This window comes from Pararge aegeria, chromosome 6 (assembly GCF_905163445.1).
Source record: "Pararge aegeria chromosome 6, ilParAegt1.1, whole genome shotgun sequence".
In the NCBI taxonomy this organism is placed as follows: Eukaryota; Metazoa; Arthropoda; class Insecta; order Lepidoptera; family Nymphalidae; genus Pararge; species Pararge aegeria.
The window spans coordinates 6,880,701-7,024,879 of NC_053185.1; the positions used below are offsets into that span (position 1 = coordinate 6,880,701).

The 144,179-nt window shown below is 35.8% G+C and overlaps 2 protein-coding genes and 1 non-coding gene across 3 annotated transcripts; 1 reads left to right on the forward strand and 2 right to left on the reverse strand.

Moving 5' to 3' along the window:
- Positions 1–363: 363 nt before the first annotated feature.
- LOC120624622 (S1 RNA-binding domain-containing protein 1-like) lies at positions 364–67,137 on the reverse strand. The gene is made up of 23 exons (XM_039891272.1): positions 66,599–67,137; positions 44,848–44,915; positions 43,152–43,219; positions 40,830–41,050; positions 40,228–40,310; positions 37,910–38,062; positions 34,953–35,151; positions 34,331–34,541; positions 19,219–19,536; positions 18,454–18,712; positions 18,162–18,377; positions 16,221–16,617; positions 14,630–14,783; positions 13,961–14,187; positions 13,319–13,567; positions 9,626–9,860; positions 7,304–7,419; positions 5,651–5,798; positions 4,539–4,622; positions 4,089–4,231; positions 2,873–3,085; positions 1,544–1,800; positions 364–961 (listed from the first exon to the last, which is right to left on the reverse strand). The coding sequence occupies exons 1-23, from the start codon at positions 66,709–66,711 to the stop codon at positions 777–779; spliced, it is 4,317 nt and encodes a 1,438-aa protein (XP_039747206.1). The 5' UTR covers positions 66,712–67,137; the 3' UTR covers positions 364–776.
- On the forward strand, positions 20,756–25,156 carry LOC120624621 (mitochondrial inner membrane protease ATP23 homolog). Its single transcript, XM_039891271.1, has 5 exons — positions 20,756–21,103; positions 21,850–21,895; positions 21,968–22,049; positions 23,215–23,439; positions 24,154–25,156. Exons 1-5 carry the CDS (start codon positions 20,884–20,886, stop codon positions 24,346–24,348), a joined length of 768 nt encoding a protein of 255 aa, XP_039747205.1. The 5' UTR covers positions 20,756–20,883; the 3' UTR covers positions 24,349–25,156.
- LOC120624821 lies at positions 29,468–29,629 on the reverse strand. The gene has a single exon (XR_005658780.1). It is a non-coding gene; the product is annotated as a U1 spliceosomal RNA (small nuclear RNA).
- Positions 67,138–144,179: the final 77,042 nt, after the last annotated feature.

Consider the following 144,179-nt stretch of genomic DNA (forward strand, 5'->3'; position numbering starts at 1 on the left):
AGAGTACACAAACTTTTAACCATATTTAAAAACAAGAGATTTTGCAGATTCTAAGTTAATTAAAACAGTATACTTATCACTATGTCAATAACTTATAACATATGGTATCGACACATGGGGAGGAGCGGCAAAGACATATACAGCTCAAAAGAGCACAAAGACTGCTACTAAAACCTAGCCGCTTTATACCATATTATTATTCAACAACAGCGTGGTAACGTGAAAGTAAGGTACTGACGGTACGAATTTGTTTATTTATAAACTTTTTATCACATATATTCTTCATAAAATTAATAACATAGCAAAAAAGCGACATTATCAAAAATTTACGACTAATGAATTTAAAAAAAATATTTACACATAATTTTCCATGCTTTCTGGGGAGCTATCTTTATTATCAGGAAAACAGAAAACTCAACATCGATAAGTTTAACATACATAATTGTAAAACTCGACTAGATGACTGGTTAAGTAGGCTAAACTGCGAAGAAACTGAAATCCTTATTCAGATACTGAAATTATTCGCGTATGCCTAACACACATACACACACACACACACATAGATAAAACACACGCACGAAATACTTAATATACGAAATATTTAAAGTAAATTATTACTATTAATACTAATAAAATCCAAAATCTTTACCTGCCTTTATCTTTACCTACCGGTACTTTTGTTAATTATTATTTAAATTATTGTAGAACTGAACTTATATAAGAAATGTCGAGAAATATATAAACCATTCATTCATTCATTCACAGTACTAAAAGTATTAGTCTAGCAGTTTGTCCAGTTTTAATTGTAATTTCTTCGGTCTGGGAGTAGAGATTACCGTCACAGCGACTCGGTCACCTAATTTAAGATTCGTGTTGCCTAAATTACTCGTATGTATGAGACCGTTATCGCCTACGCCGCAATCCACGAAACAGCCAAACGGGACGACGTTCCTTACCACACCTGGAATAATTACAGTTTTATTTAAAAATTCGATTGCTATTAAATTTATATAATTTATGCTAATATTGTAAAGAGGAAGTTTAGCTTATTTGTAATCAATAGGCTCCGGAAGTTCTGCACCGATTTTAATCATTTCTTCGTCAAAAGAATCACAAAGTAACTTAGACTAATATTTATTTTCAAAAAAATAGGAGATACTAAACAAAATTGCAATAATGTAAATGCGAAATTCCACCTTTGAAATGAAATTCTTAGCGAAAAAGCTATTGATACATTAACATTATGTAGTATATGATTAATGTATTCATTATTACCTACAAAAAAGTCCGCGACGGAATAATTCTATCTACCATATTTAAGTTGCAATAGTAGTTTTTGTAAACAAAAGTGGGTTACATTAGTATCGCACTATCAATTTTCAGTAATAAAAAGTTTAAATTAAAGTTTTGCTCATTGTTGATAGACCAATCTGTGAGGGAATCAGGCTTGTTAGGCAACTTTTATAGTTATATTTATATACTTCTATAGTCTAATTTTTGAGGATGTATTGCGTTAAAATGTATAAATAGATTTTTTGCTTACCTGTCAATGACATGCCTTTCTCCAATTGCTCGCTAGCTTGCACCGTCATGGAGTAAACGGGCCGGCAGAATGTGATCATGTTATCTTCATACGCTTTCTGTTTGAACGCATTTATTATAAGCTCCAGTGTACTGACATCGGCGTCTAGGTCCTTGCTCATATTTAATATGTTGATGTTAGACGTTTTCATATCAACTTGTTGGGGAAAATCTGGTTTGGTCAGGTCCTTTATGTTGATGCCAATCTTCTTGGCAAATCTACAAAGGATAGAAATATCAACAGTTAGTACAAGATTTATTCACTCACAATCAAGGATCATTTTCGCATATCAAACTCTGTGTCGTCAAAGTAAAATGTACCAAATAACAGTTGTCTTAGAATCGCAAATCCTCTACTTCTGATATTTGTTTCACAATCGGGCTGTAAAAAGGCCGGTCTAAAGAATAGTCAGCAAATTTAAGCTTTAATGCATCGTCCATAAGATCCATTTTACTTGAACATTTCAAGTAGTTCCATACTCGAAATCGAGACCTCGATTGCGAGCTAGCAAATCCTGTACAAATTGCTACAGATTCATACTGAATTACAAACTAGGTCGTTTTAAATTCCAACAGGTGATTTATAACCTAACCTACACATTTTCATTTGCAGTAAATTTAGCCCTTGACTGCAATCCCACCTAAATCGTGAGAGATGATGCATGAAGATGAGATTATGTCTTTGATGTTAACGCCATTGAGGGTAAAGCTGTTATATTAAACCGATACTCTTAATCGGTTTCTATGTGACATCGTACCGGAACGCTCAATCGCTTGGTGGCATGTTTTATAACCAGCAACTGCCGAGGCCCCCAGACCAGAACAGTTCAGTACCTAAGGCAGAGTAATATAGCCAGACGTAGGTAACCAAAACTTTTTTTAATCTTTATCTAAAGAGATGATGATGAGATGATTATGGTGATGATGATCATGATTTCAAGATATGAGTGAGGTATTAGTGAGACGTAACAAAAAGTTCAAGGGTTGGTTGATGCCATTGCAGTAGCTCTGTGCAAGGGTGTGCTATTTTAGTTACAGAACAAATAAACCCAGTCCACAGAACAGCTCAACAAAACAACTGGTAATAAAAGGCCTGATGTAAATGAATTGGTATTTTTGCTCGAACTAATCAACAGACAGTCGATTCAACATCAAAGAATTATCGATTAACAGTGGGTGAACCACTGTCCGCTGCGGATTGCTACAAATATTGTGTTCTTGTTAAGTTTCTGGAAAAATTGTATTAGATTTAATGTATCGAACGATGATATATTTCACTCACGATACTCACGATTTAGCAACAGCATAACTTTCCGGATGTATTATAGTTGTGTCCAAGGATTCCGAGCCATTCAACACTTTGAGAAAACCAGCGCATTGCTGATACGTGACCTTTCCGATTCCGGCAACCTTCAATATCTCAGCTCTAGTTTTAAATCCGCTATTTTCTTGACGATACTCGATTATTTTCTTGGCGCGGCTCTCGTTTAATCCAGAAATGCGTCTAAGACATATGATCGTATTTTAACTAATTGTATTTAATCGAACTCTTATAGCATAACATATTGGCTATTTAATCCAATATAATCATAATTATATCAACCGAAGGACCTCCACTGTTGGACTGGACTTGTGCTGCTAGGACTTGTGTCGCTTCTGAAGTGTTTTTTTATTCTACTTCAAGTTATCTCTTGACTGCAATAAGGAGGAGGCTTTTTTCTCCCCGGGGAAAGAACTAAATGTTATCTTCTTCCAAAGTTTTATCAACTCCCTGAGCAATGGAGCACGTGCGGAAATAATATCCAAATAATAAAAATGTAAAGGTGGTAAATATTTTTCTATTCCTTTTGCCTTGTTTTAGGAGGTGGATCAAATTTTATCCTTTTTCAGGGGATATAGTTTGTATCCCCTGTCTGCTAGCTGTGCTGGTGGTATGTGATGATGAAATTTAAGATGATGAAGGGCTAACCAGTTACTTACTGACAAAGTCATATATACAGTATATAATAGTATACAAATTATATAGGTGGCACCATATGGGGCTGGCGTACATTACATGAGAAATGTGTACACGGTAGTGAGATGATGATAACCATATTTCTAAACTTAAAGCTAAAGCTACGAGGATTCCAATTGGAATGCATAATCACAACTTTTGCTGTCGTATGTCTGGAGCAATCCAAAAACGCTACATTTTCAGGTGTGGGGTCACCACCTTGGGAAAACAACGTAGGTTGTTAGATAGATATGTACCACTTTAACTTTGCAACTCACTGTAGGTCGGAAACGACTATGTCTGTTAGTTACTACGGATCTCCTCATTTCTCAGAAAAGATACGTCAAGCACAGCTCTTTCCCAATCAACCACTGAGTTATTCAGAGTTTTATTATGTTTCAGAGTCTTAAGTCTTCACGAGCTTAACTCATTGTTCGAAGACTAAGGTCTTGATGCACCTAGGATATAAGTCTAACACTTCGATAACCGACTGTTCAGTTATTGTACGTACCTCAACATAGTCTGAGATGCTGTATTAAGATCTACTCCGACGAGACTCACAACTTTCTCTACAGTACCATCTAAAGCAGATTCCAACATTTTTGGCGGAATGTCGTGTTGATAAAGGCCTACGCCCAAATTTTTCGGCTCAACCTAAAACAACGCAAATATCCTACTTATATTATGAATGCTAGTGTTTGTATCTCAAGAAGCATGTTACTCTTTCACATACAAATTGCCGAACCGATTTTGATATAACTTAACAGTGATAATAAAGCCTATTTAAAGGAATAATACATAACCTATAATTTATAAGTGCTTTCGTTACGACCCGTGTGAAACCATGGGGAACATATCTTTATGAAATATATTTTTTTATTAAATGGTTTTTTATCCCATTTTACAATTATCTTTTAATTTTTTTTACATCTTATATTTAACTTATTTTTATTATACAGACCTTAATTAATTCACCCAAAGGATCCAATACTCTGCGAGCAATAGATAAAGCTGATATCAAATTGGGATCCATATTTGGATGTTCCTGAAAACAAGTTAAGGTCACTTAATTCATTCTTATATTAAAAAATATCTTATAAAACATTTAAAAATAGATTAGACAGTAAGTCATCCATAGCCTATAGCCGTCCACTGGACTAAACACCTCTCCTAACGGGAGGGTTTGAAACAGTAAGTGAAAAATATGAATACATATAACTATTAATAGTCGTCCTATAAAACCTATATTTCGTAACTAACATTGTTAAAAAGGCTTACTACCATCACTAAAAGCAGTATTACTTTAATATTGATGATGTTTCGTGTGTTTCGTTTCAGAAATGTAATCCTTATTTTCGGGATGTCAAGGTATGCCAAATAAACTGTAACTCGGTAACTTAAATCAGTATCTTAATAATACTAAATAATTAAGTAATGATGGGTCCCTCAACATTATTTGTGATGATATACAAAATAATAAATATGTTACACGATTTGTTACCAAAAAACAATGAGTATATTTAATGGCTTTATGCGATATTAGTGAGCTCCTTTAATAATGATCCTGAACCCTTATTAAAATACCGAGTAATTGAATAATGAACGTGAAAAAAATCCAAAAGAATAAACTGTAAAGCAAAAATGTGGGTGAAAGTGTGAGTCTAACTCGCTAAAGAGTTTCATACCTTGATAGTTGAAACGCATAACTTGAACAATTTTGAAAAACTGCCCTATTTTGTTCAGAAGTATCGACTATAATCAAAAAATAAACTAACTAACCAAAATATAATTATAAAATAATTGCAGAAATGAAAGGTGTTGTGATATAAATTGGGTCGGGTGAATTATTCGGGAGTGACCTTATTAGCTATGTTTTAATGCAAATCTGTCCAACATGACCGCCGCCACAAAATGTCTGATTTTTTTCGACTCCCTCAATATGTGTATCAAATAAAGGGCTTGACTATGACAATAATATACACTATATTGTAAGTCGGGGGGTTTTTAATTTATATAGTATCGTTTACAGAAAACAGGGCAACTCTACCTAAAAAAAACTGTATGAAAACATACCTTTTGAGCTTCTTTGCTTATCGAGTAAATGGATGCACCTTGTTCGGGCACTATGATGACTGGAATGTTATCAGATATGTGATGATTCTTCAACCACGATTCGGTTTGCCGACACGCTGTACCGTTGCCTAAACCAATGAGCTCCACCCTAAAACAATATAAATACGACACCATTTTTATCACAAAATTGTTCCGAATATGTTGTGTTCACAATTAAAGCTTAAACTTTTGGTCTATTAGTGAGCATCTTTGACTGCAGATCACGAGTTCTTTGGTTCAATACCCAGGTCCGGCCAGTAAAAAAGCCCGAAATTTGAAAATTTGCGGTGATTCAACCTCGCGCCTTGGAGAGCACGTTGTTGCTGTCGGTCTCGCGTCTGATCTCTTTCTGTTCGGTCGGTTCTGCCGTCTCATATAAAAATGAGTGTGGGAATAGAGAGTGCACCTGCGTTTGCGCACACACTTGTGCACTACAATATCTCCCGCGTAGTTGGAAACCTCTGTGGAGATTGACCAACGTAGCCGAAATCGGCCCGAGAAACTATTATTATTAAACTTTTTTAAATAAATTAATGAGATTTGAAGGAATCTATTTTTGAACGAAGCAGATGGCCCACCTGATGGTCATAAGAAAACCATCGTCTATAAACAGCGAAACATCGCATGGCATGTAAGGAACGTGACCTGCAAAGTGCCGCCCCGTGTCCACAACCTGAAGCGTAGGTGTTACGATACATGTGGCTATAATTACGCCGGCAATCACGCCTATCAGTTCGGAACACAGCTCTGTAGCATGGTGGAAGAAATAAGCACGGTGCGACGCTATTCACAAAAAGCTTTACTACTACTAAAACTATCCAACTACTATACGCGAGTATACCCTACAGCAGGGCTTCCCAACGTGGGCACCGCGGCGCCGTAGAATGTACGGACCGCGCCGCTAAAAACACTAACAATGATATTCTATATTATGATATTCTAGATAAAAATAAATTATATTCAATTCCACTGCCGTGAATTTTTTGCTTCGCTTAAAATAATGTCTGGAGATCACCAAGCTCAACCATGACATTGATAGGATCGGGTCGGATTTGTAAACATTTTTTTTAAATGTAAAAAGTGAATATTTTATTTTTGTGCTTATTCCGCCTAACTAACCGATAGTATCTATTTCGACAGCTAGGTTAATGCACGGACACCGTAACAAATTTCTAACGTTCTTAGTATGCCGCGGGCTTAAAAAGGTTGGGAACCCCTGCTCTAAAGAATATGTAACAAATATTTAACAAAGTAAACAAGGGATCTATTTGTAACACCGATTTGTCTATTTGTCACCGTGTTTAATCATTGAACATTTAACGTACTTAGGAAAGAAAGCTAAAAACAGAAATAAATACTGCAATTAGTAATTACGTTGTATAATTGCTATTACATTTTCTAAAAATGAAACCTAACCAGATCGATTTATCGCTTCCAATATACTTAATTTCATGTAAATCGTTGGAGATTTTCCAAGATTAAGAATATTTAACATTGTATATGTTAAATACGCATATTTATATTTATACTTTACATATACCAAGAATTGCTAGTTTGAATGTATATAGAATAGAATACTCCACAGTAGGTACACATGCAAACAAAAATAATTACCTGTGCTTACTGAGTAGATTGTTCAGTTGGCTAGCCGCATGGTCGTTTTTGTTGTGGAAGTTTGGATAAATATTGCAAGCTTCTAATTTCGCGCCTGTTGTATCTATAATACCCACCTATAATTAACCATATTTTAATATAAATGTATTCACACAAATTATGGTTTACCATTTTGTTTTATAATTTATAAAAATATTCTACCATTTATGTATTTATATATATTTTTTTTAATTATGGACAGTGTAAATTATAAAAGTAAAACAAATAACACTATTAAAAATTAACAAAAAAAAACCACTCATCAGTTTGCGAGGCTTTTGAGTACCCAAGCAACTGGCGGTCAGGGCTCTAGAGTGAGAAACCTACTCACAATACGTCCCGTTTCAAGAATTACCTGCCTTCTGTATACGATACTTTATCCAACAACAAAGCGAAAGCTTCTTATGTTGGTCGAAGCTTTTCGCGAGAAGACCATTAACTGAAACAACTATCAGAACAATGACTGTTGACTCAACACTCTACATGGCGGTAATCTCGTGAGCAAGGTCCAAGTATTTTGAGACTTTTTCCTCTTCAGCTTTCACCAAATTATAATCATGTGAAATAATGTCAACAATGATTGCACGGCGCACTGCTCGATCGACTATCACTATATCAGGTCTATTAGATGATATATACATGTCAATGATAATCGTTTGATCCCAGTGTCGATAGCAGTGCTCTGCTATTTTAAGAACTATATATATATATATATATATTTATTTGTACTGGGATGTACAACCTCATTGCAAACGAACGTGGGTGATGCATACGGTAATACGTCAACAGTTTACGAACTTAACAGTCCTGGGTTTCCAGTTTAGTAAGTACAAAAGTGTATATTAGTAAGGGCATGACCCAGCTATTGCCTTCAATAGCTGGGTCATGCCCTTACTAATAACGCACCCTGTTACCTCCTGATAAAAGACTTTTAGTACTTTTTTCAGGCGGCTATTCTTTAGCGCGTTCCTGCTGTTTCATATGTCCTGCCTCAGTACCAAGTACTTCTGTCATTCCAAGGTATTTATAGGTCTAATATTAAATTATTATTATTTATTTTGGAGCTGAAGACCGGGTGCTCGCGCTCTTTTTAAGAAATGTCAAAAAGAGTTACAGAGTCTACCAGTAATCCTAAAGAATTAGTTGGGCCATTCAAAAGGCCAATTCTGTCAGCATCAAAGGCACTATGCGTCGCTGCAGTGGTTTCGATGTCGTTTTAAATTTTATTTTAGTACATAGGTTATTTTTGTTTGTATATATTTTATTTATATTTAGATGTTCTATGACAAGTCAACAAGGCCCTATAAAATATGTTATATTTTTGTTTGAATACATAAATAAATATATAATCTTCATGTAGGAAATGTAACATGTATAACAAAATGTAGATAATTGTGTTTTTTGTAGTGTAGCTGGCAGGATCTGAACCCACATCTCTCCAGCAATCCCGGTCTGAGTGCTCGTTGCGTTTTTTTCTAATATTCCGAGGCAGTGGCGTGGATACAGGGTAAACAGGGTATGCACTAAGCGGGCATATAATATAAAATGTAAATAATATACAGTAGCAGTTAAGGAAAGGCATTGTAATTGTTATAAAAAGCCTACTTGTTAGTAAGCCTATGTTATTATAACTCGCACTTGAGATTTTCTTCATTTTATATCATCTGCATACCCTGTGCATACCTATAGAGGTATGCACAGGGTATGCAGATTGACCAACCAACGTTGCCCTCGGAACAGTTCCGAGGGCACCGTTGGTTACCCAGAATAAAAATTACTTTAAATACTACAACTTAGCCCTTGACTGCAATCTCTGATGGTAAGTGATAATGCAGTCTAAGATGGTATTTGGCTTTTGCCACATCGTACCGAAACGCTTAATCGCTTGGCAGCATGTCTTTGATGTTCTTATGTAATGACGACCGATTGGCGCAGTGGGCAGCGACCCTTCTTTCTGACTCCAACGCAGTGGGATTTCCACAACCGGAAAATATTTGTGTGATTCAATTGTGATGAACATGAATGTTTTCAGCGTCTAGTCGTTTATCAGTAGGTACACAATTATAAGTATTTATGTATATTACACATAAAAATATTCATCAGTCATCTTAGTACCCAAGGCACAAGCTACACTTACTTTGTGGCTATATGGCGATGTGTCGTAGTATATTTATTTATATTTTTAACCTGTCTACAGTGTGCAAAAAACTAAAATACAGTGCTAAGCTTCATCAAAATCGGTGTAATGGAGCAGAAAAGGTTTATAACATATTTGTTGATTACCTTACATCCAGCTTTGAAACCAGGATCTAAGCCAGCTATTCTTCTGTTCTTGATCGGTTCTGTCAGCAAATATTTCTCCAGGTTTGTAGTGAATGTTTTAACAGCTTCCTTTTGAGCGGCATTAGTTAAATCGGCTCTGACTTTTCTAGATAACCAGGGTTTAATGAGTCGATTGTAAGCATCGCTGAGACCTTTGCACAGCCAGTGCTTACTTTTCCAAAGTGTTATGCAATGTCTATAAAGAAAATTGAATACTTTAAATTTCTGTATAAACTTAGTGATACCAAAGAAATGGAGTTTAAATGCCACTGGTTTCTTTAGTTTTGGTTACATAACCTCGCATTTATAACTTTACAATGTATATTTGTAACTATACTTTCAACAAAAGGGTAGAATGGTTTTTGTATAAGGACTTAGGGGGCGTCCATAAATTACGTGAGGTGTTTTTTTAAATTTTCTGCCCCTCCCACCACCCTGGTGAGATGTCGTGAGATTTCATTCAACCCCATCCCCCATCCCCAAATCTCACGTGAGATTTTTCAAAATGTGAGTTTCTTACGTAAACGCGTTGGATTGTTAAACATTTACAAGAATAAACAAAGCAGGTTGGAACCTGTCCGTCCCCGGTGAAATAATAAACCTACTGGTTGTTATTTTCAACACATTCCTGGCACACTGCTACTTTCCCGACTCGTGGAAAGAAGCAAACGTAATAGGTATCCCGAAGCCGGGCAAACCCCGCAATCTTCCCACTAGCTATCGCCCCATAAGCCTACTCAACTCACTGGCAAAGGTGTTTGAGCGGGTAATTCTGAATAGATTAAAGGCAGTCGTAGAGGAGCGAAAGCTCCTCAACGACCAGCAATTCGGCTTCAGAGCCAAACACTCTTGCGTCCATCAGGCGCACCGATTCACGGAACACGTCCTACACGGGTTCCACAGCCTAACGAGCTACATTCCGACCGGCGCTATATTCTTCGACGTGGCTAAAGCGTTCGACAGAGTATGGCACGAAGGCTTGCTTTACAAGCTCCACCATTTAGGAGTTCCCAACAGGTTAGTGCACCTGTTGAGGAACTATCTCACGAACCGCACTTTCCGTTACCGTATAGACGGTACGCTATCCACTGCCAGGCCGATAAGAGCGGGAGTCCCTCAGGGCTCCTCGCTCTCCCCTTTGCTCTATGCGCTCTTCACTAGCGACATCACACAGGACTTTCATAAAGTCCACATCGCTCAATTCGCGGATGACACCGCCGTCTACGCCACCGACATTAATCCCAACACCATTAGGTCTCGCCTCCAGAACGCGGCCGACCAGTTCGCAAACAGTTAACCCTCTACGGGCGCCCCGTCCCTTGGCAAGATAAAGTCAAGTACCTAGGAGTCACCTTCGATAAGCGTATGAGCTTCGCAGCGCACATTCGCAGGGTCCGTAAAAAGGCCGCGTTTGTGCTAAGTCGTCTCTACCCAATGATTAGCGGCAAAAGTAAAATGTCCCTCAGACACAAGGTCACCTTGTATAAAATCTGTATTCGCCCTATAATGACCTACGCGAGTCCCGTGTTTGCACATCTCCCGCACAGATCGTTTAGCAGCTTGCAAAAGCTGCAAAACAAATCCATGCGCATGGCCACCAACTGCCCGTGGTTCGTGCGCAACTCTGACCTTCATAGGGACCTAGACCTCCCTACGATAGCTAGTTATTTTAAACGGCTCTCTACAAGTTACTTTAAGAGAACCGAGTCTCATCCCAACCCGTTAGTGGTGAAGGCGTGTTCATACACACCCAATCCAAACGTCGATCCTAATAGGAGACGACCGAGACACGTCCTTGACGACCCCGACGACGACATAACGACGGACAACGCTCCCTATGCTAGGGCTTTAGGGCTACACACCGACGACATAGTTACCACGACACAGCGTCTTCGCCGGCGAAGACGAGGTCCCCGATTTCTTACGTCACCCGGACGTGGACACAACCCACGGCCACGGGGACGTACGGACTAATCACCGTCCGATCAGTCCACCAAATTCCGACGTCCGCCTAAGCCGAGGTCCGAGTCTCGCAGGAGACGCCCCTAGGTAGACGTCACCCCGATTTTCCTCGAGCCCTAGGGCTCAAAACCCTTCATCAGGCGACGCTACGCGCTCGCCCCGACCCACCGGTGACGCTGTTGAAACCCGTAAGGTTCACAGCTACTAACATTTCGAATCCACACACACACACAACCTGTCCGTGTGTCGCTGCCACTCAGCTCGTACGCTCTCGTTCATCGAGTCGCGCGTTCAGCTGATAGTGGCGCGAAAACAAAGGACGGGTTACACTGTACCGTAAATTCAGATTCAATTGAGCTATTTGGTATAAAACAAATATGGTGGTTTGACAGTGACTAAATGTATAACGTCGAAGTATGAATGAAATTATTTTCTTTCGAACGAATTCATAAATGATCTTAATCGTATTACGATTACGTTTAAGATAAAATCTTAAGCATGTACAATCTGGATTAAATGGACCAAAATAGTATAATTTTTTTTTGTTTCAATCAGAAAAAAAATTGCGTGATATTTGCCGAGACCCCCCCTCTCTCCAACGTAACATTAGATGAGATTTGACTCGACCCCCTCCCCCCCTTAAACACCTCACGTAATTTATGGACGCCCCCTTATCTGCTAATATCAGGCTTCCTCTCAATTAATTAGTCTCAGGTTAAACTACTTAGAGCTTTATTTGATGTTACGTCAACAAATTCCAATTTGATAAATCCTTACTAATATTATAAATGCGAAAGTTTGTTTGTCTGTCCAACCTTTACGCCCTAACTAAGCAACGAATTAACTTGATAATCGGCTTTGAGTTAGTTGCAAGAATCGAAAGTGACACAGTAAAAAAAACTATTCCAACGGGATTCGTAAAAAACCGTAATCAACGCGGACCAAGAAAGAGGGCAACAGCTAGTTAACTTAGATATATATAATTTTTTAATATTTTTAATATAATATAAAAAAAAACCCATTCAGGGTTTTTGAGTGTGATCTTCATACTAAAGGGCCTTGACCTTGTCATAAAAAGGTTAAAAACCACTGTTGTAGAGTACCTGATACTGCAGCATTAGCTCAAGTTTACAATGTGCTGGAAATATCACCAGAGCAACAGTACACCGAATTTCAAATCAATACGACCTACGAAAGTTGTTAAGGGCCTTTTGTCAAGTAGGAAATGCACTATCGATCTTCAAACGCCTAAAATGATCTTCACCAACTATAGCTAAAAAACCGGGTTTGTTCAATTGGGAGCGACACCCAGGTGTATAACACCCTATACTTGAGTCAGGGGTTAAAAACCTTTGAACATGTCTGATGACCTGTTCAAAGGTCATCCCATTGGGCCCACTACTGGGCACGGGTCTGCTATAAAAATGAGAAAAGTTTTAGGCCGTAGTCCACCGTGCTGGCGGTCCAAGTGCGGATTGGTAGAGTTCACATGTCCTTGGAGAAATGTCAAGCATGCAGTTTTCCTCGCGATATTTCCTTCACCTTTAAAGCGTTTGATATTAAATTGCTTAAATAAAAAAGAAACGCACATAACTCGAACTCGGTCCGCCCGAAAGCGAAGCCCAAGCCTTACCCACAAGGCAATCACAGCTTCATCATGTGTTTGATAAACAATATAAACTTTAAATTTACCTTTCTAGCCGGTTATAAAACCAATCAGGTACAATAACTTTCACAGAAAGTATCTTTTCATCTTCACCTCTATTAACTGCTAATGTTTGGTAACATTTTACAAAGTTCACTGGACACTTCCATTCAAAATACAACTTGTATGTTTCCGGATCTGATTTCGTATCGAGTTTCTTACTCTCACTCTCTGGTTTTTCTTTAGTGGAACTTTTTGTTCTGCTACTTTGAAGAATGAACCTTGTTTCTTCTTTTCTGTAATCAATATATCTATTATAAATGCGAAAGTGTGTCTAGTTTGTTTGCACTAAAAATCACTAATCAACCAATCAACTTGACTATTGGCGTAGAGTTATTTGAAAGAATGGAGAGTAACAAATAAGTATAAAATAGGAATAGGTTACTACTGCAATTATTTTATCCCAGGACTAGAAACGTTTCCAATGGGACATGTAAAATACCGTAATAAACTAGTATTTTATAATTGGAATTTATTGTTTTTTTTTTAATATATTTTTAAATTCAAGTAAATGTTGTGTATATTCTCATGCAATCTAGCTCAAAATGGACCAATATTGTAATGCTCAACTATATGTTATGTTCCGTCGAGCTAAGTGTGAGATTGGTAATAATGAAAAAGAAACTTACAGAGTCCTCATTTGTTTAAGAACTCTTGTGTCTTTTGAAACAATATCTGCCACAATATGTGTCATATGAGCTTCCACTTTTTCAATATTTGACAACTCATCATTATCTGTAACCAGTTGGTTCAGGTCAACAATTCCTCCATTCAACGCATTAACAGCATGTGGCTCTAAGCCTAAATTACGAGCTCTCTCGGCCAATGATAAGGAGTGGGACTTTAGTGGACTGTACTGAAAAATATTTAATTATTATTAGTTGGGCAGTGCCGATTTTCTGTCTCTGGGCTGGTACTGAAAATTACAAGACTGTATACTGGGGCGAGAATTGAAGAATTTAAGCCAGGACTTTGCGAATTATTTTACTAGCACAGCAAATTTGACGATCTCCCTGGCGCGCAAGGGTGAGCGCTTTAAATTTAAGCAACTCGGAAATTTATAATTGCCGAGATTTCTCTGACCTTGGCTAGTCCTATGGTCCGTGGTCCGCCCTACTGACAAAGACGTGCCGCCGATGTCGCGTAGAAACCGATTAGGGGGACTACCATACTTCGTAACAAATTACACTGCTACCATCTTAGACTGCATCATCACTTACCACAAGGGATAGCTTGTAGGGGAATAAAAGCAAATTTAATTAAAAGGGAACAAGCAAAATTATAAAAAAGATGTTCACCACTAAATCCACTTCAGACAAATTTTTGGCACTCAAAATACTCTGTTCAATGTCTGGTGTCAACTTTTTAGATTTCCTCAATGTTTCCAGAACAGATTTTACTTTCTTTTTCAGTTGAATAACATTTTGGTAGCTGTCATATAATTCTTGAAGACTAAAATCAATATTATGGAAATTAATGTCTTGGTCAAAGGACATTTGTGTAAAAGCACACCAATTTGGAGGCCGATTGGCGCAGTGGGCAGCGACTTTGCTTTCTGAGTCCAACACTGTGAGTTCAATTCCCACAACTGGAATAATGTTTGTGTGAATAAAATGTTTGTTTTTCAATGTCTATTTTAAGTATTTATGTATATTATTTAAATAAATACTCATCAGTTATCTTAGTAACCATAACAATCAACTCTTACATAGGCTAGATGTTGATGTGTGTATTGTGGGAGTATATTTATTTATATTCCTCTGTCAATGATAACAAACTAAATGTAATAATATGGCCACAATAAATCTTTTTTTTTTTTTTTTTTTTTTCAGTTTGGTTGATTTTAATTTACAGAGAAATATAAAAGATGAATATAACAACGAATTAGAAGGTTGTACTCTAGAGGTCCCATTATAACTAAGTATGATGAGGAAATCCTCTTATAAATCTTACCCACTTTGTTGAACTCTCTCCAATTTAATAAAATTTATAAATGATTTAAGTGTTTGAGTCTGAGAGATGGACTTCAGTATTTTTGTTAAAGTTAGTTATTTTGTTATTTCACTTTGCATTTTCACTACCAAAATGGGCCTTCTCCAAAAATTTAATACTGGAAATTTATCTATTTCGGACTGTTGGAAATTATTTTCAAAAAAAGGCAGCAGCCTTTTTCTAATAGAATCAGAATGATCTTCTTATATTTATAATAGCATATTTGTTATACCTTTCATAAATGTTCTTATTAAAATATAAAATATGGCTATGATGACTCCAAAATATGTGCCCAAGAAGTATCCTGCAATTTTTTTTAATAAACATCTTACTCACAATTAAATAATTGATTAATTAAAGCTATAAAAACTTTTGCTATTCTATTGCCATCATCAAAAAATTGCTAGCCCTGTAGTGGGCCAGTAATGGTATGACTAATGATGATGGCAGAGGTCTTCTCTTGAAATGGGAAGCATTAAGCCTATAGTCCACCATACTGTCGAAGTATGCGTTGAAAGACTTCACTCAACTCTAATTTCTTAATTGTGATAATAGGTATATTAATGTTAAGGTATATTAATAGTAATAGTGTAGTAATATGCAATGTGGTTAATCAACATTTCTTAAATATGAGTAAATACCACGATAATATTTTTGGATTTGTCGATATTTTGACCCAGTTGCATGGATTGTGGTCACAACGGGACTGCGTAGGTATAAGATGAAATATTGACAAATCCAAAAATATTATCGTGGTATGTACCCGTTTAACTATATATAAGACACTGGTCCATTTTTAAAATGTTCTCCATGCTAGACAGCTTATTTATTGTAGTTAATTTTAATTTTTTTGTTTAATAACACCTGTGAGACCATAACACAGTTATGAATAATTACCGATCAGGCATCAAATGATCTACAGCTTCCTTTCTGTATCTTGCTATGAATGGTAGCGTGCAACCATCAGACAGTAGCTTAATAAACTTTTGAGCTAGTATTGGTGGGATTTTTTCAAAATACGATAGCATGTCTGCTTCATTCAAATAACTATTATAGTCATCACTTGGCTTGTCTTGAGCATAGTCTTGATTTTCCGAATCATTTTCATTTAATGTTTTAGACTCTTTTTTAACAGATATTTTTTTCGGTATTCTCTTAGTTTTGGGCTTAGTAGATGTTTCGCCTGTTTCTTTATCTTTTTTTGTTGTAACCCTTTTTTTAGGGGCCGGTTTGTCGATATCACCTGATTCTTCAATTTTTCTTTTCCTGGTTTTTCTCTCTGGCTTTTCCATTTCTATCTGATTTATATATTATCTAGACCACAATGTTCATAAAACTAAGAATAAAGACAGAACTATTATATATACTAGGGTCAAATTTAGTCAAAATAAATAAATAAACAGCAAGCTGTTTAGTGTCTGCTGTCTACTTTGAAATAATTCTGAGTTGTTGTCGAACTCAGCTGTTTTTTTTAAATTTAAAGCCTAATATATAGTAACATAGATAGTCCGTACTTCGTCTGTGGTCAATAGCAGGTTCACACGTGACACGGTACGATTTTAGTTGAAAAAATTGCTCTACAAAATACATAAGCACGTTGTCACATTAACGGTTCAACTAAAATTGATTCAACATGTTACATGGGTACAAAATGGGATTTTTAATTTTAAGTCGAAATCAAATTAAAAAATCAGTCAACAAAGTTCACTCAGAAGTCGAATCTATAAAAGTTGAAAGGTGCCTAGTAAACTCAATTGAAATGATGTTTGTTGTCTCAATAACGTAATTCGATTGAACGTCTGTTCAGACGGTTCGAAATACAAGCAATTTTCAGGTTTTTAAATAAAATCTAACCGTGTACAATAGAGCCTTACTGCATTCATTTTTTTTTCTGCATTAATTAAACCCATAGGTACGCCTTATCGGTTTCTACGCGAACGCGACATCGTACCGTAACGCTTAATCGCCTGTCGGCAACTCTTTTTCGATAGGATGGCCAAATCCGAAACTTTTCACCTAGCCAGGCCAAAAAAGATTCAGTAATTATAATGATTTCCCAAGTTGGCCCTACCGGGGATCGAAGCGGGACCTCCGTGTTTATCTTTACAAGCTCTGTGGTTGTATACCGATGCGCCATAAAGGTCTTAATTTTTTTGTTTTGAGATTAAAACAGATGAGTTAATCATAAAGCCTATAAGATTTTTTTTTGTATTACACGTTTTGCATCCTCATAGGACGATCGATGGTTATCGTGTGTACTTACGGCAGGGTTATTACGTATCTCGCGACAGGCGTAAATTTTGCAATCACTGCTGTCAAACGTCACTTTTCCATACAATAAATAAACAAAAGTGACGTTTGACAGCAGTGATTGCAAGATTTACGCCTGTCGCGAGATATGTAATACCCCTGCCGATTTTATAACTACTTGTGGGGAGCCTTCATCTCCAGAATTGCTCTTACTAACTTACACAACTTTGAATTTACACTACTTAGGCCATGAAAGAATTAAGGCAGGTAGTCATAACACACCATAAAACTTAGAATTGAATTGTAGGACAGCCATTGTGGCTCAAAATCTCGGAATTTATCGTTTAAATTGGAAAGTAAATAACACAAAATATAATAAAATTAATCTTTATTAATCTTTAGAAAACACCTTACTAAATTTTCATCCCATTGTATATGTTCACTTTGTTTCAAGGGTAGTTCTATGTGGTTAATATTTGAGATCTCTAAAAGTAAATAAAATTTATTGTTTTTAAAGTTAAATATTGCTTACCAGAGAAAAAAACGACTACGTAAGTATAATTTACAATAGATTTATAGCAAATTTACCTAGATTTCTAAGAAATCCATCAAAAGTAGCTGCATTTCGTATCACACTGGCAATGTATATTTCTACATCCTTATTTTTTTTGTGGAAATGCTGGAAAACTGTTGTCAATGGTTGGAATATTGATGGATCATACACAATATCTGCACCAATAATTATATCTGGACTTAAGTTTTGGGGTAGATTTTTAGTGTCATTCCAATCTAGTTTCATCACACCTGAAAATTAGATTTTAAAATGCTTTATAATCTCATGTATTATTAATTTAACCAACATTAATATTTTTTTTAATACCTATACACTTTTCATCATTCTTGTAAAAAGTTGAATCAATATTCTGTTCTACTTCTGATGACAAAAAGTTTATTTTAACATTACTATTTAATGTTTCCAACACTTCTTCATGAAAATCTGTCATTACCACAGATTTAACATTACAGTGTTTTGCTATAGTTAGACCAGTAAAGCCTACACCGGCTCCCAGTTCAAGTATTGATTTATTTGCAAATACTTCTTTATTAGATAGGGCCCAATCTGACAACATAAACGCTGCCTGAAATTATAAAATAAATATGCAATTAGGTATATCTTAACTGGTGGCTTTTGAAATTTTACTAGAATACAAAGATTATTATATAAAGGACTAGTTGTAAAGGGGTACAAAGCTTATAGGCTGCTCCAGTATTCAAATTAATAAAAATCTAATCCACATTTTCTGGGATAAAACCTTAACAGAGTAATTTAATAAAGATACATTTCATAAATATGTATCAAGCATTTGCCCTTTATTAAGTATTTAACTATATAAAGTTGATGCCCAAAGATAAAATTAATAAAACACATTTAAATATGATTTAAAGTTATTGAATTTGGAGAGGCATGTTAATTTTGTATGAAAACCAAAACATATGTTAAAATTATAATCATTCCTCTAAATAGAATATTAGTAATTCTTTTCATCCCCTTTCCAACACTCCTTGTAAAATATAATTAAAAACATATTTTATTAAATAAAAATAAAAATTAACTAATTTATTAAAAAAAACAAGATACCTATACCTCCCAAGTCCGCAAACCTGTAGTACCATTTAGAACCATATTTTTTGTTTCTTTAATAGTTAAAATAGAATTTAAACTATTGTCTATTAAGTAATGACGATAACTGAACTTATCTGCATCATTTTCCATTATAGAACACAAATATTTGTATATATCATCATGCACTTCTTGGTATGGTTCTAAAAATTCTATAAGCTTTTTAAAGAATAACCTGCTTAACTTCAGACTTCCAGGATATTTTTTAAAAAGAGGACTATGAATAGTTTGCTTTAAAAACCTTTCTTGCTTGTCCCAACTCATGGCCTTAATAAAGTCTTCCTGTAAGAAAAATAAATAAAAAAATAAAATAAAATATTTTATTTTTTTAGTAGGGTTTTTAATATAAAAGCAATAAGGTCACAATATAATCTACTGTTTAAATATTGCTGATCATTTCTTAACTCATTGAACCCACAAGATCTCTTGGCACTATGCCAGCTGCATTAGAACCCTCTGTGACTTTTTGCTAATACTATATTTGTATATACCTTATGACCGGATTGGACACATGTGCCATGGAGGTTAGGGAAGCCTGTAGGATTGGGATGCCACATGCACAAATATGACAAGCTCCGGCAACTTCTTCAATAATGGGTGTGGTGGCTAGGCCGCTGTTGAACGGCCCAAGAGCCCAGCCGGCAAACGTGGGCCAGACCCCACTTTAACCATTGCGTTTTACCCATTAGACTCTATGGCCTCCTTATATTAAGTAGGTTATAGAGTCTAATGGGTATCTAAGGTTGAGCAGTTAACTTAGCCAAAGCATTCGTAAAAATACATATACAACTAACCGGAAAACCAGGCAGGGATCCTTTAAAAAATGATTTTACAAGGGTCTCCACTATTGTATCATCTGTATAGTTATCTTCTATCATTTTTGAAATAAAATAAAAAAATTAACACTTGTAGACCCAATTTAAATCGTGGAGCAATTCATACACTGATGTTGCTGCTATAGTGCAATTGAACTATGGAGGGTAGAGGTAAGGAGAGTCATCTGTGTATATGAAAAAGTGTCGTCAAAATGTATTAAATTAGGATGGCGCCACATTTGCATCAGGGTAACTCTTAAAAGAAGCGCCAAATATAAATATTGTTAGAGTAGGCTTGAAAAATAAACAAGGAAGTATGGAGATACAAGGAAGTAAGATTATATTTACCACAATATTTTGTACAACGTAAGTTGTTGAAATTCTCAATAATTAACTACTTTAGTCGATAATGACATTAAATTTTTTAACTCGGCAAACTTCAATTCATCTACGATTGCTACATTCATACCATACCCTGTGCATCCACCAGCGCCATTGTGGAGGATTTTTGAACTGTTATTTAGCGCATACACACTTCAACTTTTCTCCCATATAAGATGACTCTCCTTACCTCTACCCTCCATAAATTGAACGAAGCCTCGAACGGTTGTGACAGTGACATTTTTATTCGACGTCAAGAGTCAAAACGACAAGTGATAATTTGACAGTTTTGACACTGACAATTAACATTCGGCACTTGTCGAGGTTATTATTATATTGTATAGTATTGACTACCTATTGAGTTTTAACACAATTTCAAATTTGAATATTTATAACGAAATATAAGGAAAATACAAAATCTAAAGTAGATCTAATGTCTACTGATAAAAATCCCACAGAAAGTGGAGGAACTAGTAAACCTCATAATGAGGAAAATACCAATAAAACTTCTGAAGCCTGGGGTTATGATTTGTATCCAGAGAGAAGAGGAACGTTTTCACCCAAAATTTCTAACATTTTATTAGGTAGGGAAGGCAAAGAAGGCTTAGAAAAAGTGAAATGTGAGAAAAATGTGTATGACTGTATTAAAAATAGTGAGTATTTAATAAAATAATAATAACCTGAATGTTCTAATAAAATAATTTATATAGTAATTCTGCAATGTCTTAATATACCTGTAAAACCCTGAACAAAGTAGTAAATTAGATCATCTAATGGACCTTAGAGGGACGAAATTGCGAAGAAAAAATATAAATAAAGTCTTCACCTGACTTTTATATTTAATAGTATGTTTTAAATATCATATAAAGAAAATAAAATATCATTTAACTTGTTTATAATTATTTTAAAACATTTGTTTGTATTGTGGTTAGCATGTTTAACTACACAATCAAGAGGTCTTATCTTAAAATCCCTTTGGGGCCATAACTTATTAGGTGTTCGGTTTTACTTAAAAAATTCATGTGAAGTTAAGTTTTGAAAAAAAAAATTGGCTTTGTCAAAGATCACCTTATCAGTTGGTCCTGGCTATTACATTAGTGATAGTAGTTGTTTAATCTTGATAATCCATATTTGAGCATAGTAGTAGGCTGCAGCCTGCAATGTGCTGATTTCGTCACCCCTATAAATTCAGAAGCTTTTACCCATATTGGCAATATTGGTATTGATATAATTGCCTGATGAAGCCTGTGCCTAACAGTGGGTCTCTAAAAGGCTGAGGCGATTTTTTTATTTTTCAGATTAAGCAGCTTTAATCTAAAATGTTACAAAAAGATCACTTTAGGAAAATTCAACTTCAACAATTCAACACAGATTTAACTAAAAAAAATCATATTTTCAGGTTCAATAGTGAAACTCATGATGGCAGCACTTAGAAGCTCTGGTTGGTTAGTTTATGTTAATCGTAACTTTTACTAGGTTACATATTTAAAATAAAATAACGAGAATTTGTTTTACAGCCCTGTTGATATACGAAGACATATATCATGCGAGGTCTGTGATTATTCTGTCAGCGGAGGTTACGATCCTGAGTTGAACCAGGTGCAGTGAAAAAATATATATATTAATAGTCATTAATAAAAATTCTTAAATAGATCAATTTGTTGTCACAAATTCTTTGTTTTGATCATTCATATTCTTTTTATAGATGTAAAGAGCGGCTAATTTAACCACAGGCCGAATGTAAGCAAACCAATGATAGGTTTTGAACATGTAATTACATTTAGGTTCTTCATAATCATCATCATCATATCAACTAATTGACATCCACAGCTCGACTAAGTCTTTTGTATTGAGTTCCAAATATAACAGTGTCGTGCACTTGCTTTTCTTGCTTTCCAGCTACTTGCTGCAACTTGTTTGATGTTCTCTGTCCTCATTGGGGGCTACCAGCAACTTGGGACCCCAAAGTCCATCGGTTCTCTAAGTTAGGTTAGGTTATTTTACTATTTGAGGTGTAAATTTATTAAACTCTTTATTTGTATACCACAACATTAACATATATAAAATATAACAAAAACAGAAACATTGGTGAAGCCAGTACCCTATTTAGGTTCGAGGGAGCCTTGGCTGTCCAATAGTAGCACTGTAGTAATAGTTTCGTTTATTGTAGAAATTATAAGTAACACAGTTCACAAATGTTATCCGACAAATATAATAAAGTGATTGCTATGCGTATGAAGGTAAGACGCGCAATGTCCGTAGCATTCGTAAGTAACCGCTCGGCGCGTTGTTTCCCTCGCACCCCGCATATTGGTAGCGGCCGAAGTTATACCGCTATCCGCGTATATAGGTCCACTAGATTTAAATCCAGGTGCGCAATACTGTCTTGAACAAACATATCGAAAGAAGTAGTAGTACAAAAGGAGGCCTTATCGCTTATAGCGATCTCTGCCAGGCAACCTTTGAATTAGGAAAAAAATTTTTTGTAGAAAACTAATATTTATTTGAATGTTTGCAGACTAAACTGTTGTTTTATTCACTAAGCAGACCACAGTGATTTTACAGCTGTTGATGTAACATTTAATAAATTAAATTAATTGGTTAGATTTAACAACCTTGTATATTTGTGTTTCATATCAATAGAAATAGCCAGGATTGCATTTAACAGACGGATGCTGTGTAATTTAATAGGGCTTTAGGTCAATCTAGTAATTCAGATAACTTGAAAAAACTATTTTTATTAAGTTATTGCTTAAAATTTCAGATTGTCGTTTGCCAGAATGTCTCAACTAGGAAGGGAATGGTGCAAGGAGTGTTAGCCCATGAAATGATTCATATGTTTGACTACTGCCGCAACAACCTTGACTTTAAGAATATGGAGCATTTGGCCTGTACTGAGATACGCGCAGCAAACCTTACACATTGCTCGTTTACTAGTGCCTGGTCACAGGGGGATGCTTCATGGAATAAAATTAAAGAAGCGCATCAGGTTTGTTCAATACTATTTACATTTATGCTAATTCTTCTTAGTCGTGCATTCTTGGCAGCGTGGTTTTGGCCACCCAGATGAAATACATGGCGTTAGGATTCATTGAATCGCAGGGCTTCTTGCGCGAGTTTTCTTCATTTTAGGCGGGAAGATTCCATTACAGTTGTCTGGGTCCACAATTTCGCAAAATCTGTCAATCGAGTAGGAGTCCCCCTTGTCATTTTTTCTTCAACCTGTCCTTGCACCCGCAATCGTTCTATATACCTAATCATTCGAGATGTGGCCAAAAAACTTTTGTATTCGTAACTGCACTGTCGACGAAAGTCTTCTTAACATTGAGTTCTTCTAATCTGACCTATTGATCGACACCGAAATTATTGGATTATTCCTATTCGGAAGTTTGATCTGTCCATTCGTCAACTTACTATTAATTTCTAAAATAATTAATAGTACGAAGTTTCCAATTCTCAGACCGATTTTGGCTACGGTGGCCAATCACCAGAGAGATTTTGCCATTACGCAGGAGATATTATTATGCTCAAGTGTGTGCACAAACAGGTGCATTCCCTTTTCCGTCGCTCTCATAGTCCGATAGGACGGCAACTCCGACAAGACTGGAAAGAGATTAGACGCAGGACCGAAAGCTGAACAAACTCTAGGGTTAATCTATATATAATACAATTTTTATTGTTGTACAAGTCAGTTGTTTTTCAGGATTGTGTGAAAACTAAAGCCCTGTATTCAGTACTGGCTGTGCGTCAGATTGGGAAGGCGGAAGCAGTGGATATCATAGAGAAAGTATTCCCAAAGTGTTATAAAGATTTAGAGCCAATTGGTAGACGGATCAGGAGAAATTCTGAGGACATGGACAGAGCATACCGGGAAGCTTCATATTACGGGTATGAATAATGTGACTCACTAGGAATTCAAAACAATACAGTTCAAAACATGTCAGATTAGTGACCAGAAGAAAACCAGATTGCCTCCTCCTATTGAATCTTTAAATTCAACAAAATTTTAAAAAGTTCGGTGTGCACTTAACATTATGTTTAACTTCATTAATATCGCCAACTACCTTACTGCCTACTAAAAATGACACCTCACCTATTCTGTTCTAATATTAGATAGCTGGTGGGTGGCATTTTGCTTTTTATGATAGAACGCCGTTTCCAGTCCGAATTTTCGAGTTTTTTGTTTAACATAAACTTGAGAAAGTTGAAGAAATATTGAAGAAAGTTTTTTAAAATATCACGTTACGCCACAAAAAGTTAACTTGGGCAAACTCGGCTTAGCTGCGGCCAACGAGAAGAGATAATTTATGTAAACAAACTTTGACACTATTGACTTCAGAGAGAAATAAAATAAAATAGAATAGTATGTACGAATAGTGTCCGATTCTCTCCCACGCAAATATCGTAATAAAAATAAAATTACCTCTCTCCTCTCCCTCTCAGATAAAGTTAAATATCAGATGGTAAGTAAGTCTTATTGTGAACTTTTTGACCTAAATAAATAAGATAAGAGAAGTAGTCATGGAAGAAACCATGGAATTTTAAAGTATTTTAATTTTTGAATATTATATTAATCACTTTCTGGCAGTTGTAGAGATTTATGTAGAAGAGACTGTAGATATAGTAAGTATGTATTGTACACGTTTGTAAACTTACATTGGAGTAAACATAGGTCTATTATTATACTTACTACAGCTTGTATAGTGGGATTAATAAAAGATGTATTTAGTTATTTAAAATAATGTCTTTTATTTCAACTATTTACATTAATTATAAGTAAGTATTGTCTAGTTTAAAAAATTCAATACTGGACCATAACAGTTTTGCAAGAGTTTTTTTTTAAAATATATTATTAAGTACCTACAAGACGAAAGGCATAGTTTCATTAGGAAGGCACAAATTGATAAGTCATTCGTTTGAAAAAGTTATCATTAGAGCTTATTTTTTAAATGAAAATTTTAATTTTTACAAGTTACCATCACATTGACTTAACACAGTCTCTACTGAAATTGATGCATTGGATTTTTTGTATTCCATTATTAGTTAGCTTGACTGAATCACCTTGTAAGTGATGCTGCAGTCTAAGATAGTAGTAGATTATATCAAACCCTGCCAGGGTTGGAACCTGGGACCTCCCATTATAGGTCCACAATGCTCACCATTGCGCCAGGGAGGTTGTGGAGGAATGTGAGCTTTTGTGACATAAAGCAAACTGCAATATTTATGAGCTACTGGCACATACTCTTTATACGGCGAGTGCCCACTTCAAACAACACTTTCTGTTATAAATTTATAATACAAATCTCTTGAATTTCAATGCTTGAATTTTAGTTGAGTCAATGTGATGCGAAGGCCATAAAGCAGTGATCGGCACAGGGTATTCGATCTGGATAGGCGTTAACTACCGTTAACGTTATACCTCTCTCCTCTCCCTCTCAGATAAAGTTAAATATCAGATGGTAAGTAAGTCTTATTGTAAACTTTTTGACCTAAATAAATAAGATAAGAGAAGTAGTCATGGAAGAAACCATGGAATTTTAAAGTATTTTAATTTTTGAATATTATATTAATCACTTTCTGGCAGTTGTAGAGATTTATGTAGAAGAGACTTTAGATATAGTAAGTATGTATTGTACACGTTTGTAAACTTACATTGGAGTAAACATAGGTCTATTATTATACTTACTACAGCTTGTATAGTGGGATTAATAAAAGATGTATTTAGTTATTTAAAATAATGTCTTTTATTTCAACTATTTACATTCATTATAAGTAAGTATTGTCTAGTTTAAAAAATTCAATACTGGACCATAACAGTTTTGCAAGAGTTTTTTTAAATATATTATTAAGTACCTACAAGACGAAAGGCATAGTTTCATTAGGAAGGCACAAATTGATAAGTCATTCGTTTGAAAAAGTTATCATTAGAGCTTATTTTTTAAATGAAAATTTTAATTTTTTAACGTTTAAGTTACCATCACATTGACTTAACACTGACTGAATCACCTTGTAAGTGATGCTGCAGTCTAAGATAGTAGTAGATTATATCAAACCCTGCCAGGGTTGGAACCTGGGACCTCCCATTATAGGTCCACAATGCTCACCATTGCGCCAGGGAGGTTGTGGAGGAATGTGAGCTTTTGTGACATAAAGCAAACTGCAATATTTATGAGCTACTGGCACATACTCTTTATACGGCGAGTGCCCACTTCAAACAACACTTTCTGTTATAAATTTATAATACAAAGCTGTTGAATTTCAATGCTTGAATTTTAGTTGAGTCAATATGATGAGAAGGCCATAAAGCAGTGATCGGCACAGGGTATTCGATCTGGATAGGCGTTAACTACCTGTGTAGATGATATCAAATGGAATAAAATCTTCTCTAATACCATTTATAAAAATAACTTTAGGGAGGCAGTGCTTGTATGCATTAATTTACATACCTTCTAACTGTGTATAGTACAGTGTAGGCGTAGTCTGATATGAAGACTCCTCAGGAATTTTTTTTTTAAATTTTATTGTGATGGAAATTGCACGCCACTGTAGGTATAGGTATCATGAATTTTGCTACAATAACAATAATCATATAATTTTTTTTTATGCTCGTATTTGAGAAGCCATTATCATTACCGTCTCTGTCACTACGGGGCTCTGGTTTCCTCTCAGAATGAGAAGGGTTTAGGTCGTAGTTTACAACACTGGCCAAGTGCGGTGTTTGAGAAAATTATGGAGAAATCTCAGGCATGCAGGTTTCTTCACGATGTTTTCCTTCCTCGTTAAAGCAAGTAAAAATTTATTGCTCAAAATGCACATAACATAGGAAAGTTCGAGGTGCCCGGGCACGAAGTCGGTCCGTCGAAGCCGAAGTCCCACCTACTGGGTGGTCGCATACAACTTTAATCTTCCATAATATTATTTTTATCGTCTACGTAATGGTGCCAATTCTGTTGAACACAAATCTTTAAATTAACTTAAATTGACAGGGATAAAGTTACCTTTTATTCAGTTTAGTTTAGTATAGAGGTTCATTTAGGTACAACTGAATTGTGAAAATCTGTTTGTCCCACATATATCTAAAGTAAACTAAGTTGGCAGGTCTAACAATAGTTGTGTAGGTACGTACTATTGTGACCTATAAAGGTTTATTGTGAAAATAATAGCATAACTTTTAGACCAGTCTATTTAATTTTGTTGAGAGAATTATGTACAACAGAATTATTAGATACCATTGCCTTACTAGTTTGAACATCCTGTGAACGATACTGAAATAATGGTACTACGAAATATGCTACATAGCTTTTTACCCCGCGTAAGTACATTTTTTCTATAGTAGCATGGTGGGGGTGACTTACACACGCATCTCATTCTCTCTTACACTAGAAAGCAGTATACTGGAAAGCTACTTTGATCTTTCACTGCATTGAGAGGCGTGCATACGTCACCAACACTATAAGACAAACAAAAAGTAATGGTTTGTATGCTTAGTGAGACGATTACCAGTTAACATGCAGTTTTGGTACGGTATTAAGGCTAGTGAAGGGACAAAGATTTGATTCGACTTAACACTCTACGGAATAACAATATAGCTCGAAAAAATGTGTATTTATTTTTAGGTATTTTTCTTATAATGTACGCAATCTTTACTTTTTAGTGGAAATAAAATTTTAAAATAATAAAAACATACAAACGTATCTAAACGAAACGACTATTTATTTAATATACTATGGCTAACTCGTTTTTTATTAGGTACCTATTAAAACAATATTTACACGAAGAAGCTATGAAAATATTGTTTACATTAGAAGACGGGTAAGAATAATGGGGCGGGGTGACGTTTTTTAAATTATGTACTTAGGACATAATTTGAAAAACGTCGTTACTAGCCACCCTTCTGCTGCTCACCGAAAGCTAGAAAACTATTTTCTTATACCGATCTAATCGTTTTTGCGAGATACAATATTAAACACCAGTTCACCTAATTCGGGCATGCATAAAGCAAAATTAAAGTGGCATGGTATAAGAGTGCTTCTGCCCTTATCTGAATGTTTTGTTCACTGGTAATCACAATTAAGTATATCAAAAAATACCTTTTAACTTTATTATTAACCAACTCATTCTGTGTATGAGTAAATAACTCTTTTCCAACTTTCAGCCATCATATTTCAATTTTGGAGTTTAAATTTTGAGGTTTTTTCCGGACTGTGACTTATTTACCTCTTCCATATTCAGTATATAAAACATTCTGGGCCAACACAATAGTTTTATTTTAAGAAAATTTTGAATAATTTTGAGATTTGTGCATGAAAATTATTGTTTGTGCTTAAATATGCCTCTGCTCTGGTACAGCAAATAAAGCAATTAATTATTATAAGTATTCGATACTTAATCTAAGTTATTGCTTAATACAATAGCGACTAGAAAATGTACAAGTCATGTCTAAATATTTAAATTTAATACATAAACGTTAGTTTATATGACTGAAGATAGAAATGTTTCATGGTTTTGGTTAAATGATTACAGATATTAGGTACCTAGATAATGGTGCCAATTCTGGCGTACACAAATCTCTAAACTAAACTAAATTGACAGGTCTCAAAGTAGTGCTGTTCTGTTGACAATGTTCACATTGAAGAATCGGCACAAACCAAAACTAAGTGAAATTAAATTTATAATAAAGGATCATTACAATATGAATAAAGGTGTTAAGTATCAATACATACTGATAAATCTATACTTAACATCTATCTTGGTGACCTGTTTTTAGCTCAATGTCGGTTTATAAATACGCCGGTATACAGTTTGGCGTTATAGTGGTCCCCACCACTATAACGCCAAATGGAAACAGACCTAATGCTAATCGATTTAGAGTTACTAACATCCAACCGAAATAAAGCTGTGACTTATAGATACGTGCTTTATAAATGATGTTTGGAGTCCAATTTATTATGTCATTGTTGTATTTCATTCCTCAATAAAGACATGGAGTGTGCGAGATGTTAACCTGTTACTAATTGGGGGGACAGCGCGTACGCAGTCCCCACTACCAAAAATTACGCGTCCGAGTTATCCACATTAGGGATAATCACAGAGGTCAACCCAACCGCAGTGCAATGGTTAAGTCTCGCTCTGGGGGAACCGCCTTATTGATCACGGTGTCCCCTACGCCAGGTAAGTATGCTTTTGTTACATTAGCCGACGGTAGTGATAGTACTCCAATGAATCTCCACATCGCGATATTGTTTATGAAAAAAACGATACAGCGTCATCTATCGGGATTTTTTGACAATAAAGCATGTCACAAAGCGCCATCTATCGGGATTTTCTCCAAATCGTGTGACATAAATTGCACTTGAGATATATATATATAGAACTAGCACCAATGGCTCCCTTTACCTAAACTTAGGCCATGATAATTTATTGTAAACTTTTAACTGTTGCTGTGCTGTAATTCTCAACATATTCATAGTCAACTGTTTAAAAGAACAACCTTATTTCTATACCTGTCAATTAGATTGGTTTAGAATTCAGAGATTTGTGCAATGTTCTGATTTCATTGTAGGTATTTCGTAGAAGTAAAGGTACAGGAGAAGTTTGATATGAAATATTTAGTATTATATTTTATATTCGTTGATATACGTCCTATAAAATATGTAGTATTATATTTTATGTCAGAATTGTTAACTCTGTCACTGACAAAGTAGCAGGCGTACGTAACAGTTAGCCTAATCACAAAAACCTTTTAATTATCTAACGATACGTGGCAAAAGGCACAGTAATAAGGCGTCATATCGGTGCCAATTCTTTTGTGAACAAATCTCATAAATAAACTATACAGGTGTGTAAGTTTAGTGCTGTTATTTTCATTTTCAAGTGTGCTATGGAAAAGTTTTTAGACCTGTCAATTTGGTTTAGTTAAGAGAGTATGTAGCTACAACAGAATTGACAACCTTTTTACATTTTGAGGTCTGGTCCCACTGTTTGTCGTCCCAAGCAGAAAATTATTTCCATGTTCTGCATACTGGACCGTGTACCTATCTACCTATTTCCAAAGCCGCAAATTCAAGCAACTGTTCAAACTCGTACAATTTAAATGTTATAAGGGCGGCTGGAAAATCGTACTGGCTAGTGAATAATAACTGTAATAATAATAACTGTGACTATTCAGTATTCAAAGCATGCTCGGGTTTTGTATGAAATTATGATACCTGCACCTAGGTATCCTATGGATAAAGATAAGTAGAATTTTTTGGGTAATCAAATAAAATCACTGAATAGTCTCTAAATCTAAATTGGTAAGAAATTTAATAAAGTTGCTTGAGTTTACGGGTAATGTTAACCTACCTATTTTAGGTATTTACATAAAATTTCCACTACACAATTGGTGCGTTGTCTAATCTATGCAATTGATAAATAGAGGACGGAAAAGTTGAATCTATACTTAATACATAATAATATTGTAAAGCTGAAGAACTCGTTTTTGTGTTTGAAAACGCAAATATCTGAAAGCACGAGAAAATATTATTGCGTAAAATAATATTTTCTCATTAATTTTAAACAGGTTATATGGCTATAATTCATAAAGTTACGTCCCAAAGTTCCAAAGTTCCAAAGGAGCTCGACAGGTTTACCTATTTTTACAACAAATCATCTTTCCAACACATTCAGATTATATTATTATTCGATTACATAAATGACGAGAAGCTATTTATTTTATTTACAAACTACCATAATTGTCTATTAAATGTTTGATTTTTCTTTTACAAAGTACCTAAGTTATTTTAACAAAATTAATCATAATGTAATTAAAATATAATTTCCTCGTTACACAAAAATACTTTCTAATTATTATATTTTGTTAAACTTTTATATTTTGACTCAACACAATATTATAATTTAAGTATAACAAAACTTATCAGAATATCAACATTCGTTATAAATAAAACCTACGTATTTTCAAAGAAGTGTCTGACCAGCCAGCAGTGTACGTTTGATAATAGGTATTATCCTGCAAGTGGTGCCGATTCTATTTTACATGAATCTCTAATTTGACAGGTCTAGAAGTAATGCCATCTTTTAGCTATGTACTTTGAGGAACATGGCAGTATTATTTTTAGACGTTCCAATTTAATAGTGCCTTTTGTAGCACAGAAGCATCTTAACGAAATTAACAGGTATTAAAGTGGAGCTATCCTTTTCTACAGGGGCTATTGTTAAAAGAATAGCGCTAAATGTAAACCTGCCAATTTTAGATTTTTTTTACGGCAGAATTGGAATTAATTTTTAGAGTTATATATAAAAAAAAACGCGTAGGCTCTCTCTTGTTTCATATTTCGAGGATTTTTCTATGTTGTACTAATCGCGGCAACATACCTACATGGCATTAGTTCTTGGCTTACCCTAGCGGCAGTATACTTTTTTATCCAAAGCTACAAGCGAACAGAAAAAACAGAGGCCACGGATTACTGGCTGAAGCACATTCGATTTTATTATAATATAACGCTAGTAAACATTAAAAACTCCTTCTCCACACAACTTGATATACTTAATCAACATTTTTAATTAAAATAAAACTTACCTAATTGATCTCAACAATAATAAACCTCTTATAATATAATTAGCAACTTATCTAAAAGTAGGTATTTACAATTATACAGTTGCAACAGTCTCTGTATATAAAACGAGAATAAAAATATCCGCAAAACCACACAAAGTCAATCGTGCATTGCTCGATGGGCTTCACTAAGGTATGTAGTCCAGTAAATTATTGTGAAAAGAAGGAAACAAAGTGGGAACACCATTAGGGCGTATCTGTCCAAAGCCCCGTGCTGAGCGCCACAAAACATGACCCCATGGTCAACCTTTGCGGCGAACTTGGTCAAGAAACTGTCTGACGCGTCTCCAGGCATCTCAAAAATTGGCGAGTCCTAAAAAACAAACTTGGCTACACAAAAACTTAACGACAATTTAGGTACCATTAATGACATCTGATCTATTTCTTCTAAAAGTACATCTTAGAGATATCGGCATATAATTTTCAATAAATCTTCCACTCTAATCTACGAACTTTTCTTCTCCGCATCAGTAAAGTTCGAACTACAGATTAGATAGATTTAGGCTTATATGCATATATATCTTTCGGCATCTAATAGCTTTAACAAGATACTTCGTGCAATGCGATGAAAGCATTGGTGTCGGATATATCTATTCAAAAAGCAGTTTCAGTTAAAAATATCTTTAGCGATAACTCTAGGGGACGCCGTATTTGACTTTATTACCTCAAATAGGACTTAAGGGTCAGCTATACCTACCATAAACAACGTATTTGTGGCGATATTATCTTCCAAATCATCGCTTACTTCTTGCGAATAGATTGCAAGATTTCTGATAGCATTGCGACCACCCCAATTGTTTTTATTGGCTTGATTTCTGGCACTTTAGTTCGAAATGCGTATTTTGGCCAATAGTCGAATAGTGTCAGCCAATCATAAAGCATTGCGATCGTCACATTGTCGCTATCGTTCTACTTTATCGACCACCTTATAAAACTCTACTTGTGTGTTATTTAATTAAACTGTTGCACATTACTTTTTTTGAGGACTTTGTCTAAGCTTGTGTTACTAACAATAGGAATTCAATTATTGTCAAATGTTGTACATTCTAATTACTTTGGATTTCTACGAAGGTTAAACATATTTCACGTATAGGTACTACGAGTAGGTATATATCTAAATTGATTTACAATAGCGTGACGCACACAGTGCTGTGTTCTTTCAGCAATTTTACCTTACTAATTGTCCTCGTCTCACATCCAACTTTATTGTCCCTTCGAAGCCTTCTCTCCGAAGATGTTAACTAGAAATGGTTTGCCTAATTTAAACTCAACTTCAACTAAAAACTTTATATCTACTTACGTGACACAGCAACTGTTATTTGTAGTGATGGTGAAAATGCAGCGCAATCATAGTACAATGCACTTATTAAAACTGATAACATCTAAATTCCTAAAAAAACGCAACCTAATCGTTCTATAGTATTGAGCTAGTTTTGTAAACCTAATCTTCTAATTCTAAAAAGTAGTATCACTTTAAAAAGGTCCGAATATCACTGACCAATAAACTAATGTAGAACCTCTACAAGTTTTACGTGTGCCCAGTTTTAAGGGAGGCAATCTGTGAAGATACTAATATATTTACCCTCTGTATCGTTTGATGGGAGAATTGTTGTTTTAGCCCTTCGTCTTCGACACTTAGCTGTGGCGAGAAGACGCCACCCTGTGGCGTTCCAGTCACCGGTGTGCTTAATCTCTGCGAATTTTGTACGGCCGACTTTATTATGAGAATTATTATCAGAAACTTCGATATTATTAACATTTAGAAATTACTCCTAAATTAAGTTCTTATTTATTTCAATACCTGAAACCTGTTAGAACGAAAAGATAACACCTTAATTTCAAGTAAAATATATTATCCATAAAAAAGCCACTTAGAAGTCATGCGCTATATCAAGAAACTATAACTGGTGAGCGCTGTGGATTTAAGTGGAAAGTCCCGGGTTCGATCCCCGGGAGGGGATATTTGGGGATTTATAATTTCAGAATTTTCGCTGCTCTGCTCTGGTGGGAGGCTTCTATAATGGCTAGTTACCACTCTACCGACAGAGACATGTTCCGGTAAGATGCGTCGTAGAAACCGATTAAAATTATAGGTTTAATATAATTGACATTGGCCTAAGAAGTGAGTCCGTTACCATCTTCGACTGCATCACCACTTACCCGGTGAGATTGTAGACATGGGTTAAGTAGTAGTGAAATAAAATGATTAGCATATTTTGTAGCTTCAATAATGGAACTCAATATAAAAATTTGTTGTAACAACTACCTGTGAATGGTTGATATGTAATGGCGGCGGAGCCAACTGTGCTGCAGAGGCCGCACGGCGCAGATCCTGCCGCCGTCGACTCCAACTTTTGTCGTATCGGATGCCGAATAACACCACGAAGTACTCCAAAAGGGCCAGGAACACGAATATAGTGCAAGAGATGAGCCATACCTCGATGCACTTGAGTTCCAGCGCATCTGGGGAGTTCGAGCTGGAGGAGAAGTATTTATTTTTATTAATTTTATCATTAGTAACCATTACTACAGTAAGATAAATAACAAACATTCCGTCAAACTGTAGACCAGTTTATTGACGGGATCAGCTCTTTTATAATAAAACACAGTAGTAAACATAGTAGTTAGGTTAAAACTATTTCGACTTATAAATACTTAAGGGGGGAGTCTTAACTCTAAATTTCAGGGGGCACCCATACAACATAAATGATTTGCCGTTTTTATAGATAATGCGGAACCCTTCGTGCTCGAATTCGACTCGCACTTGACCGGTTTTGTCATGTTATAATATTTGACTAATGATCTAAATATTTTGAGGTTAGGTAAATGATTTAGAGGTTAAAAACTACTCCTTCGTATGTCAGACTCCAGAGATCTTTTAAACAAACCTGACGGTATCGAACATGGTGACGAGTGAAAGTAACGTTGTCACCAGAAGGACCATGCGACCTGGCACGATCTCGGGGATGACGCAGAAGCTACCCCAAGAGATGATGACAAAGAGAGACGAGGGCAAGTAGCTTTCTAGAAGGTATCCCCGTAGCTCGCGCGAAAGCTTGATCTGCAGTCTTGCTGCTGAATGCTCACCTGATAACAATAAAGCATTATAAAATAAAATAAAACCGGCGTCCATGTGTAAAGAAGGTAGCTAGAAGCTAGGGACATTATGTTATGTGTTTTTTTATGTAATTTTACCTACACTTGTTGAAATATCAATTTTTATAAATGCATATAAGTAAACATTTCGGAACCTGTGACTCTCTGGCAATCGCGGCCTCAGCGCTTTACTACTAAGCTACGGCTGTGTTTAGCAATGTTTCCTAATAGATGAAGCTACAACCGTTATAAGACTGATAAAAAGATATATATAGTAATTTCGGCATCAGCGGTTTGAGAGCCTTAGTAGCTTAGTGGTAAAGCGTTCAGTCGTGCAGCATTCAAATCCTGTCGGTTCCGTAATTTTGTTATGCTTTTAAAAGAAATTTAAAAATAGCTATGTGTTTATGTTTGAAAAGTGTTCTTTTACTAAACTTAAATAATAGATTGTTCAACAGGGGGTAATGCAAGTCATTAGAGTGCGTAAAGGCTAAGGGTGGCTTAAGACAGAGACTTTTATCCGGACTGAATGTTAGGTATCTTATGTCCTAATTTCATCAAGATCGGTTAAATGGGTGAGCCTAACAGAGTAAAAAACCTGGCACACTTTCTTAATCTTACTTAGTATGAATATAACGTAACGTATAAAACGAGCTAAAATCCGAAATACCACAATAGTAGCAATTTCAACACATAATAAGCAAGTACAACATTAGCCGCTGAATTTATGTTAATGGTGTCAACAGAAATTCAGAAGTTTTGGTAATAGAACGGCATGACTCGCACGCGATACAGGCGTGTCTGAAAATTTGTAGCCAATTATTATTTACTATTATTGAGGTGATAATATCTTATTATAGGTTAAAAAAAAGGAAAACCACACCCGATCTTATATAAATTTTAGGGTATTGGTTTTCATACTGCAGTACATAAAACATGGATTGGAATAACCGTCATCTTATTAACTGACTGTGCGCTCCGACGAAACCTCGGAGCCTACTAATAATTGCTGTAGAACATACAGGGTCTATGATGCTGTCCCATATATCTTTATATATAAAATGCAAAGGTGACTGACTGACTGACTGACCGACTGACTGATCTGTCAACGCATAGCTCTAACCACTTGACGGATCGGGCTGAAGTTTTGCACACAGATAGTTATTACAACGTAGTTATCCGCTAAGAAAGGTTTTTCGAAAATTCCCACCTTAAAACGGTTAAATGGGGGAAAGTTAAAAGTTGGAAAGTTTGTATAAATTCTTCATTTATCAATTTATTTTTCTTTTAAGTTTGATTTTAGGCTTCGATTAAAAATAAAGAAAAACCTGTTTCACAAATTTTAAAAATCCAACTCCAAAGGCATGAAATAGGAGGTGAAAATTTATATAATAATAGTAATAATAAAAATATTTATTAACCACAATAAATAAATAAATTACAACATACTACAAGAGGACAGAGAAAAAGAAAAAAATATATATATAATAATTTAGGCGTATGTTGCTTCGTTGTGGTCAACGGGTCACCTACTCAGCTCTGTGCCGCAGCACCATGGCAGTAAAGTTAAGGAATATGAAAGTTTCCAATTTTTTTAAGTAATGTTCATATTTTTCTGACTTTTTTTAAACCTTTGTAGTTAAAATTTACCAAATCAAAAATTGGATTTAACGTGAGCGAAGCCGCGGGTAAAAGCTAGTCACAATAGATCTCCCAGGAATTTGTTTATCTCAACAAGTCTCAACTCTTGAAACATAAAATTTGTTCAGATTTCTAGAATCAAAAAAGTTTGTTGGAATAAAAGTACAACTACTACGTACCCTTGCACTAATGATTTTTACGAATAGATTAAATTAAAAATTTACTAAAATGTTTTTCACTTACCAGTTTCACTAAATTTACCGAACGATTAACGGGTTGAAGAGCGTTGTTAATATATACATAATACCTAATTGAAGCTGACTTACCTTCTAGCGTGAGATAGAGAAGATACATAAGAAGATGGGCATGCCATAGATAATATGCTACGGTATGCTCACCAAGAACGTTTACACGCAACAAACACAGAAAGGATAGATATTTATTCGAGATACGGGTGACCATTTCAGAAAGGAGATTGGGCGAGTTTGAATTTAGCATGGTTTCTTTTAATAACAGTCTAAGCAAAGTAAAAAATTTACTTCAATACCTTACGTTACAGTTTTGGTAGTCAAAACGTTTTATAGGTTCTTTTTAAAATCTTTATTTAATTTAATCTAAAAAAAAAGTTCATCTTTATTTAGATAAAGATTTTTGATAATATTTTCGTTAGTGTACAGTTAAGAAATAAAATTCCTCAATTTTTCCAAATGCGGCAGATTTTCGGCCTCTCATAAAACTATAACTATACTGTGTGTAAACTATTTTTGAACATTTTCAAATGTATATAACTGATATAGCTAGAAAATTATTAAACTCTTCGTTGATATTTAGTAAGTAAAATCTCAGTGCAGGCAAAAAAAAACATAAGTATAATTTCAGCTCACGTTTTATTCGATTATGTTTTTCGAGCACTTCTATAAAACAGAAAAGATATTGTGAAGTTGATATTTTTGCATTGGAAATAAATTCCATTCTTCTTCACCCGGTTCCCGCAAAATCAGCGTCATGCAAGCGTACATCACCGCGATAGCGTTAGTGAATAATTAGATACAGGGTTAGTACCTATACAGGCGCAAACTGAAGCGCAAAGCCATAAATGTACATTTACCTTCACCAAAATTTCGAATATGATTACTTTTGTCTGTTACAAATGTGACCACGTATTTAGGGAGCCGGAACTCGCGGCGCTGTTCCCCGGAAATGCCGGACCACGGGGCCACCTCACGCCACACGAACCGCACATCTTCTCTCGTGTATTTGTCTAAGAGAAAAATACAACTGTGTTAGATTTACATATAAATATTGGATAGAAGCAGGCGTTACTTTGCGGAATACCATGATGATAATTAAGAGATTAAGAATGAAAATTAAACTTAATAGATTTACTTCTTTTAGTTAAGGCGCCTCTACTCAGTTTAAATTTGGTAAGCACTGTTTAGTTTGATGAGTACGGATGACCTAATGCCAACTAACAAATTTTACTTTGGAGTAAAGTAAGGTTGTCAAAGTGTGGAGTTGACAATACCAAACTAAAATCTGGATCGTTCGTCCTCCATATAGAATTTTAGAAATCCTTGTAATTCAGATAATACATGAACTAGTTTGTGGACCTTGTTTTATAATGGTGATGCATTTTGAAGATTTGCCTAATCTATGTGCTTTAAACGAAGATCTTGGAGGAATAAGAAGCTAAAAAGGTCATTTTTCAAAACCACCTAGAATTTTTTTTTCACTAGATAACTAGCGATTACGATTGTAATTTGACCACTGCAATCGTTTTAGGTCCATCCTAGAGTAGTAGTAATGATTGTCGAATAAAAATAATATATCTAATTTTGAATCCATGTGCTATGCGGCCAAGTCAAGGCGTCTTACACAAGTCGACGGTACTAATTTATGACCAATTACAAGATGCACCAGTTTGCTTATTGGTCGCAAATAGGAAGAAGAATGCAACGTAGACGTGTTAGTTCGGCCTTGCCTTTAAAGATTAAAAATTGATTTCTATTCTGCCGCATACAGAAAATGATAATGTAGAAATCAGAAAAAGAGATGACATGAACTGAATGTTAATGATACGGTCTCAGTAAAGCTGATTCCTAAAAGCAATAAAGTTTTTAATTACTTCAGCTTCTGGTGGATGAAGTCAATGAGAGTGCAAAAGTGGCGATATTAACTTTTAATAACAATCTATTATGAAGCACTATAATGAAGTTAATCACTTAATATGTCGATGTCGATAGCTGCAGGAAATTACTCTCTACGCGCACACACACAAAGAAGTGTTTAGTCATTACTCGAAAATACTTATGGCCTCATTTTGGAAATTTAATTTTTATATAAAATATATTATGAATTAAAAACTTGATTTTCATTCATAACAGAACAACCAAATAAAGTTTGTTGGTACAGGAATTTGAAGACGGCCTTAATAAATTACTGCCAGACTGCTAAATATGTAGTTAGGTACGAGAACAGATAGAATACAATTTGGTGTTACTTTAAAAGTCTTGTTATTAGGTAAACACGTTGTGACACGATTTTCATTTCACATTTCAAATAGTTATGTAAAAACCTTATTTTCTAACAATTATAACAATTTGGTCAAAATGTTCACCAGTCTTAAGAAGTTAAAATATACATAAGCAATTTTAATTTTTTTTCATTTCTAATTATTATAATAGGAGAACCGAATTATAAACAATCACTAATCGACCACGAAACTTTGTCAATTTGTATAAGAAAAATAGTCTAAACATTAAGTCCAATAGTGAAACTTCACTAGCGATAAGAAATTTCAAGAGAAAAGTACATACTTATTAAAAATATACTATGTAGAGTAGGTAATTTTGAAATATTTTTAAACATACCATAAACATTAATATTTTATCAAGTGGAACAAGTTTATTTGAATACATATTCGTGATAACAGAAATGATGAAATCTAAGCCAATGTCAAGATTAAAAACATTATTTCCACAAATAACAAACATCTTCTAAATAGGTGTACAAACAACATTTCTTTAAGTTGTTGCTTCAGATGTTAGGTTTTTAACGAATCAATTTATTTTTGCTCTTTTATATCTATCATAAATTTGACTATAGAAATTAATATTATTGCTTTCGTTGGAGTTAGATAGTTAACAAAGCACTGTACTGAATACTTGAATGGTGTCTAAGTACGCGCTGCGTTTCCAACCAAATGCAAAATTCCTTTCTCACATCGGCCAATTATTAGAGTGCGTTTTACCAAAATAGAGCAAATTTTGTATTCCCTGCAAATATAAATAATTAATGAAAGCCTAGAAAGAATAAATAATAGCTAATGATTGATCTTAAGTGGACAGTGATGAATATGGAGTCTGAGAATGCGTACATAGTTATTAGTAGTCCAAGTTAAGCGCTAATCAAACTATGTGTACTTACAACTGCTAAAATCAATAGCGCAGTTTTGTACGTCTAGTGGATACAAGACGAAGTCCATTTCACATTTTATTGTTATTGTGGCACTGAAATTTAAACACAGCGTCGTTAACGGATCGTTAAATTAAAAAGAGTTGGTAATACGTTTTATATAATCTGATTAATCTTTTAAAAGATCTATGGACTTTGTTAGTTACACTTTAGATTTTTAGTCAGTTTATGGGCAGTAGCTGAGTTTATTTTTTTCTACCATTCGTTGACAAGAACTCTTGAATTTTCTAATATTAGTTAACAAAAACTGTAACTAAAATTATTTCAGGAGTATTTTCGTAATAAATCAATTCGAACGCGGTAAAAAAGTTAAATAGATTCTTATTTCGAACCGCGTTATTAAAAACTGCATTCCATGTTACAATTTTTCATCATAAGTTTTGATAAACTGAACAAATTTTGAATATTTTATAGGTCACGTTATCTAGGATATCTCAGAAATATAAGATGTCTTATAAACCGAAGATCGAGTAAAAAGGCTATGTAGACGAATAAAAAGTCACCGCGTGTCTATGAAAAAATCTATAGAGTACTTAATTAAAAAAAAAACGAACCCAATACTGACTGACACGGTGTGGTTGGCATAGAGCCTGAGCGAAGCCATCTCTTGAAGGACGGAAAGAATCTTCATCGTCTGAAGCTGCCATATATACAGATCGGGCATCCAGATGAGTTGACGGAACTCCCAAGGTAGGTCAATGTATGATTTGTTGAAAGGCACATTCAGTCTCATGTCTTCCCATGATACTTGGAGAAAAACATCAAGCGTGATCTCCTTGGACAAAAAATGTTAAGATTATACCAACCGCTGCAAATCGTGCTCGGTAAGGCATTTCTACATTTATATATTTATTAAAGCGAGATTACTATACAATTTCTTAGAGCCGAGGTAGCTTGGAAGAAGTCAGCTCTGCTCAAGATAGAAAAATGATTGTAAATGTTAATATTGGAAAATAGCAACTGCTGTTTTTTTGCCGGCTTCTTCTCGATGGAATCTGATTTCCGAACCGGTGTTGGATTTACTACGAATTGTATATGCTAACTTGACGTTTCAAAAGTGCTTCTAAATTAGGCCTATTTCAAGTAAAAGAATTTAGAATTTTATACGGGGATAGTTGGGAACTGGGGCTAAGCTTATGGGGTAAGTATATTACAGTATTCATATTAATAAATAAAAATCCACTACTTTTTTCTGAAAGCTGTGAAGCTCTTTTACAGTTGAGATTAAATGCAATCATAGATTACTAAGGCAACAGAAAAACTGAAATGTCTATAGAATATAAATAATATATATAAATTTAATTAATGTTTAATTATGTCTGATAGTTCATAATTAAACATTAATTAAAGCACACGTTTTTACGCATTCACGTGCTGGCCACGGGACAAATCGAGTCGCGTGAATTGCGTATCCCTTGGCCAGCACGTCACATATTATATACTACAATATCAAAGCGATTTCAAGTCATTACAATTAGTTAGAGTTGTAAATTTTTGTAAGTTAGCTTTAGTAAATCAAAACAGACATTAGGTATATGCGCTATTTGAAATTATAATAATGATTTAATCTATAAAGTGATATCTACTTTAAATGGTCGTTTTTTAATATTTCTACAACTTCTCTAGTAAATACTAGTTATCATGATTTGCGGCATAGCGTAATGTTATAAAAAGCTTATCAACTTTATCAATAAATTGGCTATAAGTTAGAGGCCGCACTACGGTTTTTTCCAGCGAGCGGTTAGCCGCTATAACCGCAAAACCGCCCGAGAATCACACACTACGATTAAAAACCGCGAAATTGCTTCCAATTTTCGCAGTATTGAAGATGGATTTCAAGAGAGCAGTATGTATTGTTGCTCTTATACTAAGAAATAGAAAAAGAAGACGTCAGCGAAAATTTCGCAAATATTGGGTCCAAAGTTTATTTTTCTCCTTTCTATCACTATACTGACGCAAAGTAGTATCATACAAAGCTGGTCTTTTTTGTACTTCCGCTATGATTTTTTGGGATAAACTTTCATATTGTGGATCGTGTGAAACAGACTCTGACTCGGTCGACGACATAGTTACAATAGCGTGACCATACAACCACTCTTCACGGCGGTCTGCCGAATACTGGCAAAAACCGCCCGCGGTTAACGCGATAGTGCGTGCGCGCTAAGTAAGTTCTATGGATTACAAATTATAGCACGGTTTTTACCCGCGAGCATTTTGTAACATTCCACGGTTTTAAAATCAGTCGCGGGAAAAAACCGCCAGTGAGGCCGTTTGTATTCGTTTGCTTGACTCACAAAATCACACGTTTAAAAACCGCGGCGGTTCAGCCGTAATGCGGCCTAGCACTTAATCGAATTAATCGAATGTTATGTTTAAGTTTCTGAGATTAATAAGCCCAAGCATACAAACATAATCTCTTCAGCTTTATTAAACGAGTGTATAATATTTTGTATAAGACGACACGGCACGCAACGAACATGCCATGGTCTCTGCGCGAATTGATTTGTATGTATGTAGAGTGAATTATTTTTTTTTGAAAATATTTAAAAACCTGCACCATACTGCTAATATAGGCAGGAGACAAAAATTGTATCCCCCGATTATATCCACTGACAAGGGATGAAATTTATTTGTCAACCTGCTAAAACAGGTAACAGGAGAAATTTACCCCCGTTAAATATTACAAATTACCTGTATGTATATTATTTCAACCCTTCCTTTGAAATTGGATATAACTGTGGTAGATGAAAATCATTTTGTCATTTCTCATGTTAGCTGTCTTGCATTATAAAGACTACATAGACAAAGCAGAGAAAGCTTTTTTATCAATAAATATTCCATACAAATATATATATACCACATACAATCATAGGTACCTCTCTATTTTCGTCAACTCCAGATACCCGGTTCACGTTTATCCCAATGTAAACTGTTGTGTTTTTATCTGCAAAAGTGAAAATACAATTAGACCTTGGTATTTGTGTTCCATTCAAGGGCTATAAACTGTTGCATAGTTTGAGGGGATTATCAGTGGCTTGGCGGAGCCCCTCGGAGATATCGCCGATACGCCCGTCTTTACTACCCCGGCTGCCTTGACTATAATAAAATTAAATCGAGCTACCTTCTTAAGGCCGTTCTCTCCAACAAGGCTTAAAAAAGTAAACTGAAGTCTTTTCCTTTTAAAAAGCGTGTAACTTAAGCTACTTTTTACGTTTTACCGTCAGTTACGTTCTTCATTTCCAATCCTTTATTTTCCCAGGATAATAGTAGATTGTTAAGCGAGACGGAAGACACCTTATCTCCCCAACTATGTAAATCAAAGATCGTGTCAGAATGGTGTGTTCCCGAGTTAAACATAATAAACTTCTCATGTCGATATGTGGAAAAAGAATGAGACGACAAAACGAATAAAAATATTTCTGAAAAAGATTCCACTCTTTTTTCATCGCGCCATTTCATACTATATTTATTTGACTTTCGTCTGTAGGGGTGGTTGCCGGTGTAATTACTGGCACATGAGGCTTAAAACCGAGATTGATGGACACAGAATGGCACTTTTTAGGACGTTTATCTTGCATGTCCTGTGAAGTGATACTCTGTTTAAGGGCGATGGTTTTCCGCCAACTCCGGTGGGCCCATCAATTGCTTGGTCCGTCAATTATTACTATAAAAAAGGTATTTTTTTTATACAAAACGCAAGTTTTTTTTTATCTGTGGACAAGCAAGGAAAATAGCCACGTGTGTCTTGGTTAGAATGCACTGTGCAACGGAATTTAATGGCTGTTATTTCGATGACACCTGTCAAATCTTGATGTGTTCAAGCTATATTTTACGGAGTATAATTCGAGTATCTACATCAACCACATCGACGTAAAATTATTGCCCGTATAATGAGTGGCTAATCGTCGGCCAAGCGGTTAGTGGCTTTTCGCTTAATCATCTCCGGCCTTAAGTGGATAGCTGTCTACTCAAACCGCACCATCCATCATCCGAGGCGAAAAATGAAAAGCTAAAAATAAACGATATAAAAATAGCTCACTTTTTGTTGACCGAAACATTGGCAGCTTACAGCTTTACCCCTGACCTTTATTTACCTAGTTTAAGGATTTTGTGTTTCGTAGGATTGGGAACAATTGAAATTTATAATAATTGATATGTCATCGTTATCAATAGCCAAGAGTCTACTGCTGGACTAAAGGGGTCTTCCATTGGGAAGGTTTGCCCAAAATAATCACGCTGGGCAGACGGCTTGGTGATTGCAGTAAATGGACTTCCATTGCCAAGTAACAAAGAGGACGCCTGCTCTCCGTTATATTCTCTACACCCTTCGCCATCCATGAAATGAGATGTGAAGAGGCGGGCCATCTGCTTGGTCAGAAATATTACGGTCGAGACACAGAGTTTGACCAACTCCAACGCGTTGATCAAATTTTGTTGATGAATAGATTTCATCATCAATTTTTTACTCGATCCGGGAATCGAACGCAGCACCTCGTGATCCGTAGTCAAACATGCTAAGGATGTCCTTAGCATATAACATTATATGTATGAAGAGTAAATCATTCTACGTACCGGGTGGAATGTTTCTACTGTAGTTTGTTGGAAGTTGGTATGCATCTTGATCCATGTACAGGATCTGGCTGAAAGAAACGTTCAAAAAATTAAATATCAAATCGTCATATTGTTATCAATCGGACTGTCGATCTATTGTTGAACTTCCGCATTTTTTGAGATTGGCGCTTTTAAACAAACAGTATCTTGTTAGCTTTTGGGACAGAGCTTGTTCGTTGAACGTTGTATTACAGCGGCATGTTTATTTCCGCCTCTAAGCAGCTGTGTTTCTGTCTGAAGGGCGTGGTTGCCGGTGTTGTTACAGGCTTTTGAGGCTTAACACCTTCGCCTCGGGTTGATAGACACAGGGCGGTGTTGCTGTGTTTATACGCTTTGATTTTCTACATTCCATCCGGTAGGCCACATGCGTAGTCCGTCAATTATTATCTACTATAAAAAAAAATATGAGATTCACTTCCAAACAAGCTCTTTAGAAATTTAAAATAATTTCTAACCGGCTTCCAAAATGAGAACCTTGTCAAAGGGTTGATCTAAATCTGACCTATGTTTAGTTGTTTTTGTATATTGAAGAATAACATAATGAGATAATACAACACGGTAAGTATGTTTTATCTAAATTTGTAACGATGTTTTAAATAGATTAAAAACTTTTTTTCATATACATTAAAAGTTGGTCCTTGGTTCTAATTTCACCTGGTAAGTTATGTTGCAGTCTATATAGTAGCGGGCTAACCTGTTAGGGAGTATGTCAGTTAAATTTAACCTGTAGCCCTAATCGGTTTCTACACGTACCGGAACGATAGATCGCTTAGCGGCGTGTCTTTGTGGTTAGGTGGTAACTAGCCATGATCGAAGCCTCCCACTAGACCAGACCAGAAAAAATTCGGAAAATATTAAATTCCTAAACTGCTCTTGCCCGGAATCGCTGCGGGATGTCGTTAAACTAGACAAGACGTTGCCGATTTTTAGCACTCTTTAGTTTCCGCGTGGAAAGGTAAACGTGCCTACGAACAAAATAATAACAATATATATTTTTTTGAAAATTGGCCAAACACCAGCGGGTCATTAACCAATACTACTATTAAGAAAGTTAGGATGGATGGATATTTGCTAATCACGCTAAACCGGTTGAACGAATCTGGATGAAATTTAGGACGGAGAAAAATAATATACCTACTCTTCAATAGCACATATGCTACTTTATATCCCGGAAAAATGTACGGTTTCTCTGGAATAGATTCGTTGTTTACAGAGTAAGAGATGAATATGTTTTGTTTGCATATTTGTAGTTCAGTTGTCAGAGAATAACAAAGGCATACAACTCAAAATTTCCACGCGAAGAAAGTCGGGGAAGCAACCAGTTAGTCAGTAAATAAACAAGAGATTGACATGTTTTTTTGCACAGTGTGTGTTTAGAGGTACGAAAATAACATAGACATACACATCAAAACCACGCGAAGTATTAGTTAATAAATAAAAAAAATAGAAATTTCCGTCGTTTTGGATGTTAGTTAAAATAAATGAATGAATGAATGAATACACTTTTATTGTACACCACACAAACATATAGTAAAATTGTAAATAAAAATTTAACAAAAAGTATACAATTTGGCGGCCTTATCGCTACATAGCGATCTCTTCCAGGCAATCAATAATACATAAAAATATACAATATTGTCAAACCCCAAATAAAACAGAAGGCAATAGGCATGTTAAAGTTCCGAAGATTCGGACAAAAAATGATCTTTAACAAGTTTTTTAAAAATGGTAATAGACTGTGCCTCTCTGTGGATTTCAAGAGGTAAGGCATTCCAAAGCTTAACAGCCTGAATAGTGAAAGATCGGTGAAAGATGATTTTTTGCAACGAAGTCGATTATGTTACCTTCAATATATAATCCACTTAATAAAGAATCTATCTAATCGAAGGATATTGTGGACACAGCATAGTGGGATATAATATAATTATATTATGAAGATGTGTGGCGATATCCGGCTTAGATGCGATAAGCCGTCGGCTTAACCGGTTATTTGTATTTAGTGAACCGTGCATGTGTGTGCATAATTTTGACCTACTTATAATAATAATAAAAACTGTTTCAATTAAACTGGCTAATTGCGGGGCAGTACCAACACATGGAATCAATTTGCCAATATAGAAAACTAATACCGAAAATTTATTTTTTTCTTAATTTAGAACTCTAAAAAAGGAAAATCTATGCATAAATTAATTAAATTACTAAGACTCCGCTGTCGTCCGTCTGTTCGTCTGTCACCAGGCTGTATCTTGTGAACTTTCACAAATGTGGTATTTCTGCTGCCACTGTAGCAAAAATACTAAAAAACAGAAGAAAACTCTTTGTCTCTAAACAAAGGCTTTCTGCGAAAAACGAAAATCTGTGGACAACAGCTAGAATCCATATAATATAAAGCAATAAGTCTTATTATGTATCGCAAAACCCTAGAGATATATCGGTTACAACATATTTTTTCTGGAAACCTAACGTAATACTGTATATATAATGTTCCGTAATCCATGTAACCTTCAAAACGTTCAAAGTCAATGTAATATGCACATATACATCATACACGTAGGTAAAGGTTCGTGGAAGGTAGTTGCGCTGCATTCAGCCAGTCAAGTAGCCTTAGTACGAGATTCGCTTGCTCGCAAACGAGGAGTCGTTTTAGAGTGAAGAAATACTAGAACATCGGAGTAAAATTTACCTTATTTCCGTTGCATTAAAGCTCAACTTTGTCTACAATTCATTAGCTTGGGCTTTTTATAGATCGATAATAAACCAAAAATCAGGAGTACGGGATTTGCGACTCTATTACGATAAATGGTTAGGTCCATTTTACTTTGAAGATACAGAGTTTGATATGCGAAAACTACGATTCGATTGCGAGCGAGCAAATCTGGTACTAAGCCTACAGTTTAGATTAAGTAACGTCAATCCTGTTAAAATTGTGACGTATGTTGAATAGAAGGAAGAAAATACGGTAAAGCCAATTGGAGTATAGCAGTTCTTGGTAAGTTGTGTCAACATTATAAATATGCTTACAATGTTTTATGTTCATTGACCTTCCTGACAGTGATGAGCGCTGTAGTCTTCTAGGTTTGAGGAACTGGGCTCGATTTCCAATTGGGGTAATTTGGTCATCTATTACTCCAGAATTTTCGTTCGTGGCTAGTTAACAGTCGTGCTGTCAACCGATTTAGCGTTCCGGTACGACACCGCGTGTACACCAAGAAGGGGTTTGGGTTTAATATATTAAGGTTAGTTCACTGCCATCTTACAACGCCTCATAATCTACAACCAAGTGAGATTGCAGTCAAGTGCCAACGTCAGGAAGAATTTAAAAAAATGTGTGTTATTGGTTATAGAACACCCCCCAGGGATAAAATCAACGTGTCCAGCTGCTAAAGCACGCCATCAGGGAATTTGTAGAGTACCTACGTCCATATGCACAAACGATAAATCAACACTAAGTTAATTCCTTAGCAAATTTACAACGGCGATACAGGACACGAACTATTGGTTTCATATTTCATCTTGAAAACGGTTTAGCGGATAATATTTTCCCTCGAATACTGTACATATATCTAATCTATTATACAAAATCATAAGCGTTGTAAGTCATATATACTACATAACGCAATTCGAAAACATATAAAGACTATTAAATATAAAGCTCAAGTAGGTACAGTGAGATCCAAGGGATCAGGCGGTGCAGTACTTCGGAGCCCTACGTAAGCCCTCGTACCCTAAGCTCAAGAACACATGTATAAACTACCTTAAACATATATCCGAGTTGACTGACCAACAAATCATGCGGCTTGAACAAAAAAAAATCAAAATGTTAAGTAATTTAGCACCGCTAATATACTTCATTATCTTCATCATCAGCCTAACTATCATTCTCTCGGCAAAGCCATTAACCAGCTATCCGATGCAGAAAAATAGTCACCGTCAATTTCCTAACACCGTGCTAGTACTAACAATTCCTATGTATAGTCCTTTACTCTATTTGCTATTAAGTAAAATAAGGCCCCAATTTACAGTGCCTCTGGCCCCTAGACTACATACTACGTCATTTTTAAAGAATCTTGTACAGAATAAAAGCTAGATCGTCAACGCTTCTAGATTGCGGGTTGACGGATTAAAAATAACGATCCTAATAAAATCAATATAAACGATAATAACCGATGCTGGGAGCAGGTTTTAGTCTAACTATGGTTAGTTACACTAAAAAAAGCATCGAATGATTCGTAGTCAAAATATTCTACATATGGTCTGAAAAATACTGCTACCAACCAACATCAGTAGATAGACACATTAATACTATAGCTTTACCCAATATCCACGCGAACGAAGTCAAAGTGTATAAGATAGTAGTGTATGAGTTTTGAACTAGATTTTATATTTAGGTAAATGGACCTAATTTGACTTTTAACATATTTTGAAAAATTTAGACAGCCGAGTACTACTTGTATGTTCGCATTATTTATTGCACACGTAAAATAAACAAGATAGAAAAAGAAAAACCACTTCAATTTTCATTTCAGTAAAATTAGAGTAATGTTTGGAATGCAAACATTACTCTAACTTTATTTTATCACTCTACTCCTAGGTCATCGTGCCAGTGCAGTGCTTAAATCAAATTAAATGCATAGTTCGTGGTTACTTGACTTCATCAAGCACACGACAACCAGTATTTAAGCATTCTTCTAAATAAATTTTGTTGCTTCGTTTTTGATTTGACTTTGTTACAATTCCACGAGTCATGTGAGGTTGCAATTATGCAAAGAAATTTGATAAATATATTAACTTCATTTTGTTTTAAGTGCCACAAAAGCTCGAAGCAAGTTATTTAGACTTATATTAATACTAGCTTATGTCCGCGACTTCGTCTGAAAAGGACGGTACTGCTTTCTTTATTGAAATGGAACACTAATGAATTTAAAGAATTCAAGGAAAACTAGTTCCGAGTTAGTAAATTATCGTCGTCCCCCGTGACTTAAGAGTGCACGCGGTCAACCGTTTTAACAATTATTGTCACTAACATATAAAATAACGTATATTAGGTAGGTATAGGTTCTTCTGTCTTTGTATTTCTATTGTGTTTTTTATTTTCCTTTAACTTCATAGTGGTGTACAAATAAAGAGTTAAATAAAAAAAAAATAGGTGTTAAGCCTCATGCGCCTGTAATTACACCGGCAACAACGCCCTTCAGACTTCGTCCGCTTTAAGTCAACCTTAAAATATAGACATACTAGCTGTTGCCCGCGACTTCGACTGCGTTTGATTTTGTTTTTTGATGTGTCATTAAATTTAGTAGTAGATCTAAAAAAAATTAAAGTATTCAGTATCGCTAAGACTTAAATGTGGGGTTTGCTGCTGTACGCTGAGGAGTTCTGTCCTCTATCTCCAACCACAGTTTGGGCAAAATTAAACACATATTAGAACCTCTATAGCACAAAAATATTTTTTAAATCGGTTATAATTTGTTGGAGTTATGGTGTAAAATCGTCAAATATTCATCCCCTCTCCCAAAGAAACCGAGCTTAATGTCGGGATAAAAAGTATCCTTTATTACTTCTCACACTTCCAAGAGTATGTGTACAAAGTTTCATGAGGATCGGTTAAGTAATTTTTGCGTGAAAGCGTAACAAACAAACTTACATTGACATTTATAATATTAGTAGGGAAGTAGGGATGCTGTCGCAGACTTTTATTTAGAACTTTTGAAGGGGAATTACTTCGTCGTACATGATTTTATAGAAACTTTAACCGTTTACCCAGCGCAGCGGAAGTCCTCAAAAGGAATAAAAGCCCCGATTTTGAAATATTCCTCATTGGTGCTGTGCTCCTATTGGTCTTAGCGAGAAGATATATAGGCTTTAGCCTTCCTCGATAAATGGGCTATCCAACTCTGAAATAATTTTTCAAATCGGACTAGTAGTTCCTGAGTTCATCGCGTTCAAGTAACCAAACAAGCAAACTCTTCAGCATTATATATCAGTATGAGATTGCTTATCCTAAGGTTACCTGGCAGAGAGCCCTACTAAACGATTAGGCCGTCTTTTGTATTCTGCTACTGTCTTTGTTTTAATATTCTTTTTTTGTTGCTTCAACTTGTAGTAGCGTGCAAATAAAATGTATTTTGAAATAAACTTAATTAAAATCATGTATTTTTACGCGAATTTATTTCGCAGTGCCACATTATGTTCCATGTCATTAGGTGGGAAAGTTATTACCGCGGTCGACAGTTGACGCAATAATTTTTCACGTCTCATGACTCCCATTAGTCTTGTCTACTGTTAGGTAAAACTATTTAGTTTCATATTTTCCATACTATATATTTCCGGCTTCTTCTCGGTAGAATCTGCCTTCCGAACTTGTGGTAGAGTCACTACAAACAGACAGACTTGACGTTTTATACAGACAGACATTACTTCGCGGTTGATTGCCTCATTTGGTGACAAAAGGATTTATTCATTTTTTGCGAATAGGATCAGCCAGGCTGTTCGGCGTGGAATTAGACAGTATCTTTGTACCACTCCACGCGGGCATTACTTATACAGTAATCAGTTAAGTTATAAGTTTTATTGTAATAATATCAATTAAAACAAGTCATTTTGCCTAATTAAATTCACGTAAAAAAATAAAAAAATTAAAACTAAGAAAATAAGTATATCATATTTTGATATCAATATCCCACTCCTGGGCATACGCCTCCTCACGCATAGTAGATAGCAATAAGTCTCTCAATTACCTAATCATTAAGTTTTCCCATAATCTTTCTGAAAAGTCCCAAATGTCAAAAGACTTTGACAAAGACATGACTACAATATTACTTATGGACATGGGACTGATTCGCTAAGATTACTCCATATTGAGTTAAGCTCAAAGTCTTAGTCAAAAATATCTTCTATCTATCAATTATACAACTTTTGATAAGTACGTGTACTTACTATTGCATGAAAAATGTGTACAATGAAAAACGTACCTACTAGTGATGGCGATAACTAAATGAATAAACTTTAAACTAATGCTACGAGGATTCCAAACGCGCCCTGGTCTTAGAAGAAGCCTATGACAAACTTAGCCGGTTATGAAATTGAACGGTAAACATGTTAACATGCTCTCTTATTCTCTGATAGTACTGAGATATCCTTGAGAGATAAACTCGATAAGTTTTCGAGCATGCTAACCAAGCTAGTCCACAAACGATTCTGATATTTTTTATCTTTGTATCTAGACTCATATATTGATGGCTCATATTGTTTGTGTGTGTGGCTTAGGTATAATCAAGTCAAAAGACTAAGTGAAGTATTAATTTTTGCAAATATACCCATAAATGGAACTTTTGAAGCGTATATTACATGAAAAATGTGTACATAGTAGTGAGATGATAGATCTCAATTTTCGGTACGAAATTTATAACCTTTCAACTAAAACTACGAGGGTTCGGTCCAAGGAGAAGGCCACAACAAACGTAGCCGGTTATGAAATTGAACAGTAAACATGTAAACATGTTGTCTAATTCTGGGATGGTACGGAGATATTCTTGACAGAAGAACTCAATTCGTTCTCAAACATGCTAATCTAATAACGAGGCTGATATTTTTTATCTTTGTTACTAGTAAACATATTTTTCTATTCTATGAAATGCTAATACTTTAATAAGTTCCCAAATGCTTGCTTTTCTTTTTGGTGTATTAGGCCCTAATCCACCACAATGGCCAAGTGCGGATTGGTGGACTTTCCTGACCCGTGTCCCGTAGTGGGCCGGTGATGGGATACACTTTTATCCAATCGGAAAGCATTTTCGGTGGATCGTCGCGCCAGAAGAATAATAATTAAGAATAATAATTATGGGCGGCGACTGAGGAATCTCTTACTAGGCAAAACTACACAGATTAAAGCACCGACGCAATGTTGCTTTTTAACGGTTTTTTATAGGAAATACTCTGGCAAATGTGCTCAAGAATTTCATAATCTTGTTCCTCCGGCACCATTCCACTGAACAGTGTGTCGCCGTAAACGGTGGCGTCCTTGTGTGGTTGACATTGATTAAGTACGATGCGCTTTTCTTTCTCGTTTCTGATACATACCGGTAAGGTTTGGAACGATCTGCCGGCATCGGGGTTTCCTGCCACATACCTACAACCTGATTGCTTTCAGGGCAAGTGTGAATAGGCATTTTCTATGCAAGCGCGGCCCTACCTAAACCTCATTATTGCTTTCCAGCAGGCATGATAGTAGTCAAACGTAAGCGTATCTTGTAAAAAAAAAATATATATATAATGTATTGGATTCTACACAACAAGCTTATCATTTGCCAACATTTATGGAATTATATTCGTACTTGAGTTGTCAAGTCTATATGTTGAGTTGTCAAGTCTAATTTCACATCTATGAAAAGATGTGAAAATTTATGTCACATGTTGCAATACGTGAATAGTTACCACGAAAATATATATATCTACTTAGTTCAATTAAGGAAATTTGAGTTTAAGATAAAAACAACGTGCGTTACATCATGGTTGGTTGTTAACCACAGGATACAGGGTACAGGATGGTTTTTAACCATCTCTACTAGTAATGTTTCCGTTAATAGTATTATAGTGGAGAAGTAAGTATTGTTTTAGAAGTAGTACACGCGCCCAGAGATATACTAGTAACAGAAGTTTATTTTAAGCTGCCATTTAAATCCTTCGTTTAAGAACGGTGAATCAAAATGTAAGCATGCCGAATGTACCTAAATGTTTGCAGTTTGAGCATTAAACTGCCCGTTTATGCTTCTCTGATATTTTATGCTTCCATCTTCCAAGTTTAGTAACCCTCTAAATATAGATTAAAAGCTTTCATTTGTTTGGGATCATTACAAGACAGAAATATATTCATTGACGTAAACTACGTTACGATGGTTACATATAACAAGGTTTTACGTTATTGGCGAGGCTGATTGTTTGAGCGGTATTTTGTCTGCATCTAAAGTAGGTAGGTGAATACCAGTGGCGTGACTATATTGTTATTGGCTTCGGACAACTCATCGGACGGGGCCCACCCTTAAAGTGAAGAAGTCGGCATTAGTTGAATTTAACACAATGTCAGTACAAAAAGCATGTCAATTTTAGTGTGTATTTTTCGGTAGTAACTTTTTATTTAAAGATCAGACTATGCAATGTTTTATTTTAAGATCAATCTCTTCTTGGTAACATTCTTTAGAACTCCAAAATTTATATTGAATTAGTACATGTAACTTTGAGTAATTAAATACAAAACAATAAGTTTTACTGATGAATGTTATGATCCTCCAGCCTTCGGTGCTCGCATGCCTCTCAGGCAAAAGGCCTCTCCGTTGTGAGAGGCCTGGCCCATAATCACCACGCTTGGCAAACGTAGTAGTAGCACAGAGGACGCTACTGCTCGTTCTCCGTATACCCTTAGTCACCTCGTACGACACCCGTTGTAAGAGGAGGGGTGGTGACAACTGTATCTTGATCTGTAGTCACCACACGCTCATGGTTGGTGGGTAATATTTGGCTGGGAACCCCTTGCATTTTGTCCGTTTGCCATCCTATCCTACTAATATTATAAATGGGAAAGTTTGGAAGGATGTATGGATGTTTGTTCCTCTTTCACGCAAAAACTACTGAACTAATTTGACTGAATTTTGGAATGCAGATAGATTATACCCTGGATTAAGACAAGGGATTAATGAAAAACAAAAAAAACCGCGTAAAAAACAACGGGCAACAGCTGCTTGCCACATAATTAGTAACTGCTATGACATCATCATCTTTATCGTCAGCCTTAAATGCCTTGTGTATCCTGTGGACTGGCCAAAAGAGCCAAAAGCTGCGGGAATTGAACTTTATAATAAAATGTCAGATTCTCCACGCTGGTACATTGCGGGGTGACGGGCTTTAATGTTTATTAACACATGTTAATAGATAATAACCGGGATCAAAGGCTAAAACGAGCAGAACGGCAGAGGCACGAGCCGGATACCGCTAAATGAGTAACTCCGGTAAGTAAGTTTACAGTAAGTTTACAGAAATACCAAAAAACAAATTTATTTGGCCCGACAAGTGAAACGAACTCAGTAAGACGTAAGTTTTATCACATTACCTTTAATCTTTAAGCATAAGATTATAAACCAATATATTACTTTCTTATTTACTATCTTTCTTATTTACTATATTTACTTATAAAAAAATAAACCAGTACTCAAGTCACTCTGTCTTTAACTTGCGAACATAATTTTAAATTACGCTTTTAACGCGGTAGGTCTTACCACCAAATCATATTATTATGTAGAGAAGGTACGAGTAAGCGTAATATATTGGAATATTGAACTTACGTAATAAAAAGAAGTAGGTCCGTGAGGTTAAGACTGATTATGCTGTTATAATACAATTATGCGAACAATCGAGTAATGTGCCTATAGTAGGTACAAGGTCTGATTTGTTAATTTGGGATTTATACTACGAAACTGAAAGATATTTTATTAAATTATTTGGTAGAGTATTTATTGGTAGCTTATGAAAATTACAAACATATACTTGTTTTTTCTTTTTCATATACATATTTATAATTGACGGTCCAAGTATATAGCCCATCTGAAGTGAAAAGTCATCGCCTATAAACAGAGCAATACTTCGCAGGGCATGCAACAAACACGTCCTGCAGCCCTGTGTCCATCAAATTTTGCCCCTTCATAAATGCGTTTTTCAGGTAGGTAAGGTTTGGAAATTTATGTTAGTGCCGTACCTAAACACTTATTCTATGATCGTCGATTGATATACTTTTGTGTAGCCAAATTGTTACAGTGATCATAAATTATTTTGACTATAATCTGATCTAATATTATCCATTTGTAAAGGTTTTAATATAAAGATAACTCAATCAATGTACACTTATGTATGTCTTTAGAGTTGTTTTATTATAATAGAGCTTATAATAAATACGTTTAATAGCATGTCATTTCGGGTATGTGATCGTTTGGCGATAGGCCAATGTGTCTGCGAGAGCTCGAGCAGATCTTGACAAATCAGAGGAATCAGTCCACTTTGATTAACGCCGGTTTGTGGGTAACCAGAGGTGAAACAGCTACATACTATTTCGGCGGATTTTACACGGTCCTGGGCCGCTTGCCTCCAGCGGCTCGCCTGATGTCATCTTTCCACTTCGTTGAGGGCCAACCTACGCTGCGTTTACCAGTGCGGGGTCGCCATTCTAGCACCTTAAGACCCCAACGTCCATCGCTTTTCCGAGTGATGTGCCCTGCCCATTGCCACTTCTGCTTCACGATTCGCTGAGCTATGGCAGTAACTCTAGTTCTTCTATGGACCTCCTCATTTCTGATTTGATCTCGTAGAGATACTCCTAGCATAGCTCTCTCCATCGCCCGCTGAGTGACTCTGAGCCTTCTTATGAGGCTCATAGTTAGCTTTGCCAATACTCTTTAAATGCAACTCCTTAAGCTTTACAAACTCATTGCCTTTTACTAATAGTCAATATTTGACCAGTTTATATATAAAATTGTGAGATGTATAAATCAACCGTCAATGCATCAACAAGTAGTCAACATCATCATAAGCATTAGGTACATATTATACCGATGGACTGCTAGAATTAGGAAGTTTGCAGGGAATCACCAAATTTTGCGATATTCTTCTACTTGCTATCAGCGACTCAAATATCCAACTAGTGAGAAGTCAATGAGTCATACTGAACGATGTTTCGTCTGAAGTGCTAGAGTGAAGGCTTCAGCCATGGCTTGTAACCACGCTATTGACAAAATCGATTGTGAAGCGTGAATTTTGAAATGGAGATAGATTATACTGTGGATTAACACATAGGCTATTATCCCGGGAAAATATACGCTTCCCACAATATTCATGTAAAACAAAAATGAAAAACAAAAAAAACGCATACGAAGCCACTGTCAATAGCTGGTATAATTAGTAAATGCTACGACATCATCAGCCTCTAAATTCCTTGTGTATCCTGTGGACTGGCCAAAAGAGCCAAAACCTCCGGGTATTGTACTCTAAAATAAAAAGTCAGATTCTTCAGCCATGGCTTGTAACCACGCTATTGACAAAATCGATTGTGAAGCGATTTAGCATTCCGGTACGATGTCGAGTAGAAGCTGATGAGGATTAAATGGCTGATGAAAGTTAAATATTTGACCGGCTTAGTGTGTTCTGAGCTTCTTCTTAGACCTTAGACTTTTAAAGCTACGAAGGTTCTAAACACACCCTGGGTTTGGAACCGTCGTAGCTTAGTGTAAGAATTTAGTTATCGCCAATATCTCACTAAATGTACAATATCTCAGTACATATTTCGATGTGATTTACGCATTTATCTGCCTATTTCAATATAAATATTTGACTTTGACTATATAGCTGCTGTAACCCCTAGCAGGTTAGCCCGCTAACACTGTTTCTTGCCCCGCTTGTGTCAAGTCAGTAAAGGGTTAATTTGTTGTGGGATAAAAATAAATCCAGGATGGGTGTAAGAATTACCCATACCCTAATTTAACGTTATTCTACTGATACTTGCTACTAATAGGTCGACGCTGCATAACTTCGAGTTTGTGGTCTATGGCTGTCTACTCTGCGAGGCGATAAAAAGAGGCGTTAAATATATGTGTTTGTAAACACGTTGCCTAACATCAAGGGCGCGTCTTTGTGATGTCTTTGCCAGGAGACTTACCGTCGCGTCTTAAAAAATTAGACATTACAGATGCTCTCTTATATTATTTTAGAATGACGCATAAGGCAAATTACATAATTTGACGATATTAATGTCTTTAATAATTTTTAGACATATTTTTTTTTAATTTGGCGCGCCTTAGTCACGTATCCCTGTTTGCTTTCTACTAGATCCAGGTCTAGGTGATGGCTATTATTAGTTACCACATGTATCGTGCTCACATTTAATAAAAAAAGACGTTTCCAGGAAAATCAATAAATCAAATCGGTTAACTCTATGATATTTCTATAAAAATGGAATTTAGTTCTTCTATTTCTATAATTTAAAAAAACTTCAAGAATATCGTGCGGTACACGCATGAATAGAGTACCCTCAGTACGAGATTCCTTAACAGAAGAAATATTGATGGTTTGCTCGCGTCAAAACATTGTCACGTAAAAAAAAAATTTACCTTAAGTTCCTTGTTCCCTTTTCTGAGGAAGACGTGCCGTTTAACCAACGTTTATATGAAAAATAAGGACAAATTCGCGCTGCAAAACATGCCTCTCTGTGCATGTCTCTGTTGCTCTATGATAACTGTCGCTTTTGAATATCTAAACGGCATAAAGTTTTTTGTGAATTTACTGAAACGTAGGGGCTAAGCGGCGACGACGTGAAGAAGTTAGCCGGTACGAATGTTGCGAGAAGTTGAAGATGCTGCTAAACGACTAAAACGCTTCTATGCTACTAAAACGACGATGGATATCAATTCATCATCTTCATCACCTCAATTTGAGTTTCACCGCTGGACGTAGCTATTTTCTAAGGAGTGCCAACATTCACGGTACTGGGCCAATTGTTTCCAGCGAATCCCAGCGACATGCTCTCTATCCACCGTGTTAGTAATATTGTTAATAACTTGTAGGAGAGATTCTAGTCAAGGAGTAACTGTAGTGTGTGTTGTAGTGGAATAAAAAAAAATACTTTATTCGATTTTCGAATGCGATAGTATTATAGATAGATTAGTGAGAGAGCGTGTAAATTTCATACTAAGGAGTTTAGTTATGCATCTACGAGTACGACAGACGTGTGGTGGTGCAACGATAGGTATTCAGAGCAAGGGTTTATTTCTGTTGTCACAGTTAGCCGACAGGTTATATTTGGACTGATAGTGACGCAGATTCTAAACTTGATATATAATTTTGGCGCCATTGAAAGGTTATTGTTGTTTAAATAACGTTTATCTTGCGTACACATTTTGACGACCTGCCTGGCACCGCGGTGGAACTGTGATTTCAAGTTGGTGCCGGATTCGATTCCCGGCAGGTAGGCAGGCAATTTGGGAATATATTTATTGAATTTTCCCTGATCTTGTCTGGTGGCTACGGCCATGAGTAGTTACCATCTTACCAACAAAGGCATGCCGTTAAGCGATTTAGCGTTCCGGTACTATGTCGCGTAGAATCCGATTAGAAGTATGGGTTAAATATAACTGGCATACTATCTCACCGGTTAGCCCGCTTCCATCATAGCAGTTAAGGGCTAACTTGTAGGGGAATAAAAAAAAAATAACTGATAGATATTTACTGCTTGGACATGCTTTTTTGCAATTTATTTAACTGAGCTACAGTCAAAACTGTCCTGTCAAACAGACCTATGAAAAGCTTATGATGCGTAAAAAAGAAATTTTTATCATGGTATGAATATGATTGGTTTAAAAAACACACAGTTGAGAATGAAAAGGAGGACCTTTTTTAAAATGCGGTTGAAAATGTTACTTTGCATTTTGAAATCTTTGCAATCTTTAGCATTTCAGAGAAGATTTACAAAGAAGAAGATTCATTGATACTTGAAAACCTATTAATTATTAGGTCATTGGCGGTTTATTAATGAGAGTCGGGGGAGAGGTCCTCAGAAAGACTAGCCAGGTTTTCACTTTCTACACTTATCTTTCTTCTTCTCTCAGTAACTCTGTGGATTTCTTCTTTCCACCTAGTTGGTACCAGTTGGCCGATTGGGATGACTATTTCTGTACCTTCTGACCTGAGCATTTATCTGTTCTCGATATAAGCAGGCGCTATTTTGCGAAATTCCATAATATTATGGACTTGAAGAATTCTATGAAAATTAAGCTTAATTTGCTATACTCCACTATACTCTTTTTATCCTCATTAAACAGATCTTCGGCAATGTACTCTCTACGTACGATTCGCTGCGATACAAGATTCAAGAAATTATAAATTAAACCGTACAGATTCTCCTGCTTTAAGCTAAATTTTCATAGTTTACCAGTTCTGCCGGAAGACTTCACTAATAGCTACTTTATTTTCTCTACTTGTTGATCTATATCGGTTACTCTATTTCATCAACAGAGTTCTTCACTGCTGATTTTTTCTCGTATAGATACTCCTTGTAGTCCTAAGATATAACTCTTTCCTTCACCCGTTAACTTAAGTTTTTCTATGTCGCTTATCTTACCATAAACAAAACAATTCAAAAATTAGTATCAAACCATTAAAATTGATTGCCAATCGTTCTTCTCTGCTTTCTATACTATAGTAAGTTTCAAAATTTAGTTGTATCATAACCGAGGTATCTTTTATCCTCTAAAATATCATCCTCTATATTATTGTCTTTGATATTGCAAAGCTTAAATAAATGGACAGGTTTAAATACGGTTTATTATTAGAAGGAGTGAGAAATGTCTTTATTAGGAAAAAACAAAGGCTACAGATGCCATAAAACATGTACTCGTTTCGAAATGGAAATGGGCAGGACATATACAAAGAGTCAAAGACGAGCGGTGGTCATACATAGTTACAAATGGGTACCCACGAGACTCTAAGCGCAGAAGAGGCCGACCATTAAGAAGGTGGTCTGATGATATAACACAGATAGCAGGAAAAACATGTGCAAGAGCAGCTATGAACAGCTGAAAGTCCTGGCTACTCATGGAGGAGGCTTTCACCGCAAAGGCGGTCCTTACAACAAATATTAAATCTAACATAGTTTTAAGAAAAATTACTAACCTAAACATTTGTTATATTTAGAATTTAATTATGTAAATTTAGAATCCATTTAAAATAATATGTAAACCGTTGTAAGGAATAATAAAGCTATTATTATTATTATTATTATTTTTATTAGAAGGATTATTTTGACGCATGATAATTAAATTCGTTTCAGGATTATCAGCGCTTTTCCCCGCAGACGTGTATATTTTAGTCCTACATTTATTTTACTACTTCAAGTTGTCTCAACTTTTTCAAAATTGGAATACTCAGTAATCCTTATTATATTGCAATCATAGATTAACCCTGAGTTAATGTTTAAATCAGGTTTGATAGATACATTCGGATTGTTTGTGGACAAGCACGACGTAATATTACACAACAAAGTGAATGTGTATAGTTCTGGAAACGCAGTACCTATGAATCACTTTTTTATATTCCCAATAATATTTTGCGCACATATTGGAGTAATGAAACGGTTATTACAGATAAATTTTAATGCTAGTTTTATATTGAACTTTTATTTAAATGTGTGTGATAAAATAAAAAGTTAAACGCAAGCACATCTGCAAGACATTAACTCAAAGATGATGAAACGTTTTGTTTTTGCAGTCATATAAACCAACATTATCAAGAGAGTTTAACTTTAAAATCTTCGTAAAATAATACTTTGAAGGCCATTATTTACCTGTTCCTAAAATATTAGGAATCGTATCAGTATGTACTACCTACTATGTAGATATGTTTATATGTATTCAAATTTCGGTCTACTATATTTCAGTGACTAATAAATCAATATCTGTCTCATTGATCAAGAACTTCAGAGTTTAGCATTATTTATTTATTTAGTTCACGAGTTCTGGGGTTCAACTTCCGAGTGCAACATTTAGATTGTGTTATATATATTAGATTTAAGTGTATTCTATTAAAAAATTCTCAGTACTTGTTGGGACTTAAAATTGCGTTGGTAGGTTCGGAGTTGGCTGTTATACCAACATGCGATATAATAATCGTTTAAATTCAAAATTCGTGTTAAAAAAAAAATACAAACACATCTAGGATGGGTTTTAAAGTCGGGTGGTCGAAATGATGCGATTACCGATCCCACGTCAAAATACTCGTGTGTGTACGAGCAAAATCATTTTTTCCGAAAATAGTAGTGAAGTTTTTTTTAGTTGTGAAACATGAAACGCGGTTAAGAACGGCGTGACGATGCACAGCACACAATTAATAAAAAATATTTAAAAAATCAGAAGATATGTTTTAATTTTGATTACGCCATATTTATATAGCAGCATGTTTTGCTTTGCGGATTTGATATTAAAGCACAAGCTCAAAATGCTGGAATTTTGAAAGATCTGTGTGATGTGGTGTAAGATTGCAGAAGTTATAAATTTAACCGTGCAAATTTTTCTTGTGTTCGCGGATTTAACTCAATTTCAATAATACTTATGTTTTTTTTTAAATTTTAATAAACCATCCTTACGTACATGATGTTGTTCCAAATAGGTTTGATGTATATATCAGCCAGTTATACCTACCAAGAAGAGACATAATCCTATTTATGTTTTTAGTGGAAATCTAACTATAGTAAAATATCATATGCGTTATAGACTCTCCGAGTACACGGGTTCAAAACAATATCCAAATTATTGACGTGTATAATAAGTCAATTTGATGTCTTGTCAGTGGACATTATCGGGGTATTCGCTAGGCGTGATGAAAATATAATTTCTTGGAATTGGTCATGTGGAACCTTTGTTTTGTAAATTAGTTACTTGTTTTACTTATTGCCTGCTTATTGTGTATATTTTACGATATTTTATCGTCATCATTATGGTTCTTAACCTATTACTGTCCCTCAGCTGTGCACAGATCATCTCTTTCATAGGTGAAGGGGATTATTGCTAAGACCCATAACACTGCTTCTCTGCATACTCTATTAGCATGGTGGTTGGTAGGCAAATTGCGCATACTTATTCGTTTACTTTGCCTTGTGCTACAAAACTGATTTGTTTTCATAGATTTTAACTAGATTACATTTGTACCTACGATATGTACCTACAGTTTGTTTATTTCTCCATACCTATATTCAGGAGTTCAAGGTTTGAGGCCCGACTCGGCAGTTCGTTTGTTTGGCTTTCTTGATCGGCTTCAGTTTGTCGTCACGTTTTACGGTACTGCGTCACTGCGTGTATATAGAAAATCAAATCAATCTTTTCACACACCTAGATTATCAGTATCCAGAAATTTCATCCGCTTTAATTTTAGGTCTTAGCGTGATGAATAGTCTATAACATTCTTCGAGAACTGGTTTATCAAATTCAAAATAGAGTTTTCCAAATCAACTGGAAGCTTCAGAGATTTAGACTTTTAAATACAATACAACAAACTCTGCAGTTTTATTTATTCTTATTATCTATCTACCTACATTATTTCTAAGGATTTTGTTATTAAGTTCCAATTATTATTGGAATCCGTTAACCAGTATAAGCACGAAGTCTGTATGTTTCACAAAGTTAAGAGTTGATATTCTTAATTCTGTGGTATGTCTACATGTTGGTCCACACTTTATTGCACACCACAAGAAAAAATAAAGTAACAGATGCAATCTGGGTACAATAAGGCTTATGAGTGGTTTCATCCGGATAGGGAGATTACCATTGTCCGCTTTTTAAATATCTCTCAAATATCTTCATCAACACTTACGCTTTAAATAATCAAAATATAACATAAGAACCATGTAATTTTCTGAAATAAAAAGCTGTTTTTTCAATCTCCAGCCGATATGCTATCTTAATGCAAAAACTCACCTGGGTCTCATGCGTGAAAGATGGACATACAACAAATTAACACTCAGGCCATTTATAGCATCAGTAGACACAATCAATTGTTATCTTGTCAAGTTAACAAGTGTTGGATAAGGAGGAGTTAAACTCCTTATCCAACACTTGTTAACTATAAAATATAATGATGCTATAAATGGCCTAAGTGTTAAATTGTTGTATGTCCCTCTTTCACGCATGAGACCCAGGTGTCAGGAATAATATAAAATCAGGAATAATAAGTGGAAATAAAGGTAATTAAGTACATAAACATTATTAATTTCACTAATTATCAGCTTAAAACTCTTAAGTACCCACTGCAGTCCTTAAAAACTTTTCCCAATATTTGTCTGCAACATTTTGCTTGATCAAATATAAACCCGAGCAAGACCCACACAATTTCGCTGCGCCAATTCGGTTCCTACAGTTCCAATCGTATTTCCATACGTAAAAAATATTAAGAAACCTAGAACTTCACCTTCTCGCCCCGACTACGATTCTCGCAATAGCCAGCGGCAGTTACATTGCAATTATTTCATTGACTTTTTTATATTTCGCATTATATTCTAACCAACTCCACCAATAAACAACTGTAAAAAATAAACTTTATCTTCATGCTATTTCTATTTTGATCAAGCTTTCTTACAACAATTTGTAAGAAAGAACTGAACTTTGAACCTGTATCTAAACTGAATATCATATATGTAAAATTCTCGTGTCGCGGTGTTTGTATTTAAACTCCTCCGTAACAGCTTGACCGATTCTCATGAAATTTTGGGTGCATATTCGGAATGTCTGAGAATCGGGCAACAACTATTTTTCATCCCTGGTCAGCTAGTTATAAAATATATTTAACTTTTGGCGTAAAAATCTTCGGCTTCGCTGAGATATTCAACTTTACAAAAAACTGCACGACACCATAACAAATCGCATCAGTAGTGCCAGAGGTTACCCCCGAACATCCAAAAGTCACAGCATATACCTAGCTCTTTACAATATTAGTATTACACAAGCTGTACACTTTAAAATGATTTTAGAGCAATAAAACTATTCCAAAATTCAAAATACCTAATATAAGCACTTTTGAAACGTTAAGTATGTTTGTTTGTAGGGACTCTACCACCGGTTCGGAAGTCAGCTTCTACCGAGAAGTAGCCGGCATTTATCGTACCATCTATTTTTTGCATTTTAATTTTATTCTAAACATTGCCAAAAAACTACTAGGTACCAAGGAGGTAGACAGGTCGGTTAGACAGTTTAATCAACGAGGCATATTATGAGGGACTGACTGGTAAGAGAGAAGTTCTAAATTAGCTATTTGAAGTAGGACACGTCTGTTAAATCAGTCGGATCGTTGCACCTGGTCAATCTCAGTCGGTCAGGTTCGTTATGTGGGGACGAAAATCTGTTTATGTCAACAACGTCTCTTGCCAACTGCATCCCTCCCTCACCCCGCGTCTCCCAGCGACATAATTGCGAATTCATATCTTTCTTGCCCCTGGCTAGATTGTGTACTAATTTACAGTGTTCAAGTGTTCACATAATTGTGCCACTAGCCTTCGTTGGATAAAAAGTTATCCATGCCACTATAGTGCTTTTAAATAATATCTGTATAAATATTCACTTCAACCCATGATATAATAAATACATTTTCGCATTCATTGGTAAGTATTTAATTAATTTCCGGCCACTTCGTCTCCGGGGTTTGTTTGCCGTAATAAAAGTAGCCTGTGCTACTCTTCAGCTCTTTTACTATTTTAAAGCAAGCATAACAGTATAGTTATACTGAACTATTAATAGAAATATAATTTTATAGAAAAGAATGATTATATGAGTGCACCAGCTGTTGCCTGCGGCTTCGTACGTGGTTTATTGGTTCTTCATGCATTCTCACAGGAACTGTACATTTTTCCGGGATTAAAAGTCTCGTATAATCTATCTCCCTTCCAAAATTCAGTCAAATTGATTCAGTACTTTTTGCGTGAAAGAGTAACAAACATCCATCCATCCTTAAAACCTTCCGCATTTATAATATTAGTAGGATTTCGCACCATAGAGCAATAGAGTTAAATATTGTCTACTGGTAGCTGTTGTCCGCGTTTTTCGTCCGCTTTTAAAACGGTTTTTTTATATACCCCGCGGGAAAAGTTCCTGGGGTAAAGAGCGACTTATGTTACTCTCCGTCCATTTAACTGACTCTATGCCAAAACACTAGAAGATTGGTTGCTTAGTTTGGGAGTGAAAGTAGGACAAACACACAAGCACACAGATACATTCGCATTTATAATATTAGTTAGGATGTGGACTTAATAATTCTGCACAGATAATACAGCTAGAGTAACATCGCTGCTTTATGGCTAACTGTCCTCAAAGATGGCTCTATGAAAGTTGCAGATTCATGCTAACAAACGATATGAAGACAGAAAATAAAACGAACAGACAGCATTTTATTCCCAGCAATCAATCTTTGATAGGTTGACATACGTCGGTTGACCGTGCGGGTTTGAAATTTTGATATTAAGTTTATTTTAAAAATAAATATTTTATTCCATATAATGATCTATGTCCATGGATATAAATAATAATTCTAATATAATGATTCTGTATGTAATTTTAAAGCAATGTATTCTGAAATGCTAATGTTTGATCTATAAGTTTCCGATATTCTAGCGTGTATCTATCTGGTCGTCTGTCAATAAACTTGTGTGTTGTAGAACTTGCAGAGCGCTAATCCCATCGCCGCCTGTCACGACCGATGGAATTTGTATAATAACGTAGACAGTCGCAATAATTTAACGATTCCCGATGAGCATTAACTTTGTTATTTACTTATGTTAGCAAAAGCAAATTACAATTAATTTATAGTTTACAATTACGGGCTCTCTTGGCTTATACCACCTTTCTTGAGAGGGGAGGTCTGTTGATGATGGAATTTAATCTTTCAAGTAAAGTTTATGTCCGCATTAAAATATGAAAGGAAATAACTCCTTGTTAGGCAATCGTACCAAGCGTGTCTGCAACTCCAACACAGTTGCCTTGCTTCGCGCTTTATTTTTGTAGCTCACTCGAGGTTCCCGCGGCCTTAGCCAAATATCAACCTCCAAAAATGCGCTTACAATATAGTGGCGCGCAAATGTTTTAAAATAGTACGAGCTCACGAATTAAACTTTTCCATAGACTAATAGAGTTTAATGATAACGAACCTTGCACACTCAAGGAAACCCTTGGTCGGGCTTAAAAATCCACCACTACCACCGTCCACTCCATGCAGGTCAGGCGAGAGGAGTAGCAGAAGAGACAGCAGAGGCGTCCACATGGCGCGCTACGGACGCGCGGGGCTCCGCCGCACACTGCTCGCGCACTCTCTCACAACACACACTCGGCTGCACATCATCAGCTCACGTAGCACATCACATAGGTCGCGAGCTGTACCGGAGCCGCGGGTCGAGGTCCGAGGGGCAGCGAGATCGGCACTATACTGCGCTACTTGCGATGTTGACGGCGGGCGGGCGCGGGCGCGGTCACGGGCGCAACCTTCGCTTCCGCGCGCTCTCACCCTATGATGCGACGCGACGTGAGAAAACTACATGCTACGCAATCGCTACGCAGCTCACCTGCCATCCGCATGAGTGACGGTTCGAAAATGATGTGGCGTTAAATGGTCATAGTTATATCAAGTTAGCGGCACGTGCGTAACCTTGGCGGGATCACAATAATTAATAGTTGCACCGCGCCGAAGAATTTGTAGGAAAAACGTTATAATGACAGACAGGAGATTTGAACAGCGTGTCACGATCGCGTGACGCGGCTGCCGTGCCCAATAGTTAGACAACATTTGAGCTTTGCGAATTTATTCTGAACCCAATTGTTGAACAAAGGCGATGGCTAAAAATAAACACAGTATTTTATCTTTGTTCCTTCTTTTAATGGAAAATAATATAAGAAAATTATGGAATATTTTGGACATAGCACCAAAGTATGAATTTCTTCTAAATTTGACAGGCTCTATATCCCCAACGAGATGGGCTGACTAGTTCAAAAAGTCAAACTCGTGCCGGTTCTATCAAATTAGCAAATGATGGAGATAATTTACCCTCATTTTGTATGCAGTGCATAGTGTCCACAAACAGTGAAAACACCCCGCGCAAGTCTCACTTTACCGCACACTTTACTTCTAGCTCACAAACTTTTTTTTCCTTTTCCCATTTTAAGGTGAACGCTTAGAAGATTACCGGTTAAAATATTACTGTCAATCGCTAAATGGTATGATGTGAAGTTTGTTCGAGAAACACTGCTAATGTGGAGTGGTTTTCGATGCTTCAATATAAGTCCTGTACACGGTTTCTGTATTTTCTTATATCTTTGCTGAGATCTCAGCAGGACCACGATCTTCACCTAATGAAGGAACGACTATATATAGAGATAGAAGCTCTATGCCGTCTTAAGCAGTATAAAGACTAACCCAATGGAAACATAAGTTTAATTCCTGTTTGTTTTTTTAATTTGAGGCAAGATTCATGGTAAAAGTTTTCCATAGTAATTTCCATTATTATTTAACCAAACTAAAATTGGGGACAATGTAATCCGTAGACAGCATTGCGTGCGTGCGATATAGTTTTATTAAAATCTAGAGTACCCTCAGTGAAAAAATCGAATATACGTATGAGTAGGTTGTATGAGTCGTTTTCAGGGAGACTCCGCTGTATAGGAATTGCAAATTGACTAGGAATAGCGTCGAGCAATAAGATAAGTACAACAGCATAATGGTTATTAATTCGGATAAGAAACAACTGTAATATCACCTCGGATTTATGATATTCTCTAAATAGCAGTGATATTACATGTAATATATTAATTATTAAGTAATATATTTATTAATTATACACGAATATATTATGGAATTGACTGCAATGTTTTTATTTTTTAAGCGCGGAACATTTATATCGGATGTATATCAGATATAATTAAGTATATAAGAATATTTTAAATATTGTAATTATATTTGTATTTGGTTGTACGACCAAACCGCTGCAAGAAAAATTCTAGAATTAAAATTAATTTCTATATTATACTAGCTGTTGCCCGCGACTTCGTCTGCGTTAGATTTTGTTTTTAAAGTATTCAGTATCGCTAAGCCTTAAATGAGTATAGTAGTATGTATATATATATATATATATATACATACTACTATACTCATTATAACACGTGACTGTCAATTAATTATAGACAAATAATTTGCAATAAAATAAAATTGCGACTATAATTAAAGATCTAAGCTATCCTATCTCTTAAGTTGGACCAGACTGCTCACGGTGTGCCAATTTAATTTAAAATCGGTTAAGTAGTTTAGGAGTCCATCGCGGACAAACATCGTGACAGGAGATTTATATATATTAAGATTATGGTTTTACCACTAAATGTTGTATGTACCCACCAAATCTACTTACTTATTATACACCCTTATTTGGCAGGCATTGGGCACAGTCCTATGTACTTTGCTAAAAGGGCCAATTTTAACAAAATTTGTTCTCAGTAACGTAGTTCAAAATAAACATATCCATGCCAAGTCAGAGCTTGTCTGCGATCAAAATTAAAAAAAAAGTGTTAATGTTGAAATAAGTTTGTTCCATACAAACTTTCATTCTGCGCCCCCCGTCGCCTGCTCTATGATCGTCTTCTAAGGATGGAAGCGTAATGTTCAATTGCATATAATGTTCTTCAACAATTAGGCTATCTAATGCAAAAGAACATAGATGGTTCCAAAGATCAGATCGTTCAACCTAAAAACGAACTCATTAGCATAGATATATAAACCGACTAATACTCGGTTAGTTGAATACTTAACTAGCTAAGTTTGTTTGAGATAATTCTGTTGAATACTTGGGGATATTCAACAAAGTTTGCTATAAAGCCGAGTATTACTATTATGTTTGATGATTACTCGGTTAATTGAGCTGGCTTCTTCCAGATCAGCGTGACTAGAGCGTTAGCTATAAATACTTATAACATATTAAAATGTAATGTCCAAAATATTCACATTGACCTATCACATTATTGCGAAGTGATTTTGATAACCACCCGCAAGGAATCCGAATGCCCTGGTCTAAAAAGAGCCCACGACAAACCTAGCCGGCAATTTTTTTTTTGTCAATTATCACACACTCAATTATTTAATTAGCTATAAAGTTTAATACAATTCTATATTTATGTTATTCTTAATATAGGATATTTTCTCATTTCGAAATGGGCTTCAAAATTTTCTTATATACTAAGTCTATAATTCCGTGAGAATCTACGCAACACAATAACTGGATGCCATGTTGTATATTTAAACTAGCATTTCTTAGGATTCACATTAGCCCCGCGATGCTGAGTAGGTACATATGTAGCAACGCACATAGGGGTATTAGTTTGTATTATCAAACGTACCATGTAAGTAAGAGTGTTACATTGATGACTCGGGGTCGATTGTTGTAAGATGGCAACAACAATTTGTCGATCGCAATGATATTTGCTAGATAAATCAGGATTATTATTATCAACTCATTAGCGCAGGTCTTTTCTCACAATGATGAGTTTTTTTTTAATATCACGAACACTTTAGAGGGCCGATTGGCGCATTTTGTAGCGACCTGCTTTCTGAGTCCAAGGCTGTGGATTCGATTCCCATTGCTGGAAAAATGTTTGTGTGAAACATTCATACTCATCATGAATGTTTTTCAGTAAATAATAAATAAATAAATATACTACGACAACACACACATCGCCATCTAGCGATAGGTGTTTATATATGTATTGCTATTTATTTACGTATGTTATTCATAAAAATATTCATCAGTCATCGTAGTACCCATAACACAAGCTACGCTTACTTTGGGGCTAGGTGGCGATGTGTGTATTGTCGTAGTATATTTATTTATTTATTTATTATTTACTTTACAGGGACTCTTTGTATGGAGCACGTCTTGGAATATGCCGCCCTGTGTCATCAATATGAGGCGTAAGTGTTAAGACTCATGTGCCTGTAATTACAATGGACAACGGCCTTAACCCATTCTTATTGTGGGAGGAGACCGGACCCAGTAATAGGCCGGTATTGGGTTGATGTGATGAAGTATAGCTCGTGGCCTAAATGACATAATGATGATAGCAAAACTGTACTGTAACATTTCGGTTGCATAACATGCCGTAATAAACGTTAAAAAAAATTGTCATTTGACTATGTATTCTCATTGATAAAATTGCACTAAAGATAACGAGGTTGCGGTGCGGTTAGCACATCAAACAACCAGCAATCGAAAATCTAAATACATTGCCTATTAAGTAACTATAAACCCGTAGGTAATTGCTCGTTTTATAGACGCTATCGGCTGCTGAACCCTAACAGTTGAGTTCAAAACTCACCTTTATTGCATTCAAAATACGAGCCCAGTAGGCGGGAGTTTGGTTGTTTAAAAGTAAATATTTTGCCAGTGTGTCGGTGCTCGGTAGCCAGATAAAAGCGTCCTATAAATAAGTAGAAGCGATGTTTTGCGAATGCGTGAAGTGCTGTTACGTATATTGGCCCGGGACGCAGTCGCTACGTCACATAGGTATGCCCATAGTCTATGGTAGACTCTCTTCTTCTTAATCGTGCACTCTTGGCATAGTGGTCGTGGCTGCTAAGATGAAAGCCATGGCGTTAGGCATCATTGGATTGCGCGGCTTGGCGATTGGTAGCATATCGGAAGCTTTCCACCACAGTTGTCTGGGTCAACGATTTCACTGTATCTGTCCAACGAGTAGGTTGACTCAGTCTCAGTCTACAGTAGAACAGGTTCTCAAATACTTACTGGTCAAAAGAATATTGTGCTTTATTAGACCAATCCTGATAATCAATTTAACAAATTTAATGAATACTGGCTCTAGATTTTATCTTTAAACTGACTTTGTACCGTAACAATAACCTAACCTACCAGCCAAGTCCGGATCTAAGGGGAACAAACCGGTTATGTATTCCGAGCGCCTAGGACGATAAATATTTTTAAAACACAATGTATATTGTGTATGTCAAATCTTTTTCGGTTTCGTTGACGTATCGTACAAATGCTTATTCATTTGAATTTTGGAACTTATCCTACATTCTTTTGTCTCCGTCAGGGAATTTCCCGTCGTCGACGCGTCGTCTAGAAAAAAAAATTCCGTCATATTTGTTTTAGTGAATTTTTAAACCTCACTCAAACGGGAAAAGAAAAGTCGCGAATGCCAAGTTTTGCTCCGGCTCAGTAAAATCATAGATCCGAGGTTGCTAGCAGAAGTTATAAGCCAAAAACGAAAACTCTTGGTGTATAAATACAATTTGTCATTTGAACAGCGTCTAAAATTAGGAATCACAGACATCGTTAACATAGAAACTTCGAAATAATTGCCTATTCTGAACGTTGAATTCACCCACTTTCGCTTTCTGTAAGCTATTTTTGTTGTGTCTAGAGCGATCTCAGACCAATCATTTGGAGACGTCACCAGTATTGTTCCACGTTCATGCGTAGGGTATTTTTTCAGCTTGGCTGTCAGCCAGATGTTTTGGCGGTCTTTGTCAATGTTGGATTTATTAATACACCGCATTGTAGCTCTTCTGGCTCGAATGATCGGCTGTCCTTTTGGCGAATTTCGCTAGTGACGGTAATAATGACCTACAGTGACACAATAAATTAAACAGTCTAATGTGGTTCGAAGTTTCATTTCTAATTATTTTTCACGATAGAGTGTTTTAGTTGCGATTTGCATTTAATGCTAAAAGATTTCTAGATCCACTAATATTTTTTTTATTTAGATAGTCTAGTTAATTTATTAGTTACGGTTCGCTTGTTTTTACCTCTTGTTTGTTTTCAATTATTACTTAAATTTTCACTCTTCTCTTTAACCGTCCGACTACAGGGCACGTGTCTTCTCTCAGAATGAGAAGGGCCGCAGCCTACTCCGATGACTTTGAGAACGTTCTGGTTAACTTTCAAAAGATAGCCCAAAAGAGAAGCCTGCTTGCGTGCTTCCATGATAATTGCTAATGCTTTGAAGACCATGCGGCGGTAAAAAATAACGTTTATTCAATCCAGAATGGAATTTCATAGAAAAATCCTCGCAACTGGACTGGACTGGACTACTCCCCGACCTGGCAATCGAAAACATGACATGATATTACAAACATGCTAACCTCCAGATTGGTTATTTTTAAACTCCGAGAATAATATATGGTATCTATTTCAGTATGTCCCTTAGCAGTAAAAATAATGCTGACATGCTGGAAACACTTACCTACTGTTAGTTGTCACGGGATTGAATAAAAAAGTAATGATTGTATGGACATACATCGGTTTACTACTTAATATCGCATATTCACAGTAACATACACCGTTTCTATCCAGCAACCGGCAAATATGATTGCGCGTTATAATCAATGCGCAGGAGAGTACGAGTAAATTCGGGTTAATCAAAGTTGCCTGATGTCGTCTGGTATTTGAAAAATGTAATTATTTTGTATGTTGGGCGCGAAGAGCCGAAATAAACCGTGTGTGACTGTCTGTGCCAGAATCCCGGCGCGTGCGCGTCACCACTGTCTTGATAACTGCACCTGTACTAGTACGCATCCAATCATTTCACGATCCGCTTTATATTCTGCTTTCTTTACTCTGTTATATTCTGCCAAACCAGTTAAGTAAGTTTGTATTATTTGGTAAAAATATATATATTTTTCCTCATATAAAGAATTGGAAACCTACTAAAGATTATTTTATTCTAGAAAGATGAAAAGGTTCATCGTCGGCATTTTAGCCGAGATTACCAAGTTACCATTGGCTCGTGTTAAAGGATATGACCGGCCAAACGTAAAATACTTCGCAATTAGTCCAATCCATCAACATTCATTATTACATTCATTATTACATTCATTTTAAAATGAGCAGGGTTTTGGCCACAGTCCACCACGTTGCTGGCGTAGTGCGGATTGTTAGACTTCAGACGCCTTTGAGAACATTATAGAGAACTCTCAGGCATGCAAGTTTCCTCAAGATGTTTTCCTATCCCGTTAATGCAAGTGAAATTAAATTGTTCAATATACATATACTTACATCTGAAAAGTTAGAGATACGTGTCGGGGTTTCATTCAAGTACAAATGACTTACACTGAATAAGCAGTAGGTAATGATGGACAAAACTGAAGACATAAATGAACGCAGTTAAACAAAACGGTTCTAACCAACATTGAGGCCAGTTTTGAGGCATTTTATACAATAATTAACTGCCGGCGGCCACTCCCTTTAAATCGGAATGCTGCCTTTCGGCAGAAATAAGCAAGGTGCTTCCCCGGACGGGCTGAAAAAAAAGCTTTTTTTGTTCAATTTCCAAAACAACAGAGCATAACGTCGAATAGTTAAGCAGTGTTTTGCCACACTTCACCTGAAAGCACCTTTCAAATTATATAACCATTCCGACGTTATCCCATACTAATTGGTAAGGTCTCAACAACAATCTATTTGGTCTAACCTGTCTTGTAATGTAAACTTTTCCTTTCTTTTTAAAGTTAATTTTAAATTGTTAATAAAATAACACACTTAAATAAATAATATCATGTAGTTACGTTTTGTAAATAGCATAGCAATATGATAACCTGCTAAGAAACGTGAATTCTCAGGATTTTTTAATAAATTATTGAAAAATGGCATTATTTAAAATATCTTGCATCAGTCAAACAATTATTGGCATCCCTAGTTTTAAGTGTAGTAAAAATCTGCATAGGCATTTATGAGTTGGCAATGATCAAATGCATTAAAACCATAGCTATGTGGGTATGGTGTTTGAAGATAAAATAAATGTACAGGTGTAAATCCAACATTAAATAAGTAATAATGTATGACTATTACTTAATACTTATTTATTGTTGGATTTATTGCTTGTAAGGTTTATAGGGAATAAAAAATTTAACCACTAACATGGTTAAAAATAAAACTTGAATTACAAACTTCCTATGTGTTCTTATAATTGTAAAAATTTGAACTGGAAAACGAGCAACAGCGTATATGCCTTCGAAACCGACGAGTAAAAACAAAAAAAGTGCTTCTAACGTAAGTCTACTTAATTTAAGTTAATTATGAATTTTATAATGCCCCCCAAAAAAGGGTTAAGATTTCATGTATTTCTTCGATCTACTTACGTTTACTAACTTAAAGGTCAGGAATTAATAAAGGTAGTTCTTTAAAACTATCTTAGCTTATTAATGGCGGTACGTTTCGGTAAGGTAGTAACTAGCCACGGCCGAAGCCTCCCATCAGACCAGAACAGAGGAGATTCGGAGATTATTCCCAAATTACCCCTGCACTCAACCCGATACCTCGAACTTAAAACCAAAGAACGTAGCGAAGCATACAGTTTTCCACCAAAGCTGGTAAAGATAAGATTTACAAACTAAGCAAGACGTTTAATAAATAGACGTTTCAAAACTGCTTATAAACTGAGCTTTCTCGAAATAAATTAATTCTGACACCCACAGTAGTATGTTTAAATATAAGCTAGCAAAGTTACAAACATCTGCTAGTATGTTTTATAACAAAGAAAATTTCATAGACGGCTCATAAAATTTTAGCAAGGCCGTCATAACTTGTAACCTTGTGATCCCACATGATTTTCTTTTCCATGCTGTTAATTACTGTATTGCGGTATTGCACTTGACAATTTTATGCAAAACAGCGTAAGTATCACCTTGCGTGCATATGTGATGGAGGTGAAGTAAATCTAAATATAATTATTTACATGCACTTTCTTGTAATTGCTCGACGTGAATTCTATAATGTCGTAGGAAAGTGTATGTAATATGTTTTGCTAATTCTTCGTCGTTTTTACGGATCCGTACCCAAAGACCCAAAGAGTAAGGCAGGGCCCTATTACTCCGCTGTCCATCCGGCTGTATTATGAATCGTGATAGTTAGACAGTTGTCATATACACAGATAATTAAAGAAAGTATTTCTGTTGCCGCTATAACATCAAATACTAAGCAACAGAATAAAATAAATATTTAACGGGTCTCCAATTCAAGGTTTTTTTAAGATAATGATTTCTTATAACATAGTAAGTAACTAGGTACAGACACGCCACTCTGCTCCAATACGGATTGGCGGACTTTAACGATTATCATCACATGGTACAAACAAACACCGGGACCAACAGATTAACGTGCTCTCTCGGGTACAGGGATAGATATCATCGCTATCCAAACTTGAATGTAACTACTAAGAATTTTTAAATAGGTACCCTTCGATCACTGTGATCGAAGGAAATACCCAAGGAAAAAGGAGTAGGCATGACAATGGTATAATAAAGAACCGCTAAAATATAATATTTATCTAATGATATATAATTCATGTATTATATAAAACGAATTTTATTTTATATTCAAAGTGAGAACTGTATTCATTTTCAATAAATAAAACTGCAAAATCTTATGAAACACCTTGCTAGGTGAAACGCCGTATGACGTCACGCCTTTATACCTCCACATCATTTTCTACCGCTTGAACTTCGAAAGTCTCTGCACTCGTTATTTGCTTATATATATAGTATTTTGTGGTTTTAAAATATCAGTTGCTCAGATTTGTGTTATCAATACTAAAATCAATAATCTTTGGTTAGGAACAAGAACTTACTGGCAGTTCTAATTTGTGTATGACGTCATGAGTGCGGCAGTTGTACCCGGCGAGCGTTTTCGCGGGAAATATTTGTTTAAAATATTATGTGCATTTTATATCAAAAAAACTTTTTATTTCTGCAAAACGAGATATTATTCGAATACAGTTGATATTTCCTAACATCTGTCGAAAGGGTATTTTTTCAAAATTAGTCTTCATGCATATTGAACTTAGAAAATACCTCATTATCCGTAGCTGAGCATGCCATCCAATCATAATAAGTAAGTCAGCAGTACTGACTGTGTGCAGAGAGAACATACAACCTGTTTTTAATTTCTTTAGTTTCATAAATAGTTTTATTTAATTTAACCTAGAATATTTTAGTAATCAGGGTTGAACATTTCGTGTTGCCGTTATTACTTTGTAAAGTTTATTCGTGACAGTTTTTGTAATGAAATTCATTAGAAAGTTGTAACGATTAAGAAATTTTGCCATATTATTAAGCTCTGTGTAAACACGCGATTGTTAGCGAATATTTTTATTTGTAACAACCAAGGACACGGAACTAAACGTCATGAAACATTGTCATGAACACCAACGTTTACTATTAAATGTTTCCTTTCTTATCCTTTGTTACAAATACCACGGTCTCGTACCGTTTGTGTCTAGTTTCTCCCTGCGACTCTTCATCGACAGCCTAACTCTCTAAGTTGTCTAAGGATAAGAAAAAGAAGTTATAAAATCCGGGTCTCGTCAACGACAACGACGAATTTAATTTTATTTAAGTTTATTTTTTATTCCACTACAAGTTAGTTCTTGTCTGAAATGTCACTTGATAGTAAGCGATGATACAGCCTAAGATGGTAACGGGCTAACCTTTTAGGGGTATTGCAGTAATATTTAACCCGTACCCCTAATCGGTTTCAAGGTGACATGCTGGAACGCTAAAAAGCTATTCGGCACGTCGTTGTCGGTAGGGCGATAACTAGCCAAAGACACGAAAAAAATCAGGAATTATGAGTTCCCAAATTGCCGCTCCTGGGATCGAACCCGACACCTGCCACTTAAGACCACCGCTGGGCCAGGTAGGTCGTCAAAAATTTATAATCATCATATTATTAACCCATAACCAGCTTTTATCACCCAGGAAGTGTTCCTTTCAAGCTCAAAACTCAGCAGATTGCCCTTCTTGAATATCATTTTATAGTTTAACAATCTTTAGAATTCTATCTATCTATCTATCTATTCATCTAGTGAGATATGAGAGCGAAATGGCCTGCTTACAAGCAGCCTTACCGTTAAGGAATTCATCAATCGTTTGGCAACCACGATTTATTAAATATGTTATTACACATTGTTTAATCTGCTTTCCGAACCGGTGGTAGAGTCACTACAAACAGACACACTTGATGTTTCAAAAGTGCGTATAAAGTAGGCCTACTTAAAATAAATAAATTTTCAATTTAGGTAAAGATAGGTCTAATATTACCTTCAGTATAATGTTATAAAAGCATATACCCGAATACATGTAATCTACGATCGAAAGTTTTGGATTAGATTGCTTTTGAATTGGGCGTCAAAGAATGGCGGACCTCCAATGATGGCGGACCAAATATTTTATTTGCCTCTTCATACGGTTTGTGGGTCGGTCTATGCTATAAAACCATTTCTCCTATATCCTATAATGTGATTACATTAATAAGCTTAGTAAGTTTTAAATATTTTATTAGGAATTCCATATTTTTCGTTTACATTAGTTACATGTTGTGCCATACGGATGTATGTTTATGTGAAGCCAATATTGGCTTGACAAAAGTAGATGAAATTGAAAACTAGCAAGAAATATCACACAACATAAAAGGTTACAGGTAGCATGTACAGTCAGCTAAGTTTTAAATGTGTGACGTTGTATCTTTAAAATATTTCCATATGACTTTTATGACAGTAATAAAATATTAAACAACTAGTTGCTGCCAGCTCTACGTTCGCTTGGAAAATTTTTCTGTGTATAACTGCAGTATTCTTGAACTCCATAACTACCCGCAAGAAAATAAAAACGTGACGAGCGCTCTCCGGAAAACCAAAACAAATCTATCCCACGAAAACTGCACATTGTCCGGGATAAATGAACCAATGCATGCAGTTAAATGTGACAAAACACTGCGTAACTATTCCGACGTTGTTATGCGACGTCTATTAATAGGGTCCTTGTTTTATTTTATTTCACAACTATTAGTTTCCCGCGCTACACTAGTCAAGAATATACTCAAATGGAAAAATCAATCCGAACTCCTAGGGTTTTAAAAAGAAACGTAGCATAACGTAGGAATAGTTATCCAATGTTTTCTCTCGCTCTAAATTCAATGTTTTGTCCTTTGAAAGTTGAAGTGTGGCAAAACACGTTTATGAATAAGACCGTTTCGGATTTATTGCCTTTATGAGTTTATTCTTGCCGAGTGTACTCAACGGGGACCTTTCGTATTACTTGGAAAAGAACTGACAGCGCTCCAGACTGCAACACAAACAGTCAGACATAAATGACAGATTGAACTTTACAATTCTAGGTAAACCTAGTAGCAATAGTAACCTAATATCGCTTTGCAACTGATATGAAATTGAATTATTGATTTCCTTATGTATTTGTGATGCGGGTAAGCTGTAGGTTGGTAACTAGATTTGAGGTATTGTCATTTATGTAACCTATATGCGAAGCAATTTACTTATCTTTAAAAAATTATATGTTATATATTTTATGTACTACATTCAAATCAATAATATTGAAAAGTCTGTGTCTGATTAAAAATTAAGTTTTAATTTAAATCTCATTATATTTTTATTTAAAAAGGTAAACATAACCCAAGACTATAAAAAATTATGGCTACATTTTGTCCGGCTTATTCTTCGAAACGGCTCAATCGATGTCGATGGGAGTTCCACAAAAGGTAGGATTTTTTATTTTTGACATAAGCTTGTAATAATTCTATTTGGTAAACTTAGCACTAGAGTAATCTGAAAGAGATAAGGCCCTATGTCCCTCATAGGAGCGTGGTGCGGGAATGCTTTAAAACCCGCTATCCTATGATAGAGGAGGCCTGTACCCTGTACTGTGATTTTAATAAGATGATTATGACGACAAAGTTGATTTTTAAATAACGACACAAAAACGACGGGTTATTATAAGTGTGTGTAAAAGTGTATGTGTGTGTATTTGTATGTGTCTGTGGCATCGTATTTCCCTACGTATGAACCAAGATAGATTTTTTTTTCACTTGTAGAGTAGAGATTTAGATTTGAATTTCAGATTTATATTTATTTATTATTGTATTATGATCGTAATAAAGGCGAAGATGTTTTCAAAAGAAGAAATTAACTCTGAAAGAGTTTACTTATAGTAGGGCCTTACATTTCATTTATTACTAGTTGGTGCCTTTGACTTTTCCCGTGTAAATTTTGTTATGTTTATTTTTAATCTCTGACCCCTGGACCTGATCTACCATTATGCGAAAAAACATGTCAATCTTTTGCTGTGTTTAACTAAAAACATATATATCCCACGGGAACCGTACATTTTTCCGTAAAGTAAAAGTCGGTAAGTAAGTAGCCTATTCCAGATTATAATCCGTCCATGTGTTTTTCTGCCGTTCTGGCATGTCTGAGTATAAGTATAGAAGTAATTATGTGGTAATGCGGAAATCGTGTACATATGACAAGACTCTTCACCTATCAAAACAAACATTAAAAGTTTCGTGCACACCAAACATTTCCGAATTACGTGGTACCATGCGTGAGATGCTCGGAACGTGATGTAGGAGACGATACGGGAACGTCTGCGTGTCCCAAGGTCTTACTGTCGCACTCACTGTTCTTAATGTCTGTTATTATTAATGGCGGTAAGCCAGCGATATTTTTTTTCTGTTACCACCGAAACGTGAAACTCCGCTGTTATTTATTGTTCGAAATTTTTGTTTGTTTACTTTTAGTGAGTTTATAATGGCTAACATGGGCAGGAGAAGTTTTCTCGGTGTAAGGGTACAATATTTATCATCTTCCAAAGTAAGTGAGTTTATCAGTCCCATAAAATCCCTAGCACGGGCACGTAAAACCCCTCAGATATGGAGAGATAAACAGAGCAAGACTATTACAGCAAAGTTTTCAGGTTAATTAAACACTAATAAAAAGCCATGGTCTTCCATGGTCAAGACAATGCGAAGATATAAAGAATATAATAGAAAACAGTAACTAAATTGAATTTTACTTTACTTATCTTTAAAATAAGCATATTTTCCAGTTAATAATTTAACATTTTACAGTACCTACGTGTAATATTAAACGGGAATAAACTTCTCCTTCTCTCTTCTCATTTCTGTGCAGAGCATGCATGGAGGTAGATTTAACACCGAAACACGTAATGCTCCAATATAGAGGAGTAGCAGAGCATACCTTCGCTCTTAAGTATAACTTCCTGAAGCACTTGGCGACTTGGGCGGCCTACTAAGCTTCTGGAGTGAGCTCGGCTGGCTGGAGTGACCAACGGAACGGAAGGTTTAGGCCGACCAAGTACAAAGACAAGCCAGTAAGAAGAAGAAGTAGACTTCTCCTTTTCCCTGTCTCCGTGCTTTGGCAAGTGGACGTGTAGATAAATTGTATCCCTTGTCAGTGGATATAATCATCAGTAGCCTATAACACTGCTGGACTAAATTTCTTCCCTAAATCCACCCGGGCTTTTCCCATAATCATACTGTGCACAGTGGCGTGCATAGAGGGTATGCACAGGATATGCAGATGATTCAAAATGAAGAAAATCTACGGTACGAGTAATAAAAAACTTAAGGATATGCATTGTAAGAGTTATAAAAAGCCTTAAGTTTTTATAACTCTTACTGGAGATTTTCTACATTTTATATCATCTGCATACCCTATGCATACCCTCTATGCACGCCACTGACTGTGCAGTTGTATAGCTCGTGATCACAGTATTATAGTAGCACAGAGTACGCTTTTGCCCGTTGTCCGTTAAGTACGATACCCGCGGGAAGAGGAGAGATGGTCACAACTGTATTCTGATACGCCGTCACCACACGGCAGGACACGGATATAATCAGGGGATAAAATTTTTATGCCAGCAGTGCCGGAATCAGTTAAAAATAAATAACACATACCAGTTCCCTTCCTGGGTGCTATGAAGAAATATTGTTGTAGGATGAAATTTGGTACAGAGAAAACTTGCTAACTATAGGACTGACATTGAATATATTATCCAACCAGCATATAATGTAAATAAATAAATAAATATAAATATACTATGACAATACATTTACGCCATCTAGCTTCTAAGTAAGAATAGCTTGTGTTATGGGTACTAAGATGACTGATGGATATTTTCATGAATAATATACATAAATACTTATAATATACATATAAATACCCAGACACTAAAAAATATTCAAGTTCATCACACAAATATTATTCCAGTGGTGGGAATCGGCCTTGGACTCAGAAAGAAGGGTCGCTGCCCACTTCTCCAATCGGCCGTCAATGTATGAGTATATTAGAGCAGTTCCAATATTGTTCTGAAAGTTTTAGCTGACATACAGGATAGTATTTTCGAAGCACACTGGGTGTCAGCTTTAGTATCTAGTAACATTAATAATATTAACTCACATAGATATTAAGTATATTGTTAATTTCAAACACATGGTGGACCTTTGTAGTCTGAAATGAATGTAAAATAATACAAAACAATACAAATATAATACTAAGCCCGGGAAAATAAAAGATCCCCGCGGGAGCACTCGAGAACTGATACAAACGGGAGATGGAGTCGCAGCCAACAGCTAGTAGTAGTCTGAAATATTTAGAACCTTACCTTACTCCTTTTATGATTCTAGTTTTCCTAATTGGTTAAAAACGAATAATTAATATTTATGATTATTCAGACGCAGACAGAGTGCGCGCGGGTGCTCTCGCAATTTGACCCTCAGTTTGTGCCGACACTAACAAGTAAATCATCTTAAATTCATAGGCTTAAAATTGCTGAAATCCATAACAATTAACATTTAAATTAATTTGGTATAATTTGTAACAACCATACACATCTGTAGCACCACTTGGTTTAAATATTTTTTTACATCTACAGATTCACGCTAAGGTGCGCCCCGTTTTGATAATACAAACAGCGACATCTACTAGCACGTAATGAAAACACTACGCTGAATGTATGAGCTGAAATAGCTTTCCCTAAAAATATAATCTGAAAGGGAACTAACCTTTTCAGTTGGATCTAGAGGGCGCTATCGACATAATATATGGTTACAGATCATGGAAAGACAATGTAAAATAAAGTGAGCAACAAGTCTCACGATGACCTCGTTTGGAAGCTACAGGTACAGTATTATAGAAGGTATATATTGAGATCCTTTCCAAGTGATTGCGAGCTCAAGTGAGGTTTGCAGACACCTCTCAGTTTGGCAAAACTCTAAAACACTTATGAGTGTTAATAATATTCGAGTGGATTCGCGCCTTTTGCTTACAATTTATTATAATTTCAATATTATAAAATACTGCCCAAATTTAATAATCAATCGATTTTACTGGGTGGATATGATCAGCTCTAACTGGATGAAAGATTAATCTTATGCAGTATAATCTAGAATACGCAATGACATGTAGCTACTTAATTGAAACGAAAGATTACATTTTTACTTATTTAGATTTTTGATGAAATTTATTCTTTTCAGGCGATGGCTTCTACAGTTTTTGGTAATTATCTTTGCAGTTAATACCTTTTACTTTTAACGTAGACTAAAGTAAGCTTCGTTAAAGTCACTTGATTGAAGGGTCAAATACTAACAAAGAGTCTTATTAGTGGTTAAAAACATTTTCTAAAGATCTCTTTACTCATTGTAGCTTATGATTAAACTATTAATATCTGGAAAAGTTTTATGAAAAAAAAACAATTTTAAAAGAGTGCGAAGCAAGGTCAAATGAATTTTTAAAATTACCCTAGAGAAATCTTACTTTAAAGTCTTATCCCTGAAGTTTGACAACCTCTTTTATTTCAATAAATCACTGTGCCGTGTACTTTAAGCTTTTGGAAGTTTTATAGGCACAATAACACTTTGAACTAGACTGAAGAACAGTGAAATTGTCTCGCCAAGTCTATTCGCAACATCTGTCCATTTTATATATTGTCTTTGTTCGTAGATATTATATTGTACAATACTGCGTTGTGTTGCCCGTTTGGCAATCAGGGTGAACCTTTTTAACCCCCGAGGCAAAAACGACGAGGGGGTAGAAGTTGGGTGTATCTGTGTGTGTGTGTTTGTGTGTGTTGTTGTGTGTGTCTTTATGTGACATTGTAGCTTCCAAACGGATGAACCTATTTTGATTTTCTCATTTGGCAGGTGGTTTAATCGGGAGTGGTCTGTGCTATGATTGATAATCGGTTCAAGATCGCTGGCTAACCTGGCTACCTCACGTGATAGAATTAATGTACTACGGAATTGTATTATATATATATATTTGCTCCTTACTACTTGAAATTGGCGTTTTGTCGTACTGGCTACCTCGATCTCAAATATTTCCTCTTTGGTTAGGAATTTAAAACTTATACGGCCATGCTTCAGTATGCTTTTGTGTTTTGAAAACCCTAATTCAATTTATTCCTTTTTTTATTTTTCTTAACAAAATGGAAAACCTGAAATATCGCGTTATTTACGTGTATGAGTACCATCGTGGCACCTGTACTGCAGAAACGGCACAAAGGGTTAATGAAATATATTGTGGTGGTGTCGCAAAAGAAAATACGGTGCGTTTTTTGTTCCAACGTTTTCTTTATGGCAATTTCGACCCCCGTGGACAGCCGGAGAGCAAAGTTGAAAATGAAGGATTGAAGGCTATTGTGGAAACGGATCCATCGCAAACCACGCGGATCCATAGCAGGCGGTGGCGTTAGTGCTAAAACGGTTCAGCTTCAACGGTTTACCATTTTTTCCAAATTTGAATAACTTCTTGCAAGAGAAAAAATTCAACTACGATGGGGCAGTACGAAGCGCCTTCGAAGATTTTATTAATACCAGTCTGAATGGGTTTTTTTAAGTATAGATAGCAATGGTGCATACTTTGATTAAATAAATATGTTATATTAAATTTTTTTTTTTTTTCATGCACTTATTGATTGACACACACGCATAATATACTCTTTTTAATTACTGTTTGAATTTTAATTTGTTCGGAAAAAGCAGGCAATATACAGTGTAGCCTTGGTGACATTTGTGGTTCATGGTGAACCTTAATAATGTTCCAACTTATTATCATCATAATATCATAGCAACCCATTACCGGAACTCTACACGGCACGGGTCTCCTGCGACAATGAGAAGGGGTTAAGGCCGTAGTCCACCACACTGGCCCAGAGCGGATTGGTGGACGCCTTTGTTGTTTTTTTTTTTTCATTTTTTCTTTATACTAAAAGGAATCTGAAAGTAACATACTAAACAAATGCGTGTAAGTAATTGTTTGCGGTGAAAAATAAAGTTTATTTCATTCTATCATTCGTTCAAGTTGCAACGTCGCATACTGAAATCGAATCCGGTCATGAAACGATTTATTTATCCTAGTGGCGTTCACAAACCGTTCCTTATTTATCCTACTCGTTTGCCAAGTGACAACTGTACCATTAGTACAAGATTTGCTCGCTTGCAATCGAGGAGTCGTTTTCGAGTAATACTCGAAGTTTGGAGTGAAATTTGCATTGTATTAAAGCTAAAATTTTGCTTCTAAAAATCCTTAAGCTATTGCTTTGAAATCCTTAAGCTCAAGCTTTTGAGAACGTTTGTAAAACAATAATCAGAAGAGATTAGAATAATCAGAAGAGAGAAGTAGATCGAAACTGCAACGATTCCTACTAGATGACGCTACAGTCGCTATAAGACTGATGTGAAAGGCATACACTAATTTCGGCATCGACGGTAGGAGAGCCTTAGCTTAATTGGTAAAAGCGCTCATGCCGTGATTGCCCGAGAGTCGCAGGTTCAAATCCTGTCGGTTCCGAAATATTTTATATGCATTTTAAATTTATAAAATTCATAATTCCTCCAAGTGTAGGTAAAAACACTAATAAAAATTATAAAAATATAATAACCAGAAGGTAAGTACAGGATTTGTAACTCTAAAACATGTGACATTTTACTTTGATGATACAGAATTTGATATGCGACAACGATTGCAAGCGAGTAAATCTTGTACTAAGACTACTGGAAGTGTCTACTCCATGCAGCAAATAGTTCTCGACGATTACCACGCTAAAACTTCGCGCTCGAAAGCAGAAGATGTTGTCTGTGAATGTTCTTAATTGAATTGAGCAAAGCTTCGGCAGTCCATTTTAGTTGTTGGGAAAACTTGAAAATGCACCTAAACAACGAGAAGTATTTCGGACACAAGTCCCAATATGACAATTAGGAATTTATTTGGTTTGAAATTAAGCTTTTAGTTCTAGTAGAGTTTTCTGTGACTGGATTAACGTTATCCAACAAAAGAACTTTATAAAAAAAGTAACATACTTTCCCTTAGCTGTAAAACATGCATACTAGTTGGAAAAATACTTACCGAAGTCATACACAAATTATTTTTAAAACGAAATCACATCTAAATACACGAAATAGGCATAAATTAAGATTACCCAGACTAGAACTAAGTATGGCTGTAAAACTATACAGGTTGAGATAGCACTACTATACAATAGTCTACCCAAAGAGATTTTTCAAAAATCATTTAAAAACAAGCTACAAAAACATTGTTTAATTTTTTTATAAAAGCGCCACCTTTTGTATTTGTTTTATTTTTATATCACACTAACTAGATAATATATTACCACTTCTTTAGGTTACATTTTTTCATTAAGTGAATCAGTTTCTTTTGAGAATAAATGTCTTTAAACCTAACTCTTCCGGGAAAGTATTACCGCCATGTTTATATAGCCGTGTTAGTTTAGCATTGTTGCAGGCTTAATAACTACGCCTCAGGTTGATGGACACAGGTTGGCATGTTGCGGGACGTTTTCCTTGCATGCCCTGCGATGTTTTGCTCTTTTTACAGGTGATGGGTTTCCACTCACCATCCGGTAGGCTCTTAGAAACATACAAATGGAAAGAAAAGTTTAGATTGAAATGCTATTCAAATAATTAGCTCGTAAATTATATCAACTATGTAAATCGAATAATTTACTTTACTTTTGCCGGGCTTTTACCACCGCACCAATTCTATCCTTGGCAACACTGACGTAATGAATTCTAGCCCAGCCAGTGAAGCGCGCAGCGTGTTGCCATGGCAACATTTTTATATATTTAACTTGAACTATATTATTCGTAAAAGGTTAGGTTAGGTTAGGTTAGGTTATTTAATATCTTACAGTATTTAATCGTTTAAGTATTTACTCGGAATTATTCATTATAAACTCAAAAATCAAACTATTTGAACTTCATTAACTTGGTTATTTTTCTTCTTCCATCTTCTTGGCACTTTTGTCGGCATATGTAAATAAATAAATAAATAAATATACTACGACAATACACACATCGCAATCTAGCCCCAAAGTAAGCGTAGCTTGTGTTATGGGTACTAAGATAACTGATGAATATTTTTATAAATAATATACATAAAATACTTATAATATATAGATAAACACCCAGACACTGAAAAACTTTCATGTTCATCACACAAACATTATCCAGTTGTGGGAATCGAACCCACGGCCTTTGACTCAGAAAGCAGGGTCGCTGCAAACTGCGCCAATGGGCCGTCATGTACGTTCTTATTCCAACTATAACAACCACAAATTATGCATAATTTTGGTAGTTTGAACGAAGATACCTATTAAATAAACGTACAGGCAAAGGCAGTTTTGCTAACATTCGTAAAGCTTTTTTTTTGTCCGCTGGGTACATTGATTATGAGGTTTATGTTTTTTTAGTTGTCCAACAACACCCGATCCTTTTAAGGTTTTCTAGCTAATTAAGGACTTTTTGCGTAAAATTATAGGAACACTTATTTCTCTCTCTTTTCAAAGTCATCTTGTGGCTCAAATTAATTGCTTAGTGCTCCCTTAGCTCATCATAAATCTAAAGGCTTGAGGTATCAAATTGAAACTTATAGTCATACTGAATCTCTTACTAGTTAGTTTAATATAAATAGAAAGAAGAGATGCAATAAATATAAATGGAAGAAGGGATGTGAAAGAAAATAACAAATATCGATTTGTATCTTCTGGAAAACGCGAGACGTGATACTGGAATATTCGTGTCACTTTCTGATCCGAGAGTCCCTGAGCGGTCAAAAGATCTGCTTGCCTAAGAGCCTGAAACCTAAAGGCACTTGAGAATGCTACCGTCATAAGTCATACCTACTACTAAGAGTGTTGCTTAAGTTTGTGTGATGAGTTGAGCCTTTATATTTTATTTATTTATTTAGCAACGCACCCCGTGAAGACATTACAGTTGCCCAATTCGTCTCCCCGGGGCTATTAAAAGAATGTAACAACAATTAATAATAACAACAACAAATTATATTAAATTAAAACATAACATATACATAAGCTATATAAAATTAAGAATTATAAAAAAAAACAATAACCAAACATTCAAAACATAAAAAAAAAAACCTATAATTAATATCTTTGATTACTCTCAAATAACATTTTAATTTGCTTTTGGAGCTGAAGCTCAAATATAATTAAATATTGGAATGTAGAGGCTTAACTCATGACGCTGGTTAGCAAACTTAAGCAACGCCCTGCAACCAACCAACCAGCGTGATAAGTTAAGCCTGTATATTCCAATATAGAGGCTTAACTCATCACGCTGGTTAGCAAACTTAAGCTACGCCTTGCAACCAACCAACCAGCGTGATAAGTTAAGCCTGTATATTCCAATATAGAGGCTTAACTCATCACGCTGGTTAGAAAACTTAAGCAACGCCTTGCAACCAACCAACCAGCGTGATAAGTTAAGCCTCTATATTCCAATATAAAGGCTTAACTCATCACGCTGGTTAGCAAACTTAAGCAACGCCATGCACTTAAGCAACACAACTTAAGCAACTTTTTGAGCTAGATAAAGAGCATGATTTTTGAAATGATATTAATAAAATTAATCATTCGGTCCATCCATTTAACAAAAAAAAAAAAAAAAATAGTAAAAAGAAAAAAAGAGTGGAAAAGTTATTAATTAGGGTTATTTTCGTTGCTTACTTTAAGTAGGAAAGTTCTTTTGCAAATTCACGGCGTTATATAAGGTAATTAATTAGGTTAACGTGACGGGTTTTCTTTTACCCGAAACTTTTACCCCTATTTATTTCGTTTCGCGATTTGCTATCCAGTATTTACATTGCCACTTGCTGGTAAGGTATTTAAGATTTTCAGTGGAGAAAATTAATCAAAGGCCCTATCAGTAAAAAGTGATAGGATCACATAATAGCAATAGTTCAAAAATTGGAATATAGCAAATAAAATCAAAGTCAAAGTAAAATATTTCTTTATTCAAGTAGGCAGATAAATGGCACTTTTTATGCGTTTATTACATACAAAATATGTACAAAGTAGTGAGTAGTCAAAGCGATAACTACATTCTATAAACCATGAATATGCAGCAAAAACAAGAGAGGACCTAGATTTCTGTCTTGAGGCACACTTCATCGTTAATAAAAACATATTTAAAGATTTAAAAACTAAATTTTTCGTTGTTAAATCACTTGTTTTAACGAAAATCGGGTGCCCACGGTCCATGTAACTGGGTCGAAATGTCGTCAAATGTTAAATTATAATCGCGACATGCATTTAAAAATAAACTTGTTCTTTCATTGCCTTTTACTGTAATAATTGAAGGAACAAGCCTGGCCTACCTGATAGTAAGTGGAATCCATAACCTATAAACAGAGCATAAAAACACATCATAAAAATTGATAAATATTGGTCTTGGAACCCTTTAACTATCGCGTAGAATGGCGAGAGTGGCTAAAATATACTATTCCATTTTCTTTATCTATGTATCTATTAAGTACCAGTAAAATTAACATAAGTCAAAAGTCAAAGTTAAAAGTATCTTTATTCAAGTACATTTGTACATTTGGTGGCATTTTTGATGCGTACATTACATGAGTATTACAGTAGTGAGATGATGGCGATAACCATATTCGTAAACTTAAAACTAATGCTTCTTCTTAGACCAGGCGTCCAAACGCCTGGTCTAAGAAGAAGCCCACAACAGACTTAGCCGGGTGGTTTTTTTATAACAAATTAAAGGACGTGCATAAGGATAATTTTTCCTCACTTCACCAAAATTTGTTAAGCCGCAGTGGTGTAATAAGTTAAAAGGCCCAAGGGAATATTTTTTCCATAAGATTATCCAAGCAAAATGCAATGTGCTCAGTATGAAGAATGCACATCATTTATCATTTATAAGGCTGATGAAGCTTTCTGAGGCTATTCATGTAATATATCTTGATGCGGGCAAGGGCTGCGCCCACATAATAAATTGCTTTCTGGATGTCTTTTCCGCTAGTGTGGAATAACAGATAAGACAATAATGCCTGAACTACATTGTCTTCTTTTTGAAGTAAAACTTCTTTAGGCGCGACTAGGGAGTAACTCAGATTTTTTTCTGACGGATGTAATGCTTACGTCAGACGTCTGTGTAGTTTCCGCTATTTAAAAATAATAATTTGGATTGGTACTAAGTATATTATGTCTCCACGCTTCTTGACTTATACGCCCGCTAGTGACAGATATCATAAACAATTAGGATTATTTATTTCCAATATTTTCAAACGGATCAATTGTGAATAGCAAAGTGAACGAAAATTCAACAGTTTTAACAAATATATTTTAAATTGCAAAGTTTTTTGAAAATCTCTAAATATAGTTGTTTATTTATTATTTGTAATAAATAAATTATTAATTCATTTTCCAACGATTACGACATTCTATAATATTCAATGAGAAGGTTATTTTACTGTTTCATCAATAAATAATAATAAAAGTTTTACTTCAATCGCGCGTAAAGGTTACACGCACATACTTTTTTTTTTATCTTTTTAGTACAACATTTGATGCATAAAAACTTTCAGTCTACGCTGGGAGGTGCTTCCACCGCTTCGCATTACCCACCTATTGTTCCGTAACTGATGTTAAATACCCTATAGACGTGCTCAATAATAGAGCTATCAAATATTAAGATTAATCAAAGTTTCTTTTCCCAGAGCGCATACTTAAAAATAAACTTGCATCCCCAATGTAATCTTTTCGGGGAATCCTGACGTTTAACAATTTTGCCTATTGTGTTGTGTTGTTTAGTGTCGCCTACAAAAGTTACAAATTGTATCGGCAAAAATAAAGGGTACCTGCGGGATTTTTAAACACCAGCTGGCAACACTTAGATTATGATATGTGTTTTTTGTGTTTGATTGTACAATTGATGTATGGGCATACATGAAGCAGTGTATGCAGAGTACAACATTGAAAAGATAACAAACAAGAAACCGGTAAAAAGATAAAAAAGATAGGAATGCTTAAAGTTTGCACTGATCTTAAGAAAGCTCCTGTGAATAGATGGTAAGTTCTAATAGTAATAAATAGATAAAATCTTAACTAAGAGAAGCTATTGTTGTAATTTACGTCTATGATTAATAGTTTGATACAAAATTATTAATAGAAAAGAGATTAAATTAATAGTCTCCTGAAGAAGTGGTTTGTAATTCATCATCAGTCATTTCTAATGTATCAGAGTTCTGTTAGAAAATGACCGCCCTATACCTAGCATTTATAGGTGCCTACAAAGTTCTTCGTATATAAAACTTTAGTTTATTCAGCCAAGAACCTCATTAATAAAGACTCGCTCTTTCCCACTGAAGTCGTCTCGCGTGGCCTTTACCTATTAATCTTTGTACGTTCTTTGTTGCTAAAAATAATTAATTAACGTTTCTCTGAGCTATAGAGAAATTGCCTGCGATCGATGTTGGAATAGGTAACCGGCAACGTTCTTAATAGCAATTCCATAATTTCAAAGTCACATAGCAGATCATCCAATTTTTGCTGTTGCCATAATCTGTGACTCTAGCACCCTGTTTATCCATATCTGTGAACACAGCTGCTGTAATATTATCATTCCGCATTTTTGTGACTTTATACACTTTTAAGAGTTATTTCTCTTAAACAATTGATCTTAGAAAAAGATTGTGGAAAAAGTATTCACAAGTGATTAAAGTATTAGTTAAGTGGTTTCGTATCCCCTATATTACTATTATTTGAGGCAGAAGATCGGCCGCGTTGGAGACACTCCGTAAACAAAAATTTATCGGAGTTTGAAGTTAAATGGCGCGCAGAACAAGATGCTAGGCATTATAGTGAGAAAAAGGGCAAGCCGTCGCCGGCCATTTATTACAATAAAATTGGTGGAGTACTGACGTGCTGTCAATGTGATGCACATTTAAAACAAAAAGTTGTTATGCCAGCCACTTGAGAGCACATCAAATACGCTCATAATGGTATCTAGAAGGAGTCGCCGTTGTCGGATACGACCAGGATATATTCCATATAACTATTATTTAGATTGAGTGCCATTCGATACTCGAGAAAGAGTAAACCACTGATCTCGTAAGGGTGGGTTATAGACGCTTTGGAAAGCTTTTTGCCCTGGGTTTCAACTCCTGTCGAGTTGAACCCTAGCACTCAACTCATGGTGAGCATCTGCGATCGCCCTCATCCCATTGATGACCGACTCTTCAGTAGACTGAGCTCTATTGTCTGGTAGGACCCAGAGGAGAGACCTGGCTTTAATAAAACAATCCTACTTAACACGTTAGGTAACGTAAAGAACATAAGCAGGAATAAAGCTAAACATCATAACTAAGCGAAAATAACCGGCGTAGTGAGAAATCCACGTTCAGCATATTTTGTTGAATCCTATTACTTTGGCAAAGTGCTTAAACCTACGTTGTATATCGTTGAATGAAACAAACGAGTAAGAAAGATGTCCTTAGCTAACAAAATATAAAAGAAGCGAGCTTTGTTACACTGTTTCATCGCAAAGTTTTCTACAATAAATTGATACCACGAGCGGATTTTCCTATGTGGGTGTCCTTTAAGTCATAAAGAATATAAAACTCTTGTGTTGAAATATGTGACATAGCTATCTACAGCCGTCTTTTTCTTTTTTTGGGTTCCGTAATTCTTATATTGCGGCTTTGTGCGTCAGGCACAACTACATATTTCAGAAATGGTGCAATTGATTTGAAATTTCCCTCTGGACTCTATGAGCGCATTTTTAATTTCCGACGAAAAAACGACAGGATTTTATAAGTTTGACGTTTGACCACAAGATGGCGAAGTATATTTTTTTACAATATGGTTTTCAAATGAAATGGCTTGACTAGCAGAATAATGTACACTAAGTATATTAAAAGACAAGGGTTTTCTTTCATTAATGAGTGACCGTGCTTGGTATAATGAAACTAAATGTTGAAAGCATTGCAAAATAAAAAATATGGATTGATTCATGTTAACATACCTAACGCTAGAAGCGCTGATAGCCCTGAGGCTGGGATTTCTGCTTCAACTTCGGGGAAGCCGAGTTCGAATTTCAGCACGCAAAGGTGCGTGCTGAAATTCGAATTCTTCTCTAAGTTATAATTAAAATATCACTTGCTTCAACGGCGTAGGCAAACATCGTGTTGAAACATGCATGCATGCATGCATGCCAACATAGTTCTGCATAATGTTGACAAGGACCTGTGAAGTCCACCAATCCACGCTGAGCCAGCGTTGTGGACTCCGGCCTTCCCATTGTGGGAGGAGACCGGTGCCCTGTAGTGGGCCGGTAATTAAGTGACATGTGATAAATAGGGTTCGCGAAGTTTGCAAAACGAAATTCCTAGGGATTTATAGAAAAATTACAGGAAAAAGAAAAAGGACGTAACTTACTAGGACAGCTTTTTAGAAATCTGCAATCTTCCTATACAAACAAACATTGTTTTCAAAGAAGTGGAATAATTTCAAGGTTCAGAATAGAGTCTGACTCGGCCATTTCCCGTGTATTACAAACTCATATTTTATTTCACTTGTATGTTTTTAAGTAATTTTTAAAGTAGCTCCTGACGTAGGACTGCTCTAAATTTATGCTTACAGTTGTAAAACCTGAAGAAAATGCTTCATATAAAATTGTGTAATATAGCTGATGCTAAGCTGTGTTTATTTATAGTTACTTATTATTTTATACAACAAAAAGTTGCGAGTCACAATCCGAAATAACAATAACGCAAAGAAAGAAGCTGTATACAATAGGTGGCTCTATCGCTTTGTAGCCCTCTTTGCCAGGCAACCTTAGAAAAACTAGAATTGCCTTTTTTTGTGGTGTATGGTTATTATAAAAAATAAACACCTAAGGCATTTTTAGAGACCACCATATTTTAGAGATAACAGTTTTGAATGCATTGTTATGCCTATTTTCATACCTTAACCTTTAATAATAAGCTATATTATGAAAATAAAGCTTAATTTGCTATACTCCGCGAAAAGCAGGAGTATCTGTATGCTGCTATTTATAATTTCTTCAATCCTTATATTCCACCCCAACAGATCTTCGGCAATCTGCCCTCTACGCACGTTTCCGAAACCGGAGCATCCTCAGAAGATGTTGACTTTACCATGAATAATTGTCAAGTCAAAAATTATTTTAATAATAATTTAATTTATAATATATCAAAGATTTCCGCAAAGTAACGCCTGCTTCTTTATTTTCAAGGGCATCTTAAATTATAAATAAAGTAAAAAGGTAAATTCCCTTTCAATTTGAAGAACAAGAACGTTGAGCGTATCTTAAAATGCATGATTTCACCGGTCTTGGGCTATTCTTAGCATAATCTTAGCGTAGTAGATCTATAATTTCCAAATTAAAGATTTAGATTTGCTACGTACGTTGAGTCTAAATTTGCTATCATTAGCTCCCTGACTAAGAGTTACGCTATAATAAGCTCTATAATAGCTTGTATGACAAGAAGTGTATGGGTAGACAAAGCTATACAGAAAAGAAAGCAGGTCCAACCCGAAATAGAACCTAATGCAACTCGTGTACCTCTTAGGCCAGTTTACTATTGCAATTGGGACTCAGTGGTCGATCAATGACAAAAAGAACAATTAATGAAGATTAAATTGTCATTCAAATATACTGTGCAACAAATATTCAAAGGAGTTTGTTTACAGCTTGTTTCCGATCAACTGTGCATGCTTTTTTCTTATACATAAAAACTTGCGGTATCGTAGCGAGAAGTAAACATAACTTGAATGGACACCCAGAATACGGGCTTATTCGACTCTGAGAGAGTGACGGACTCGATCTACATCTAGAAGTAAAGAAAAACTTCATAAATATTATTAGTGTGACGACCTCTCTGGCGCAACGGTGAGAGCTGTGAATTTAAGTAGGAGGTCCCGGGTTCGAGGATTAGGGCAATTTGGGAATTTATAATTTCTGAATTTTCTCTGGTCTCTGGAGACTTTGGCCGTGGCTAGTTACCACCCTAGCGATAAAGACGTGCCGCTTAGCGATTTAGCGTTTCGGTGCGATATCGCATAGAAAACGATTAGGGGTATGACTATCATACTCCCTAACAGGTTAGCCCGCTACCATATTAGACTACATTATTACTTACTACCAAGTGAGATTGCAGTCCAGGACTAACTTGGAGTGATTAAAAAAAAAAAGTTGATGTTCGTTTACCAATACTGATGCTATTATTCCAGATTATTGGCCATAAAAATCCACTTTGGTACGGAAATCCATTCCCTTGATTAACATAAAGGTGGCGCAATATGTGATTACCACATACATCTTCTATACATACGGATAAATTATATGCGAAAAAAGAAGGATCCATATTCGCCCTTATAGATTCGTCTTGACTCACGAAGACTGGGTATAACTTTGTTTTTAATTTTCCTCATTTTGTTTGTACAACTGGCACATACATGGCTAATGTTATCTAATTTGTAGAGAATAAATTTGTTGACTTTGGTTTCGTACCATATGATCAGGTAAGTTTAATCTGCTATTGTAACTTATTCTTTACTCCAACATATAAAAAGAGCGTAAATCTTTTCAAAATTTCGTTGATTTTCGTTTGTGAAAAAATAAATCCATCCTTAGCCCACCAACTTGCATTGGAGCAGCGTGGTGGGTTTATGCCCTAAAACCGTCCCTCCTGTAAGAGACGAGGCGTTAATAGGCTGCGGATGATGATGATGATCTTTATTCTTTCTTGGCACTCTATGATATATCCGACTGTAAAACGCTCCAACAATGGGCTTTTGATCCAGTACATACTTTCCGAACTCAAATAAATTGAATGTTATATTTCAGTAACTTTTCTAGTGAGCCTAATTTAAGGGTATAATAAAAGGGTATATGAGGTGTAGTGAACTAGCTTTTACCAATGCTTTCCGTGATTGTTTAATATTGTTAAATTCCACTCGAACTATATATTCACACAAGGATCCGTTCAATTATTTAACCATGAAAAGAAAAAGACAAAGAGAGTTAGTTCCTTTCGAATTTATAATAGGATATAAGTCTGAATTTTCGTTCCTAGTGTGTGTCGAATTCTACATTTTTGCAAGTTTTTAGAAACATTTTTACCCTTATTATTACATTTTTTTAAACATCCATACAACTTAACGGTTTTGCTTAAATGAGTTCTTGATTTATGACTTTCATGTACGACTTGGTTACAAAGCACTTCGCCGGTCATGTATTTAGCAAAGCATTGTTTTATTTAAGAATCACGCGTACTGTAACGCCATACGTATTTACAAAAACTGCCATGTTTATCAATTTAAAGCTAGAATATATAAAATACTTAATACGTTTACTATGTAATAACCCTTATTTAATATAAGGGCTATTACGAAGTAAACGAGTTTTTACACGATACCTTTGAATGAAGTTAATGATTGAGTAATATTTTAATTACTTAAAACGCACATAACATTAAAAGTGGGCGTGCTGGGATTCGAACTCGGCCCCCCGAAAGTTAAGTAAAGCTCCTACCCGCCTGGGCTACCATCGCTTCATTGTTTATTACGACTTATTTATGAACATTAATATTGATTGTGTGTGTTCTATGTTTAAAAACGTGTAACAACGTGTAATGTGGGAGCTTTACTTTATTTTCGGGGGGCCGAGTTCGAATCTCGGCATATACTTAATATCAATATTGAAGTTAATAAATAAGTCATAATAAACAATGAAGCGTGAAAATGTATCCTTAGCAAACCCAAACTTATTCCGGTGTTATAAATTCATTTACAAACAGTCAAAGAAGCAAACAAGCTGTCAATACCAGTAATTAAAGTCTATTATACAATCGCTTCAAGTTGTTCTCTCAAAGGGTTTACCTTGCCCTTAAATTATGTAGAGTGCTAAGATTTAATATACCTTCAATATAATCTGCCTAAATCGCTGAAATAATGAACCGTGAATGAAGCATATTTACCGAAGCCAGAGTTCTGGATTACTTTGCGTTTATTGAATTCTAGATTAGTTGTCCCGATGTTATGGAGCGAACAATATAGAGAATTCTCAGGAAAGTTTCTGAGGAAACCTTTCCTCAAGATGTGTTCCTTCCCCGTGCATGTGATTTTTATTTGCTTAAAAAATCACACTAGCGGACCCGCGTTACTTCGTCCGCGAATGAGACGACTTCAAAAAATAGTCGTAGATATGTTTAGTCAATATATATAATATAAATGATTCCGAAATTCCATTATAAATGAATCCTAGCTAGATCGATTTATCGCCCCCGAAACTCCCTGTATACTAAATTTCATGAAAGTCATTGGAGCCGATTCCGAGATTCCAATTATATATATACAAGAATTGCTCGTTTAAAGATATAAGATATCTTAGAAAAGTTAGAGCACTGGGATTCGAACTAGGCCCCCCGAAAGTGAAGTCGAATTCCTACCCACTGGGTTATCACCGCTTAATTATTTTCTTATGACCTATTTATTACCTCTTTTCTAACATGTTTTGATTGTCAACAGATAGAAATATAATAAAGTGAAGATGGATTTTCCTTGCATATGCCTATCAGGCAGAAGCTTAAAGGGCTGCACTTTAATTTTCATTTCTATTTACATTATTTCATCCTAGTCATCACGTGTGTTGACTAAAACATCGGCAAGCTTGTAACACGTGTTACCAGTGTCCCGATGTCTTTATTTCTGCCTACCATAAAACCTGCCTGCCTCTAAACGATGTTGTTGTTGGAAGAAATAACTTCGGTTATTAAGAAAGTTTACCAAATCTCTTCGTTCGAATTATTTTTTGTTCTTTCTGGTGTCCACTTTATTTAACGATGGAAACTGGCAGACGTCCCGAAGAATGCGTAATTGAAAAAGAAACTTTACTTTCATTTATTGCTTCATTATACAGGGGGCTTTTACTGTGTGGTCAGTGAAGCGAAGACTCAAACTAGGTAATAGTTTAAGTTTTCGTTTCACTTTAGAACTAGAAGTTCTAAAGTAAAACAAATTCACGAATTCACGAACTTCCCTTCAGAAAACTAGAAATCTCAATGAAACGGATAAGCTATTCTTTGTCATATTGTTTTATTTTTATTTAAATGTACAATTACAATAAAAATAAAATATAGGTAAATACAATTTTGTCCAAGGAACTACTTTCACACATTAAATAACAGCCTGTTTATTTTCTTAGAAAAATGATTTATGAAAAGAATTATTAATTTTTATTACATATATAATAGTATAGTAAATTATTAGAGTAAATTGGCATTTTACTGTGGTAAATCGCCAATTATAGTCATTAATGTACAGCTTTGATTAGCGTTTGATAAATGATCTATTAGATAACAATGTAAGTAACTCATCTGTTGATAATTGTTGTTCACAAGTTTGAAATGATCGACGATTCCTTGGTCGAATACATAATTGTATCAATGATCAATATAATATATTCCAGAATATGGGTACCTAAGTAATATTTGAGAAGGTTCGTTACGTTGTACGAAATTCAATGTTCATCAGCCGTGGAGCATAAATGTGGGTAAAACGAGACAGATCCGTTATTGAATAGTTTTTTTTTTTAATGAAAAAACGACAAATTACTGATCGATGAAAGCTTGATTACCTACACTCTTTTGCTTCAATTGGGGAGGGCGCCTGAAGTCTCGGTGTTTTAATACAGTCACTATTTCAAGAAAGTATTTAGAAAAGGCTGACTTAATGATTAGTACTAGCAAAACTTTTGAAATCTACGTTTTTCACAATTCGACTCAAAGAAAAATTCCTTTGTCTAAAGAAATTAAAACAATACCCAAAATTAGGACTAACCTAAAAAGAAGACAGTAAGATTAAATTACTTAATAACCTTATTAAGAAATCCATTCCCTTTGACTTGTATTTCAATTAAGCTTGTACCACAGAGTCAGATACCTATACAGAGGTCCAACAAAGCCTTCTAGACAAAGCAATCGAGCGGTAAGTGCGGGGCGAGGAAACTACCCTTACTGGCGTCAGTAGAAAGAGAAGAGAGAGAAGTTTGGAAAAGAGCAAGTGATGAGTTTTTTGCTTCTTCTTCGTTATATTTGCTTTCCTATTTGTGGTAGGATCACTACATACATACATTGACGTTGCAATAAAGTGAGCGTAAGTTTTTATAAAGTGAGCGTAATGAAATTGAAAAAAATTGAAGTTAGAATTGTTTTTTGCAGCATTGGAGTTATATTTTTTATTACTTTCGACTTACAGTCTAAGATGTTAGCGGGCTAACATGTTACGAGTCTCGCAGTAATATTTTTTTTGGGTTTTTAATATTAAAAATTAAAAATATAAATAAAATCATTTTATTTCAGTTCGGGGTCAACATACAAAATTTAACACAAAATAAATAAAAAGACAGATTTTGACGTTTCAAAAGTGCTTATATTAGGCCTACTTGAAATAAATGAATTTTTAATTTTTTTGGACCTAACCGAAACTGAAGTCGTAGTACTGTATCTCTTCTTTATACTGTGCGCCTACTATAAGACAGAGATCAATGAAGGGAACAGATTGCGTACAAAATTACAAACTTATTTTGAGATTGTTTCCAAGAGCACTTCACATTGGTCGCGAAATATTAAGGATGGACTCAACATTAAACTCTGTTGTTTTCATTCATGACACTAAATTCATTCATGAAAATAAATTAAAATAATTAAATCTATAATTTGGTTGTAGTTACTTGTTAAGAATTTTTGACCCTATAGTTGACCAGGCAACGGTTGTTGACCACTTACTTACAGCATTACGTGTAAATTTATACAATTCTTGCAACAGGCTATATTTATTTATTTATTTCCAACTTACGACTAGTTTTACAGGAATTTTCCTAATGCACTAGCGTAGATACTGATGCCTACCTACATATTAACTTTATCACTTTATTTACTTTACTTTATATCTTCTTATATTGGCTATATTTTGGCAATTTGTGGCAACTAAGACAAATCAACCAATCAAGTTGCCGCTACAAACAGACAAAAAACATACCTAGCCTTCAATTGATTACTGTGGCTTGTCAGTGCTAGCCATTCGTCCGCTATTGCCTTTGTGTATACTTTCATTTGGCCCACAGAACCACCATTGGTCAAGCTCTGACACAAGTATAGTTTTTGGAATTACATGTGAATTAATGAAATAAACCAAAACAGATAAATCAATTTTGTATCTAACTTTAAATTAGATAACTTATAATAAATCCAATAAAAAAAGTAGTGAACATTAAAAATATTTAACGTAAAAAAAGTCTGTTTGTAAAAATAAAGTATTATTTGAAAGTACGGTCGTGTTCGCACTGTTCTCTAATATATACAATCAGTTAATTTGGCTTACTATCAGTTCGTATCAAGCGATCAGGCCAACAAGTTTTTTCATTCTTTCACACATAATACCTATAACTGAATATTATAATATATTGACAGACATGAACAGATATTAAGATCATAGGGCCCTCGGGTGATGAAGAAGTGGAGGCCGAGAGAAGAGGATATGAGAAACAGTGCCTTCATCCAAGCCACACTAGTAGGTCTTAGTAAAAATAATAAACCAAATTTCATGTGGTCATGTTAAATAGTTTTTAAGTAATTAAGAAGGCAAAAGATTTCACGCGGTAGCTACGTCGCCTGTCCCTTATTCTTGGCTTTATAGGCTATCAAAACCCAAAGTGTCAGTTACGCTTAGCAGCTGCACATTGATTAAATATGTTTAGTTGTATTATAATACGGAGCGAAAAAGCAATTAAATATGCCAAGTGTATCATTTGAGAGGTTTTTATAATTATGAAGGTTTTGAATGGAGTAGCTTTAAGCTTCAGTTGGGAGGTAGTTTTAGAACTTCACGTTGTTTCCTTCAAGACATCGAGAGTGACCTCCGCTCAAGTTGAAAAATAAATAATTTTCTTATTATCTTACAGGTTCATTCACTTCAGAAAAATAGTATATTATTAACCGATAAGGTTTATTACGAGAAAGTTATTCATAATTATTCCGAATATATTTATTTATTGCTAGCACGAAACTTTTTTGGGTTACGCCTGTGTCTGCGTCGGTGCAAATATGAATATATCCATCTGTTCATGTTCGTTCCATCTGTTAACGTTTACAACTTCACACGCACGGAAATTCATTTTCTTGCGCAAAACTTCCATATTTTCCCGGTACCTACGAAAAGTAATTTGCATGTCCACAACATGGTATATCTGTCTGCCAAAAATTTCCTTTTAACTCATCCATTTTTATTTGATCATCATCATCACTGCAACCGAGTGACGTCCACTGCTGGACATATGTCTTTTGTAGGGAGTTCCAAACTCCACGGTCCTGGGCTGCTTGTTTTCAGCGACTCCCAGCGACTCGCTTGGTGATATCTACCCACTTCGCTGGGAGCTGATCAACCCTGCGTTTACCGGTACGGGATCGCCATCCATTTATCTTGGAAACCCTCCATCCATTTATACGAGCAACATCCAAACATCGGAACATCCTAATAATATATTCGCGTTTGACCCTAAGAGATTTAAAATATGAAAATATTAGAAGAATGGTAATTAAAGCCGTGCCTGGCATTCATGGGGTTTCTAACTAAGGTGTGTTTACGCAAATGTCTACCACTAAACTAACTGGCCAAATGCGAGTCAGAGTTTCGGAATGACAATTCCATTTAATAGAAAAATGCGTTAATTATTCTCTATTATAATAAAATAACACATTGAATAACATACCCTGTGGAAAACATGATCCTTCATCATCAACCACTAAAATCTAGCAGACTGGTGTTGATGACCAGCCTGGTAACGATCGCCATCAAACAATTAGGGGTAGACACATAATCAGTTTTAAGCGGCATCGTACTAGAATGCTACATCACTGACGGTTTTGTTTGTAGTGATCGTCGACAGAAGCAGTTTGCCCTCCCGATGAACAGTGCCTATAAATAAGGCAACACTAAGCAGGGCATGCAATAAAACACCCTTCAGACTGGAACACAGCATTGCAACAATGCTGCTTTGCTGTAAAAAAAAGGATGGCGGTTGTAGGAACTTCCCCGGACGAGCTCTGTCACAAAACCTCTACTACTACTAAAAAAGGTATGTTTTTATTGTTATTTTGTTGTTTGTGGCTAGCTAATTTGTGATAACCAGTCACGGACGAAGAAACCCATCAGAGACACAGAGTTGTTTGTGATGAATGTTAAAAAACGCGGTTTAATATAAATAAATAAATAAATATACTACGACCATACAGGCAGCGCCATCTAGCTCAAAAGTAAGTGTAGCTTGCGAAATGGGTACTAAGTCGACTGATTAATATTTTAATGAATAATATACATAAATACTTATAATATGAAAACCTCAATTTTAAAATCTACAAATCATGCTATTTCATGCTATCCTACCCCTCTATTCTTTTATTCCATTATCAATTACCGGGCCACTACAGGACACGGGTCTCCTCTCAAAGTAAGAAGAGCTTAGACAGATATAGCAGTAGACAATACACGCCTTTGAGAACGTTATGGCGAACTCTCAGGCGTATAGGTTTTCTCACATCACCATTAAAGCTACACTTTATATGCTCAATTGAAAACGCTCATAACAGCAAAAAGTTACGAGTACCATCGGTTTTTCCGGAATAAGCTAAATTTAATCTAGCTTTATAATATATTGCACCGATAACTTACATTTTGCCCATATCGGTTTAGCTGTGAAGCCGTGCATAAGCAATAGAGGCTTTGGTTACCCATGCACGGCAGTGAAAGTTATACGGGTGCTTCTTTGATATATCATTTTGCGCCCATCCCCAAAATACAAGCTATACTAGGTGTAAATCAAAACCGAAATAATACTTCACAGTTTTTAGGGAACCATTGTGTACTCTAAAGCCTGCTGCCGTGTTGCGTCTCTGGGACTTATCTGTGAAGCCGAAAACCTAATAGTTTTTGAGTAAACCACTGCCATAGTTTTTACTGAAATAAATCAGATACAACCCTAACATCACAAGCAATATAATCATGTGAAACCATGCGACTCTATCACTTTATTAAGTACGCGTCGCGTAACGTAGGTACTATGCTCCTGTCGGTCTTTTATCTTCAATAGGGTTGCCATAACTAAACAGAATGTTTTTCGTATCTATGGAAAAATAAATATGCTTCTTTTGATTTAATATTTTTACTAGGTTTTATGTAATATGAAATATAAGTATATATAGTTACAACGTGTAACCGAATATAGAAATAATGTTGAAGGATGAATACTTATGCATCCTTATGCATGTTTCAACATTATTTCTTTATTTGGTTACACGTTGTATATGTGGCAAATTTGTTCAAGTTGAATTCAGTGGATGACTAAAATGGTAACAAGAAAATGAACAAAAAGACAGACTTTTGCATTTATAATATAAGTAAGGATTTACGACCTTTCGGAACGATTCGATAAGCCACTAATATCCTGGACTTTCCAAATAGATTTCGATCCAGAGGGAATTTTTCCATAAGCTTATTACGATAAAGATTTCAAGAGATAAAATTTTGTAACAGAATTTTTCGTACTGACGATAAAAATTAACTTTTTAGTTATTTTATTTTATATTCAGGTTATTTTATTGAAAATAAATACAAAATGACTTTGTTAAGAACTACCAACTAATGGGAGAGAACCACTTATACGGTTTATTAAACTTTTCTACTTGATTTTCTACGAGTGGGTATATAATATATCTTTGGTATATAATAAGATGTAGAGCTAGTCCGCTAACTTTAACGATCGGGTATAAAACAAACATTGAAATTGGTTTGTTCAATATACATTTATTCGTGAATAACGACAAAACATCCATAATATTTTTTAAATTAAGGATTTATTCAGTTTATAAATGGCGAAGTGGTCTTACTAACATCGTAATTACTTAATAAATAAATCGCTTAAAGCGATCATATTGTTGATGTTTTCTTTCATAGAACTATAATCTTTGTTTACGTCGGCATGTTCTGCTGTATGCGTTGTGTGTCCAACGATGACAGGACCGTGGATTTTGGAACTCCCCACAAAAGAACTAAGTCCAGCAGTGGACGTCTATTGGGTGGAATGATGGTGATGATGACATATTACCTGTTATTCTGTCTAAATCGTACTGGTTAAAGTCTTAAGCGATGAGAGAGATCGCGTATCGTGACTTCGTAACATCGCTCGTCAACATATGTGATGATGGTAGGTACGTATCGACGTTACGTATACGGTGCTCGAACGCTGAGACTTATGTATAGGTATATTGTTTTCGCCAGATAAGGCAATGCCTAAGCAAGTAATGCCTAAACGCCAAAGAAGATATTAAAAAAATAAAATTTAAAAACTAATGCTTAAATGGATCTGGATGAAATTTAGGACAGAGATAGATTATAGCCCTGAATAGCACAAATACCAAATGTACGGTTCCCGTGGGATTATTTGTTTTTGTTTTCACAGAGCAAGAGATTGACATGTTTTTTTTTAGTTTTGCATAGAGTTAGTTCAGAGGTCAGAGAATGACATAGGCATACAAAAAATTTACAAGCGACCGAAGTCGCGGGCCACAATTAGTAATATATAATTTCCAAGCGTATTTTTCGTTTTCATTTCTCACTCTGCATGATTCGTATCTTATCAATACTATTAAGAGACTCCCAAATAGCCATTTATAACTGTGGCGCAAACTTAACTTAGCGTCTGAAGATAAATGAGCCTAGAAAATAAGCTTACCGACTTATAAATTGGGAATGACATGCATCCTTTTACAGTTCTTTTTCAATTTCCTGACTTAATGTAAATTATTGGTTATTTCAGTGTAAAAAAGTTTTCCGAATTATCGTGAGGAATTTAATCTTGTATTTTTGGTAAATGAGGAAAAGATGTGGCAGCAGCTATCCAGTCTGTGTGCCTGTCTGTTTTTTGTGTGTCACTAACTATGGGTCTCGAAGGCTCAAGGTAACTCAGCGAACCGTGGAGAGAGCTATGGTTAGAGTCTCTATACGTAATTAAATCAGGAATGAGGAGATCCATTGAAAAACGAACAGAGTTATCGACGTAGCTCAAAGAATCGCGAAACTACAGTGGCAATGGGCGGGGCACATAAATCGGAGAACCGTTGGGGTCCCAAGGTGTTGGAATGGCAACCTCGCAGCGGTAAACGCAGCTATAGTAGACCACAAGATTTTGCAGGTAAGTGAATTGTAGGCAGTTATTGGACCTAAGCGACCGTGGTATTTGGAACTCCCTATAAAAAGACCTGAAGAAGTATGTCCAGCAAAGGAAGTCCGTTGATTGAGATGATGATGATGATGATTTTTGGTAAACGAGAAGAAGGTATGGAACTTGGCACCAGCTATATAGTCTGTGGTTCTGTCTGTGTTTTTGTATAAAACCTATGTTCGGCCCTACCACTGAATCGATTTTGATGAAATTTTGATACGATTTAACTCTGTAAAGAAATCCCTGTTTCCACGGGTTTTTTTCAAATAACCGAAATGATACAAACTTTTATGTTTTCCTTTATTATATAAATAGATTCACTTACCATTACAAAAAAATAGGTTTACAAGGATTATTTATTAGTTATGAAGTAATAAAATACTTTACTAAATACAATATACTTAAGAAGCAAGTTATTTTCTCGAAATACTACCCATGTCAAAAAACTGATCACTTTGAATAAAGGAAGATTTTAGCTGAAGTACAGAGACTTTTCTTCAACTAGAGTCTTACTCTAGAAATGGTAGAATATTCTACGTGTATTGAGGTCAAAACAAGCGAACAGTTCAATTTCCTGCGTAGTCCCAAAATAGATTTCCATAATACCCTTTCTTGATAGCTTATTACCCTAGATTGATTTCTAATAATTTGTCCCTAGAGGTCACATCCGGAAGTGTGTATGCGTGTAATAATTGGCCGTGCGTGAGTGCGTGCATCAGAAGTTGCGTGTGTTAGGAAATAGGGAATTACAGCACTTTATCTATGATAAACCCGATGATTATATTAAATATATCAACAAATCATAGTTTGTATACTCATTGATAATGTATTGAAAATAGAATAATGGACTTTAGTAGACTGTCAAATAAAAGTATAGGATCTATGGCGGGAGACGCGAGTTTTGACAAGTTAGATTGGCGGCAAAGAAAAGTGAGGACGGATTTAAATTAATGAATTGAGAATAGAAGATTAAGTAAAGTATTGTGGATAGAACGTTACAAATTGGGAATAGATGATTTATAATGGAAACGACATACTTAACGAAATATTGTTGTGGCAAAACAAGAGTCGTATATACTGGTGATGGAGTTGAGATAAGTTGTTAAAAGTTGTTGGTACTATGGTTGTACCTGATGTAGCATCAGATAAGTATATCTCTTATATCCTTTGGGTTATTCAGGTATCATATATGGAGCCTTAGCATTATTTCATACAGATAGCTTATGTAGCAGAGGTTGCTTGCTCTATACAAACAATTTGTTTCAAAAGTCCTGATGTTATAAGTGATCATAGTAGTTATGTTTGACCTGTCTTATATGTCTTGTATCAAAGGGCCTAGCGTTATAACATATGATAATGTTGTAATTGTGTTTATAAGTTGTTTTAATTGATTGAATAAAAGAGCAACGGTAGAGTTTCTTGCCAGTGGTCTTCTCTGCCGAAGACAGCATTCCGAACTGGTAGTAGAGTCATTTGAAGATAACAAGTAATATGAATTATAGAGAAGCTTAATATACAGTATTAGAGTCAGTCCAGTTGTTTTATTTCACTCCTTGGGAAGTCAGGTTTATAGAGTACAGACCCACAACACTGCTCTAAAGCAGGTTGGTGGGCTTTAAAGATTTATTTTATAAAATGAATACTTTAATAGGAAGGAAGAATAATAGTCATGAGAATAAATGATTACTGCTAAGAAACTAGGTATTTAGCTTCAATAATACTGTTAATTAATGAAAGATCTAAGTGCCATCCTGAACATTGTGGGTATTGAAGTGAATATCTGAATACCTGGCCCTCTCATATTTATATTTTTTTAGCACGTGCATGTGTGTGCGTGTATAAATTACAGTATCGTGAGTGGTACTCATAATTCTGATAAACGGTTGCACCTATTTTAGACGGTGTATGCTCGTTTCTCGTGCGGTGATGGCATACACCACCACCCTTCTTTTCCCGCAGTTAACATACAAGCTCATTAAGGGAACTGGCAGCAGCGTTCTCTGTACTGCTACTACCATTTACTGCAATTACCCACCCGTCCGCTCAGCGTAGTTGATTATAGAAAAAAATCCTCCCGTTAAGAGTCGTTTTTATTCCTGCAATGGTCTGTTATAAGCTATTGATTATGGTGCTCGTTTAATTTACGTACACTTGTCATGCCAGTCGTTTCTGTGTCGAAACACTTTAACGTCACAGTAAAAAGGATCTAATAGAACTAGCTTTAAAGTCGCAAATTCAGTTCTATTGACATTTATTTTACTTAATGTACCGCAAAAGACAATCACGTCTTAGGAAGTGTGGATTAATTTGAGCGTTGAATCAAAGGAGATAAGTTTTATTTGAATTTGATGTTATAGTTTAGATAACATTACAACTGTAAGGGTGCAACTCTGATGCTAAGAGTAGGCACTGACTTCTAATGAGGATGCGTTATAAGCTCATAACTAAGGATCGCGGACGGTTTCGAAACTAGTCAGACCATAATGAAGATCGGTCGTATACCTACAGACCAATATGGCGAGAGTCTAAGTACAGCTGTGTTTATCAGATTTAAAAATGGGTACGGTTTTCAATTTGATACAGTTAGTATTACAGATCCGCAAATATAAAAGAAAATACTCGTCTATAGCTGAACATTTTATATTGTTGTATACCTGCATTGCGGTTTTCTCGAAAAGGATATAAAATTCTATATTGTTTTTGTTAATTATCGCTCGTAAGTCGTATATCTTCACTTTATGGAGGGTCGCTATTAACGCCGTCTGGTGAAGTTATAAAAACTTGTAATGCTAAATAATAAGTTTACGGAATGCCACTTAGGTGCCTAATAAATAAATAAATAAATATACTACGCCAATACACACATCGCTATCTAGCCCCAAAGTAAGCGTAGCTTGTGTTATGGGTACCAAGATAGCTGATAAATATTTTTTTATGAATATAATACACATAAATACTTATAATATACAGATAAACACCCAGACACTGAAAAACATTAATGTTCATCATACAAACATTTTCCAGTTGTGGGAATCGAACCCACGACCTTGGACTTCAGAAAGCAGGGTCGCTACCCACTGCTCCACTTGGCCGTCAATAAATATGAGATATGTCGTTAAGATGAATAACTTTAATATAAGAGTAAGCACAAGGTAATTACGGCTGAGCAAACTAAGCTGAGCATACTAAAAAATCCTTATTTTTGATAATTCTCAAAGTTGAAGAGAAAAGCAAACTTACCTCATTTGGCTGTAACGATTTCTGTTAATAATCTAACTTATAATATCCTTAGGTATGTTTGACCCCTTACCGCTCGAAGTTAAAAATGTTTTCAATCAGTTATCTTGTTCACAATGCAATCTACGACTCTTAAAATCGTTGCCATATAGAAATGAGTGTATTATGTTTAAAAACACCTCAATTAAACTTGTCAGCTGTTATGGTATCTGGCATCCGAATGTGTGCGGATTGTTCGCTGCTAATGGAGTTTGTATGCGTTCAGAAGTGACATCTAATTTTCGTATTAATCATCAGCAACCCATTAACGGCATATTACAGGGCACGGTATCTCCTCTCAGGATGACAAGGGTTTTGCCTTAGATCACCACGCTGGCCAGGTGCGTAATGGTAGGATCAATTATGTTAAAAAGTTTATTCTACCGAAAACACATAATGTGTACGGAAGAAGGAATTATAAATACATATTACCCAAAATATTTGAAGATCTCCCACCTGCTTTGCAATGTGTAAATGGAAAAAAACATATATTTATAAGAAATTGTAAAAGACATTTTTTAGCTAATAGTTCAAAAATGCCACTGTTTGATTGAGATTGTCTAAATATTTTTACATTAAGATTAAGTAGTTGAATATTTTTTTTTAAGATATATACTTGCGAACCCGCCATCCCCACCATAAACGCATAGTTTCTAAGGGGATGGATAATTATGTTGGAAAAATATTTGTTACTTTTATTTTGAACAATAAATTAAAAAAAAAAATGCACGCTTTCTGCAAGTCATATTCAATTACCTAAAACACACTAACCAAAGGCCGATGCGAAAGCGACGACCTCCCTGGTGCAACGGTGAGCGCTGTGAATTTAAGTAAGAGGTCCCGGTTTCGTTTACCGTCAGGGGCAATTTGGGAATTTATAATTTCTAGGCCGTGGCTAGTTACCATCCTATCATCAAAGACGTGCCGATAAGCGATTTGATTTTCCGGTTGCGCGATGTCGCGTAGAAACCGACTAGGGGTATGATTACCGTACTTCCTAACAGGCTCCGCCATCTTCGACTGCATCATCACTTACCACCAGGTGAGATTGCAGTGAAGGGCTTACTTGTAGATGAATAAAAAAAAATGTTTCTTTTGTTTCTTGTGAGGAAATTTGTAATTAGCTGCTAACTAGTTTTTTATTCAGCATTTTCCTTCAACACTGTTGCTTGTATAGTTCAATATAGGATTATTGTATTATGAACAAAAAAAGCCGGCGTTGGCGGTCTCTCTGGTGCAAATTGAAAATTAATTATACTACCTGGGCGGCGATAATCACTTTATAATCAGGTGACCCGTCCGCCCTCTCGCTAGTCTGCTATTTATTTTATTAAAAATTATTCTTCGTTAGAGGCTCAGAGTAAATAGGAGGTTGTAATATATATATCTGGAGGTCCGCTTTCAATAATTTGTTAAAGTCTAACAATTTTGTTCAACTTATCTTCTTTTATGTCATATTTACCGTAAGTTTGTCTTCATGTACTCAGTGTAAGATACCTTCCTAGTCTTAAGCGATTTTTTTATTAATAATGTAACTGGCACTATAGAAATTCCATACAACTTTTTTTCTCTCCCCTGAATGCAGATAAGCGTAAATAAGAACTTTAAAATCATATCAGCGAAGTACTTGGTTTTGTCCGAAGCTTCGCTCGCATTAAGTTTATTAGCGCTTTTCTATAAGTTATTCATCCCTAAGGGAAAGTACTTTTTTCATGTATGTATTTTTTATGATGTAATACAGATGGAGACAGAAGGACAGATGTATAGACGAATAGACGAACGGATTTATAGCAATAATAGACGGAGAGTTACACAGACTCTACGAGCTCAATGTAGCAGTATTTCTTCCGCTAAGTATTTTTTCAATGCTGTGCTCCGGTCTGAAGGGCGTGGTTGCCGGTGTCATTACAGGCACTTGAGGCTAGTGAAGCGGTGATTGCCTGGTGGTTAAAACATAGACTTTCCTTCCGTGGAGACCGAGTTCGAGTCCCCGAACGCACGACTAACTTTTTAGAGTTATGTGCGTTTTAAATTTAAGCAATTAAAATATAGCTTGCTTTAAATTGTGAAGGGCAACATCGTGAGGAAACTAAAATGCCTGAGAGTTCTCCATAACGTTCTCAAGGGCGGTTGAAGTCTACTAATCCGAACTAATTAGCTTTTAAAGGACAATGTGCGATGGTGATAACAACCGGCTAAGTTTGTTGTGGGCTTCTTCTTAGACCAGGGCGCGTTTGGAACCCTCGTAGATTTAATTTTAAGTTGACGAATTTATTTATCGCCATCAACTCACTCCTATGTCATATTTTACATGTAATGTACGCATTAAAAGTGCCATCTATGTGCCTATTTGAATAAAGAAATATTTGACTTTGACTTTGACTTTGAACTTAGGCAGCGTGGTAGACTCAGGACTACCTAAACCCTTCTTAATCTGAGAGGAGGCCCGTTCCCTGTAGTGAGCCGGTTTCTGGTTGATGAGGCTTAATACCTACGCTTCAAATTGATGAACATATGTGTCCCTTATATGTCCTGTTAAGTGTTGATCTGTTTACAGGCGAGGGTTCCTCTCTTTTTCTCTCTTACCATCAGGTGAGCCATTTCCTTGGTCCCAACAGTGGCGTGCATAGAGGGTATGCACAAGGTATGCAGATTAAAAAAAAAATATAATAAAAAAAATATATATATATAAATAAAATGAAGGAAATCTCCAGTACGAGTTATAAAAAAACTTAAGGATAGGCCATTGTAAGAGTTATAAAAAACCCACCCTTCCTCATCCGCATAACCTGTGCGTGCATACCCTCTATGCACGCCACTGCTTGTTCCATCAATAATTATTGCTATAAAAAAAAGAATTCGCTGAACTCAGTCAATCAGTTTCGAATTTCATTCATGAAAATCGAATAATCGTACTGTCACCCACTTGTCATCAGCATACTGATAGATTCACTTCGCCCAGTACTCTATGAAGCCTACAGGTAAATACCGTCGACTGTAGCCGATTATACGTAGCTATATGCACATACCATGATGCCCGCCTCGCCGGCTCGTTTGCGGTCGGAATCGATAATGCCATCAGCATGTACCTGCGGGCATTATATTAAGGACCCGCTTAAGCGTATTTTGAGAATATTTACCCATGAGCTTACAAAGGAAATTGCTATTGAAATATGGGTGGATATGGATACCTACGTATGCGTTTTTTGGGTCTTTGATCTGGCTTCATTATAACTACCTTTCAATGAGTTCAAAGTTGATATAAAGCACGTGCTTATACAAAAATCTTATTTAAAAATAAAGACTTAGCTAATGATGATTACAGTATGATGAGAGAAAAAGAAAAGTGACGCGCACATAGATTTGACGTAGTTATTCTTACGAATCTTCTTTGTCATCCGACTGCAAAAGGGTTCAGAGATATTTCTGCATTGTATGTATTTATTATGTTTTTACCTTTTTTTTATAATAATAAGATGGAGTAAGCACATGGCCCATCAGCCACCAGCAATCACCTTTAAACAGTGCAACATTTTGCAGAGCATATAAGGAACAAGTTTTACAAAGTACTGCCCCCAAAGCCATTATCATAGCATTTTATTAGGGGATATTAAGCTTTGGGGCCTTGTCGGTACGTGGATCTGTGTGAGTGTGCTGTTTAGAATGTTTGTTCGCAGTTTAAATATATTTACCGTGGTGCAACATTATTATTATTATTCATAATATTATTACCATTGGCGTGCACTTCATACAAGCGCAAAAGTACTGCCTACCCTAAAATTTTTGCATAACTTATACAGTAGAAGGATTTTTCCATCTTATGCTATCTCCCTTCTTCATGCATACCCAGGTCGAAAATCTTGTGCACGCCACTGGTTGTGTCCTGACCTGAAGCTTAGGTTTTATCAAGTTCCTTTAAGGAATTCTTTCCACTGCGCCGCTTAGTTCCCCGATCGAACTCAACTGGACATGTTAAAATACAGAGTTGTGCCTGTTACTTCTTAAAGTTTGTATATAAATAATAATACGTGTTTCTGATTAAAGTCTTAAAACAATACACATAAGTTGCCCTCCGGCTAACATGGTTTAGGGCTCCTCATACCAGAGCGTAAGCTAACTAATGCAGTTTTAATTATTATCTTTATTTATGTGGGAGTTTAGAGGAGTTTAGTTTAGTGTGGCTTTGGCCGTGGCTAGTTACTATCCGTCTGACAAAGACGTGCCGCTAAGCGATTTAGTGTTCCGGTGCGATCACGCGTAGAAACCGATTAGGGTTATGGCTACCGTACTCCCTAACAGGCTAGCCCGCTACTTAGACTGCATCATCAATTAAATCCAGGTGAGATTGCAGTCAAGGGTTCACTAGTAGTACGAGTATATATATAGATAGTGTCTTCCTTTCTTATATTTATTTATTTGCATGTTTATAAGTAGATCACCAGAAAAAGTCGATTTAAAAACCAAGTTACACTATTTTATGAAAATTAAGCTTAATTTGCTATACTCCGCGAACAGAAAATTAAGCTTAATTTTCATAATATGTTATGGATTTCAGCAAAATAACACCTGCTTCTATCCAACAAGTTACACTAAAAAATGTAGCCATTTTATATTTCGCCTCAACTTCGCGGTAGGCCCTTAATTAGCTACAAACTGTTTGTTTACATTTTCACTTGCAACAATAGAAACAAAAAACAGTTTTTGCAGGTGATGCGTTGGGTGATACAATTGAATATCCGATAATGAATTGTATTGTGTCGGATAACACTTTTATTTTATTTTTTCTTTAATTGGAAAACCAACAGTTGTAATTAATACTAAGTAGTTAACACATTGGTTGACTTAAAACTACTAACAGGTTTCCACAGATAAGTTTGATATAAACAAGGGTACCTGGTGGAACCCAGCAAAAATGCAGCAAACTTTAACTAAATATTAAGTTTACCTAGCATGCAACAGTTTATCTACTAAGTTGCGACGTACACTATTCATATTACCATAAAATAAATCAATTTCGGCGTAGTTGTAAAAAGAATTAAGAAGGCGAGAGACACGGATTACAAAATAATTAAATCTGTTCTTAGTTTTAGTTAAGGGTCACCTACCCTGAATCTTTTTATAAAATAAACAATTTAATTCATGCAATAAAACAATAGTTTCATTAGATCACACATATACCTACGCTGTACGTATATGTATTTTAATAACGTGAGAGTTAGGTTGGCTTAAAATCGAAGCATACGTCATCACTAGGATTAATTATTATTATTATTATATATTTATTATTATTCATCGTAGGATATTATCATAATTATCAATACGACAGTAACATATTGAATTAATGCATAGAAGAAAAAAAAGATTAATTTGTTTAAACGTGTCGTAAAAGCAAACACGTCTGTAACCTAGCGCAATCGTCGTTAGAGTTTGTACATAATGTTTGTCGTTGTATGAATCGATAGGTGACCACTGCTGGATACAGTTACGTTAAAAAGATTGTCGCATACCAAAGGCTTGTGACGATTAGATGGTCGATTTGCGCAAAAGTCTATTCCCACAATTATTTATTTATATTCTTCATAAAATTATTCACCAGTCATCTTAGTACCTATAACACAAGCTATGCTTACTTTGGGGCTAGATGGCGATGTGTGTATTGTACATTCTTATTTATCTTTGACAAAATTTCCCAAACGTCTCTCTGCTACTCTCAATGGAGTAGCCCACCAAGTGGAGTCATCAAGAACCATAGTGTTTTCTTATCTCTATCAGGCCATACGAGCTATGGCTAAGCATAGCTCGGAGAACTGTTAGACGATTAATATCTGTGATTTTTTTTTGCGTTTAGGAAAGTTATAGTCGTTTTGCATACTACCATCGAACTACGAGACGCGCGCTGTGAGCGGTGACAGTCTTATGTGGTTGAAATACAGTGAACTCGTATGACAAGTTTTCCATTCACGTTTCTCAACCGAACAGCTGAGGTGGCGTACGCTTTTTCGACATTTTCTGTGTTTCCTGCCGCACACAACATGACTACTTTCAAAGCGAGAGTACGTAAATAGACATTTTCTAGGCTTTCCATTAGGCATGATAGTTGTCAATCGCAAACCTATTATAAAGGTTAAAGTTTAAAAAAATAAGGTTTAAAAGGATAAATTACTTATATTGATAATATATCATGTCATGTTGATAGAAATATACAAGTAGATGGACTATATACAGACTTCTCAAAAGCGTTCGACCTAGTCGACCACGAACTTCTTATTAACAAGCTTAAATATTATGGTTTTATCGGAAATATTCTTAACTGGTTTGATTCTTACCTAAGAGATAGACATACGACAGTAGTTTTGGGAGGCTTTGAATCCTCTGTTTCTTATATAGCTCGCTCAGGAGTGCCCCAGGGATCCATCCTGGGTCCGGTGCTTTTTAATATATTCATCAATGACATAATACATTGTTTTAACTCTGAAGTTTTGCTTTACGCTGATGACTTGAAAGCGTTTAGAGTGATCAACTCTTTTAATGACTCCTACTTATTGCAGGATGATCTAAATTGTTTAACTCAGTGGTGCATCGCTAACAAAATGGATCTAAATCATAAAAAATGCTATAGTGTTTCGTTTCATAGAAAAGTTCATCCTTTTCAATTCGTGTACAGTATAAATGGCCATGATGTTCAAAATGTAAATTGTGTTAGAGATTTAGGGATCACCATCGACCATAAACTCAGTTTCATTCCTCATATTGATAATATATGTAAAAGAGCATCAAAAATCACTGGGTTCATTAAGCGTAGCTCCAAAGACTTTCGGAATTCGAACACCAAAATATTGTTATTTAACGCTCTTTCAAGGAGTCTCCTTGAGTATGGTTCAGTTGCTTGGAATCCTCATTATAATGTTCACTCTATGAGAATTGAACGAATCCAAAAGCGCTTCCTGCATTATGTAAGTTTTGGTGATAAGTTATGTAATATTAATTCTAGCTACTTTTCCAGACTGCGGCACTATAAGTTATTAACTCTATCTGATCGTAGAAAACTATTGGACCTTTGTTTTTTATATAGACTTTTTAATAATGCCCTAGATGCGTCTGATCTACTTTACAAAGTTTCTGTCAGAATCCCAAGGCCGTTCAGTCGTGTAAAAAATTATATGCCTTTTAAAGCTGCCGTCTCGAAAACAAATCTGGGGGTCTCAGCGCCTATTAATAGGTTGTTAACTTTGTATAACAGCATTAATAAAGTGCTTGACATAGACATAATAGGGGATAGTCTTCCTATATTTAAAAAAAAACTAAAGGATCACTTCCTAACGCAATACTGTTTAAACTTAGTTATTATTATTATTTTTTTTTTCCTTTACTCTTTTTTGTGTTAGTTTAGCTAGCTTATGTCTCTCTTAATCGTTTTTTCTCCTTCTAACTAACAATATAGTTTTTATTTGCAAGTTGTGGCAGTCTAAGTGGGTCTACAATATTACATTTATATGTTATTTCATTTTTTGTTTAGTTTTTAAGAGTTGTTGTTGTAACCTGTTGATTGTCCCTTAAATAAATAAATAAATAAATAAATAAATAAATAAATAAATAAATAAATAAATCACACTGTTATGTTACGAATGTGTGAATTTGTAAAGATATTTGCACGCATAAAATATTTATTTCCCGCGCGAAAATATTAGTTCCCGCGCGAAAATGACACGCAAAGGATCGTTCGTCGCACGTCGTTCTTCCTCCTTCCAGAAGGAGGAAGAACGACGAAACTAATTTCTGAATAATAATTGTCATAAAATGCAACGTGACTCTTTTTTCCAGAACACATCGTGTTATCATTCACCCGCGGTTGCTTTTGAAATGTTTTGCAAATTCATAATGTTGTTTGGTAATACAGTAGTTTCTCATTCAAAATGCAGTCTGAATTATATTAATGTCAAAACTCGGCCCCTATGGGACATTGTCTGGAAAACGTCGCATGAAATCATGACGCTGCTACAGTTGCCTTTCATAAACTACAATGCAGACACAAACTACAATGTACCTAATGTATTCATTACGTTTCGGTACTATTATCATAATCTTTAGATTTTTTTGGTCATGCATTCTTAGATGTTAAATCAGCCTACTATGATAGTAAAAAAAAAATAGGACCACGGAAATCTGAGAAGAGAAGTGCCGAGGTCAGGTTCTTTTATAAATGCTAGCCAAATCAAACAAATACTTATCGATCTATATACCTATAAGTTGGTTTCTTAAAAAGATCTAGGTAACGATCATACATTTTATGAAAAACAGTCACAGAAATTTTTAATGCTAATTTATTTTCTTACAATAGACTTTAGAAGGAATGCTGAGAGTTTATTGTAAGAAACTGTCTCGTTTACCTACTAGTTTTTAATTAAAATGTTAAAGTAGAAATAATCATTGTCACTGTTGTGAACTCATTCGCAACTAGTACTTCGCTAATTGTGAATAAGTCCATAAAGGTCGCGTTATAAACACAAAAGAAAAAAATACAGTCAAACTAAAAACTCTTTTGAGTAGGTATTCAAAATGTTAATCATTATTCTCAAAGAATACAGAACAACGATTGATGAGCCTTTTGCTGCGAATCTCAGAGGAAACCATTGTAGTTTCTAAAGTCTATTGATTCGTCGTACATTGTTCCGACTTCATTCTGAACAGCACTCGACCCCAATGCTTTGCCACACTATTGCTCATCTTCCGTCAATTCTGAATCATCACATCAACCGATAGACGTCCACTGCTGGACATAGGTCTTTTGTAGGGAGTAGGGAGTTCAATTCTGAATACTGTCTCTATTCTATACGATTTTCTGCACTATATTTAGGATTCGGTGCAGTGTGGACAACGAAGACGGCAGTTCATAATATATATGTCTTCTTTTAAATAGCCTTGTGGCTTTTTAAAAACCACCAGCTTACGTATTCAGTATTTTTTCCGACAACAATAAGTCTTCTTTATAATTATAATACAAATTAACACCTCTTAATTTTGGAGACGAATGAATACGTTATTGTTTGCAACTATAATAATATAGAAGGCTTTATCAATGATAGTAATCTCTTCCAGGCAGCTATCAAAAGAGTTACTGATTACGGAAGAAGATGAGCTTACACGCGAGTTAAACAAGAGCTACAGAAATAAATCATAATATCTAACCAAATCTTTATAGATGTAGGTGAAGTACTGCGTAATAAAGACGAATCGCTCGTAATTACGTAGTTCTGGATTTCCACGAGTTACGTCGAGTATCAATACAGGAACGTGTTCTGTTAACGTAATGCGGTTTACTGCGGCGCGGTTTTCGGTCACACACAATTCTTGAAATGTGTGTTATTGTCACCTTTTATCATAATCATCAATATCCTCAGCCTTTTGTGTCCATCAGTAGGAAATTCCTCTTGGCTATGAGCAGGCCTTTTATCTTAAAAAAGTGAGGTTATTAGAGCATGAATCCCCCACACTGTTTCAATTCGGGACAGCGCGATAGCCAGCGAGCAAAAAACACAGAATAATAGGTTAATAATAATATAATAATAATAATAAATCTTTATTTGGAACAGTTACAATGGCACTTAAAATACTAGCAAGGGTGGCACTACAATAGTAAAAACTGTAATGCATGTACCACCGCCCACCTCCGAGCTATACTCGTAGTACAGTAATTATACAAATGTTCCACTAGATTTAGTGTGTGTGTGTGTGCGTGTGTGTGTGTGTGTGTGTGTTTATATTATAGATACGTATTACAGGATGGCTAGGGCATACAGGATGGCATATATTAGATACAATGAACTCTTCCGTTTGATCATAGCTCATTTGCAGTTGCCATGTGGTAGAAGCATAACAACTGTTCAAAAATAGCCCATCGAAAACATAAGCTAGGCAGGAGTGGCTTATGAAGTGTGTGTGTCGCATTGGAAGGCTATGGATGATGATAATGATGGTGATGATGACGTTGCTGATAATGATGATCCTCTTAATAGTTGGGACACACTTATAACATCTTCTTACGGTGCCTCTCCGACTAGCGAAGGTTGGCAGTCAGCTTCGTAAATTCTTGTCTATCTTTCGCGAGGCGAAATAATTCTGCTGCACTCGCGATTCCAGTCCACTCTCTGATGTTACGAAGCCAGGACTTTTTTCTGCGACCAGCGCCTCTTCTTCCTGCAACCTTTCCCATCATAATAAGTTGAAGGAGCTCATATCTCTCGTGCCTTAGCACGTGCCCCAGATATGCAACTTTTCTGATCTTGATGGTGTGCAAAAGTTCACGCCGTTGGTTGACGCGTCGCAGAACTTCCTCATTGGATACTTTGAGAAGCCAACTAATGGCTAACATACGTCTGAATGTCCACATCTCAAATGCTTTTATGCGTTTCCTTATAACATAAAATAAATATTTGCTTATCTTTACCCAACTAATTTCGTTATTATAACATAATATATAAAACATTTATAGCAATATATATTTATGAGTATGCTCTTTGCAATTTCTCGCTTCCTTGCCACGGGTTATCTTAACAGAGGCTGCTTGAAGCAATAAACCCTGCGTAAATTTTTCTATACATTTGTGTTATCTTTATTATTTTATTGTGTGTCTGCAATAAAGTATTCTGTCTAAATCTATTTACTTCAAATAATAGCTGTCTACCGCAGGGAAAAGTGGTCTACCCAGATATTAACGAGAATTTTAATGAATATTGCAATCAGTTAAACGATCAGGAATCACTGACTACCACATAATTGGTGGCATCGTTTTGGTTTAACTACGTAAACCCTATTTTTTCTTACCTATCTTGTAATGTAAAAAAATCTTTTTATAACTTCAAACTATTATGAAAATGATCAAAAGTCTTATATTCTGAATACCTACTTTATACTTAAAAGTAATGAAAATATTGTTAATAATACAATACGAGTTAGAAAAAATGGAGTGTACTTGATTCTAAAGCATAACATCTACGTTATTAAACATGAAGCGTTAATTTAATTATTATGAAGTCTGTTTCAAGCTTGCAATAGGTGAATATGTCGAAGGAAGATGGGGATATCAGAGATTTTATTAAACCCCTAGATTTTAGAAACATTGAATTATAACTCTTTTTTTATAGTGGTAGTTGGCCGGTCAAGGCAAGCAAGGAAATTAACAAAAAGAGGAAAAAACGTATGCCTACTTGAAAATAATAAACAATATGTTGGTTATTTGGCAATAACGCCTATGGGGATATATCTTTACGTAACAGTTTCCTAGATTTTATGTACCACTGAAAAACTTAAGTTTCATTCTTTCGATGCCGTGTAGTTTAGTGTACAGTTTAAAGTAATTAAACTAGAGTTATTTTTAATGAAAAATAAATAATCTATGTTCTTTTGGGTTTTCCTGACTGGAAATAATGCGGCTTTTATTTGTTATATGGACCTTCTTATCAAATAATCTTACAAATAAATAATTGCATTAAATTTTAATAAATACTAAAATATGAAATACTAGATATACTAAATATACTACGACAATACACAAATCACCACCTAGCCCCAAAGTAAGCGTAGCTTGTGTTATGGGTACTTAGATGACTGATGAATATTTTATGAATAATATACATAAATACTTAGAATATACATATAAACACCCAGACACTGAAAATATCATGCTCATCACACAAACATTTTCCAGTTGTTGGAATCGAACCCACGGCCTTGAACTCAGAAAGCAGGGTCGCTGCAAACTGCGCCAATCGGCCGTCAATAAATGAAAAGAACCATTTGCGGCGGAGCTCGTCCGGGGAAAACTACCGCGGTGCTTTTTTCTAGCACCGCTAGCAGCATTGTTGCAATGCTGTTCTTCGGTCTGAAGTACTAGTTGCCGGTGTTGTTACACCTGCGCCTCAAGTTGATGTACAGGGCGGCACGATGCAGGACGTGTTCCTTGCATGCCGTGAGAAGTGTTGCTCAGTTTATAGGCGATGGTTTTATACTTGGCAGGAAGGGTCTGGTCCCTCGATTATTACTATTATAAAAAAAATATTATTGACACGTATCGTTCGTATGTAAGTTGTGACAAACCCCTTCCTCTTCCTGCAGGTGTCGTACGTGGCGTCATATAACGGAGAACTCAGCCGCGTCCTCGGTGCTTCTACTACTCTACTGCGATTATCAATCCGTCTGACCAGCATGGTGTGACCGCCAAGTTGGGAGAGTCTTTCGTTTAGTCTACTAGTGGACTGTCATAAGCGTAGATTAAAAACGAATATGCGTCTGTATGTAGTTGATATCCCTAGGAAATTTATGAAATGATTGAGTGAAACCATTTTCCTGCGACATGTATACGAGCACTGTACTCTCTCGTTGCAACAACATTCTCTTCATATTCTGAGTATATAGTAAAAAGGTAATAATAGTATCAGTTACCACGTTTACCTTCTATTGTAGCTCTTTTATAAGTAATCATGGTGATATAGTAAGAAGGTAATAATAGTACCAGTTACCACGTTTACCTTCTATTGTAGCTCATTTATAAGTAATCATGGTGGATTTGATGCGACTGCCTAAAAAAGTGTTGCATTTAATGGGACATGTATGTATTATTTATTTTTTTTGTATTCATTTTAAATCTCTTCATTACGAAGGTACAAATAACAAAGCACGGGCCGGAGCCAAGTACATAATCAGGGGTCATGTTAAAAACTTTCGCACCAGGCGACATGTGTTTAATATAACGACTTTCTGTAGGTGTGTATATGCAGACTTATGTATATTTAATGATTTAGCCCTGCGTGGAGTGTGGCGTATTACTCGTGTAGATGAAATTATTAAAGGGATAGTTTTGGAACTATTGATTTTCCGCTGTGTTTTTATTTATATTACTAGATCTGTGTATTTTGAGATACGGCGTAGTTGGTGGTTAAATTATGAGTGTTTTAGATTTCAATGTCTATCAAATAAACGCATTTATTTTCATTATCTAGAATTGTTCTGTCTATTATTATTATTATATAATAGACTTCGGGTCTATATCATTTCTTGTGCTTTTTGTCTTTCTGATGTTTGTCCAGTATATTCTTAAACTGATCAGTCACTACATCTTCAGGCAAGGCATTCCACATTTGTATAACTCTATTGCTGATAAAGTGCTTGGAAGGATTATATGTATATATTTATATATGTATGTAGAGTTTGGTTTGGTGAGAGCGTTGGTTTTCCACTCTTATTATATGCTCTTAGCATCCTCAATGTACCTTTGAAAATGGTTTGTCTGCCGCATATGCCTATTCGTGGTTCCGCTTCGGGATTATCCACTGGGGAGTAAGTACCAACGCCGGGGAGATATTCATCAGGTCTGCTTGCTTGGTTGCAATTTTTAATATAAAAAAAATACAGATTATACAGTCTCGTACATATCTTCATTCACAATTTAGGTAATAACACCGCCTATAAAGCTAAAAAGGCAATATTATTATGAAATACGAGGAGTGAGAATAACTTTGATAACATTGAGGTCGTTTTGCTGCGTCACACAATTCCTCTTTGCAGGAATAACTAACGAGATAGTATTTCTAGCCAAATTCGTTGTTCAAAACAGTTATTTCTATAAACAATCTTGATAATTGACTTGCACGAAACTTTAGTCTTGATATTGACAGTTTTGTGATGCGAACATCATTTATAACTTTATCAATTCGGCTGTATTTTGGTTATGTAAGGTATTTGCGCCCAGATAAATGGTATTTGTGTACCTAACTTTATTGTAAAATTATAAATATATTTCGTTTCCAGTAAGTATACATAAGTATACGTGCTTTAGATTTCATGAATTATTTGGAAGTCAATTCAATTCCTTAATCGCAGCGAAAGCTTTTAAGGGATATAATATTTTATTACATTCCACTTAGATGCTCGAATTAAATGCGAACGTGAGAAAAATCCAAGACAGAACAGATGTACTCAAGAACCAATAATAGTTTGGTAATATACAAATTTTGGAGAAATTGACTACTTTAAAGGTATTGAGTATCGCTTGTATCCACGTTTAACCTGTATTTTCAGTAAAGTATAAAAAAATTGGTTACAGTGTTTTGTATGGGCAAATTGTGATAATAAATAAATATACTACGACCATACACACATCGCCATGTAGCCACAAAGTAAGCGTAGCTTGTGTCATGGGTACTAATATGACTGATGAATATTTTTATGAATAATATACTACATAAATACTTATAATATACAGATAAATACCCGCACTAAAGAACATTCGTGTTCATCACACAAACATGTTCCAGTTGTGGGAGTTGAACCCACGGCCATGGACTCAGAAAGCACGGTCGCTGCCCACTGCGGCAGTCGGCCGCTTGTGATATGTTTCTTTTATTTTGTGTTTTTTTTGTGTACTTATATTTACTATGCGATCATTCAGCCATTATGAACCGATTATGATGATTCTTTTTTTGTTTGGTATGTTAAGACCTTAGGAGTGGTCTCGTTTTAATTTGGTGATGATCTATTGGAGGAATCCTAGATAAATTAAGGGAACTCTTGAAATAAGGAAACTCTTGGCACACCTATAGCGATTATAGTATTTTTTAACGTAACTTATGCTTTTTCTTTCGAAAGTACCGTTTAATCAAGTGATACTGATCATGAAGACTGTAAATGGCGACATTCAGAACGAAAAAAATATTCAAATCAGTCCAGCAATTTACACGTTTTTGCATAGCGGCAATTAAATTGTAGTACTTATATACAGGAAATATAGAATAGTATCTTACTACTAAGAGTGCGTACATATTTTTGCCTGTTTTAATAAAGACATTTTTGACTTTGATTTCGACATTGACTTTATTTATCATCATCATCATATCAACCTATTACCGGTCCACTACAAAGTACGTGTCTCTTCCCATAATGAGAAGGGGTTAAGGCCGTAGTTGCTGGACTCCACATGCCTATGAAAACATTATCAAGAACTCTCAGGCATGCAGGTTTCCTCACTGTTGAACTTTTGAAGCGTGTAATATTTTAATTTAGTACTTAAAACGAACATAACTTAGAAATGTTGAGGTACGTGCTGGGATTGGAACCCACTGGGCTATCACCGTTTTATTCATTATTCTACCATGATGGTGATGACTTATTCATTATTCTATATTACACTGTTAATATTATTACGATGTTTTATATAAAGCCTGGCTTCGGAGCTGTTTTTTTCTGAACATAATTTTCCCTTTTTATACGAGGTGTCATTGTTGAAAGGGAACAAGTCGGGTGTGGAGATAAAGTGTAATTTATTATTAGACGAAATCAACTTTCGTACGAATAATAAAATAACATTGTCATTATTTCTAAGGGACTTGTGACCTATATTATTTTAATAACACAATTTAAAAACCTTTTTCCTATTGGTTTTTTCTCATAAGGATTATTAGGTCGGTTTCTTTTAAGCTCATATAAAATCAAAGTAAAAGGGAAAGTTAAAGTCAAACATTTCTCTCTTCAAACAGGCACATAGATGGCACTTTTGATGCGTTGATTACATACAAAATCTGTGCATAGTGCTTAGTAGTAACTACATTCGTAAACTTAAAACTAAAGCTCGTAGCTTTAGTTTTAGTAGGTTTAGTTTTAGTTCCAAAAAGAAACCCACTACAAACTTAGCCGGCTGTTCTTTTTGTTATCACCGTCTCACAATTTTATTTGAAGATATTTAACCTGGTTAGAGCAATAGATCAAACCCAACCTTTTATATCGTTTACATAATCCTTTATGTCTACTATAATAGGATTCTTCTATAAGCTTTCGCTTAATCCAAACTTTGCACATTTTTAGAGATATCCACATATATTTTACTAACTACACTTTGATTGATGTATTCCTTAACGACATGGCTGCTTGGAAGCAGGCCACTCCGCTCTGATCTCTCACAAAACAGAAAAATTCTAAATATTGTTAAACTTTAAAATGATGTTAGAAAGAGTGAGCTGAGAGCTGTTCTGCTGAGTTTCTTGCCGGCTCTTCTCAGTGGAACCTGCCTTCCGAACCGGTGGTAGAGTCACTACATGAATAAATGAATTTTGAATTTGAATTTGAACTAACAAATGCCAGCCCATACGGATGCAAGAAAAACTCCGCTATCGTCTTTGTCACCATTTACCACCACACACATTACCACATATGAGACTACAGTCAAGGGCTAACTTGGAGTGGAGTGGCTAAGTTATACGGTTTTTTTTTGACTCTAATTTCAACAGCTGTTAAGTAATGAAACACTCTAAGATGCTGGTGCTTAAATGCTGTTAAGGCTCATTATCTCGCTCAGTAAAGACGACTATTATTATTTATTTATCTACTCACACTCATATTTAAGTATTTATGGTTTGTTAAAATATGTATTAGTATATTAATTTTTTATATTTATCAATATCGTTGTAATTGTGTAGTCTGGTTTATGTAGATAATTGTATGTATGTACTAAATAGTGTTCCCAACCTAAGGTTGCCTAAGGTTGCCTGGCAGAGATCGCAACTTAGCGACAAGGCCGCCTTTTGTATCTAGCTTTATTCTTAAAATCCTTTAAAAAGCTTTATTTCTCATGTGTTTGTTATTTTTTTTGTCTCGTTTTTCTAATTTGTGTACAAATAAAGAGTATAAATAAAAATAAATAAGATGGTAACGGGCTAACCTGTTAAGTTTATGAGTGTTATATTAAACCCAAACCCCTAATTGGTTTCGGGATATCGTATCGCTATACCGCTTAGCGGCAGGTCTTGTCGGTAGGGTGGTAACTAGGCAGAGAAAACTATCATCATCATCATCATCACCCATTACCGGCCCACTACAGAGCGCGGGTTTCCGCCCACAATTAGGATGCGTTTAAGCCGTAGTCCACCACGCAGGCCCAGTGCAGATTGGTGGACTCCACACACCTTTCAGAACATTATGTAGAACTCTCAGGCAGTTTTCCTCACCGTTGAAGCAAGTGATATTTTAATTGCCTAAAACGCACATAAAATAAAATAAAATAAATAAAAAAAAAATAAAAATAAAGAAGCCTTTATTTCTAAAACGTATTTCATTTATATTTTACATATTTTTACTACAAATAACTTTACATTTACTAAAAATACATTTACGTTTAAGTCGCCGGCGTAGGCCTCCCCCAAGTCTCGCCAAAGTTTACTGTCGCGAGCCTTTCGCATCCAGTCCGGTCCACACCTCTGATGGAAAATATCTAGCCACCTCTTTTCCTCGTTTCATTTCTTGGAACCCACTCAGTCACTTTCTTGGTCCATCTCTCTGGTTGCAACCGGCAAACATGTCCTGCCCAATTCCATTTCAAAATTCTTATCCTTTTCGTTACATCTACAAGTTTGGTTTTCTTTCGAATCTTCTTGTTATTTACTCGGTCTTTTACCCTTAAACCTAAAGTAGAAAAATAAGAAGTGCGTGCAAGGATTCGAACTCGGCCCCCCGAAAGTGAAATCGAGCTCCTACCCGATGCGCTATCATTGCTTCGAGAAAGTTATGAACTTTCCAAATTGCCCTTGTCGTGAATCGACTCGGGACCCCGTATTTAGAACCATAGCGTTCACCGCTCGCCAGAGCGATCGTCGACACTGAATTCACTCGAAGTAACACTCGAAATTCCAGTGATTCCATCACACAAAATGTCAGTCTCAAATCCCTTTTGTTAGCGATTTGTCTCTAACATGCATATTGCTAAAATTTCGTGCAAACGCAGCGAGCGAGCGATGGCAGAGACTAATTTGATATCGTATATCGATGAATAACGAGCCTTTTCATAGGGATGTACGTATCATCATCATCATCATATCAACCCATCACCGGCCCACTACAGGGCACGGGTCTCCTCCCACCAAGAGAAGGGTTTAGGCCGTACCACGCAAGCCCAGTGCGGATTGGTGTACCCCAAACATCATTGAGAACATTATGCAGAACTCTGGCTCAGAAAAAAGGCATGCAGGTTTCCTCATGTTGCATTGCTTCACCGTTGAAGCAAGTGATTTTATAATTAACTAGCTGTTGCCCGCGACTTCGTCTGCGTTTGATTTTGTTTTTAAAGTATTCAGTATCGTTAAGCCTTAAATGAGTATAGTAGTATATATATGTATAACATGTGACTATCAATTAATTAAAGACAAAAAATTTGCAATAAAATAAAATTGCGACTATAATTAAAGATCTAAGCTATCCTATCTCTTAAGTTGGAGCAGACTGCTCACGGTGTGCCAATTTAATTTAAAATCGGTTAAGTAGTTTAGGAGTCCATCGCGGACAAACATCGTGACAGGAGATTTATATATATTAAGATTATACCGCATATAACTTAGGCATGTTAGAGGCACAGAGTAAATGCAGAATCCTCATTCAGACATCATTGCATGCAGTACATTGTGTCTAAAAACGGAGAAGACGTCCCGAGCACGTCTCACCCGCGCAATGTTGCAAGCTCACAAACTTTTGCCCTTTTCCTCATTTTATGGTTAACGTTTAGAACTCTAGAGGAAAAATAATACTGAAATAATGCTTGATGAATGGAGTAACTAAGGACCTTTTTGAGAAACACTGCCAAAGTGGAGTGTTACAAGGGAACCAGCCTCGTTACATGGAACCAGCGCCAATTCTTCAGGTATACTACCATAACTCCGGCTTATGATAGCTCCTGACAGTGAGAGTGAGTGAGTGACAGTTTGGTTCGAGTTAACTTCGTATTTCACTGTACCAGTTACTTTATTTCGTACCCTTTGTTTATTTATTGTGTATAAATAAATATACAAAATATTTACATACCTAGGTACTACGACAATACACCCATCGCCATTTACCCCAAAGTAAGCGTAGCTTGTATTTTTGTTTGGCGCTAAGATAACTGATGAGTATTTGATGAATAATATACATAAATACGTATAATATATAGAGTAAACACTCAGACACTGAAAATTATTCATGTTCATGCCCACTACGCCAATCGGCCGTCAAATATTTACTATATTGTTTAAATTTCTTAATTATTACACAAATCTGCAATCTATGATGATAAATAGGTACAACAGTTTGGTTGGAAGTGCTGGCTTGGATATTTTTCGTCACTCCGCCCCGTGTTCAAATCAAAAAACTTTTAAATGTACGGCATGATAGTTTAGTAATTTTCTTCTTCTTTTTCTTCGTTTCTTCGTGTATAAATAATAATAAATAAATATACTACGACAATACACACATCGCCATCTAGCCCCAAAGTAAGTAAAGTAGCTTGTGTTATGGATATATAGATGCCTGATGAATATTTTTATGAATTATATACATAAATACTGATAAACACCCAGACACTGAAAAACATTCATGCTCATTTTCCAGTAGTGGGAATCGAACACACGGCCTTGGGCTCAGAAAGCAGGGCCGCTGCAAACTGCGCCAATTGGCCGTCAAGTTTGTGTTATGCATGCTGAGTTAGCTTTTAAGTGGAGTGTAACATTATGACACAATTGTTAAATGTTTCTATATATCAAGATAGGTTGTATAAAAATTCACGGACTGTTCAATACCTAAAATTTTAGGTGACCTATATTCCAGGGTCACACCCGTTTTCACGAACATAAGGTACGATAGCTACTAGCGATGCTAGCTGTATAAATAGATAGGTTAGGTGTCGCACAGGATAGGTTTCATGAGATTTTTAAAAGAGTGCACTAACAATAAAAGTTTTGGATAGAAGCAGGCGTTACTTTGCGGAAATCCATGCTATATTATGAAAATTAAACTTAATTTGCTATAGTTGACTTCAGAATTATTCATTGTAAAGTCAACATCTCCTGAGGATGCTCCGGTTTCGGAGCAAAACGTGCGTAGAGAGTATATTACCGAGGATCTGTTTGGTGTGGAGTATAAGGATTGAAGAAATTATAAATTACACCACACAGATTCTTCTGCTTTTCGCGGACTAAGTATAGCAAATTAAGCTTAATTGTCATTATAAAAAAAGTTTCTTAAAGTTTTAATTGGCTCCGCTGAGTCAGTTATTTTTAAAAAACTGACCGCGTTCAAATAACTTGAACGCGGGTTCAAGTTGTGCTTGTACTTCTTATCCCTCCCTACATACACAATGTATGATTACGACAATAGTGACAGCTAATTTGACAAATAAACACACTAATGCGGTAGATTTTAGTAGTAGTAGAAGAGCATTTTGTGACAGAGATCGCCCGGGGTACTATCGCCATGATTATTTCTGCCGCTAAGAAGCACTGTTGCAATGCTATGTTCCGGTCTGAAGGTCGTGGTTGCCGGTGTAATTACAGTCACACCTACGCCTCAAATTGATGCACGCAGAACGTGCTCCTTGAATGCCCTGTTGCTCTGTTTACTCACCATCAGCACGGCTAGCATGGGCAGGAGACAATTATATACCCGGGGAAAGGATACAAATTTATCTTCTCCCACAGCTTTATCAACTCTCAGACCACTGGCGCACAAGTGGAAATAATATCCAAATAATATATGTGTAATAATAAACGGGGGTAAACTTCTCCTATTCCATGTTCCAGTGATTTAGTAGGTGAGCACGTTATTTATATCCCTTTTCAGGGGATATAATCGGGGGATATAATTTTTATCTCCCGCCCGTGCTAGCCCAGCAGGGGTATATATGGATACCCCTTTATGGGTTATCTGCAGTGGCGTGCAGTTTTTTGGCGTGTCATTACAGAAACAGAACATGAAATATTAGGAAGTCGTAGAATGAATGACGTTTTGGATCCATTAGGTAAATTCCATTAGATTTCTGCCCATATAAATAATAACGATAATGGGTTGAATGAATGAATGAATGAATACACTTTAATTGTACAGCAAAGAAAAAAATGTAGTTACAGAGAGACATATCAGGAGAGTACAATTTGGTTCATAATGATGAATTGTATACTTGAGTACTGGACAAAATGACGATCGATTGGCTCAGTGACTTTCGGAGTCCAAGGCGGTGTGTTCGATTCCCACAATTGGAAAATGTTGGTGTGATGAACATGAATGTTTTCAGTGTCTGAGTGTTTAACTGTATATTGTAAGTATTTATGCATTTTTTCCATATAAATCATCTTAGTACCCACAACATAAGCTACGCTTACTTTAGGCTTAGATGGCGATGTTTGTATTGACGTAGTGTATTTATTATTAAATAAAAACTTTTTTCTTTCTTTGTTTAAAACAGTCACAAAATAATAAAGTAAAAAACGAATCGAACAAAAGAATTTGTATTATCGGCAAATCTGTTTACTCACAGGCTAAAATGTTCATTTAAAACTTCTGGCTCAGTTGCCAAACAATGATTTCCTATTTGGTATTCTTTGTTATTTTTAATTAAGGCGTTAATTTGCATTTCTCATTAGACTTGAAAATGCAATTAAAGGTCCATTGAAAAGAAAAGGCTTCAGCAGAATGTGTATCGTGTATTTTTGATTATGTTTTTAAAAACAAAGGCGTGGTTTTGCGAAAGGCTTAAGGCTAAAGGGGCTTTTTAACACCGTATCGCTTTTCTTTTATTCATCGGACTGATATCCAGTAGACTGTCATATGCCTTACAGGGTAAAAAGCTATGATAACGGCGATACACAATCCTCCTCGGACCCTGCGTCTTCTGAAACTCTCAGCAAGACTGTGCACAGATTGCACCCGTGTTTATATCAAAATACTCACAGATACAATGTCACGGACAATCTTTGTGAAACAAATATAAATTTAGGTATTTCTTGAAACCTATTCAAAAAGTTTAATTCAAATGATAAGTAAATTTATAGGCATGAAAATGCCTTTTTAATCTTGCCTTGAAGGTAAATAAGTACTCCTACTACAGGTGGCAGAAAACAAAAATTCCGAGAGGGTGTAAGTTCCGCCACCAATCCGCACTAGGCTAGTGCGGTGGAAAACGGCCTTAACCCGTTCTTATTGTGGGAGGAGACCCGTTCTCTGTCATCATAATATCAACCGATAGACATCCCCAGCTGGACATAGTTCTTTTGAAGGGAGTTCCAAATTACACGGTTTTGTGCCGCTTGTGTCCAGCGACGCGACGCGCTTGATGTCGTCTGTCCACTTGCGCGGGGTCGACCAATACTGTGCATACCAGTGCGGGGCTGCCAATCCAGCACCTTGGGACCTCAAGATCCATCCATTCTCCGACCTATGTGCCCCGCCCATTGCCACTTGACTCGTTGAGCTATGATGGTAACTACAGTTCTTCTACGGATCTCCTCATTTCCGATTTGATCACGCAGAGATGCTCCGAGCATAGCTCTCCCCATCGCCCGCTGAGTGTCAGCCTTCTTATGAGGCCCATAGTCAGCGACCATGTTTCAGAAGCATAGGTCATCACTGGCATCGTGCTCTGTAGAGGGCCCGTAATGGGTTGATGTGGTGATGATAATTATGATAGCGATAAAGCGCGAGTGTGGTTTCCAATATGATTCATGACTAGGTAGCTAGTTAAAATAACGAAGTTAAATAAAACCTACTTACCTTTACCTTAAACCTACAACCTCTTTTGCAAGAAACTCTTTAGTTGTTTTTTTTTCTGGTTGATTATAGCCCTATGCTTAGTACATGCTTGCTCTCTCATTGAATAACGGGCAAAGGACACTAGCAATGTGTCAACTCTACGGCTACTATACTATGAATAAATATTTATATCTGTAGGCATACGAAGCAAGTGTATATAGTTCACCATGTTACACGAAATCTATTTCAGCATTCAGTATTGATCTAACCACAAACAATTCAGACTGAACTGCACTTAACCCCGATGTCTTACTGTCGTCTTCAACATGTACTTAAAATGTTCTATTTTAAAATCGGTTTCGTAATATCATCTTGACTTGACACTATTATTCAATCATGTTTATTTTTTCTATTTAATTATTATACATCTTTAATTTCTCTACATTATCATCATCAAAGCTCGCATAGGCAGGAGACAATTATATCCTCGGGGAGAGGGTAAAAAATTATCTTCTCTCACAGCTTTATAAACTCTCAGAGCACTGGCGCACAAGTGGAAATAATATCCAAATAATAAATAGGGGTAAACATCTCCTGTTCCACGTTCCTGTACTTTAGCAAGTGGACACGTTAATTATATCCCTTAGGTTATCATCATCATCATCAACAGCCCACAGGCCACATGGGTCCACTGCTGAACATAGGCCTTTCTCATCCAGCCAACTTTTTAAGGTCATCTGTCCAGCGGGCTGGAGGTCTTCCCCCACTGCGCTTACAGATTCGCGGTCTCCACTTTAGAACTCGTCTGCCCCAACGGCCATCGGTCCTACGACAGACATGACCCGCCAACTGCCACTTCAACTTGCTTATCCTTTGAGCTATGTCGGTGACCTTGTTTCTTCTATGGATTTCGTCGTTGCGAATTCTATCCCAAAGAGAGACTCAGAGAGAAGGTTAGGGATATAATCGGGGGATATAATTTTTATCTCCTGCCCGTGCTAGCCCTGCTGGATATTAATGTTATCGTCAACAGCCTATGTCAGTCCGCTGCTGCAATACAGGCCTCTCCGAACGGGAGGGTTTGGTCATGATCACCACTCTTGCCAGACGGTTTGGTGATAGCAATAGATTGTAGTAGTAGCACAGAGGAATCTGCTATCCGCTAAGTTCCCTTAAAGTCTGTGCACATAACGGTTTTTAAAAGCGCCGTTGAGGCACTTCTTAGAATCGTGCGTCGACGCGTGTAATAAACGTGGTGTGCACAAAACCTTAGTCGCCGTCACCACAGAGCTAAAGTAATGTTAAGAGATGTATCATATGAAGTTTAAAACCTGACATGTTGCTTCAATGCTGGTTACTGGGACTCCTCGTTAACGATTATCAGTAGCCGTAGTACTACATTTACTCGGTCGCAATCGAGGAGTTGTTGTGCGCTGAGAAAACTATAGGTGATACATAAAAAATACTAAGTATACGATTAAAGTACTCATTATTACCTAAAAAAAAATCTCAATTTTTAAATCGTCGATTGAAACAAAATTGGATTGTAGCATTATTAATTCTTATTTGAAAACATAGTTTTATTATCAAGGTTATTTATTTAAGAGTAAAATACTTTTTATTTATTTATTTGAATGCAAGCAAAACCATATAATAAGTATAAGGAAAAAGTTACGATGAAGCTCATTTACTTCCCCTAGACACTATCAAGGCTCATTTATCCAGGCGTTATAATTAACAAAGACGATCGCTCTTCAGCAGATACTTTGTCTTGGAGCTCGCGTGCTCTATCCCTATTAATTTTTCCACGTTCATTAGCTGCTGGAACTCTTAATGATCTTGCGCTATCCGGCATATTACTGATAATGAACTACGACACACTTTTGTCTATACAGAACTAAATGTTTCTTCAGAGCAGATTTAAAAAAAAAACTAAAAATAGTTTGATCAGTCTTTAGTGTGTCTCTTATGAAAATTGGGTCGGTTCACAATGCTTGCGAGCTATTGTGTTGCTTGACGTCGAGAATGGCGCAAAATGATGAAAGTATTTTTTTTATTCCACCTACGTCATTCACTGATGTAAATGATAATAATAATTGAAAAATAAAAAACAGACGACTCGCTCCAGCGCCCGCATGCGGTGAAAAGTTTAAGGTACTTTTTTTGGTAAATTTTACCGTGCACAAAACTGTAAAAGCTCGGCAAGTGCGAAAAGGACTTTCATACGAATGGTTTTTTTGTTTTACTTAAAGTGAGCTCTTATCTGCAATCCCACCAGCAGAGCAGGAGATAAAAATTATATCCCCCGATTATATCCCCTGAGAGGGGATATAATTACCGTGTCCACCTGCTTAAGCACGGGAACATGGAATAGGATGAGTTTACCCCCGTTTATTATTAAGCATATATTATTTGGATATTATTTCCATTTGTGCGACAATGCTCTGAGAGTTGATAAAGCTATGGGAGAAGATACATTTTTATCCTTTCCCCGGGGAGATAATTGTCTCCTGCCCATGCAAGCCGCGTAGCATGGCTACTAGAAGGTAAATATGATATCCCTTAATTATATCCCCTTACATGGGATATAATTTACGTGTCCACCTGCCAAAGCACGGCAACAGGGAATAGGAGAAGTTTACCAACGTTTTCTTTAATTTATTTATTTAAAAAAAAATAACAATAAATGAAAGAGAACGAATCTCTAAATAACCGCTGTTTATTTTTATACTTATAATATTATTTGGATATTATGAGTTGATAAAAATGGGGGATAAAATATTTTGTCCTTTCCGCGGGAAAAAATATGTCTCATAAGTCCTACCCATACCAGCGGTACTGAAATAGGTGATCATGCAGTCTAAGATAAGTAATGGCACAGTAAATATATTAAAGCATTATAAAAGCTATTATCACAGGATTTGAGTGGGGGGGTAGGTACTAGCTTTGGGGCCTCGTCGATGCGTGCATCTGTGTGAGTATGCTATTTTTTTCGTAGTTCCCATTCCGCTTTAATATATTTACTGTGGCGACGGGCTAACTATCGAAATTTAAACCGATAAACCCAATCGGTTTAAAAAAGCCATCGTAGCGGAACGCTAAGTCGATAGGGTGGTAAAAAGCTATGGCCGAAGTCACTAGACCAGACAATAGAAAATTAAGAAATTCTAAATTACCCGTGCCATATAATTAACTGCCTTACCACTAAAAGGTAAGCTGTTACCACCAAAGACTGCATCAGCACTTCCCACCAGGCGAGTCAAGGGCTAACATGTAGTGGAATTAAAAAAATAGCAAAGTTGACATGTTGAGCAATGTTTCGCGGTTCTATTGCTATATTCTGTACTTTTGGATGTACTATAACATTGTAAACATTCATTCTTTCACTACACACACTATCCGACGAATAAAGGAGTTCTCGGAAACCTTTATTGAACCGATATCGTGGGATGTTTGTCATAAATACGAAAATGCCCACGCAGTGCTAAGAAATAATACAATATTTAGTGAGTGGGAGTTAAATCGCTTGTAGGTATACGTGATAGAATTATGGAAATTATTGTCTGTAATACATAATATGAATATGACGACCTACTTGGACTAGCGGTAAACTTCGTGGTCTTAAGTTGGAGGTGAGGTTAGGTTCGATTTCCAGCAGGAGAAATTGGCGCATTTAACAATTCTGAATTTGCTTTGGTTTGATTTGTTAGGAGGCTTCAGCCGTGGCTAGTTACCCTACCGATAAAGACGTGCCACGAAGCGATTTAGCGTTCCAGTACGATTTCGCCTAGGAAGCGATTTGAGGTATGGGCTTTATATACTGCTCACGAAATAAGTGCCTAGGCCTACATGAATAAAGAATTTTTCGATTTGAGTTTGAGTCACTGGACGACCACTGCTGCACGTCTTTTGTCCACTTGCTAGAACTTTGTGCCCCTTTTATCCATCGACTCCCTGTGTCCCGTTCTATGTCATCTGTCCACATCATGGGGAGCCCCTCATGTGGTGGACAGATGACGCTTTACGCTAGGCGCCACTCCATCGCCTTGGGACCCTAAAGCCCATTGGCTCCCAAGCTATGGGCCCGTTCACGTTCACAACTCCCTCAGTATATCAAATAAAAGGTTTTGACTAGTAGAATAATTTACACCAAATTGAAAGTCGGGGTTTTATTTATATTTCTATAATATCTTACTTAATGCTGCATGAAGTTAAACTCACTTTTCCATGCTCTAATTTAAGTGGTGTCGTATAAAAGTCTGATAATAGCAGAGCTTGTAAGCAATTTTGGCTGACACCGACAGAACCTAGCGCTCCTCTTAAATCAGTGAAACTCCTTGTCTTCCAAAGACAAATGAAATTCTTTGAAGAAACTTTACATATTATTTTCACAATTTCGTAAAGGTCAAAGCAGTTTTCTACTATACAACACAGGTATACAATATGGTAGTCTAATAAAGGCGGATTAAACTTGATACAAAACTATACTTTAGTGAGCATCAATATTATCCTAAGTTAGCACGAGAGCCTCGATAACTCAAAGGTTTAAGGGCGGATGGAAATCTTAACAATTTCACCCTTTGCGTAGAAAGACTATGGAAAGATATACGACGCCCCACTATACACAATACACAATATTTTAAGTTGGATGTGCATTCGGAAAGATTTTTGTGTTCACTTTTATTATTCAATCGTACCAAGATACGTTATCAAGATACAAGCTTATAAACTTGATCTTTACCATCAGTAAGATACGCAGTTTATAATCGAATCGCGCTATCGAAAAGGGGTGTTATAGGCCTACTACTCTACATTAGCTTCTACGGATCTTTGACTTTTGCACTTGCCTCTCATTAGACTACTAAAAAAATAAATTTCCCTGCCAGACATCGAACAATATTCCCGTTAATACATTTCTAGTTCGTAGTGAATATAACGTTCGTTTCGGTTTTAGCTATTCTTATTTCTTTTAACAAATCTTGCCGCAATATGGTATCTTCTTTATTTGAAACGAGCGGCGGCTCATTTGTCTGATGCTGCCCGACTATTGCATAGTTCGTTAGCTTGGAATATTCTAAGCTGAAGAGAAAAGCTTTCCACCCCACCAACTGAGGTAAACTTATAAATGGCGATACGAATGAGCATTAATTACGTCAATAGCAAACCGAGAATGGTCAACTTTAAGACATAAGTATGTCTGAGGAAGTAGTCGGACCAGAGTTGATTGTTTATTCATTTACGCGAGATGTCGGTTGTTAACTAAAAACACTTTGTTAAATCTTAATTTTATTTAATTTTATTTATTACATTATAATATTAGGGTTTAAAAGTCATTGATTAATTTAAAGTTACTACATTGTGTCCTGTTGTAAATTATCGTCCAATCAGAGTTTGGACAGCCACAGGCCTACCCTTCGAGGGTAGGCCTAGAGCGGGGTCAAGGCGCCATCTTGAGTGTCGTGTGGCTAACAAGCTGGTTTGTGTAACATGCATTTCTGAATCGAGGTGGATCATTGCGGGTTCTTTACTAATTTTTAGAATAGTGGAATGAGGTTGGGGTCGCGAACCCGCTGCTCTGTTTAGTACTTAAATTTCGTATAGTGCAATATTGTAACTGAAGAATTAATTTGCATGAAACGGTGAACATTCTTTAGTTCTTGTATTTGAACCTAATGGCGCCCACTAGAACCGTGAACGATAACGGCAATGTCGACAAGAATCGCCTTTCTCCGACATCGTTGGGAATTTGAAAGGTCTCTTGTACTTCCGTTTCTTGCGGTTCTCTCAATAACACACGCGGTTTTTGCGACAATGTGCGATAAACTTTCATGGGCGGCGCATTTGATTGATCCCACCCGACTAGTTCATATCTCTTTAGCTTGGAATATTCTAAGCTGAAGAGAAAAGCTTTCGATCCCACCAACCAGCGATAAACTTATAAATGGCCATACGAATAAGCATTCTTTACTCTAATAGCAAACCGAGAATAGTAAACTTTAAGACAGGTATATAAGGCTTCATCGTTGGGACTTTGAAAGGTCTCTTGTTCTTCCGTGTCTTGCGGTACTCTCAATAACTGATGCAGCTTTTGCGACAATGTGCGATAAACTTTCATGGGCGGCGCATTTGATTGATCCCACCCGACTAGTTCATAGCTCTTTAGCTTGGAATATTCTAAGCTGAAGAGAAAAGCTTTCGATCCCACCAACCAGCGATAAACTTATAAATGGCCATACGAATAAGCATTCTTTACTCTAATAGCAAACCGAGAATAGTAAACTTTAAGACAGGTATATAAGGCTTCATCGTTGCGTGCCTTGCGATTCTCTCAATAACTCATGCGGCTCTTGCGCCAATGTGCGATAAACTTTTCTGGAAGGAGCGGCACATTTGATTGATCCCACCCGACTATTTCATAGTTCGTTAGCTTGAAATATTCTCGGCTGAGTAAAGCCTTTCAAACCGTGGGACGGCGCCGGGGGTATTTTATCAGACACACCCTTTTAACACCCACCTACCCTGCCGCAAATAAAATACGGCGATGCGATTATGGATTCATTCACATTATTTATACGTTGAGAGGTACAATATAATATATTATTATGATGATTGTACTCTAGTTTTAGTAAAAAAGTGGAAAAAAACAATACACAGGTTAGTTAGGTTTCAAAACAAAAGTTAGGTTTCGATCCAAGGTAAGTTCAAATTTTTAGGTATTGGCTTCTCTTGTTGTCGACAAATAAAAATTATCAAAAACAAAAATCCGTTTAAAATAAGTTATTGGTGGTTAAAACAGTTGAAAAGGAAGCAAAAACAAATAAAAAACAAAATAGCCTTATCATTAGTATAGATATATAGATCAACAGATTTTAGCTTCTAGCTATAGTGTATCTGTCAAGAATACTTATCAAGTATAAAAAGATTACGGTGAGACAGCGGCATCTGCATGTTATTGCGACGCCATAAAGTTGAGATAAGGGAAATATTTTATCAGCAGACATGTTTTACCTACACTTGAATGTTTTTTCATTAAGTATGATGTTAATAAGTTTTGGCAGGTAAATTACCTTCCAAATTTACCTGCCAAAAAGTTTTGAAATTAGTCAATACAATGAAAAGTTTGTTAAGAACACAACAAGTAATCATTCTGTAGCTTTACTACCAGATTAATAGCTCGATAGCAATCATGGAGTCGTTTTCGCATATCGACTCCTCGATTGCGAGCTCTGTATTAATGTAAAATTGACCTAATTGCACTCGATTTAGCGTCTCAAATCCTGTACTTCTGCTTTTTGTTTTACAAATGGTCTGTCAAAAGCCCCAGCAACGTAATGGTAGGCAAATTTGAGTTTTTGTCTACAAGATTTTTTTACAATAATGCATAACTTAAAAATATGCTTTAAAAACCAATTCAAACGCGGAAGAAGTCGGCCAAACTGGGTGTCCATACATTACATTATATAAATTAATTTATTTTAAATAATATATTATAAATATAAGATTACGTATGTAACAAACAAAATGTAATGTTGGTGTTCAATAAACTTTTTCATTTTCATTATTGTGCTGAATAAATTGAAATTGAAATAAAAGTCAAAACACCAACAAAACACAAAGCTATAAAAAAAATTGGTACCTATATTACCACCACTACTTGCGGCCTGCGACGTTGGCCGCATATGAAATTCAAAATTCAAAATTCATTTATTTCAAGTGGGCCTAATATAAGCACTTTTGAAACGTCAAGTCTGTCTGTTTGTAGTGATTCTACAACCTTCTATGATTTATGATTTCCCTCGAGTTTCAGAAATTTTGCCGCAATAACTTCTGCCCGACCCCAGAAAACAAGCTTCAAATGTTTTTTTTAAATCCCGCAGGCACGAAGAAAAAATATTGTATTATATCTGCGAAATAAATAATTTTGGTCCAGATTATTGACTAACTGAACCAGAACTGTTTAATGTGCATTGGTAAGTATTAAATCAACCACATTCGCAATTTGCATTTCATATAAATGAAGATGACGATAAGCAAGTCCATTTATACACATTGAAGTAGCTTCGATGACAAGCTTAGCTCTTAATCTCTCTCTCCTCTCTATTATAGCAGAGGAGGATTCTCAGCAGTAGGAATAGGTTAAGGGCGATAGTGATATGACTAGGTATATTTACATAAAGGTTAGTTAGACTTTATTACTTCAACTCACACATATCCGGATATCGCAGTTCGATATTGCCGCCGATTAAGTCACCCATGTAATAATATCGGTGGTAATTGTAAGGGGTGACAGGGCAGGTCTTCCCAGCGAGGAGTTATCGATCGGTCCTCTGCGCAACAAGTGACGCCGACTGCAACACACGGCCTCCCACAATGACGATCCTATTTATTCGCACCTCAAACTTGAGGGGTGATTGTGTATGAAAATGGTTTTCAATTGACAAACTAGAGGATTTCGCACACCATATCGACTCGACTCCGACCCGACACGGATTTCACTCTAATAAGAGCATGGAAAAGTGAAATTTATGTCGTGTGAAATTAAGTAAGTTGTTATGAAAACTGTAAAGCGATATACCTAAGTGGACGATGCCGTGGCCGATAAGCGAAAGCCGCGTTGACCGTGGACGGATCTTTGACGCTGCATCGAAAATTCGAAAGAAAACGCGCGTAGCGAAGTGCCTTTGCAACGGTCGGAGTCCATGATTGTGAAAAATTTCGCCTTTAACCAATCTCAGTCTATTCAGGTCCCACAGCTGGGCTCACGCCATCACTGGAATAGAGCTTAGACGCTGTACTCTCGTCCAGTCTCGTTTAACAGGCTAATATTGAAACTTTTGGTTACGCTTGTCATTCAGCTAATTATTTTGAAGACCTTCCTGGCGCAACGGTGAGCGCTGTGAATTTGAGAAATGAGCTCTCTGGTCTGGTTTGGTGGGAGGCTTTTTAGGCCGCGGCTAGTTACCCCCCTACCGAAAAAGACCTGTCGCTAAGCGATTTAGTGTTCCGGTGCTTCATACTCAATACTCCCTAACAGGTTAGCCCGCTACAATCTTAGACTGCATCATCCTCACCACCAGGTGAGATTGAAGTCAAGGGGTTACTTGTAGTGTTATAAAAAAAATAACAGTCTGATTATTGAGGAGTATAGCGAATAAAGCTTACAAATAAACTTGGTATGACCACAGAATAGCTATGCAGACATGACTTAACCACCCATTTTGAGGTGTCCCGGATTCTTAATATGAACAAATGAGATATAGAAGAAAAGTGTTTTTTTATTGTGGTGGTTCCGTTATATCATACATGTAACTAAGAATAAATAACTTCTCCAAATAAGCGTTAATTAAGTTGTAATTATCTTTCTTTGAATCTTGGACATGATTAAAAGCGGTGGAGCATACGTTGGATACAATGAATTTCTGGAGAACAGATTTTTAATCTGTATTTTGTATTGGGAGTTTCGTCGTAACATTGCCAATGTCACCTCCGTCTCAGAAATACATCGTTCTGAGCTTTCGGAATAAATATTTCATATACTAAACTTAGTAGGTATTCATATAATTCACACCTCATTTGTCATTGGGCCGGCAAATAAATTGTTGCACGACAAAATAAGAAGTAGCACTTAAAGAAACTCTTAAAGAAAATTGGTGTGAAAAAGATATCACTTGTAGTTTTGACATATATAGGTATTGTATAGGGTATCCACTTTGATGTCGTATTTCTACGTGAGCAAGACTTTCTTACTCGCACTTGGTCGCTTATTTTAAACAAGGGCCTGTGAGCGGTGGCATCCTTATGTGGTTGATATTCCATCAACACGCACGAAACGTTTTTTATCCACGTTTCTGATACGTACCGCTAGGATGTGGTATGCCCTCCCGGCAACTGTGTTTCCTGTCACGTATAATTTGAGTACTTTCAAGGCAATAGTGAATAGGCTTTTTCTAGGCAAGCGTGCTCCAACCTAGACCTCATCATTACTTTCTAACGGGCATGATTGTAGTCAAGCGCTGGCCTTAATATAAAAATGATTTTTGACGTGACAACGTCTTATAAATTGGTTTGCCGGGTGACACTTCAAGAAACTGCGTTACGCTCCGCTCACGTTATGCGCTCACAATGAGAGCGAGTGAGAGGCACGCGTCCCTCCCACTCGGGCATGGTTAGCCCGCCTAAGAGCGAGAGAGACAGACATAAAAAGTGAAAGGCACGCGTCCCTTTGTAGTAAACGCTGTTTCATTGTACGCAAATGTATTGCAAGTTATTGTATGTATATTTGTATATAAATACGTATGTATGTGTAAAGGTAAAAATAAAATTTTGTTAATATGAAATTCAGTGCGAGATTCTTTGTATAAATTAATGTTTTAAATATAATTCTTTGTATAAATAAATGTTTTAAATTGTTACTATTATTTCATCCTTCTTCCTACTATACGAATGAATATTCACATTAAAATTATTTTACCACTCAAAGTCGTTGTCACGTAAAACTTTCGCCCGTATACCGACTTTACAGGCAACCAATTTTTTTTTTTTATCTTTATTTGTTTACCCAAATTACTCGTATGTGCTAAAGCATACTATTATTTACTTTTTCTAGCGATTTACTATGTTGCTATATTTGTAATCTCACTCTTAGCGACTGTCTAAATCCGGCACTCCAAAAGTCAAGCTTGCAGTGCGACGCACAACGAAGCCTCACTTACAGCACAAACACCGACATTAATTACACCCTGTCTTTGTGAAACGTGTTTCGACAGCAAACTCAACTTCGAGCACAAGGTAACACAGTTGTGTGGAGCAAACTATTAGCTGCTATTAAAGTTATTTTGTTACGTTGGCCATTATTATACGCCAATGCTGTAGCAAACATATTGACAAGGTATTTGTGAAGTTGTCCATACGTTCGACGCTCGTTCAGTTTGCATCGGTTCAGACACAGATAATGTTCAGATAATGAATACTAACAAAATATTATAAAAGAATAACTAATAGTTGCTAACTAAATGCGTGGCGTCAAAGTTCGCCGCGTCCACACTTATTAGAAACTAGATGGGCCCTGCGGCTTCCCCCGCGTACTTTACGGGACGCAGCGTACTGCTTCTTAATCTACACCGCCCTCAATAAATCAGATACCAAAAGTAAACAAAACAGTCAAAGCCGCTTTACCGCCCTTTACCATTAATACAATTTACTTATCGACATAACATATATTATGAAATTTGATTACCTACCTAAAAACGTTATTTCAATACAAACCTAAGATATTAAGAAAACATAGTTTTTCAAAATATTTAAACGAACGACTGAGGTGTGGACTAATAATATATCTTTTCTTGCTCTTGGAGGTTTAATTTATCTTGGAGGTTTTTCTTATATTTATTTTGTGTTTATTTTTAAAATCTGTCTTATATGTATATTTATTTTGTGTTAAATTTTGTATATGGGTCCCCGACCTGAAATAAAATGATTTTATTTTATTTTTATTTATTTATTATTTATTTAATCACCCATTATTAAACCTTCAATCACGTAAACATTGTCAATCGCAAATGCCTGTCCCAAGGACCTACTCCCGTTTTGCCTTATTTAAAATACTTTGAATTGCCTATAACAAATGACTGCATTAATAATGTGTGGCTGAACTTAGCAACAGCACTATATATTAGTCGATAGCGCAGGGTAAGCGATTTTGACCCCAGTCAGTAAATGGATGGACTAACATTTTTTATTTAGTCCTAGCACTGAAATCCTTATAAATGTAGAAACATTTTATGTAGGTATTTTTTTTTTCTTTTCCAATCACGCTAAACTAATAGTATAATCTATCCAGTACAAAAAAAAATTTTTTTTTTTTAGTTATCTTCAATGTACAGAATTTGAACACATACGATTCGATACAAAATAAGATAAGGATATTTAATTTTTAGATTCCTTCATTTCAGGCCAAAAAAAATTCGGTTTCATTTTTTTTTTTTCACTTTGCTTTTCCCGAAGCCGGGGGTTAATAGTTAAGGAGTTATTTTATTACCAAGAGCATATATTGCTTAGTGCAAGTTTTCTGTCATTGATTTTAATGTTTTATCATGGAAAGCCTATAAATATATCACTTGAAAATGCATTCGGAAAGCAATATTCCGAACATTATTTGCTCTGAGTGCAACGAGAGTCGAGTCAATTTGCATGTGATTACGTAGCGGCATTCAAATACTATACAAAGGTTTTCAACAATAACTTTATATGAATAGGTGTTTTTTGTAATTGTTTCTCTTCAAGATCGAATTTAAAATCAAAATGAATTTATTTCAAGTACGGCTTTTGTAAGCACTTTTGGAACATGAAGTCTGTCTGTTTGTAGCAGCTTCTCTCACCGAAGGTAGGGCAGGGTACGACGCGACGCGATAAAAACACTTCTTCACACACAAGAAATCAAAAAACCAACGCAGACAAATTGGTGGACATCCGTTAGTAACTATATAAAGGGGGATGATCATCACTTTGTCAGGGATTTTTCTTATCTGTCTAATAATGTGAACAATTTTTTCGTTATATTTTTGTTACACACTTACATATTGAAAATCTCTTTTTATTCTGTTTGTTTTTATTTTTTTTACACATACTTTACACTAAAAAGTAAATAAAAGATTGTTTCCATTATAAGACAAGTAAGAAAAAAAAAGTGTAGATGAATGATCGGATCGGTTTTCCAACGCAGATAAAAGGATGCTGACTATTGGTGGAATGATGGCCGCCGCTTCCGCACGACATTTAGTTTAATCTCCCATCGGTGTAGTTTATCCCATTCCAAGTAACATTGTTTACTGTAGTATAGTAAGTACATGCATGAAAGTTACGTGCACAACTTGCTCAGAAACTGAGTTAACGTTGTAAATTCTATAGTGTGTAGCTAACTTCCTCCCACGTTACAGTGTATTGAATTCAGCGTGCTTCAAATACGATTAAAAGAGGAATGAGACAGCTGCTTGAAGATTACAGAATACCTACATGTGCACCAACATAAAGCGAATATACTCAGTACTCACTGCACTAATATACCATTTGCTTTATGTTAGTATTATTGTATTTTTTAATTATTAATCTATACTTATATTACTAATGTTATATTGTGTAAGGACTCACTAACTACATAAACTGAATGTGAACATTGAAGGAAGTCCACCACCCAAGATGGTAAAATATTAGGTGAAAGTTTATACAAAAATCCTAAAAAGTAAGCTTTCGTCCATCAAAGTCGTTTCACAGTTTTTGAAAGTATCACTCCCATTTTAGTAAAATAGAGAATGAATGATTCTATGAAAGTCAAGATAATTTTCAAATTACATCCACAAAAATTGGTTGTCACTGACACAAGTAGTAGTAGGTAGGTAAACATATTTAAGCAGATTTATAAAATTACACACCCGAAGGTAAATAGGGGATAAAAATGTATAGAAAAGTGTTTCATTTTTCAACTTATATCCGTACC

What these genes read in the sequence shown, in the direction of transcription:
- LOC120624622 (XM_039891272.1), bottom strand. Translation starts at nt 66,711, where the DNA reads ATGTGGACGCCTCTGCTGTCTCTTCTGCTACTCCTCTCGCCTGACCTG. An exon ending in ACCGTGTCAGTCAGTATTGG is followed by an intron (nt 40,311 to 40,829) that starts GTTCGTTTTTTT and finishes TTTAAATTTCAG; the next exon opens with TGCCACAATAACAATAAAAT. An exon ending in AGTTATGCTGTTGCTAAATC is followed by an intron (nt 1,801 to 2,872) that starts GTGAGTATCGTG and finishes TATCCTTTGTAG; the next exon opens with ATTTGCCAAGAAGATTGGCA.
- LOC120624621 (XM_039891271.1), top strand. Translation starts at nt 20,884, where the DNA reads ATGTCTACTGATAAAAATCCCACAGAAAGTGGAGGAACTAGTAAACCT. An exon ending in GTATGACTGTATTAAAAATA is followed by an intron (nt 21,104 to 21,849) that starts GTGAGTATTTAA and finishes TCATATTTTCAG; the next exon opens with GTTCAATAGTGAAACTCATG. An exon ending in GCACTTAGAAGCTCTGGTTG is followed by an intron (nt 21,896 to 21,967) that starts GTTAGTTTATGT and finishes TTTGTTTTACAG; the next exon opens with CCCTGTTGATATACGAAGAC.